Source organism: Pollachius pollachius (assembly GCF_949987615.1).
Source record: "Pollachius pollachius genome assembly, chromosome: 3".
NCBI lineage: Eukaryota > Metazoa > Chordata > Actinopteri > Gadiformes > Gadidae > Pollachius > Pollachius pollachius.
Window position 1 is genome coordinate 15,746,437 of NC_136936.1, and position 130,409 is coordinate 15,876,845.

General features: G+C 44.9%; 6 protein-coding genes across 7 annotated transcripts; all 6 read right to left on the reverse strand.

Moving 5' to 3' along the window:
- Positions 1-6,936: 6,936 nt before the first annotated feature.
- arhgef12a (Rho guanine nucleotide exchange factor (GEF) 12a) lies at positions 6,937-45,061 on the reverse strand. Its single transcript, XM_079733207.1, has 40 exons — positions 43,950-45,061; positions 33,484-33,504; positions 32,447-32,538; positions 28,798-28,896; positions 27,458-27,507; positions 27,182-27,239; positions 26,893-27,071; positions 26,575-26,646; positions 25,502-25,621; positions 24,929-25,039; positions 24,054-24,194; positions 23,276-23,377; positions 22,763-22,873; positions 22,127-22,225; positions 21,953-21,995; positions 21,247-21,352; positions 20,799-20,936; positions 20,592-20,624; positions 19,804-19,918; positions 19,532-19,637; positions 19,181-19,384; positions 18,960-19,098; positions 18,780-18,812; positions 18,521-18,672; positions 18,277-18,423; positions 17,305-17,390; positions 16,483-16,608; positions 15,134-15,248; positions 13,439-13,539; positions 13,189-13,266; positions 12,963-13,038; positions 12,307-12,474; positions 12,041-12,128; positions 11,833-11,910; positions 11,610-11,716; positions 11,260-11,484; positions 10,500-10,736; positions 9,492-9,718; positions 9,070-9,145; positions 6,937-8,960 (listed from the first exon to the last, which is right to left on the reverse strand). The coding sequence occupies exons 1-40, from the start codon at positions 43,979-43,981 to the stop codon at positions 8,950-8,952; spliced, it is 4,302 nt and encodes a 1,433-aa protein (XP_079589333.1). The 5' UTR covers positions 43,982-45,061; the 3' UTR covers positions 6,937-8,949.
- Positions 45,062-46,706: 1,645 nt separating this feature from the next.
- tlcd5a (TLC domain containing 5a) lies at positions 46,707-48,544 on the reverse strand (the record flags this gene model as incomplete). The annotated part of the gene is made up of 3 exons (XM_079731371.1): positions 46,707-47,691; positions 48,059-48,261; positions 48,417-48,544. The coding sequence occupies 3 exons, from the start codon at positions 48,542-48,544 to the stop codon at positions 47,138-47,140; spliced, it is 885 nt and encodes a 294-aa protein (XP_079587497.1). The 3' UTR covers positions 46,707-47,137.
- A 1,107-nt stretch (positions 48,545-49,651) lies between these two features.
- On the reverse strand, positions 49,652-62,519 carry oafa (OAF homolog a). The gene is made up of 4 exons (XM_079732423.1): positions 61,785-62,519; positions 53,044-53,178; positions 52,438-52,618; positions 49,652-51,368 (listed from the first exon to the last, which is right to left on the reverse strand). The coding sequence occupies exons 1-4, from the start codon at positions 62,013-62,015 to the stop codon at positions 51,094-51,096; spliced, it is 822 nt and encodes a 273-aa protein (XP_079588549.1). The 5' UTR covers positions 62,016-62,519; the 3' UTR covers positions 49,652-51,093.
- A 12,745-nt stretch (positions 62,520-75,264) lies between these two features.
- Positions 75,265-95,077, reverse strand: pde9ac (phosphodiesterase 9ac; the record flags this gene model as incomplete). Its single annotated transcript, XM_079731590.1, has 21 exons — positions 94,980-95,077; positions 93,781-93,900; positions 92,382-92,634; positions 91,459-91,614; positions 88,481-88,551; positions 88,080-88,157; positions 87,546-87,589; positions 87,300-87,354; positions 86,719-86,789; positions 86,452-86,539; positions 80,098-80,179; positions 79,931-80,005; positions 79,643-79,729; positions 79,330-79,434; positions 79,120-79,202; positions 78,426-78,582; positions 77,945-78,058; positions 77,184-77,288; positions 76,434-76,562; positions 76,223-76,318; positions 75,265-75,318 (listed from the first exon to the last, which is right to left on the reverse strand). The coding sequence occupies exons 4-21, from the start codon at positions 91,525-91,527 to the stop codon at positions 75,265-75,267; spliced, it is 1,563 nt and encodes a 520-aa protein (XP_079587716.1). The 5' UTR covers positions 91,528-91,614; positions 92,382-92,634; positions 93,781-93,900; positions 94,980-95,077.
- Positions 95,078-95,999: 922 nt separating this feature from the next.
- Positions 96,000-101,186, reverse strand: hepacama (hepatic and glial cell adhesion molecule a; the record flags this gene model as incomplete). The annotated part of the gene is made up of 7 exons (XM_079734004.1): positions 96,000-96,383; positions 96,518-96,588; positions 96,733-96,800; positions 97,038-97,128; positions 98,065-98,346; positions 98,627-98,974; positions 101,090-101,186. 7 exons carry the CDS (start codon positions 101,184-101,186, stop codon positions 96,000-96,002), a joined length of 1,341 nt encoding a protein of 446 aa, XP_079590130.1.
- Positions 101,187-106,014: 4,828 nt separating this feature from the next.
- Positions 106,015-119,906, reverse strand: nrgnb (neurogranin (protein kinase C substrate, RC3) b). 2 transcript variants are annotated; one of them, XM_079731541.1, is made up of 16 exons: positions 119,778-119,906; positions 119,266-119,577; positions 119,064-119,138; positions 118,957-118,986; positions 118,768-118,872; positions 117,795-117,819; positions 117,671-117,717; positions 117,326-117,438; positions 116,978-117,102; positions 116,703-116,814; positions 116,385-116,559; positions 116,187-116,257; positions 115,606-115,643; positions 113,235-115,050; positions 108,674-108,835; positions 106,015-107,040 (listed from the first exon to the last, which is right to left on the reverse strand). In XM_079731541.1, exons 11-16 carry the CDS (start codon positions 116,536-116,538, stop codon positions 107,017-107,019), a joined length of 2,265 nt encoding a protein of 754 aa, XP_079587667.1. In that variant the 5' UTR covers positions 116,539-116,559; positions 116,703-116,814; positions 116,978-117,102; positions 117,326-117,438; positions 117,671-117,717; positions 117,795-117,819; positions 118,768-118,872; positions 118,957-118,986; positions 119,064-119,138; positions 119,266-119,577; positions 119,778-119,906; the 3' UTR covers positions 106,015-107,016. The 2 variants fall into 2 exon arrangements, with proteins under 2 accessions (XP_079587667.1, XP_079587668.1); XM_079731542.1 differs by lacking the exon at positions 118,957-118,986.
- Between the last annotated feature and the right edge of the window lie 10,503 nt (positions 119,907-130,409).

The window sequence follows — 130,409 nt, forward strand, 5'->3', positions numbered from 1 at the left end:
GAATTAGTGAAGATAAGCAATGTCAAAAGGAGAGGGAGCAAGTGGAGGACTTTGTTTTTTTTGGGGGGGGGGGGGGGGTGTGATTCAATGGTAGCTTTTTCTTGTTACGGCCATGCCATCAATGTTATTATATTTGAATTATGTTATACATTTGTCAGCTCTGAAAGGAATCATCAAATGAGATGGATTGGTTAAAGCTTTCTTATTTAATACTCTTATTTTATCTTATTTTATTTTAAAATGGCTCACCGTGAGGGAGTCATCACAGAGGAACATTTATTTTAAGTAAATCAAAAAGTAAATATGATCCAAACAAACATTGCAGAAGCAATGTATGCAGCCCAAATCCTCCAAGGAACCCAACAGCAGCTTGGCCAACTGTCAATTTGGGAATCAGTAGTGACTGATCCAATAGCCATTAAACAGTTTGCCCACATACCATTGTAGTTTGTCATATCTTTTTTATGATAATTCTATTAAATCCATCCCATTGTTGTCACGTTGTCACAGGCCTGGTTCCATATGAAGCACTTTGTAAGGGTGTTTTGAAAGTGGCAATACAATGAATCCATTATTCATCATTAACTGTCAAAACATTGGGATTCTGAGCAGAATCGACTGGCAGAATATGTTATATCTGCAAGTAAAAAAATAAGGAGGGATTGTATTCAGAAATGTGATTCTTTGATTCTTCAGGATGTGATGGGGGTTGAGTGGAAGAGCCAAAGCCCGCAGTAGCTGCTGAAGCCAAGTGCCAAGTGCTAGTTGGAAACCGAGAGCCAAGGGTAATGTTAGGTTAACATCAGTACAAATCCCTTTCAGGTCTTTCCATTGGATGGTTTGGATGTAAAATACATATCTTTCTGGGCATAGTGTGTTGAATAGAAAGAACATGGACTTTTTATTTTACGTTTTTCCCCTCAGGGAAACCTGCGAGAAAAACCCTGGAAAAACAAACCAAAGGTAAATGTCTTAAGTGAACTCAACAGAAGCGTGGGGGTCAGTGAGTTAGAGAGAGAGCTACGGTCTTCAGGCTTTACAGAGAGACCACATTCAGAGGGGGCACACCTGGTGGAAGGGAGACAAAGGGTTTGAAGCAAAGCTTGAGCAAACCAAAGAAAACCAAATGGCTCTGAATTAAAATTGACCTCTTTTCATCTTTCCGCCATTTCACAAAAGCTGCGTCTCGGCCTGGAAGATGTTTTATGGGTTAACCAGGAGGGCTCTTGCTTTTTTGCAAACAAACAGTACAATTGCAGCCCAGCAGTCAGAGCCTTACCTGGCTACAGAGAACAAACGGGCAGTTATGTTCACTTGTCTACCAACTGTGAAACAGGGGGAAAGAGCACTGAACACAGGTTGGATCAATTAATTGCGCGTAATAGTTTTAGGTGACGATGAAGACATCTGGCGGGGAAGGAACGAGCCTTGTGAGACCATCCAGATTCTCAAGTTTTCAATGATTCAGACTCGGTTGGACACCAAGTGATTTCCAGACATGGGGCCCCAACATGGTGCAACTCCAGCCAATCAGAGGGTATAACCAAATGACGCTTTCTTCACTCGAATTCAGTTGGAAGTAAAGCAAATACATGAGCTCCGAGGGAATCCTTCCGTGCAAACTTCTCTTAGTTATTCAGTCTATTTCAGATAAAATGGTTTCGATTGCTCCGTCGCTTTGCCCCGCTTTCCTCGGGCGCCGCCATTGATTCTGAAACACTGCAGACTGCGACGCTTGCCGCTCGCTTCATCACAAACTAAACCTCCATACCTCGAGTGCTGATTGGTCCAATCATTTTGTTATTTTTAGGAGAGTCCTTTCAACCGGCACCCGGGGGGGCAGAGTGATCTCCACTAGAGAAACAGAACGTGAACTTCAGCGAGATCGGGCCTGTCTCACGAGGATAGCGAGCTTCACTGGCACAACACAATGCATTCAGAAGGAGGAACCCTGGGGAAGCCCCACAATGGTCCTGTCAGATCATATGCAAATTAGTGTCTTTCTACTCCGAATAGTAGCATAGTAAACCATATGACCATCATTTCTAATGCCAGTACTTCTGCTTATGCATACATATTATTTGTAATATATGTTTATAGGCTTGTTGGGCCTTTATGGACAATGCCGTGACAATCAAGGGTGGACAGAGGATGGAGTCGCCAAGGCGTACTGCCAGCGTGAAGTGAAGACAGATTTGATTTTAAAAAGGCCCATCATGGCAGCCTTGTCTGGTCACCTGATAGGATCGGCTGGCGGCTACCAAGAGTCTATTTATTGTGGCCTTGAAATACTTCTCTCTGCCACACTCTTTTAGAAGTCAGTTAGTCAGTAACCCATAATGAACATGATTAATGGATATAATGAAATCTGGTACACACTCCAATAAACACAACATCATTTGCTAGGAGTCTTCCTTTGCAAGATGAGCTTCGTGCTTTAAGTACACAACTTTATCGTTCCAGCCTGTTACACCAAACAACAATAGACAACGAAGATGAGCAAAAATAGCTATCTCTCATCTTCATAAATAGGTCTGAAGTGCAGCATATTCAAAAGGAAAAAGAGCACTATTTTGAATTTGTTTCAGCATTAAGAGTCAAGAGGGTGCATAACTCAACACACGTTCAATTCACTTCACGGACAACATCAATGGGGGTCGCGACCTCATCACCAACTCCTTCTCCCTCTCACCCCCAGACGAGGGCACTCATCAGGGGCCTGTTTAGCAGGATTAGCAGAGCCCTTGATGGGGGGAGTCCCAGGTGAACCGACGGTAGCGTGCCGAGCCTAGTGCAGAGACAGCTCACCTTCAGGCCTCAGACCGGGGATTATTAGCGCCCTATGAATCCGTGCCCTTTTCAACGGACCTCAGGAGGATGTCAGACCCGCTAAGTCCACACAGCAGCAGCCCCACTCACGGATGTTCCGGCTCACTAGTCCAGAGCCAGCCCCGGCTTAGGTTTGCGAGGGAATTGGAAAAGACGACAAAACACCAAACTTACAAAATAAAATACAAAATAATTGCAAAAAGCAATTTTTCCATTTCCAAGTTTATCTATTGTTATTCAGCCAACCTTCCTTGCACTTACCTCTCACTTTTTTTTTTCTCTCCCTCCCTCTGCCATGGTAGATGCATTCCTTCCCGATGTTGACATTAGCATTGGGGATTTATTGATCAGCCCTCTGCTTGAGTGTCAGGTAGATTGAATCACCTGACCTCGGGCTGTGGTCCCCTGGCATCTGTTCCACACTGAAAGGGAAGAATGCATTAGCGTTTCTTATCGTCTGCCAGCCACCAAACTGAGGGGAGACACAGAGCGGCAGGAAAACGTGGGCTTTGAAATCCACCGGGGGCACAACTCATTATAAGAGCCATACAATAGCCCAAATTAATCTAATAACCCTCATTATTCCTAAAACGATACCAAATGTGGTCTATAAATCCGATCAATGTTATTGACAATTGTTTTCAAATTGTTTTTTTGTAGCTTCTCAGCCGGAATGTGTTATTATCATGAATTGAATCAAACAAATGTTGCCTTGTGTTTTTACGTCCAAGATTAATTAACTAAAATAGATTCATTTTACTTTTAACGACTCAAACTGCACAATAAGTGTAGGCTCCAAGCCTGCTCTCAGTATTACTAAATGCAATTTCCAAAGAAAATGTCCAAAAAGCAGACAGACATAAAGTACTAAGCCAGGAAGATGGCCAAAATGGGTGCAAGCCCTTCCTGCCAGAAGCTCCATTGATTTCTACTGCATCTCCGTAGCATAAAGAGCCAGGCCAGCGTCTGGGGGTCACAGTTGAAGCACTGCGTGGCTGTGTGTTTCTGACACGGTTTACCTTTCACACCACACTGAACTGGGAAGCCCAAAGGCAGCTGGCTGCAGCTCTTTCCCCAGCTACTCCATCATTGTGCTGAGCCGTAATTAGACATTTTGTGGGGGGGGGGGGGGGGGGGGGTAACTCCGAGCCAAGCCTTGGCCGTTGTCGATATCACCGGGGAGTTTACATGCGTTGTATCTCCGTGCTACGCCATGTTCCTTTCTGTTCTCTTTTCAATTAAAACACCCCTTGGCCGTGTTGCCCGCCCCCACCTCCCTCAAATCCCTCATGCGACGTCCCCGCCTTTCGATGAAGCCCCGTTCATTCAGTGGCAGAGCTTATCAGCGCCGCAGCGCATTCCTTCCACGCCTACACCACCACACCACACCATACCACACACATACACCTGAGGGACCGGGGGGTGTCAATCAAGCGGCGTGATGACAGCATGGCTGAGTGATTACTCTAGGGAGGACGTGGTCGAATCAATCGGCGGGAGGGAGCATTGATCGGCCACGACCATCCATCGCCTATTGGCTTTTTGCTCCACGGAGGGAAATGGTAGGCCTATGTTCCCCTGCAATAAGTCCTCTTGAGGTTACGGGGTCTTCAGGTTGCAGGCCTATTTTTTAAGTGACAGGGTTACTATCAATGATCAAATGCCATTGATTCAGTTCCACATTTTCTCTCAACTTAAGTGTGACCTGATACTAGATAAGCCTTTTAAAAAAGGCTAGAAAGTAATTCACTTTTACAGCCTCGAGGATAAAAACGGCAAACGGTAAGCATGTTTAAAGCACTGGAACAGGATTGTAAACAAACTCATTCATCTCTGGGAGAAGGAAACTAGGGGTCAATGTCAGTTCACCTACCAGGATCGACTCTCCCAAAATAAATTATGATTCTTCACCTGTAGCCTCAGCTATCCCCTTTTATTTATGATACAGTGATCAACCCATGAGCTCTATTGAAATGATTTACAGCTTTTCTATAATCTATGGTAAAAAAACAAGACAGAAAACATAAAGAAGGGACGATCATTTGCAAAGGGGGCTGACATTCATCAGCTCATCTGCGAGAGTGGGCAGGTCAGAAGCGCCACTTACGCCATCATTAAAAGTGGGAACCTGATTTATTTCAAGAAGTCAAATGGCACGACGAAGGCTTGCCAAGAAACGGGCACACCAATCTGTGAGAAGACATGGCATGAAACATGGTGCCATTAAAATGCACTTGTCCAAAAATTCTTTGGACAACCAAAACAAATAATTATAGCGTCTTTGGAGATGCACGCCCGTATGTGCCAGTTCTCTAATCTGCATTGTTTACACATTTGGAGTGAGAGTATAATGATTGCGCAAAGCTCTTAGGGGGTAAATCTGCTAAACATCTTGGTGTAATCCCCACTCCCCTCCCTCTCGTCGTCACAGGTGAGCTGTTTAGTCTCGCGTCCTTATCACTGAATTAAGCCCCACGGCAGCAACGCATGGCACACATACCAAAAATGATCCTCAGACAGCAATCCGACGCAATACAAATCATCAGCAAAACGAATGAACTACAGCTCTCCCCCAATGTATGCTAAATCTATGCAAATCTGCAGCGGATCGCACCGAGGCGGACAGTTCTTCATTTGGTTTTATACTCCCATTTCCAAGAGCTTCTCTACGAGATTAAAAGGAGATTGCTCAGTGTAGGAAGAGAAAGAAAGATAAACCCGGCCTATGAATAAACATACACAATGCAAATAACGACATTGATATCAAACAGGAGACTTTAGTTGTTATGGCTGAGACCCCACACCCCCATGACCTCGTTCTCCCTTTGGCCGGATAAAACAAGTTTCCATCTCAAGTAGTGCTGTCATAACATACAGGTCATGATGCTGCTGCTGCAGGTGCAGGGCCGATGTGGTGGAGGGAGATTGGGGAGGCGGACTCGAAGGTAAGCAAGGCCACCTTGAAGGGCTCCTCATGCCTGACAACGCGTTCTTCCCTTTGTGTCTGCCGCACTCCAATTAGCCCGCTGAAGGGTGCATGTGGAATGTGTGACAATCAATTACCGCTCCCCTGCTCACTCACTCTATCTCTTGTCTTTCCTCAGTCTCTCTCTCTCTCTCCCGTCATTCTTTCTCTGCTCTCTCTCACTCTTCATCCTCCCTTCCGTCATCTTCGCTGCCAATCTCCTCACCTGCCAACTTTTTTTCTTTGTCTTAAATCGCCCTTCAACCCTCCACCTTTATCCATGTCTTCTACCGCCATCGCAGGGCTCTTCTTCAGCTCAGTAGTGCGTTATGTCACGAATAGAGAGAGAGGGAGATATAGATTATTTCACTTAGAAAAGGAAATCGAAAACCATTCAAAAACACTGAAAACAACCATGTGTGCCTTCTGACTATCGATGCACACGACACAAGGTGGATATTAACGTTTATTCTTGATTCCACACAATTCACGTAATTGATTATCATTTTCACAGTTTGTCATCAAAGTGTTTTGGAAAATCAGTATGTTGCTTTCGATGTCTCAGAAGAACTTGCGGATAAACCGTTTATCCGCAAGTTCTTCGTGGTTTATTATAAACCTACTGATGCCACTGCGGCGTTCAGGGTGGGTCGTGATATGTGGCTGTTATATGGTAAATGTTTGCCACCTACTGGTGGACGAAAAAAAGATGGGCACTGTTGAGGCGTCCTCTCTTTAGCCCAGCTCTGCTTGCCAACGTGTTGCTCCAATTGTCTAGAAATGATTGTGTCTTGATGATACACAACCAGAGGATTTATGGTACCCGATATTCAACAAGAAATCAGTAGAGCAAGAGGAGCGTAGATACTTTTAATAAAAGCAGCAGCTCAAATACATTTCTTACTATTAAAATACTTTTGTTAAAGAAGGGATAACTTGACCCCCACAACTGCAAACAAATTAACAGAATGTGCAAGTGGTGTATTGTTTTAAGCTTGGCAGGGGGGTGACAATGTTTTATGTCAGTTTAATTAATGGCAGAAATAGCCTTTGTCCTGGAAGCCATAGGTTTCCATTGTTGTCCTGAATCCTTTTGAGAAAAGTCCAACCATCATACTAGCACTTTAAACAGCTTTGGTTAAAAAATTAAAGAATGAGGGGTGAACGAATCTTTGCAAATTCCTGAGTCGAATCTTAGGTGAAATACTTTTTCGATATGTTTTGTACTATATGGTAGCAAAGGAAGGCTTTGCCGGCAAAATCAGTATGCAAACATACTTTTTGACTGGTCTACTACAACTGACATGCTGTCTCATCCAACATGACATTAAAGAAAAGATATGCTTCTGCCCTAACCAAAAACCGATCGTAACCCATCCTCAGGTTAAATGTAGTTCCCAGCGAAGATAATTCATCTTCAAAAAGTAAAATAAATTAAAAACTAAAAACACAACCCAAGACAAAACAAGTTCCTTTTTTAAATGTGGCGTGGCACGATTTATTTATTAAAGTTATGCATAGCCTTTCCAACTTGATCATTGTACAATATATGTGTTGAACCATGTGACATTATTATTATTAGAATACCAGGCTTGGCGAACAGCCACCGGCAGCGGAGGAGGAGGGAGGCGTGCACCCAGTCTGAAGCCAATACACACAGCGTCTCCTGGGTGCTCTCCCGGTGAGGAGAGAGAGGAGGGGGGAGGGGGGGGTCAGGCGACACAGCCCTGCTCAGTAGGGCGACACGGGGCGGACACACAACGCAGAGAGAGAGGATAAACAACACCGTGGTGGCAGCAGCAGCACTGTGACGGAGCTGCGTGAGGGGACGCACAGGGACACCCACGGGTGGGCGTGTCTTATGAAGGAACAGACACACCCACGGGTGGGCGTGTCTTATGAAGGAACAGACACACCCACGGGTGGGCGTGTCTTATGAAGGAACAGACACACCCACGCGTGGGGGCGTGTCTTATGAAGGAACAGACACACCCACGCGTGGGCGTGTCTTATGAAGGAACAGACACACCCACGGGTGGGCGTGTCTTAGGAAGGAACAGACACACCCACGCGTGGGCGTGTCTTAGGAAGGAACAGACACACCCACGCGTGGGCGTGTCTTAGGAAGGAACAGAAGGGAGCGGGAGTGGGAGTCAGGTGTCAGGGTAGTTTACATGGGTAGAGGAAAAGAGGCGTAATAGCACCTCTTCAGCGGCGGGGGACGGGGTGAGGCAGGAGGAGGGAGGGGGGTGGTAGAACTCATCACACCAGATCAGAGCCCGGTTGACTCTTCATTCTAGTTAATACCAACCCTAGAATTGATCTGGAAAATTGTAGTCCTTGAAACACGCTTCTAGAGTTGAAACAGATTGACCAGTGCAACTCTGGGCTCTCTCTCTCTCTCTCTCTAAATATATTCAGGCCATTTCTTGCTGCTTGTTTGAAAGGAGGGAGGGGGGGGGGGGGGGGGCTAAGCTAGCGTGCTAGGATACCAGCGTGTACTCAAAAGTCACACCGACTCGCTGCACACGCGGCGCTGGGATAAGCAATCACGAACGCCCCGGAATACCGCAGCCAAACGCATGCAAGCCAACGTGGGAAACACTTTAAAAAGAGAATGGAAAGAAAGAAAATAAATACATCTTGGGATAAAAAAAAGAAAAAACATAATACATTATCTTAAAATTTGTCCTTTTCTTCTGTGCGTTTCATATATATATGTATAGATATATATTCATATATATGTATAGATATATATATGAGTTCGTAACACACATCTTTGTACATTTTGGTATAAGTTCTCTTTCTCGCAGGGAGTTCTGGGAGAGAGGGACGGGGGAGACACTGCAGACGGGTTAGGATGGGGGGGCAGTTCCACTTCCCTGATTGCCTTGTGCTGATGGAGGTGGTGGGGTTGGGGGGGAGGGCATGGGGACACATCTCTCAACCCTTGAACAGTGTCTGCTCATGCTCAGTCTCTCGTTTTTGTGGCAACCATGGGCTGGGGGGGGGGGGGGGGGGCTCAGCAGTGAGAGGTCAAGCTTATGGGGGTCGTCCAGGTAATCCGTCAGGACCCATGAAGTAGGAACAACAACTTAAGAGTCAACACTTCCTCTTTGGGACCAGAGCCGGGGCCCTGTGGGGCGGGCGCGGCCCTATCTCTTATCTGGGGAAGGAGAGAAGGGAGAGCTGGGATTAGGCACAGGCACATTTCTTCAATAAAAATCTGTCGCTTTTTGCTTTTTCTTGGTTGACAAGGAAGCAAAATGAGTTACCTTTGTTCCCCTCCATGTCTGGCGCAGGTTTCTCTGACCTTTGCCGTATTAAATTATTATATTTGGCTTCCACCTCCTACGGACAGAAAACAAAAACAAAGCAATAAAACATGACATTACGTCAGGCTCTGAGTGTTAGGACGTAGTGAAGGGTAGGAAGGAAGGAGACAGACAGACAGACAGACAGACAGACAGACAGACAGACAGACAGACAGAGGGCAAGACAGACGGAGAGAAAGAGAAAGACAGAGACAAAGACAGACAGTGATGGACAGAAATAAAAGGGCGACAGATAGAGACGTAGACCACAGAGAGCCAGACAGAGATAGAGTTCACAGAGAGACAGACAGAGACCACAGAGAGACAGACAGAGACAGAGACCACAGAGAGACAGACAGAGGGACAAAGAAGGAGAGTGTTACCTTCAGATAGCTGAGGTTGGCCTGCAGGCTGCGGAGGTGAGAGAGGACCTGTCTGCTGAAGGTGGACAGACTGCCGGCCTGCGACGTCGTGGAGAACCTCAGGTTGATGCCCGAGTCGGCCGGGCAGCTCCGCGAGGCACTCAGCTGCTTGCCCGCGCCCCCCGCCACCTCGTCGTCTGTGCTGCTCTCTCCTGGCCCACCGTAGCCCTCCAGGACCAGGGATCCTGCTGGGGGGAGCCAAACACATCACACATCAGTACGCACGCACGCACGCACGCACGCACGCACACACACACACACACACACACACACACACACACACACACACACACACACACACACACACACACACACACACACACACACACACACACACACACACACACACACACGCTTGCACATACAAGCACAAGCACACACACAAACATCAGTACGCACACACACACACACAGACACATCAGTACACGTGTGCGCACACGGTCACAGGGATGAATCAAGATGTGAGAAGAGCAGCAAAGGAACGGCGTGAAATGGGGGAAACTATAAAATGTGCCCAAATAAGTTATGTGCCTCACAGAATTTTTAAAATGGTAATCTTGAATCCAGCAGTCCGACTAGGGTGTAGTACAGAGCACAGGCCTTTAACCATACGCTGCGGGGGGCAGTTACCCCTTCGTTCTGCCGTTTCGTTGAGGATACTATCTACCGACAAAAATCGGATTTGCATGAGTAGATGAAGCTTTCTGAAGGGGGTTTTAATAAGTGCATCTCTACAGTGACCAGTCTGCACTGTGTTGGCTTGAAAACTTTACTGAGCAGTTTGCTACTGCTGGCCAAGTTTGTGTTCGCCAATTACTCGCTTACAGATTCCCGCCTCTGGCAGCAATCAACCAGCGTTGGAGCTCGTCTGTGATCAGACTTTAGACGTTAACTAAAGTCTGATTTGTCGGTGACCAATTATAGTCCATGGCGGTTCCATTTTTTGCTGTAGCCGTATGTTTGCCTCACCATAGTCCTCGGGGGAGTCGAAGAACCCCGTGTCCCCGGAGCCCAGGTCCTGGGCGGGGTCCTCCGTCTGTGCGGGGCCCTTCTCCGAGCCGTTGTGCACCAGGACGCGGGCGCGGCCGTCCACGGGGGTCCGCAGGGAGGTGGTCCGCAGCAGGCGCGCCCCCGAGCAGCGCTGGGCACGCTCGCTGGCTTCCTGGGACATGAGCTGGGTGACCAACGCCTGCTTCAACGACGCCACTGCAACGGCAGAGGGGGGGAGGGGAAGAGAGGATTCACAACCACGCGCAGAGAGGGAGTCGGGGAGTCGGCAGAATGAGCAGCGACAAATCTTAGTAAGACCGTCCTATTGATTCGACTGGACGTTCCCCCGTCAGGCTTCTATATCGCGGCGTGTGCAGAGAAACCTCGGAATAAATAAACCCAGCTTTCATATTTATGTGACTGGAGCAACGGAGCTGGCAAGTTGACGCGAAAGTGCTTGCGGGGCAACACTGACGTTTAGCATAGGATTTGAGTAAGGCGGGCATGCATGATGGTATGGCGGCTGAGTTGGTTTGATCTCTGGTGTACCGCAGCCTAACCTGGAGGCACTAACCCCCACTGTCTACTGCCAACGCTTTTGTGTGTCAATTCGATGCAGAGTTGCCTTGGCAAGAAGCGCTCTGCTTCGTAACAAAACAACGACCCGGTAAGCCGAGCGCGTCTGCGACCAAACGTGTCCGCCGGGTCGCCAGTACGGGACCCCGGGGGCGTCGCTTACATGTCTTGAGCGCTTCGTCTGCCCTGGACGGGTAGAGGCTGAACGAGTCCCCCTCTCGGCCTTCCTCAGCCACTCCATAAGAGTGCTCCGGGTCCACGAAGCCTTCCTCCCCCTCCTCCTCCTCCTGCGCCGGCCCCTCGCAGGGCTTGGCTCCTTCAAAGGGATTAGTGCCTGGTGTGGAACCCAGCGCCACGGGTCCAGGCTCCGCGCCGCTCTCTTTGAGCTCTGAGCCAGGGGTGGGGGGTGGAACCACACAACAGTCAGGATCAATCTCAGCAGGACACATTAACGCGCTCATTCATCTCCTCGATCGTATCTCAGTAAAAAGGAGAGCGTTCGGGGGGGTTTACCGGTGGATTGGGTGCTGCCTGTCGACGTGCGGTCCGAGTCTTTGCTCGGGCGGGAGACGCCGGCGGTGATCATCTCCACGCCGTCCCGCTCGCCACTGGCGGATGTACTGGAATTGAAGTTAAGAAAATGAATAATGTGCCGCGCGATAAGCTTCAGGGCGCACAAAGGCAATCCGCGCTAGCGATGAGGAGGAGGAAGAGGAGGAGGAGGGGAGGTACGCACTCTGTCTGTGGCAGCGGGATGACGCTGTGAGGCTTCACCTTCATGGCGTCCGCCCTCTGTGTGATCAGACGTTGCCACCTGGTGGAGGGAGGAGAAGATAGCGGGCCGGTTATTGTTAGAACACACAACAACAACAACAACAACAGCTGCTGCCACCACCGCCGCCGGCCCTGAAGCCTCGTGAACGGAGGAGGCAGAGAACACTCACGTTTGCTGGTCCGAGACGGTTGGCGCCATGAGCTCGTAAATTTGGGCGCCATTGTCGGACATGGAGAGGACGAAGAATGACTTATTGTCTACACGGGGGAGAAGGACAAAGCCATAAGTTAGAGTGGACTGCCCTGGATTTAGAGTCAGTGTCACATTTTAACTGCCCTTCCGAGCGGAAAGCCAGAGGAGGTGTTGCTCTGTGTTCAGTGCCAAGGAGGATGATGACCAATGATGGCCGACCATTAGGCCGTTATTAATGCTGACCTGTGGCCACGGAGCGGACCAGCACGGTGTTGAGCTTGATGATGGGACTGAAGATGTGCTTGGTGTCCGCGCTGCCGGCCAGGTTTTTACTGTGGCACTTGAGGATCAGACGCTCGTCCTGCTTCTGCAGCAGCACCAGGATGTCCTCCAGTAGCAGTGTGTACAGCTCTGACGGGGAACAAGGGTAAACCAAACAAGGTTACCGTGCGGCCGCCGTGAATTGCGTGACCTCCAGGAGCAACGCTCATCACCCTGTGAGACCCTCTTGTGAGTCCACGTTTGGTTTCTCTCTGCGGACACGCCGGGCCTTGAGTCCGTTTGAAAGACTTTCCAAAAAAAGATTGAAAAGCTACAACCAATCCGCCCTCACAGGACGGGGCTTCAGTTCATAGGGAACAAGGAGCGCAGCCGTTATTAATAAAACAAGACAATGGAGGATAGGGGAATGTGAAGGCTTTTCTAAGATTTGATTGTTTTTTCTTTACTTTTAATTGAATATGGCGTCAATATGTGTCAACGAGCATTACTCTGATTGGCTGATGTTTTTCAAACATCTTAAGGCTGCGGCCGTATTTGAACAATTGCTGCCCAGCCAAGGCCTGACTGACATTAATATTGAGATGCAAACGTGATGATAGACATGATGAGCAACGTACCAATAGTCTTGTCTTTGTTCACTTTCCATGACAACGGTCCCTCGTGCACCAGTGTCCTCTTGGTGAGATCCAGGTTCTGGTCACACACACACACACACACACACACACACACACACACACACACACACACACACACACACCCACAATCAGCAACCAATACCAAGTGAGTAGCTTTTTCCTGAAACCAAAAATTGCCTTCTCTCTTAGCATGGAACACAAGACTCACCTTGAGCTCCAGGATCATGGGGTTGTCGGTCTGCTTCAGAGAGGAGAGGTCCAGTCGTCTCTGATAGTCCTCTAGCCTCTGCAGGGAAACAAGCGACGGGGGGTGGAGGGGATTGGTCAATAAGCACACTGCAGGAGGGAGAGACCTATCACTGAACCAACCAAATTGAATAAGTGAAAGTCGAACACAAAGAAAGCCAGGAAAGCGGGTGAATGACAGATCAAGGGAGGCCATTGAACGAGGGGCGTACCTGCTTGTCCTCAGATTCCTTTACGGCCTGGTTGACGTGACTCAGGATCTTCCTACAGCAGTCGCTGGCCTGCTTCAGCTTGTCCTTCTCGGCTGCATTGTCTGACAGTGATGACATTTGCATTCAAATTTAGGGAATTTAGCCAACGCTTTTATCAAAAGCGACTTACATTAAGCATATTTGTCATAAGAAGGTGAAAATATATTGCTGTCGGTACAGTACGGACATCAAACCACGGCTGATATCTGGTCCAACTACTGGCGGGGGGCGGGGGGGGGGAGACTTACTCACCCACCATCACTCTCAGACATTATGATAAAGCACAGCAGGCATTGGGATCCTATAATAGCCCGTTCTGCTTCATTGTCAGAGTGTTCTCGCAGTGTGAACCCAAACCCCAGCCAGGATGAAAATGATGGCCCCAAATAATGGGTGAGACATTTCCCACAATGTGCATTACTGCACCCGGACCATTAAAATGATAATCTCACCATTTGTCTTTGTAACTTACTAATGGTAGGCATGCTGGCTATGAGAGCTCCGGTCTTATAAGACTTAATTTGCTTTCGTTTCCCCCCCCCCCCCCCCATTTTATATTATCTCCATAGCTTTTTCCCTACTGCCTACAGCGGTGGTTGGATGAAAAAATAAGGACATCTATCATGTGTTATAGGTTGTGTTTCCATGGCAATATGTATAATACATTATTCAATGGTAATTACTGTATTTGCTTGATATTACACCACTGATAAATTGACTTGCAATTCAATGCGTGTGGGGAGTGTGTTTGGATGATAGCTGGTTTAAGCAGCCTCACCCGGCCAAGAGTCAGACTGATTGGACTCCGGAGCTTGGTGAGTATGCGCACCTGTTGTGCATTGGTTAAACCATCCCCACACACACTCAGGGAGAGATCTCCTGCATGGCAAAAATGAGCACCATCGTCATGTATCATTGTCTGCGAAACGGACAATAAACCGGCTTTCAACATCACCACCCTGTGTCCTTGTCTGGAGGGCCCAGTAAAAGCTAGCTGGTGTTTAGTATGCATATACTATAGAGCATGAAAGGGAGAAAAGGCTGTTTAGAGTACTGTGTAACTCTAGCATCCTCGGTTTATAGGTTTAGCACCAGCCAACTTGTTTTCCATCATACTGTGGCGTCGCCCGATATCGGAGATCATTACCCCATTATCCACCGCAAAGTGCAGCAAAGCAGGCAAGGTCAGCAAACTGCACAGCATAAAAAAAAAGAATACGTATTTGAAAATGAAAAGTGGTGCAGGCAAACCTCCGGCCGCCCTCCCAGCCCTGGTCCTCACAGGGATCCAACAGGGGGCGGATGAGGGCCCAGCGGTGGAGCAGAGGAAAAAGCTATCAGTTACGCCGCGGCGAGCTCGCCGCACAGCGTGTGAGGAGCCGCTGGGCCGCCAGGACCAGCACGCCATCGCCACTCATGTCAGCGGGGAGCGCTTAACAGTCATGAGAGGACGCGGGGAGGGGGCCGGTGGGAGTAGCATTTCCGAATGAACCGCTGGGCGTGTGGCCGACGGGAGAGCTCCCAGGCCGGTACATCCATTGGGGTGTAAACAAGGTGGCTTTCGAGTGCCTACGCTACAAGCGGTGACTACGGCTCAGGACACGGAGCCAGGGGTGTGAGGCGGACCTCCGGAACGCGTCGGGAAGGGTGAGCTACCTGTGTATTTGATGATGTTGTCGAGGAGCAAGGGGTACTTGGTGAGCCTCTGCATCTCCACGGGGATGATGTCCTTCAGCTGCAGCCGGCGACAGAGTCTGTTGCTCTCCGCCTCCTGCCGGCAAACGGGAGTGCGAGACAAAAGAGGTTCCCGGTTAGTGGGACATTGAATGGCAAAAGTATCGTTTAGCAGGCTGCATCTACCGGCTGATTCATCCACTAGTTACTTCTGAGCTACAATAAATGTCTCTCTGACCTTTATTTAATAAATTTGCATCCAGCTTTTGAATAAGGGAGACGAGATGTTCCATTCTGAGACGGACCCCATTTTCCATTCCAAATGCAAATGTAAGATTACTTGCTTGTCACTGCAGTACCTAGAGTATTATAAGGTCACGTTTAAATTATTTTCCACATTATCTGCAATGCAATAATGCCTGCCCGTGTTGCACTGAACCTTTGAGAATCCATTAAAGCATGTGATGTTTTGGGGTTTATGCTGAAAAAGACCAGAAAAATGGACCGAATTGTGACTTTAAAAGCAGTACCATACTCAGCAATGCCTCATATTTTAAATGAAAAGTTCAACGACGGAACACTTCCATAAAAGGTTTCTCAATATAACTATATAATTGACTGAGGCGGGTCACCAGTCATAAAACAAAAATGGGCTTACGCTAAAAGCGTGTCTATTCTATCATATAAAAAAATGCCTTCCATCTAACAATTCATTTATTCAATAAAAGATACTGTTAAAAATGCAATGGTACACTTTCACAATAGGGGTACAATAATAAACCTTTAATTAACGGTTAATGCAGTAGTGAGCATTAACTATTAACTAATGGTTAATGAACTGTTAACTAATGGTCAAATAATCATTAACTAATGATGTTCATGTAAACTACAGTATTAATTTATAATGATAGAATAGAAATGAGTTGACCCCCTGAGGGTTAGGGTTAACCCCTGACCCTAACCCTATTAAATAGGTACTTGCTCCGTCAGCAATTTGTAGGTAATAGTTTTTGTATGTTCACGTCACATTTTTACGCACAAGTCTTGCCAGAGTATGCTCACAAACTGCAGTGATTAATGATACAATAAGCCAAGGCAACCTGGCTGCAGTGCTTATTTGCGGCAGTAACAACACTTACCAAAAAGAAAAAATAATAGTTGATGAAAAGGCTATCTATAGCCTATTCATCACTGTAACGACCCTTTAAACATCACTTGCCCTCTCTCGCTGCATTGCCAGCAATTACACACAAACACACACAAACACGCTCGTATTTTTCTCCCCTACCCATAAGTGTCTTGGTTGTTGTCGTTGTAGTGGTTGTGCGTACCTGTATGAAGGCGTTGAAGCGGGAGTCCTTCTTCTGCCTGGTCTTGATGAACTCCAAGGAGAAGGGCTGGTTGCTGCAGAAAGTCCCCACTGCCTGCTTGATCTTCACCTCCTCGCCACCGCTGAACTGGAGCCCAGGTAGGTGGGTGGTTAGGGTGAGTGGTCACAGAGATGGCCGGGTGATTTAATCAGAGGATGGAGCCTCCTTGATGGCTCAAGTGTGTTTAGACCAGATTGATTAACGGGGGAAAGAGGGAAACGGTTAACCCGTTTCCTCCTTGTATGGGGGGTTGTCGACCAGATTGATTAACCGTGGCCTGAGGGGAACGTTTAACCTGTTTCCTTCACATACGGGTGGGCCATGGAGGTCAGTTTCTGATTGGCTCTTTACATCATATCTTGCTGCAGATACTACCAACTTTTATTTTATTACTCATCATTACTCAGCTTAAATTGGAATGTCTCTTACCTCATTATAATGTATCCTAACAAACACCCATTATGCAAGAAAAGAAATACTCAAAATATGCATAAATAAACACACAAGAACACATCAGATAATTGGCTCTCTATTTAACGATGCCGAACTGTGATTCAGTAAACACAAAATACAAAACATCAGAGAAGGGAATAGGCAATCTGTTGCTGCTGGTGTTTTCCTTGACGTACACATAAAGCCATTCCATGCAACAGTCCAATTTGTTTGAGCAGGAAACAGTTTTTTCTTCTCTCTTACCACATCACTCTTCTTGAGATGTATTCAAAAGGGGGGAAATGTTTTCGAAGGGAGAATACAATTTCAGCGCTGCAAAATTGTACTCACCCAAGAGAGCAAGTCATCTCCTATCTGATCAATTACTGAGGACTCATTCTTCTTCCGAATGGCTGCCATTTGCTCCAGTATGGAAACTGAAAATTCAAATCAGAATAAAAAAACGTTAGTGTATGCGTGGATGTAGCCCAGATAACAAGCATAGGAAAGCAGTAGCGGTGACTTTTGATGTGAGGCATGCTGATGGCCCCCCCCACTAATTAACGATTAAAATATGCCACACTCTCACCCAAACAACCCTCTCTCAAATCAACACTTCTATGCATCTAGATTTATACATGCAATGTCGTTGCCTTGCTTTTCAAGTAACTCACACATACATATTTTCCGACTTCTGTGTTGAAATGCAAAACAGCCAGCTTTTCACCCACAGCAGATAAATATTTTGCATAAATGAATAACTGCTGTTATGTAATATTGTGATGTTTAATCAGGGAGCTTCACGGATACGTGGAACAGTAGCATCCTAGGAAGTGTGTGACCTAGCGGAGTCCCTAGGGAGCATGGTTTTACAGTCTCACAGGACTTTCAGCTCTCTACTTCACATGTTAGGCACTCCCCCCCTCTTGCTGACTAAAGAGGGAGAGGACAAAGAGCAGTGGTTCCCGACCTTTGACTTTAGGAGTAACACTATGTTGTCATGAAGACCTTTTCACCACCTTGTATGCAAATGATAAAAAATAGATAAATACACATGCAGTGGTTGAGCAAAGAGTTCCAACACACACGTAGTTGCTACCGCCAGAAGGCCATGGCCAGTGGGAGGCAGTGGAAAGAAAGAGTCAGCAATGCTGCTTATGCTCCCAGTGTGTATATTTAGCAAACACAGATTAACAAATTTAATATACACTTTTCTGTATGTGTTTGTGAATGCGTGCTTCAGTTTGGGCGTTCAGGAGAACTCATGTCTGTCGGTTTGTCTGGTTCTGCAGGAGCGCATGGTGCGTGTGTTTGTGTTTGTACCATGCAGCTGCAGGACCTCCTCCAGGTTGGTGAAGATGCTTCTGATGTCTGCGGCTGGCAGGAGGGCCTCCTTTGAGAGCTTCTGGTAGAAGACCAGGTCCAGCACTCGCAGCATGCGCACGTGGGCCCTCTCAGTGCAGAACAGCTCTGGATGGGGCAAACCACCAAAGCACTCATTAGAGGACACCAGTTTGAGGAATGAATATCAAACCAACAGAGTGTTTCTCGAACGGGATCGGCTCACCGTTGATGACCTCCTGCCTCTTGATGTCGTGGGGCCTGAGGCCGGCCAGCACCTCCTTCCCCACCAGCTGCTGCCAGTTCAACAGGTCCAGCTCCGAGTCCGTGCCCTGGTCGTCCTCGCTCTGAACATCTGTGCCGCTCAGTCCCTCGAGTCTGCACACACACACACACACACACACACACACAGGGTTAGACTCTCTTCATTCTCGGGTCCAAGGACAAAGATCCGATAAAAAATAAAAAGGCGTAGTCATAGTTACCTCCGTATGACCTTGGGTGTTCCATCTGTAACCCTATGAAGATAAAGTACATGTTCAGAATCAGTACGATTTTAAAAATAACTATCTTTTACAGGGCCAAATAAATCAATTGCACCAGCCATCATTCCTAAGGCATGGCATGCATGATCACAATCAATGAATAAAGGCTTGGCAACTCACCGGTCATTCTCCCTCTCCTCTTCCTGCAGTTGGTCCAGTGCATAGAGGTCAAAGTGCGAGGCAGGGTAGGGGAGCCCGTCCAGGTCCGTCTGGAGGCCGTCACTCAGTCTGGAGCCAACGCCGGAGTTCGGGGTCCCACCTGAGACACATGGCGACGGTTACATGACAGAAGACTCCCCACCGTACCAAGGAAGATACACCATTTAATCCGGATGGCACACCAAAATCGACGTCTCTGCTGGTGTCCGGGCTGTAGCTGGCACTGTTGGGGGGTGAGGTTGTGTGGGGCGAGGAGTGCATGAGCTCCGAGCCTTCGCTGGACTGGCTGCTGCGCAGACCCCCTCTCTCCAGGTACTCGTTGGCCCCCAGCGTGGGCTGGGAGTGCTGCTTCTGCGGCCGGGGCCGCCCTTCCAAAGCCTTGCCCACTGCGATAAGAAGAGGAGAGGGGAAAATATCATCAGGACAACCAGTGTTGCAAAAACAGGCCCACAGGCCCTCAGGGCAAGACAGCACCCTGCCAGAGGAGCTGGTTAATCATACGTCGCTCTATGATGATCATACGTCGCTCTCACCTGAGGCGGCTTCCACACGGCTCGGCCGGCGCTGAGGCCCGAGGATGCTGGGAAACCGGGGTTTCTTCACCTTCTCCTCGCCGTCTTTTTCAGTCTTGATGCTCTTCTGCACACGGTAAAAGACAACAGAAGGGAGGAATGGGAGGGTGAGGGGGGTCCACTTTGAGACCCTGTACCAGGTCGGCACCTGAGCAGGGAGAGCATCAGGTGGAGCCAAGATGGCAGCCTCCCGGGCGCCATCTTGGCTCCACCGATTGGTGCCAGTCAAGTACCTTGATCTTGGGCAGGAAGTTGATGCGGACCCGCTTGGACTCCAGGCTGCGCGGCTCTTTGCATCTCACGCCAAGGTGCTTCATGTACGTCAGGATGACGTATTGCATGGTAGTGCTAGGGAGCGACACACGGGCACAGAACAACTGCTTACAATATCATCTGGATTATAACCCCATTGTGCTTTTTAATCTGAAAGATTACATGAAGAATTGGTTTATCACATGACACATGTTATCTTAGCATCGTGACACTGAGCACATTTGCGCTACATGTTCGCGGGGGGGGGGGGGGCTATGATTGCTTAAGCCACATAGCGTTCAAAGCCAGGCTGTGTCCTATTTGTGATTATATGCAATATAAATATAATGCTTACTTCAGGGAAAGCCCATCTGTTAGCGTGAACGTCTTTACTTTGCAAAACGCCTTGAGCGGAACGGAGTCGAAGATAGCACGCCATGCAGTTATAAAGTTATATAAACAGGCAATTTATACTTGAAATCATTCCGACCAGGCGAATCGTTTTAATATACTAGCAATTATCAGACCGGACGAGTCATTTTAATATCCTAAATATACGCAGGATAATTGAGTGTTGTGACACAGCCTTTGACAGGTAAATCATTGGATCGAAACGCCACTTGTGCCAGGAAAGCCAAAGTATTCTCATTACAGATAATGAAAGATAAAAGCCGCCATGAGAACCGAGGCGAGACCCATAATAATAACACTTCACCCGTAGCCCTTTGCACAAAGACAGTCCTCCGAGCCTTAGCACGGAGACACTCACCATTTCTCTTCCTCCGTGTTCTGCGTCGTCAACCTGGAATGCGAGAAATCAGGGGGAAAAAAAAGAAAAAGAGTTACATAAAAAAACTTGGGGGGGGGGGGGGGGTACTGGGTTGTATTTAGCCGCGTTGGCAGCGAGCAGCAGCAGCAGCAGTCTGCACCACGCTTCGCTGCGCCTGAAGCAGGCTGCGGTTGCCCTCCAACTCACAGGACGTCCTCTATCTTGGTGACAATGCTCTCGGCGTAGGAGCGCTCCCTCTCCAGGGTGACGCGGTCCCTGGTCCGCTCCTGGTCCAGCCGGGACAGCTCAGCCTCGGCCAGCGTCAGGCCCATGCTGCGCTTGTGCCTGAGGGACAGAACACAAACAGGAAGCGGCGCCGTGTGATGCGCTGATCGCCGGGACAAACGCAAAGGCCCCATAGTGTTTGCGTTGATTGATGGATGGAAGGGATGAGGTGTCACGGTCGAGTGTCGTGGGCGGCTGGCAGGTCAAGTGGGTGGACCTGCGCCAGCTAATCAAAGCAATGTGGTTTTTATCCTGATGGAGCACACATAGCTATGCTTTTCACGTGCTAAGTCGTCTGGAATAGGATGTTTTTGGACATTCCTGCATCCCGATACAACGCCCATGATGGCATACGTGGGGCGCGCTTCACCTGAAGTCGTCCAGGTTCCTCTGGATGTCTGGGAGTAGGGAGTCCTGCAGGGTCTGCACGTGCTGCCGGTTGAGCTCCTCTGGTATCAGCTCTGTCCGCCGTCGGTCTGACATCGCAAATGTGCACGTTTCAGATAAGGATTCCCTTCCCCCCTTTTCTTATAACCTTTAAAGATGTCACTTGAAGAAGGCATGGCATTTCAAAGTCACAAATATATAAGATAATCGAAGGCCTGTGTGCTAAAAATGAAGACATTTCACAGCTGACTGCTCTAAACAAATGTGGTTCAGGTAGTTCACCGTTTATTTATTGCTAATTTCCGGAACAGACAGCAAGTGTGCAAAACTGCAGTTGCTCACACACACAAGCACACACACACGCACACAGGACAAGATACACACACACACACACACACAAACCCTCCCTCAGGGGATTTGACACAAGCATGGCTGCATGTCCACAGTGACTACGTGCCATCAAAGTGAAGTTCAAAGCAATACTTTCCAAATCATTGGAGCGCTTGATTTTTTTTTTAGCACTTCAGCTGGGAGAGTGCACAGTGTCTAAGTGATCAAATCACAGACCACCGAGCTGAACGTTTGAAGTGAGCCAACCCGAGTATAAATGCCAACAATCAGGTTACCAGTTAACTTAGAATAGAGCTGAGGAAGATAACGAAGTGCATGCCGTATGCAAATACACTCACCGAGATCAGTAGCCATGGTCTCTGGGACTGTGACTTTTAAATGCTGCATTAAAGAAGAAAGAACATGTATTAATAGTGTTAAAACAGCAACCAGAAAACAAACTGGCTGAGTCTACATGGAAACAAGCCAAAAGAGTTTATTAAGGTTTATTAACAAATCCAACAAATACTCACGGCTCCCCGGTCAATGAAGAAGTTGTGCAGATCCATAAAAACCCTCCTTGTCTCTTTGGAGTTGGTCTGCTTGTACAGATCAGCATAGAGGTAGCACAACTGACCCCACGAGACAAAACAAGGGTTAGAAGGAACACCACAACAGGGAGCTTAAAGAAACGATGCCAACACTTCTCTGTATATCTACAACTGGTATTAAAGGGATGGGGGAGATAAACGATGCCAACACTTCTCTGTATGTTTACAACTGGTATTAAAGGGATGGGGGAGGTAAACAATGCCAACACTTCTCTGTATATTTACAACTGGTATTAAAGGGATGGGGGAGCTAAACGATGCCAACACTTCTCTGTATGTTTACAACTGGTATTAAAGGGATGGGCGAGTTACAAGAGGCCAACCCTTCTCTGTATATCTAAAACTGGTATTAAAGGGATGAGGCAGCTAAAACATGCCAACACTTCTCTGCATATATAAAAGTGGTATTAAAGGGATGAGGGAGCTATAACATGCCAAAACTTCTCTGTATATCTACAACTGGTATTAAAGGGATGGGGGAGATAAAACATGTCAACACCTGTCTTTATATCTTAAACTGGTATTAAAGGGATGGGGTGGAGGCGGAGGGTCTCTCACCAGTGGAGCGGGGTCGAACTGAGAGATGACGTGGTGCAGGAAGGCCGCTAGATGGGCGGGCCGCGACTTGATCAGCTCGATGCTCTGGAAGCTGTTACACTGGCCGTTTGTCTGAAAGAGAGAGAGTCGGCGTTATCTTCCGCCCTCGCCATGCAATGCCATGCCATGCCAGGCTGGTGGCCTTCTCCACCCTCTGCACAGTTTGGCCAGACAGTTATGACTAGGAGAAGCAGCAGAAAGTAGGCAAGCGACTCAGGGAGTCAGGAGAAGTATTCAAGAGTTATGAGTTTGCCGGTTGACGCCGATTTTGGTCTTGGCGACACCAGAATATCCTCATTAAAAAAATCTAAATGTAACCACTAATTAGACCTCAGAAAGAAAATATCTTGACCACGTTGTGACGCTGACTTGATGGCCGGTCTTTCAAGCTCCATCCATCCATTGGCAGCAGTGTTTTTAAATGGTCACCGTTGCAAATGAGAGCAGTATCTCGTCTTCAAGCCGGTGGCTTACCTGCTCCTGGTCCGAATCAAAATAGTCGTCCTCCGCTCCGATGATCTGGGTGACGAGACGGGAGGACGAGGGGCTGCTGACGGCACTGGGGGACGTTGGATCCTGCAGGGCGGGGGAGGATGGGGAGGATAAGGTGGAATGGTCAAACACCAGACTCTGTGGTCTGCGTGGATTGGGTGTACACATTAATTGTATGCATGGATCATGTGCATTAACGCTATCGGGCCACGAGATAAACAAGCCTAATGTAGGGAGGATAGGACGATTATTCACATGTTTGCGAGACACACTCATAATAACGACATTGCCGCGGAGTTCAAAATGCCAACTCTTAATGAGCTTACAGAAACAGTCTCTGGTTTTTTTTTTCTGCTAATTGCCTGGGTTATAATTGTCAACATGATTAGATCTATTCAAAATCTCCACTGTCAAACGTCTCGGCTCCTCGTATGGCAAGGACATGGTGGTCTCTGGGGTGAACCCCTTGGGCTCATTAGTGGGGTTGTGTGACGGCGTGGACGTTTACTATAACTGGGGAGAAATTGGAGGCTGCAATGAAACGAGAGGCTGACTGGAAGCAAGACAACAAAAGGTTACTAACTCATTACCGATACTGACACAAAACCACAGGCCGGATCATCAAGTATGCACACTACATCGCCATCCACTTAGGGCTTTTCTCCAACACCGCGATACCAATACGCACAGATAATGACCAATCGCAGGGGAGAGGGGAGTTGAATAGGAATTAGAAATCCAATTTGAACCGTTGGCCTACCAGGTCCGCGGGATCCTCCACGTCCGGGGAGTGGCAGGAGTGGAAGCTGTGCCTGGGGGTGCCCTTGGGGCTGGGGCACGACTCCACCCGTTGGTGCAGGCTTTCTGGAGTCCCCAGGCCGAAGCCACGAAGAAGCTGCACCTGGAGGAGGTTGGTGGATGTGGGGGTTAATGCAAATGTCAACCACCGATGATGGGTCGGGTCATTATTTTTTAAGAGGCACCATAGATGCCAAGCTAACCTCGATTTGATTTGACAGGAAATACATTATTGTATGTCATTATTGTTTGAAAGATGTGTGTGTGTGTGTTCTGTGTTTTTGGAAGACCTCGGGTAATATATGATGTAATTATATGTTGTGTAGTGTAAGAGTATATATTATGATGGCATTGCCATTATATTTAACACGGCCTGTAAATCCTACTAACCCATTGAATTACTAAACTATAAATATATATATATATATATATTGTTATATTCTTGCTTGTCTGGAGAGGTCGTGTTAATGAGTATACTTTGAATGGGAACCTATAAAGCTTTTTGAAAGTGCAAGGACAATAAGCAAAACTAAACCCAACATGTAATTAAAGAGTTAAAAATTGTTCTGTGCCACACACAGACCCTCAGTACCCCAGTGGAAAGGAAATCCTTCAAGAAAAGGCCTCACTAAAAAAATATACTTCTAAAATAATTACAAATCCGTCGTTCCATCAATTTTCCATCCATCCTCGACCTTGTTAATCGTTGGTTGACATTGCGTTGCAATTTGGCTTTCAAAGAGCCGCTGGATGGTGAGGAAGCAGGAAGTACAGTAGATGCGAGTGTAGAGGGCTTTAGATTAATCAGATGGCCAGCTGGGGTAAGTGGGAACCTACAGGAGAGCTGCTCCAGGAGGCGTCTGTGCTGTAGTCTCCCCTGGAGGAGGAGGAGCTGAGCTCTGGGTTGAAAGTGCCACCGTCCTCCACATCGCCGCCTGGAAGCGCCTCCTGAGGTATCACATGACAATGCCAGCTCTGTCACCAATTATAAATAACCCAATTAGAACCGAGGGAGTTCATAATCATTCAACAAACAATTAAGTTTGTTAACGACAAAATGACCACCTAATTGGATGCACTTGTAATACTCTATTATACCCACTATTAATCCTTATAGATAAACATCCCTGCTATTTTTTCGATTGAGATTTCAGAGCAGAGCCAAAAGATGCAACAAACAAGTGAGTATGATAACGAGTGTTATAATACGGTGTGTCACACTGACACAAAGGAGTATTTTCCCCAACTAATCCTGGGATGGGATAAGGATTAATGTATGCCTGGAACAATTCCTTAATGCACCATGGCTGAATGAAACAAAACTCTACAAGAGCTAAAATTCTTCCATTTGCTGCGCCATTTAAAAAAAATACCCTGTGGATTGTGGGCTATCTGTCGTGTTGGGATTACCTGTGCTGCCCCGTTGGCCTTGAGGTACTGGCCCTGCAGATGAGGAATGTGTTTCTTAGCTTCCTGGATGTCTTTCAGTAGTTTGGGGGAGGGGTTCCTGCTGTACTCCTCCTTCATTGCCTGTGGGGCAGAGGGGGTGGAGGGCTGGGTTGTTAGCAAGTGTTGGCAATGGCAATGCTTGAAGACGGCCTATTGACCTACACATTTTAAGAGCCACAACAACATAATGTATAAAACCTAGAATCAACATAAAGGCGCACTTCAGTTTGAAATATCCTCTATCTTCGAATTTTTATTTCTGGATTGTTATGCTTTATTCAATACAGATACAGTGAGAGTTATGCGAGTCAGATAAGGGAGAGAGAGAGGATATGAAGCAAATGACCACGGGCTGGAATCGAACCTGGGTCACACACACCGCCTTAATGGTGCGATTATGTGTGTGTATGTTTTTTATTGTTTTTTATTGTTTAAAAGAAACCCCATTAGTTGTCACCAAAGTGGGACAAGCTAGTCTTCCTGGGGTCAACACATAAAGACACAAAACATAACAATACACAAGATACAAATCATAATTCAGGTAATAATGATAATATAAAAAGGAATAAATCATTATCAACATCATCAACAACAAATTATTCAGATAAAGTTATTACATTCATGGGTATTACAATCATTGCATTCATACAGTAGGTATGTCCATTCCCTACTCACAAATTTAAATAGTGCATTCTCAAATGGTATTTGAAAGAGAATTTGCTATTAAATTGACTAATATTCAATGGGCATTATATTATTATTATTATTATGTGAATACTGGGAGCCTCTGTAGGGTTGGAATTATGTATAATCAGTAATAGTATGTATATCATTATAGTGGTAACCTACATAAGAAATGTCTTTGTGCAGCTCATAGACTCAAGCAAGCTAATACCTTGCTCATACCTTGAGGAAGTGATTCTCTAACAGTGTAAAAAAAGATAGAAAATATGAATCGTCAAGGCAGTGCAAACAAGCATTCATAATACAAAGACCGGCGTAAAGGACTATCATCTGATCGAAAGCCTGCCCACCTGCAACTCCTGCTGCTCCTTTGAGATCATCCGCTGCAAGGCTTTCTGGGTGTAGACACCGCTAGTATCATCCTGAGGAATAAGGTAATAGGACCTATGGTTATCACACTACTGGTTGTTTAGACCGCTACCATCATCCTAGGCAAGAAAAGCATCTGGGACCAGTAGACCCAACACTACACAGCCACGTGTTCCTACCATATTTACATAGTCCCCTTAAATGAAGAACCAAATGCAAGGAATGGAAAAATTCAAGTCTGGCAAATATACTTTTTTTCTTTTTTTAAAGAAGATGAACACAAGAAGGAGAGCCGGTACCCATGGCGACGGGGTCATGTTTGAGGAGAGCCTGTCCAGGGGACTGTAGGGGCGCTCGGTGGCGGGAGAGTTGGGGGAGGAGACGCTCAAGCCCAGCATCTCCGACTCCGCCTCTGAGAGGGGGATCTGGGCAAGCCCCGGGGGCCGCCCCAGCACCGTGAGGGCCACATAGGAGCCCGCTGGAGGCAGGAGGCACAGGAGTTACATCGAAGTTGTAGGAGCATGCATTCACTCACGGGTAAACTACTGCCTGCGATGGCATAAGCGTGGAGACAGTGCAAGGACTCACATTTGATGAGCTTCACCACTTCAACGTGATTCGAATGCGTCACCAGGGTCCCGTTCACCTGAATAAAACATTAACCATAGGCGTTATATGGAGCAAAGAGAGAATATTGAATGCATTGAAACACAGCCAACATATAGATTCCTGGCCCCACCAGAAGGTGGCAGCAGCGAGCCAAAGTGCTCCGCTTTAACTAACACAAAAAAGAGAAAGGAAAAAAAAGGAAAAGACATGTGACGTTGGCAGTTTTTGGAGCACATAGTCAGACAGACACAATACCTTGATGATGCGGTCTCCTGTCTGAACACCTGCCCGCATGGCAGCCCCATCTGGTCACACAGAACAAGCAGTTAGTCAAACAGAACCGAAGAAAAGCTGCAAAACCAATTAAACAATAAAAACATTTAGAAGGCAGACTCCCAAGTGAATGTTCATTCTGACAGTTTCACAACGTATACACTGTAACACCTTACACCTAAGATGTGGCAGATTGACTATTTATGAGCATTTTATTTTTTAAAGACCATAACAGTGGTTATAGGACAAGAAGGACCTGTTTCTCAGCTCCACCCCAAATAAGGGATTTAGGCCCAGACTGGTTATTATGAGATCTACCACTAAGTCTGTGGAGAGACGGTAGCGCCTGCTACTACATAGCTGTCATCCAAACAACCAAAGACACTCGTGTTCCTAAACCCTTTGTGCGATTAATGCAGCGCACCATCTTTCTGTTTAAAATATATATATATATATATTTATCCATGTGTCACAACTTAAGCACTGTTCTGGTGGCTTATTGTTTTGAGACAGTCCTTTGTTGACAAGGCTAAATCATCCTTGAATTGAAAGGCCGTGACTTTTATATTCTAGCCTATCCATCACGCCCTGTAACTCTTGAATGTGGTCCCATGAGACTCAACTGCTTGATGTGCTCTGTCTCTGGCCAGAACACAATGGCTTTTAATGACAACACATTATAGCACATCACAATTATGAATTTGTATGAAAGTTAAGACCATAAACTTCCTTCTCAGCCAAAAAATATATAAATCCTCTTACAAAAGGCGGAATAAGCACAAAACCCATCGACAATGTGAAGCATTTCGCCAAAATTATAAATTTGCACTAACGACCGTTTCCAGCCTATGAATGAGTTTTAAAGCAATCACATTTAAGAAGACAGGGCTCTAAACAAGCCCTATATCAGGCCATTGTCTTAGCAAGGACAAAACAAACCCAGTGGCTGGCCGCTCCCTTGTTGTCTCTGCCTCCCTTTGCCTACTGATATTCATTAAAATCTCCCATGAGCCTCTAGTGCTAGGCAGAGAAGACACGAAAGGACATGGCGGCAGCCTGGCGAGAGGCCTTATGAAAAAAACTGATGACAAAAGGCCAGGGCCAAAGCAAAGGAAGAACTCAGGTGTAACCGCGGATGCATCAAGGCTCGAAACGCCCTTCAGAATAAGTGCTGGTGTTTTTCACGTGTCAGGGCGTGCAGGGGATGTCTACAACTGACCGCCTATCCCAGCAATATCCACGACGGGTATAACATCACACTCTTCCCTCTACCTTTTTTTCGGTGTTCATTCCACCGTGAGACGTTTAACTCTTTTTTTTACCTTCTTTGACGAGCTGCACAAACACCGGGTTGTCACCGCTGACAGTGAGCCCAAAGCCATTTTCATCTTTCTGGATGATTACACATCGTTGAACCAGACCTGCGGGGGAGACAAAGAAGGACACAACAATGCAGTTAACAGGACCAGGAAGCCCGAGCTGGAAAGGTTCCCAGGTTACCAATCTGTGGATAGTCCTGGCGACAACTTTGTATTTATTATTACAAGGACGTTTGCGTTCAGACGGTGCAGCTGCAGTCCCTGTATGCGGGCAGTGAACTGCATTGCTTGGTTTATAAAAAAAGGCCCTTGAATGATCTGTGAGCATTCATGTGCAGTAAAAAGCCACACGGTCAGCAATGTTAATAGTCATGTTCTCAATGACATTTGTTTCAGATTTGGTTAAAAAGAAATAAATAATCGATCAACACCAAGTCTCACACCCTGAGGTGTGGAAACATCTGGTTGATGAGTAACAAAGCCATCGCAGTTAGTTGGATTAAGCATTTATATATGAACCGGAGTCTTGCTGCTTGGTCTATACAGAAGATTGTTTTCTGAGAGGAATAACGGAGCATGACTCGGATCCTGAGTGGTTATTATGCCATCTTGGTCAGCTAGAGCTCTGTAATAGGTGTTGTGATCTCCGTACAGAGGCTGACACACACAAACCACACACCAATTCAACCAAGAACATAACAGAATTCTCATCAGAAACAGCGTTCAAACTTTGTAAACCATTTAATTTGACATGCTTCTCATTTATGTCTGCCGAAAATGTAAACATATACCGTTTTTTGATTGGTCCCGGTTCAGGGCACAGAATGTTACTTTCCTGGTTGTTCGTGTATTATTGCGCCAGCGTGACGATACAAAGATAAAACCATGCCAGACACATCCTTATCTACCATCTTGTCTGCTGTCTGGAACCAAACATGGCACACTGCAAGCTGTGTATGACAGTACATGCACAGATGTATGGTTTAACTCCAACATCGTCGTTAAAAGACTGAGTGACGTGATGTGGGTGGACCCTTTAAACTTGACTATTTTCTTCCCATCTCCCTTTAGCTAGGCAGTGCCGTTTCAACTACAGAGGTGTGTCAATAAGCAGCCTGTGGCCCTGAAGTAGGGGGTTAGAGGCGCCAGGGGGAGAAGGATCATACACAGGGCTTGAGGTTAGAGAGGAAAGCCCAGGGCAAGGGGCAGGGAATTTCAGAAGGGAAAGGTGGAGAAAAAAAGGGGGGTAGGAGAGGGAGAGAGAGAGACCAGAAGAGGTCGAGGAAGCAGTATGGCTTAGGAACGTGGAGTGAAGTTGCCTCTAGCTGTTGATCGTCTGTCTCGTTCCCATGCTAAACAGGTTGCTACCGGTCTGGAGTTCGAAGTGTCAACAATACGATCGAGGGAGTCTATATGAATAAAAGCTCTGAAATGATCAGTGATCAGGCTTCCCTGTCTTCGCTGACATTAAAAAGGTTCAACTGAACAGGAAGACATATCCCCAGAGGCTAACATGAGTAATATGAAGCAAACATCTCGTGTTGAAATACATCCAACTGTGTTTGAAATATGCAAAAAATCTATATATTTGGGCACGTTCATCTGCTTATATGTTTATATGAGTTTAACATTGTAAAGCCAGTTTTTATTATGCTTTAAATTAGTCATTGACAGCCACATAACACTACTGGGGATGGCGCTGTTTCTGTGATTTGCAACACACAACCCATGCATATTATTTTCCATTACGGCTTTAGCATCTGAAACAATCCTCCCTGTTTAGAATGGTGTCTAGGAGTTTCATGACAGAATGATGCTCTAGTAATATCCTGGTGGGGCAGTTTTGACCTTATTGCTCCACTTGGGAGTAAGTAAACACCTAGAGGCAACTTCACCCTGGAGTGAGTGAGTCAGAAGTGTGAATAGAGGCAGCCAACGTCACACCACCCCTCCTGGCAGGAGCGTCTTACCACAGGACTCAGCCTTCCCCTCCGCCAGCACACTGCCACTCCTCTGCTCCACCACAGCCTCTGCCCACAGACCCAGCACAATGCCCAGCACAGAGCAGAGACAGCAAGGGCAACGCAGACACACAGTCACACGCACACACACACACACACACACACACACACACACACAAATGAACGAACAGACAAACCAACATCACGTTCGCACGCGTACACATACACGCACAAAACAACAGAGTAAAAGGAAACACAGGAAAAGAGATAAATCATGAGGGAGAAAATGATGGAAAGAGAAAAAATATTAAACAAATGATATTTATAACCTCATAAAACACAATGTGAAGACAGCGGTATGACCTAAGAACACAATGCGGCGGCAACGGGGTGAACTGACGAGTGTCACTAAAGAACTAGCATGGCTTTGTTTATGGCAATTTGCAGTGATGTAATGACTAGTTAGTGCCTGCAGCTCTAACATGACCTGCATTGCCTTTAGAAGTGTCATTGGGAAATGTATTGCCAAAAATGTGTCAGAATTGTCTGTGTTCCTTAAAATGACATTGTTAATCATTTCGTAGGAGTTGGATCTTAAATGCATTTCACTGATTTTCGACAATATCAAACACTATTTGGAAGCCATGAAAGTCTGTTGAAAAGGTCATGCAATTTGAAGACAACAAGAGAGGTATAGATTGTGATAGGAATCGTTGAAACGTGGACATGCATCAGAGAACAAAAGGACATGACCAGATATTGTCAAAATGTCTGGTTATAGAAATAAAGATAAAGTAAGGAACTAGAGAAGAGGATTAGGTTATGAACCAAATCATAACAGAAAATGCTCTCTGGCTGATCTGTCCTTTGCTGACTCAGTGAGTATGAACGCAGACAACCAATTAAATTCCGTCAGACAAATTGACGGCAGGGCCGATAACAGACGAGACGAAAAACAGTGAACAATGTCTTGTGTAACAGTCCCAGGGCACACATCTATTCCATATTTTGTTGCATCACAGGAAGATAAGCCAGCAGGAATGGGAAGGGATTTTCCGACTCTTATTTTCAAAACAGAGGCTTTGGACAAACCTCAAATCATACTATCGTCCTTGCTGACCAATTTCAACACAAGGAGAGTCAGAATCCCACACCAAACGTTTAGTGTTTCTGCACCATCGCCATCTTAGTGTTATTGAAAACCATACCAGGACTAGTCAAAGATTTAAAGCATGAAAATAAATTACAACAGCATACGGCACGATGACCCACAGCAGGAGGATGTGTGTGGAATGAAAAGGACCATATGGACATTGAACGCATGGCCGCACAGCCCACGCTGACAGGGTCAGCTTATGTTGTCTATCAAACCAAAGGTTGTATAAAATAGATGGATAGACTGTCATAAAACGGTCTTGCTCAAACATCCTCTTTTTTATCCATTAGCCATTAGAGGAGATGCACAATAAAGTGCGAAACCCGTTAGCCCTAATGATATATCGAGGGCTTACGAGCAACCTCGGATGCAACAAGATTAAAATCAGTGGGCCCAAATTAGTTTTATAGGAGAAATGAGAAAAGTGCACGCTCCCCCATTATGAATCCCATCATGCTTTGTACACACCACCATCACACCATTCATGGGATAAGAGAGGGAGAGAGAGGGAGTGAGAAAGGTGGAGAGAACTTACCTGTAGGGTCAAACTCATTCGAGGGAAGTGGGGATTTATCACTTTTGGGCTTCTTGTCTGGTGGGTGATCTTTACTGAGAATGCTGCTCGTTCTGGACAAAGACAAAAATGTGTTACACAGTAAAAACCCAACAACAATAACATACATTGTGCTCTAATCCGAGGCGACTTCCTGAAGCACAACCATTCTAGACAGGACGCTCCCTGCTAAACCCCAATGTGGAGGACCGCTCTAGAGGATACCCTCTCACCGAGCATAGCACCACTTTTGTGCGATCTCGATGACGGTCGAGAAGACCCTGATAATGAACTGCACGTTTCCAGCAGACCCGGTATAATCTACCCCACAAGCTACTCCAGTCTAGTGTCCGGCTAATGCTTGACATGGACAGAGGGCAGCCCACACACAGGGCTTTCAGTTGTTTTGCGTGCCCCGGTGGCGGAGCGTCGGACCGGAGAGTATGAATCCCACTGAGTGTGTCTACTGTCTGCTGTGTAAAGTGGCTGCAGAGAGGATGTGGAGCTGCCCCACCGGGTGCCCCGGGAGCACGCCCGGAGAAAGGCTGCCCCTCAGAGGGAGGTGCCACGGGGGCCAGACCCCCGGCTCAGACCTCCACGGGGGCCGTGCATGGCCGCCTCTGCATTCGCTGGCCCCGACTGTGAAAGGCCTCTGTTCTTTTCATAGTGGAAGGCAGAGATGGGCCGCGCATAGAAAAAGGGACCCCTTTGTCCCCCCCTCTGTGTGCATGTGTGTGCATGTTTGTCTGTGGATGTGCATGAGAGAGAGAGAGAGAGAGAGAGAGAGAGAGAGAGAGAGAGAGAGAGAGAGAGAGAGAGAGAGAGAGAGAGAGAGAGAGAGAGAGAGAGAGAGAGAGAGAGAGAGAGAGAGCTTGCCTCTGACAACCACTGTGTTGCCGCCCATGCTAAAACCCAAGCTCAGCTCCTACAACCTGAGCGCTAGTTGTAATCTCATTCATAACATGCATGGTATATGCTGCTGCGTCTATGTTAAAGAGAATAAGAAAATTCATCCTTACCTGATCGCTTTCTTAGGAAACCTGCAAGGAAGAACAGAGGGGAGCTCGTCATTATCCGACACTACCAACATCATAGGATATACTTCATAGGCATCATTAAAGCGATCAAAATCCTTGCTCCGCTGCCCATGTTTGAGGTACAAAGGAAGGACAAAACAAGACGCCTATCCTACAGTCTCACAGGACTACAAGACAGTAAACACACTAATCCTGATCAAACATCTGGCTCCGTCAGCTGCAGATTAAAGTCTTTACCAGGTCAAATGCCCCCCTGCATCTCAGCCCAGCATGTGTGCGTGCATGTGTGCGTGCGTGCGTTGCCTTGTTCCTAGTTTAGGTCACAGCTTTATCATAATTATATCCATGTCCATGGCACATTTCTTGATACAGACTGGCTTGAGGCTGATTAGATCCAAAGATGGTTTGAAGATGAGAATAAATGAATTCACTGGAGAGGATGTCAACACCTTTCAGGGAAAGATGGGGTTCAATATGCTTTTCGATAGACAACACATTGAAATGCTGTGATAGTGCGTAGTGCGTATTAGAACAGACTGTTGTGTCTAAACGTTCCTCAATGGGCGTTTCATTACAGTAAATTAGCTTAAACCCCTGGCCAAGGCACAGAGTGCAGAAACACATGAAGACCGATGGCTGCAATTAGAGTTGAACTTCAAGCATCGCATGTCACAATCAAGGAATATAAATACAAACTATGGAACAAAGTAGGTTTCAATTACATATTCACGACAAGTCCTGGGGTGGATGAATAGCGAGGCCATTGAAATGCTAAACACAAACACCAGACCACATCAACATGCACCAGCGGTAAGCATGAGCACAGGCTTCAGCGCAGCCCTGGTCCCGTGTAATGGGAAGGTCCTACGGCTCACCAGCCCACATTAACTCTCCTGGCGACACTGTGTCCCATTCAGGGCTGTGCGAGAGAGCGGCTGAATGGCCCGTTCATGGAAGTGCACCCCGACTGTAATAAGTTCCAGAGAGCCTCCGCCGAACACAGCTAGTGTCTACCTACTCTAGCACACTCCCCTCTTAACCTCCACCAAGATGGAGGGATGGAAAAGTTGCCGCACGTATTGCACACATTGGATGGGACCATGTGTACGCACATGCAAGTGGGGTGGGGGCGGGAGGCAATTGTGAGTAGGCAAACGTTAAAAAAAAAGAATAGAAGAATAGGCACGGCTAGCCAAGCGAAAGTCTTAAGAGGCTGCGTCAGGAATCTGAGACGGTCTAGGACAGTGGAATTATATGAATCATGTCGCTGGGTGTATCATAAAAAAGTTTAATATTCAACAGATGATTCAGTAGCACTCAATTGACGTCATTTGTAAACAGAAAATTACAACGGTTTTTCCTTGATAACCCTTAGTAACGGCACACAAATATCCGTTTGAGCCCTCAGTTTGAGGCGGTTAAGACAGTGAGACGGAAACAAGGGTAAATATGGGAGGAATACTGACAAGGAATGGATAGGAGGAGTGCAAAATTCTTTCAAAAGTATTGTCACACTGCTAATGTGTGACAGATTAGAGTTCATATTGATTTTGAACTGCATTGTAAACTATAGTCTCTGTGGATATCCCTTTCCACCAACTTTTAAAGGTTCCCTTAATTACACCACCACAAGACAAAATGCATATACAGGGCGCTAACGGTATGCAAATTCATATCTTAAAGCAAAACCATCTTAATGACTGGGCTTTTAGATCAGCCAAATAAATCAAGGGGATTCGTCACACTAGCAGAGCATCAGGCTAACGTGCATCTGACTTTTAGTTTAGTTCAAGTTTGGCAGGAGCACAGAGAGAATTTGAAACAGGGCTAGAGTACCAACACAGCAGCCAGACGCATGAGAACAGAGACATATAGTTTAGCCAATTAATAACATGCTGGCATGTCCTTTCAACCATGAATGATTGCAACTGACGATTGCCACACCGTCAACTTATTCGAATGCTCCTTCATGCAACAAGATCAACTTTACAGATCAGCCAATGGATTAGAGTTTCATATGCATTCTTCTTGAACAACAAATAACCATCATTGACATTTATTTAGAGTTGCGCGGCACATCATTAAAATATGTTTTGTGTTTTGGGAGTATGAATATTTTAAAGTACTTTATGGCATTATAATTTATATTTAAATTATTGGTGTGTCCTGCAGGGGTCCACATACATATAAATACGATAAAGGCTGCAGTGCTCTCGCTCAATACTGGAAAAAACTCAAAGATGATGTCTGCATCAGTGCCTCAGACCCAAAATGATCCATAAATAGAGTCCTGGGTGAAAAATCCAGAAATTGTCCTTTATGATGATTGAGTTGTAGAAAACAAAATTATTATCTTATTATCAGCATGATTTGATTCATGTTAAACAGCAGATTCATCAACAGCAGATTCATCAATATAGCAGCTTACCAACCAGCAATTTATGGAATGAGTGGATTTGGCACCTAATCAATATATATCGGCATACATGCTTACCGCTTAAATGCACCAAACTGGGCAAACTGTAACGTCTGTAAATGGAACCTGACGGGTCACAGCTAAACTGGGGGTGAGCTGCTACACAGAAAATGTTAAGTATACAGCAATGCTAAGAACTAGCTGCCAAACCTGTCCCCAAAAGACACTGCTTCCCTTTAACTACAGTGGCCTCTGTTCCAAATTGTGTCCTTAAGGGATCAATGTCCCGCCCCTCACTCAGTACTTGAAAACCAGCTAATGAAAGTCTTTAAGAGTGTGAGCGGGGACCTCTTCCTGGACATGCCCATTAGGTTTGAAGGGAGAGAAAAGGGGCGAGAGAAGGCCGAGCCGGAGCAGAGTGGGAAAGGAGAGAGGGAGGGAGGGGCAGCGCTGGGGCGGGCCTGGGCTTGAATGCTCCATTGAGGTTAGGTGTTTTGATGGAAAACTGTGGCAGCGGAGGGCCAACTGCAGCAGCGGCGGTAGCAAAAGGAGGCCGGCTCTAGACCATGGAGAGAGTGAAGCGCGGAGGCAGTCGAGGAGGCAGGAGGGGGGGACCAACTGCCCAGAGAGAAGGACTCTGACACAGAGCCATTTTTGTGAGAGGGAGAATCGCAAGAAAACGGAAAAAAAAAAGAAAACGTGGAAGGGGGGAAAACAGCGGACATACAGAAACAATTTCAAACCCTCTCATAAGCTTCGGGGGTGGGGGTGGGATCTTTTGAGGTTATTGGCAGTTCCCCTTGAAATCAGTGTACCAGAAAAAGAGATGATTCTAAAAGCTACCCTTCAAAGGCCTGACGACTCGTCAGAATCCAAAATCAACAGTGCGACTTTGGAGGAGAAATATCAGATTCGGATTGGCCTGCGACTCTTTCCGGCAACTATAGCCCTCTCCTAGTCTTCTGGAGGGGGATTCCTCTCTTGGTGGCACCTTCCTAGTCGCCGTTTTACTTGCCTGTTTGAGGGCCACGTATAAAAGGGGTATCATCAAATCTCATTGAAGTCTCATTCGAGTGTCTGTGAGGCTCTCTGAGGCCATGTGCTCTGTTGGGCTATGTTGTAAAGTAACCGGTTTCAAGGAGCCTCAGGCACATTTTAATGAAGTCTCTCTCCAAAATGCCTTAAGAGCACAGAAAAAGCCCTCTTCCTTGCCCTGGTTGTTCAGTCGAGAGGACGTTTGGATGAATGGGAGTATGAATTTGACATCCAGCTATATATATGGACACTACTGACATAAGGCATCGTTTCACACCGCCCACCCTTGAGGTCAGAGTTTTTGCAGTCAACTCATTCACTTTTATTTATTAAAAACAACAAGACTTGGATACAGCAACCCGGGTGCAATAATACAAATACTAAACTGAATGAATATGGTATATTTTAAACAGTTTACTGTATAAAAGCACAGCAAAGTTATAAAAACAGCAGTTTTTCAGTAAGTTTGAATGGAAACATTATTGCTGTGGAAATTCGCTATTGACCATCTTATCAAGATCTATGGATCACAATACTTCAATATCGTGCTATAATAATAAAACCAGCCTGGCATTACTCTATGCACACTAAAACGTATGGTGTGTGTGAGCAGTGTTAATACGCATTAGCCAGCCTCTTCGAGGCAGAGAGCCTTATTGTTGTGTTGAACTGGGTTGAGCTAGCTGCGGTAACCTCAAGCAACTCACCCGTTTTACAAAGAAAACAGACTTTACGGTGGCGTCGCTGGAAGGGAGGGGTCTGTCTGAGACTAGCAAAGGGTGCTGGGTGGGGGGTAGGGATGTTTTCAGAACAACCCCCGGGGGAATGGAAAGAGGAATATTCAAAACAGTGCCTATCAAACACTAAACTTGACATCCCTGATTGCTTGGCCAGATGGAAAAAAGTTAGCTGTTCAAAAAGACCCGCGATGTTGCCACGGCAGAGGATTACACGTGCGGCTCTTGCGTCAGCGGCCTATGGATCAGACAGTGTTCCTCACCTTCTCCAGTCGTTCACACCACCTCTTGCACAAAGGCTATGATTCCCTCCTAATAGTGTAATCATAGAGGCTCTTGAAGGGCCTGACTAACGCCCCAGAACACACACGGCTCGTTATCTAATCTACACACACACACACACACACACACACACACACACACACACACACACACACACACACACACACACACACACACACACACACACACACACACACAGTGTGTAGGGGCACCATAACAACAGAGCAACACCTCTCTTTAGAAACACCTAGACTGGTCTGACAAATACATTCATCGTAACTCAAGCGATGTCGCCAAACAGTGTCTGAACCCAACGCGACGTCGGTTGCGCGAAGCCGATTGGTTGAATAAGTGAATCTGTGCATAATGTAGGGTGGCAACAGAAAATAAAAAAAAACAAAGCAAGAGTGTGTGTTTGCAAGGGAGAGAGGGAGAGATAAAGAAGCAGGCCGAGGTGTGCATGTGTGTGTGCGTGTGCGTGTGTGTGTGTGTAAGAGACAAGAGAGATGGGTCTCTGGCTACAGCCTCAGGGGGGAAAGCAGTGCCCTTTCTGCCCCAATAAACCTCATTAGGATTCCTGACATGAGAGCCAGGGGATAGACATTTCTTCACGCTACGCACTCCGCCGTTCTCCACCACCACCGGTTGGGGGGGGTTAACATTGACAAGTCACATGTCCGGCTTTCCAATTCTCTGCCACTTCCACTGAGCATAGGTTGTGTGCCCCTGGTAGTGGGCCTATATTCTGAAATGTGAAGGTGACATGGCACCTCTGTCTACCAACACAAAATGATAGTGACACTTGACACTACAGCTGGCTGGTGGAATATCAGCTCTCAAGCACAGCAGCGGGGTTTATAGGTCCTGCTAAAGGAGTGTGTAGCACTAACTACCTCGAGAACCAATTGATTTCATGATGCATCGATAGAGGAGATATAGGTAAAGGAGACCATAATTTGGGAACATTGCCAATATCCATGCCATACAACAGATACCCGTTGCGGTAATTGCCTGCCATCTGGATGGATTTCCTGTGAAATCTGATGGAATAATTTACTGCATACTAACCAGAAAAGCCATAATTACATAACTACTGATATAGTAAAAGATGGCCAAACAGCTGTTTTTTTCTTTTCCACATACACAAACACATACCCTTCTAGAAAAAGCAATGCAGCAATTGTGACAAGAGCTTATGTCCTCTTCCCAGGAAGGATACTTTTTCAAAAGCCCCTGAATAGCACTGTCAAATGCAAACTTCCCCCTAATTGACATTGCCTTAACTTCCATGTAGTTACACATTAATGCATTATCATTTATTCAACAGCATATACTCAAGTACTGCTTGCATTCATTTGCATCCACCTTTCTAATTAGTTTATGAGTCCACGCATACTACCCCCTTTCAGAGAGCTAGTCAATTCAAAATGATCACCACCACTATGTTCCTCCTCTTCTTTTCATTTGGCCTTCGTCGAGTCCTTAAGCGGGGAGTCACAGAGTTCACAGACCAACGCCACCTCTCCCATCCCACATAACACCACATCTGTGATTCCACAAAGCCCTTTTTAATTTGAACATAAAATCTGTGCAGACAGTCTGCTCAAAGCGGCCGCACGCCCTGACACACTCATTAGCGCCGAGAGAGAAAATGAGTGGTGGTGGTGCTGTGCTGGTGGCAGCGCCGGTAGACATCCCCTGATTCAGCAGGGATGGTAATGATATTAATCACAGTGCTGCAGCGGGGTCGCCCACCCTCTGACTGCCAGGCCTGTCGGGCCTGTTGCAGCGGGTAAGCCGTGTTGTACAGTCGCTGATCCTACAGGCGCACGGAGGAGCAGACTCTTAAGCGAGCAGATGCATAAATCACATCCCCTGTCAGACCCAGTCACCGTCTCTCCTGTGTCACGCTTCGTCGGATACGAGTCAAAGCATTACGTGCATGTGCAGATGCTGGATGACCCCCGTCGTCTCGCGGTGTCGTTGAGAAAACAGAACCAACCCTATCGGCCCCTTTTGGATTCCTCCTGAAATCCCGGCGTTAGAAACAGAGGCAATATAGGAGATCCACTCCTCCCACCGGTGCAGCTGGGTGCTTTTGTGTAGTGAGCAGCGCAGCCTCGACGCTCAGCAAGCACAACAATTAGCTTGAAGGGCCTAGCCTAGTTCATGACCATAGCACAGACATGTGAGGACATGACACTTTTTTGTTGTACTCTTTTCCTCTATTGTAGTGAGCCTGTCTTTCGTGGAGTGAAAGTAACATTTTGGCCCTGGAGCCCTCTGGGCAAATAGGGGACAATAGCTGAGGTTGTCCAAAAGCATCAGCATCACCAAGCTGGCTAGAGCCTAACTCTCCAAGCCCAACACCCATCCTGCCCGGGCATCACTACCCCTAGGACACTGCCTATTGAAGAAGACACCCCCTCTCCCAGTCTAGTTCTCTCCTTTTGGCCAAAGCTTGCGGGGTAAAGCCAGCCAGCCACTGATATTCTGTAGAAATACTTAGAGTTACATATTAAGTTGCTTAATATGTAATAGGCAAGATTGGTCCAACAACAATCATTCTAATGTGATACAGCATGTATAATGTGTAATTGAATCAAAACAAAATCATAATGTGTTATGCTAGATTCCACTCTATGCGTGTGGAGAATTTGCCTCGGATGTCTAAAGGATTCACATTTGGAATTTGGATGCACAATCCCTTTTGCTTTAAGTTGCATTAAATCATACCTAAACCGAGCACCCTAGTACCCTTCACCAAGGGTAGGCTGGCTGAGCATCACATGCTTCTGTCAGCATTACCTTATAATAACGCAGAGGAAGTAGGTAGGACACCTTCATGATCAGAGAAAATGCAAACCCCCCTCATAGAAAGCCCTCATCAAGTTTGATCCAATGAACTATTTGCTGTAAGGCTAGCCGATGATGACCATCTCCCCTCACCAACACTCAAAATAAGTTCTTAACTTTCCTCTGAACCTGTACTTGCTACGGCGTCCACAGTTAACCATACCCAACCCATAGTTCCCTTCTGAAAACAAGTGCTGAATGCTAACTTCTACTAAACACTATCACTGTTAATAAATCGCCCCTGCTGTATACAGAGTCAATTCTCAGCGCGGCCTGACATTGACGTGAAGATATAATGTAGGCTAATGCGGAGAAGTGGGCATTTAAAATGATTAGTGATGATCCAGAGAGCAATAGATAAGCTGTGTGAAGGGGAGTCGATGGGGGGAGGGAGACGTTGTGAGCTCCAGCCAGGGCTTGCCCTAGTGAAAAACAGAGTATGGTCGGAGCTGTTGTGTGGCTGCCAAACTGACGTCCAGGTGTGACCAGTGTCTTCCTAAGCTTCTCATTTGCACTCCTGTGACGGCCTGATGACTCCTGTTCATCCCTACAGGGCTCACGGGCACGGGGAATCAAACACACAGACGGAGACTGGGGAGGCACGTGTGTGTGTGTGTGTGTGTGTGTGTGTGTGTGTGTGTGTGTGTGTGTGTGTGTGTGTGTGTGTGTGTGTGTGTGTCAGTGGAAGATAAAGCTCAGGAGGTAAAATGCATGTCGTAAATTACATGAGTATACGACTAGATGAGCCTTAACACCTGAAGTAGAAACTGAAATCCAATCAAATACTCTGATCAAAATAAAGATCACAGATTGGCGTCATAACCTTTTCACCGCCCAATGTCCGCGAGGCCTGCATGGGTAACTCGTCGTGGCTTCAACTAGCTACGGATCCTCTGAGGAGGAAAAATATATAATGGACAGCGTCATATGCCGCCTTCATCATGGTTAGAGTGAGGCTCCAAAATTGCTCCAGGGTTTCTGTCTAGACTGCTCTGTTGTCAAAAGCGAGCAAGTGGATAGCAAAGAATAGGTGGACAATGCATGCAATGCATGTTCTGGCTACTACATAACGAGCCCCGTGCGTACTGCAGCCCTAATTATTAAGGCGTAGGCATCCATTTTTGACGCCACTCATTACAGAGACACTGATCAATAGCTTATAATGCATTCTACTCAGTAATGGATGCTGAGGCTACGGTTCTTCCACTTCTGATGAGCACTCTTGTGCTGCTGGAGGCTAATTTCAATACACACTTGGTCAGAGCAGCTGATCCAGCTGCATCTGAATCGATGCAGACTAGCAGGAGGATGGAGCAGGGAAATACCTCTATATTACCTCTATATTACATAGATGTAGATCTATAGAAGCTCTGATCACTGGGCATCAATAAGTCCAGCGTGTATGTAGTAGGAAGCATGTGGAAAATAGGTTTCTAGTGATGACGAAACAGTAAGGGCAGCCGATGGATGTCCGATACCATGTACGCGTGATGGCAAGATGAAAGTGAATAGAATAATTGACGACTGTGTCTCTTACCAGTATAAAGAGCGTGCAAGACACACGACTTTACACAGGCATTTCAGTTTTCTATTAAGGAAGATTTGAGTATGTGTCAATACGTAGGCCATGCTTATGACCACAAAGTACTGGTCTAGGAGTTGGCAGAGGCTTAGGACTTTGCAGTGAAAGAGGCTTATTGATGTGCATCTGGTGAATATGCATGTCCAATCTGTCAATCATCCAACGCATTAGCCTCCCACCATCTTCTCTCCAACATGCAGATAAAGGAAGCAGTTCCCTGACCACTTTGCAGGGACATACCTACTAGTGGACATAGGTTAGTGGATAATAGACAGCTAGCTTGCACCCACCAAGTCAATTGTTTACAATTAGTGATGTCACCAGCACCACTTTCCGGGCGGGCCTCAGGAGGGGGGTGGGAAAAACGTGGAGATCAGCAAAACGCTATGACAAAGAGCTAGCTGCAGACTCAACTGTCACCGCGGCGGGCCATCCAGCCCCATTGGACGTTCACAGTGCATGGCTGGAACTTCAGACCAAAGCAAAAACAGTCCACTGCAAAAATGGCCATGCCATTAAAAGGGGCATGAGAAGCAAGATTGGGGAGATGGAGAAATAAATGCCAAATGCTTGAATTCATCAACATTGGCCATTGTGTATGCCTTCTAAATAGCCCCAAAGAATCAACGGTCAGGTGTTCTTTGCAAATTCTAATTGGTTTTGTTTTTGAAAGCCTATCCTCCACAGTGGATCAATAAAAGATGCATACTCAAATCCAACTTGGTCAAGTGGACTATTGTGTTGTTTATATTCTGGTCTTGGTTTTCCAAAACAAATTGTGTTTTTCACGACCAGTGTTACATTCTTCGTCATTGTATTCCTGTGTAATAAGCTTGTTTTGATGAAGAGTCGTGTGCATCTCAATGAATTGGATTCCCTCCCTGCAGGTATGTGGGATTCAGGTAGCAAAAATGACATAACATCCCATTCCAGAGTGACTCTGTCAGTCTGTCAAATCGGAGTCAAAAAGAAAACATTCTCCACAACATGCCAGGCCGCTTGTTGATCCATGTGTAATTGTTTAAACGCCCTAACCTTAACACTAGTGTCTAGCAGCCAGTCTACCACGACCAACCCCTAGAATAAAGTGATTACTTAATTTGGATTTAGGCTTTGGGTGAGTGAATAGATGTTTTAATTGGAGGAAGAGGAATGTTTTAAAGGCTTGAAGCCTAGGTGAACTTGTTCTAAAAGGTTCATTTCGATTGTCCTGCTATAACAAAATGGTCCTGGCTTTGCTCTTCCCCCTCCATTTACATCTTTCAAACAACTACATCCTGAATTTACCTGAATTTCAAAATAAACCACTCATGGCACTTTGAACTCAGTCTCATTGTTACAATCGAAAAATGTCACTATTTCAATAGCTTCAATTCTAATAGGCGTTTGTTTATGATCTGGGATAATCATAAATGTGTGTATTTGTTTGTAAGCTGTGAGGAGCATACGTTTGTGTGTGTGTGTGTGTGTGTGTGTGTGTGTGTGTGTGTGTGTGTGTGTGTGTGGCATGCAATGCAATGCAAATAATGATGTACTGTACCTGTCAGTGAAACTGGACTGTGTGTCACTCATTGGGCTTCCGGATCTAGATTTGCAGCAAATTATTTCCGATTAACATTTTCCAGAACGTGATGAGGCAAACTCCTCCAATGTACTTCTCCGGCATCCGTCTCAAGTGGGCCAAGGTTTCAGGACGTCGTCTAATCTATTAATGAATGTCGTCCACTGGTCCGTTGTTGCTCAGCTCTAGGACAAGCTGTCTGCCAGACAACACTCCCGGTCTCGGTTGTATTCGTAATAGTTATTCACAAATCTTGAAAATATGTTATAATACGATATTTAATATGATGTCTTCAAGTAGTCTCCCACCACGGCTACGAGTGATGTGTCGTCCTGGTGGCCTCTGTGGGTTAGATGATATGAAGATGTTGGGGTTCCTTTACTCCCAGTTTGTCTGTCTGTCTGGACGAGCCTCCCGGGAACAGGAGGTCCTCACAATACTCGTCTAAACGAGTTCTGGTTATAGTGTTTATAAGCTTAGCGAAACAACTACAGGTCATAAAGCCATACAACACATCATGCAGAAGACGATGCTCGTTAGATTATCAATATAAACTGTCCTTGTTGGAAGTAAAGAGCTTCTCGGGCGAGCCGCCTGGCGATGTGGAGCTACCGCTAACAGAGGAGCTTCAGGACACAACTTTGTTCTCCGCATCGATGGAAAACTGGAAGAAAGTCCGCTTCACAATAACCTGCTGGGCGGTCACCGAATAAATATAGAACATGGCACGAATGTGGATCGGTATGTGAATTTTTCCCCCTTCTTAAGTCTTTCAAAAAGTCTTCATTAGGCAAAAAAAAACTCCCCAGAAGTCTGCTAGCAGCGCGCAGCTCTCCTGGACTCCATGTTTCCACAATCGCTCGATCCTCGGCACAATCCCCGTGGATGGAAGCAGGCTAGTAATGTGGAGCTACCGGGACTAATACACTATTCCCACAACAGTCGAATAAACAACAGTGCGTCTAAAAGTTGAAACATCCAGAAAGTCAACTCGAGCTCTCGATATCTTCTGTGCCTTTACAGTAAAATAACTAACGGAATGGTACCAGAAATCCCACTTTGTGCCGCTAGCAACGCCCTAGCCAGCTAGCCGAGAGTCCGCAGCTCCGCTCACCACTTCCGCCGGGAGATGGGAACTCTGCTGCATGTAGCACACTTTGCTGCAAGTATTGCACTCTGCTGCATGTATCAGACTCTGCAACAAGTATCCCACATTGCTGCATGTATCAGACTCCGCAACATTTATCCTACCCTGCTATATATTACACTCTGCTGTAAGTATCCCACTCTGCTGCTCTGCATCACACTGCATCATACACTGCTGCATGTATCACACTTCATCATACACTCTGCTGCAAGTATCACACTTCATCATACACTCTGCTGCATGTATCACACTCTGCTGCACGTATCATCTATGAATACATGACATGAGTGATGATGGTACAATTAATAAAATAATGATATATAATACTAACAAGGAACATCATAATAAGGGCGAGTGCGATTCCCATCAACAGTTTGCATCAGTAATGAATATCAATATATCACTGTTCTTGCAAAGCAAAAAAGCTATGACCTGTGATGGACAGCTGTCATTAGGAAATTGACATTTTCACTTTATTGGTCTGTGTCACACACACACACACACACACACACACACACACACACACACACACACACACAAGTTGGTTGTTGTGTGTGAGACAGAGTTTTAAAAGGAATACTATGCCGTACTGATGAACAATTGTCCAAATAAAACCATGTTGCAACATTGTCATACCTAAGATTACAGTAATTAACATTTCGTATTTGTTTTGCCTTAGTTTCTTCCAAGCGTTTGTTTTGAACACAGATGCCACCATGTGGACACGTTAGGTAGCCTTTATTGAAATGGAAAAGGAACCTGTTACACATATACCACCTGTGAGACTAAAAACAGTACTTGAAAAATATCTACATAAATGATCAAAAGTTATCAAAATCATTTTATTACTCCCACATTTGTGTTTTAAGGAAATTGTATTACATCACAACACTTTAACAACATGTTTAGGTAAGTACATTCAGATTTTTTAAGGCACAAAAAACATTCCTTGTCTATATAGACAAAGTATTGGTCACATGATCCATTCATCAGCACCATTGAAATGGAAGAAGTCCACTATGAAAATGAACCAGTAATGTCTCAAGCATTTTGCTAGACTATAACGTTTAATAATGGTGAGACACTAGCATAAATTAGATATTCTGAAATGTTTCCATTAAGATATATTATCTCTCCCAATTAAATATTTCTCGCTTGCTTTACACCATCAATAGGTTTTTATGCGTGTGTTCTCATACATTGCCGATGCACTAGCCAATGCAAACATAAATCAGCCAACCTTATTACATAAATGTTTTTCTTTTGTATTTAACAAGGATCAAAAGCAAACACGTTTTGTAAAAGCCAAAAAAGTTTTTTTGAGACTCACTATGCTTTCTCAACACAAACAGGAGTCAGGCTTTAAGACAAACGTACAAATTAGTCATTATCAAAAAAATAAGTACAAAAGTAAAAAAAAAAAAAAAGATTATTCATTGCACCATATTGATAATATTGAAAATCTTGAAAAAAAATTGTGTATTGAACTTCAGTGATAGGACCAAACACAGGCTTCAAGAGAATACTGACAAATATTTGTGGCAGAGATGATTTCACACATACATTTCTTTTTCACAAATGACGGAACTACTTTTTCCACAAATTATGTATCACTGTCATCACACGAAAGTGAATTATATCCTGAAATATAATCTCTCACATCTTCGCTCCCTACAATATGTCTCTTGGGGACATCCATTCATAGTAATAGCCAGCAGCCCAGTTGGTCATTAGACCTATGGTCCCTTAAATTGGAATGATGCTGAAATAAGCCTCTTAAGAATCACTCTTAACCTTGTGCAACATACTTTCCTCTTCAGTCAAGGGCCATTATGCACGACCAAACTAAGCAGTATTCGCGGTAACATCTGAAGCAAAAGCAATATTCTCAAATTACTTGTACAGTACAGTTTACAGTTATGTAGACAAATGTGCGGTCCCTTTGTCCATGTCAAAATGAGCAAAACCACATCAACAACAACAACAACAACAAAAACAGTGCTGAAAAAGTTGCAGAATTTCAGTCAAGTTTTCCTTCATGAGCGTCGTCTGCCACCACCGCCCCGTTCTTCAGGCTCCTGGCTCCCTGCTCTCTCCACTGCGCCATCTTGCTCCCGTACTTCCGCTTGGCGAAGCGCCAGATGTCCACCATGAACACCCAGGACAGGGCGTACATGGCCACGCCGCCGCACTTGATGAAGAAGCGCGGCCGGGGCGAGATCAGTTCGCAGTACAGCATGGCTCCGCCCACAAACACCCGCATGAACACAAAGAGCAGCACGAACGCCAGGTCCACGGCCTCGCCCAGCGTCGTCTCGTAGCGCCCCGTGCGGCGCAGGAACCAGCGCGCCTGCAGCAGGGGGTTGGTGATCTCGCTGCCGAAGAGGACGGCGCAAGACTCCACGCCCGACTCGCCCAGCCACAGCGTGAGCATGATGCCCAGGATGCTGACCGTGTGGTGGGCCAGCATGACGGGGCCCTCCGTGCGGAAGTACATGCACCACACCATGTCGAAGATGAAGTAGCTCAGGCTCAGCACCATGGCGCTGATCTGCAGAGGGGTGTTCTTTGTGCCTGTGGATGGAACGGACAAGAGAAACTAACGGTTAGGGTGGGTGTCAAGGTACTGTCATGAGCCAGAATACTAATCGAGCTCTTAAGACTGTGGAATACTAATTAAAAGCATGCATCATTAAATTACTGTTGAAAATAGGATTGAATACTTACAATCCTATTTACAATCCTATTACTTGTACTATATACTACTATTGTCCTACAAAATGGCTACACGCACAATTGCCTCACAATTATCAGAGACATTAGTTGAACTATAAGACAATTGTATGTACAGTCATTTTGTTAGACAGTACTAATTTTCAAAAACCGTAGTGCAGCCACAACACGATGAAGGGTGATCATCAACGCTATGCGGGCCTCCTACCTGGGTATGTGAAGGGCCAGGGTCCGTCCACATAGCCGATGTAGGCTGTGATGCAGACAACCAGCACGCCATGCAGCAGGGTGACCAGCCGACAGTTCCATTCATAGCCCCGGGAGCCATTGATGTTGCAAAGGATCACGTAAAGAGTGACCCACCCAGAGAGGCAAAGCAGCACAACCGCAGTCAGCGAAGTCATCCTGGAGCTGAAGATAAGAAAGAAACAGTTGGTGACCGCTTATTAGTATCTACCATTAATTCTCCTGTAAAAATTAAAAGAGAAACAACTCAACACAAGAATGCATTTTTTTCCTTACAATAGTAGTTACAGTACATGCCGTGCCAACGTCCAGAGACTCACTGTTGGAATCTATTTGTAAAAGGGCAACAATTGTGTGTACTGTACTGTTGCTGAACTCTGCCCCCACAGTAGGCAGGCTCACAGCGGGTGGGGTGATGAAGACGGCCCTTCTGTGACGTTTGTACCATGAGCTGAAAGGATTTCAATGGGCAGGACTACACCCTTTATGTTGACCCGAGTGAGTGAGATAGCTTAAGCGTTCAAAGAACTTGATGTAATCACATGGAAAACCATCCCAGATGTTAATGCGAGGGACAGTAGACTGATGAATACACATTCCCCCGCAATACATTGTAATACGAGTGCAAGTGTGAGACTTAACTTTGCCATTTGCAACTGCCACAATAATTTAGTGTCGTTTTTAGTCCGTCCTCACAAATGCTTCATGTTTGATTTCTTTATCATTATTGGGATTATATTGTTGTGCTGCTGTCTGTGTATTGTTGTTATAAAATATAATCTAGACGTCAAGTGTAAAGATAGGACGCGGAGTATAGTTAGTCACGTTGTATAAGGCAATGATAGGTAATTCATTTAAGACTAAGGTCTGAATTGGTCTGTATTTATTAAAAATAAATCTAATAAATGTAAGACATTTTAAAAATGTACACTTAGTAACGTAGGAGGAGGAAGCTAACAGTTACACTGATCCAACGCTACAACAGACCACTATCTTGTGACAGACGGACGCAACATCAGTCCTCCAATACACTCAATTGAAACCTTTACCTCGATGCTCACCTCGATTCGCGTCCTTGTAAAATGGCTTTAATAAGTATCTTTTGTTCAGGGATCCTTGATGCTAACACATGATGAACGCACAACGCATCATGGGTCTACTCCTCGGCTCCAGCATCCCTCGCCTCGGCGTTAACACAGGTCCATGTATTAAAAGGTAATGGGCTGTGGTATCAAGTGCTCCATACCTGTGCCGACCAGCTTGTTGAAGTATTTCACTTGAATCCGGTTGTTTTTCTTTCCGTTGTAAGGAGGGTCTGGTCGAGTCTCGAAAACATTGCGACAACGACACACTGTGGTCATATGTGCAAATTGCAATTACATTGGGTGATACCATTACGATCCAGTGTATGCAGTGCTTGGCTTAGTGTTTTCCCAAAATGTATAATGAACATTCAAACAAAGTTTTTTGGATCGGACAAAACTTGTAAAATAAATCAAAGAATACATTGAATAAAATACTTTATTTCAACAATTCCTGTAAAACATGTCTGGAATAACACAGGGTCATCGATGTGTTTTCCCCATTAGAGGAAAAATAGAAAAATATGTTTAACCATTTATTCTACAATTACATATAAAACACATCAGTGGAAATGTTAAGGCACTTAATCGGCAACACATTGAAATCAAACATTTGGTTCTCAGTTAGGAAGGAAAACACCATTATACAGAAACAATGATACTGAAGGGACATGTGAAACGATGTTTTGGATCATCGTAAATAAAACAAGAAATCATCACGTAAACCATTTTACTGCAGACACGATGGATTTCGATTTTGGTCCCCCTAGTTGGAGAGAAGTGCTTGTTTAATTACACAGTAACCATAATGGTTTGAAATGCATCCTTACTGAAACATGTATATGTGAATGAGAGGACGATGGTAAACGTCAATGTCAACGGATGATGATGATGTAAGAAATAGTCATCTACAACCAGAAGATGGCAGTATAGTCTCATAAATACCGTGTGCACAGTGTTTGGTATTGGCATTAACACAACTGCTGTAGACCATTGGAGAGAATTTAAAGTGGCATCCCTCTTTCCATATTTTATTGAAGGAGGGCTGACTTTGGTTTACTTGAAACTTGTAATAATAAAAATATGACTATCAGGAATCAGGGCCATTCCTCTTTATCGCCTTGACAGACGTTTGGTAAGCAACCCAGTGAAGAATATTCGAAATAAGACTCAATGTCCTGTCTGCGGCACCAGATGTTTCGCTACCTAAATAAACCCAGCCTTAGATGGCAAAGCACACTTTAAGTACATGAAATTAGAACTTGTGTGATGCAAAAAACCATAAGAATCTCTTGAGGTTGCTTTCCACAAGGGTACAAAAATAGTTCTCCATAATTTCACTTTGCAACCTAAATAAATAAAAGACAGCATCAGCCTATGTTACTATGCTACGAACAGCACACCAGCTGCTCTAAACTTGTGTTACTCCTGACATGGTTAGATTGGGTTTTCTTTACACAGATGGGCTAATCCACCGTTTTATCTTCCTCTGCGAGAACTCTTATGAACTTCTTTGAAACCAAATGGACACATCAGAAATGACACTGTTCAGCCCAGTTGTGCATCAACCCGTCTGTACGGCGTGGTTAGTCCTCCACGATATGCACTGATGTTTCTTCTTTTCTCCAGTTTGTTGGTTCATTCCAACCCACATTGATCAGAGTTTCTTGGCAAATTCCCTGCACAGTCCACTCAGGAACGTCATTCCTTGAGGCTTTTAAAGTACGGGCCGTAGCTCTGTTTCCAAAATGAAGTTTTGTTTGCACAATGAATAGGATTATTTTAATTTGAGCCTCGGCATCTGGACCCTCTCTTCCACCCTATCTGTGGCCGTCATCCCCCGCAATCCCAAAAAACTCCAACCCCCAGAGGTCAGACTGCCCTTCGACGGCGGGAAGCTTGCTGGCCCTCTTCTCTAGGTCTCCTCATCCCATAGACACAGCTGTTTCTGAGGCACATAGTATGTGAACTGGTACCCCTTGCTGCAGCTCTTTATGCCACACCTGTAGGGGGCGCCCTTGCCCGTGGTGTCCCTGCTGCGGCAGAACTTGAGCAGGCAGGGGTACCACTCCAGACGCAGGCTGTAGACGCACAGGCATGGCTGCCACAGGTCCGTGGTGACGCGACAGGGCTGCAGGCCGGGCACGTCCTCCGTCTGGGGGAGGATCTCAAACACAGAGCCCTCTGCTCCTATAGGGGGGGTGGCGTAAGCAGGCAGAGGGAGACCACGTCAGTGCTTGTCACACACACGCACACTCACACACACGCACGATCATGTTTGGACTAGATGACACAGGATAGAGGGAATATCATTATTGAGGAAGTGGGATAAAGTGCCCAATGAAGAAAAAAGGGAGGCTTTATTATGCAAAGGAGACGCTACTGTGATTCACTCAAAGATAGCGGGGCCCTCTGGTACTTGGTAAACCATGACCATCAACATTGTTTCCTGCCTAACAGTGCTGTCACCATATAAAAGAGCTGTCATATCGATTCGCCTCACCCTGCAAAGTCTGGCGCCCTCATTGCCATTAAGATAGCGGGGCCTTTCGCAAATCTGTCCGTATCAACAACTAATATATGCTAATCATGCTTTTTTTCTCCAACCTGATAAATTACAATAAAAAACAAACAAGTCGCACTTAAAAAGTAATGCTACATTTTGAATTGACGGATGCAGTGTCTTTAAATAGAGAGGACAGTTTGGGAAAATGCAAATGGCAGCAGATAAGTAAGGGAGGGAGAAAGAGCTGTCAGATAGCACAAAGAGCACAGTAACGATTGTAGGTCTGAAAGAAACCATGGGCCCAAAGATTAACCCGCAGAGATAACACTTGTGAGTCCTATCACCCAAACCAAAGAGTAAATAGGTGTCGGGATACACAAAGGGAGAAGACAGACAGCTAGGGAGATAAGGGGACGGATTATACCAGCGACAGGGAGAGAAGAGATACAGAGAGATAGGGGGAGGAGGGAAAGACACGGAGAGGAGGAGACAGATAGAGGAGAGAGAGTAAAGAAAGAGTCAGAAAGGGAGATATAGCGAGGGATGAAAAAAAAGGAGGGATAGGAAGAGAAAGAGAGAGACAGAGGAAGACCAAGTGAGGGAACGGGTGAGAAACAAAAGGTGAGCGAGCGAGAGAGGGAGGGTGAGTAAGAGAGAGCAAAACCACAGAAAGGAAAGCGATAAGAAATAAACACAACGTTAAGACCCCAATGAAGGATAGAGCAGCCTCCATGGAAGGACTAGGAGGCTGACCTTTGTCAAGCCAGTGTTTGGCATCCTCCTGGCTGGTGTAGATGGCCTCACGGGCTTCACTGCACACGTTGTAGACGTGGGAGCTGAGCTGCCCCGCTCGGCTCAGGTTCACTGCTGTGCTCATGGTCAGCTGCTCAAGGCCGCGCCGCTCCTCTGCCAACCGGATGGCCAGGGGGTTTTTCTTTACGGAAAGGATCATGATAATGTCGATAAGAAGAAAAGAAAACGGCCGCTCAGACTCCTGGTTAGGAGTCTGCCATTGACACAAACACTCAAGTAGCAAAGCAGATATGAAATAGTGGAATGCATACTGAGACAAATATGTTCACTGGAACATCTTGGTTCCTTTATAAATATTGTTTAGAGGGTAGAAGCAACACTGCTACCAGCGCTGATTATGGCGCAGCATCATCGAGCAGAAGTTTACATTTTCATAAACATATTCATAACGGTAAAAGAGAACCAAACAACGGAGGCGAGAACTGCCTACCACTCGACCACAAATGCAACTGATTGCATGATCTTTTTCACAACATGCTCACAATGGTGAAGGTTAACAGGACAGGTGATAAGGGAGGATACAACAGTGTTCCACAGCTGGCTCACCTGTCTGAGTCGGGCCATGGACTCGCTGGGGATGATCTCATTGTGGTTGAGCCGGGAGAGGAAGCACAGAGCCTGGTACTGGTTCTGTCCTCTCTCCAGCTCCCCCAGGATCAGCGCACGGAATATCTTCACATTCTGCAATGCGCACACACACACACACACACACACACACACACACACACACACACACACACACACACACACACACACACACACACACACACACACACACACACACACACACACACACACACAAAAAGACAAACATTAGACACAAGGTCAGGGGAAAATGGATAAAAGAATTACAAGTTGACAGCTTGGTGCTGTGCAAGAGCAGCTCACATCATCTGGGAATTTAGAGGAGGAACACCAGCCAGGCTTTGCGTTGAATGTCATTAGTGTGCTTAATGCTGTGCTTCGCCAGACGGAAACTCCCAGCTCAATATGTGAAGGACATTCAGATGTTGGAAAAGACCTGATCATAAAGAGTAAAGCGCAACATTGTGTTCAGCTGTACCGCTGTATCCGACAGCCTGTTGATAATTAAAGCAAAGTCTGTCGGCCTGTGTGGAGTTCCTGCCCCCGACTGTTTACTGTCTCCATCGGCTCTCCCCACACACACACACACTCAGCCCTTTCTCAAGCCCCTCCTGAAGGAAGTGGAGTGCATGTTGCTGTTGGCGAGCATGAGGGGAGATCTGACACGAAGCAGGTCTCCAAGGGAGCGATGCATGATGGGAAAGTTTGATGAGAGTGCAAGGCCACGGACTCATCTCCCCCATTCATCCAAACACTCCTCCACCTTCAGTTCCATGGCCAAGACTCGAAAGACTACACACTCGCCTGTCTCCAAACGCCCCTCCTCCGCATTTCACACAGCTCACACAGCTCGGAGAAGGGGAGGACAGGCTCCAAGGCCCCAGAGGCCCCATGGGCCCTGGAGTCCCTGGGGCCTCAAGAACTCTTAGACAGCTCCTATCTATTAAAAAGCACCAGAGAGGAGCCTTTGTTCTACTGTAGTCCTCAGGCACTTTGCTCCAAATTTTCAAAAACACTTTGCTCCGCATTCAAAAACCTTCTCCAAACTACGTGGTTAACGGACCCAGCCTGAGAGGGGGGGGCCCGCCTCCTGTTGGTTATCACACAACCAGCGGTTTACTTTCGTTTGATCTTGCTCCCTAAAAACTATGTTTGACTGTCAAAGAGTTACTGGTAAACACGCATGCACATTGCACAGGATAACCACACAAAAATCTCTGAACTTTGGAAGACATATTGATATGCCCAGAGCCAATATTGATTCATGTGCCCCTATTAATGTAACGTTATTCTCTGGAATTTCCACCTCAATCGTGACCTGGAACAAAAAAAAAAGTTTTTTTGCATGAACAAACACACACAAACAACCACACACACGTAACCCCCAGAGACGTGCCACAATATTTACTTCACCGACTGATCTCGCAATGCTGTGCTGAAAAAGATCTGACGAGGTTTGATTAAGGACGTTGTCAGGAGGAGATGTGAATATATATCACCGTGGCTCGTGACAAACCACTGCAGACAGAGATGGTGAGGGAGATAGAGAAGGAGATTAAAACAGAAGCAGAGACCCAGCCTAAAGAGGAATGTTATTTTACCTACACACTTTATCATCAAAATAAAACACCATATAAAAAGAACATAAGTAGAGGACCTCCCATATTGCAGAAACATGGCGCTATGTGTGCATGTGTGTGTTTGTGTCTGTAATAGAGGGCAGGAAGAGAGAGTAAAAGAATGGGAAGGGTTTTCATGTCAAACGCATGGATTACCCCAAGGCTTTCTGGGTAATTATAGAGGAGCTACTTTGTTTCACTGAAAGCTAGTCAATAACAGCAAAGATGCCAGTACCTGTTCCACTACTTTTCTCTCTCATGCTATGTGTACGTGTTTGTTTGTTTATGTATGTGGATATGTTCATGAGTTTGACGAGTTATGAGCCTTAAGATCTTTACTGTATGGCCTAAAACCAATCAGAGTAGAGGAATTCTGAACACACACACACACACACACACACACACACACACACACACACACACACACACACACACACACACACACACACACACACACACACACACACACACACACACACACACACACTCTGAGTCAACTATCCATGACCTGGGATATCAGCAGTCAGACTTGCTCTGTTGTGGAGCTACTGCAGCAGGAATAGAAGCCAGTGTGCAGCTTGTCAAAACAAAAAAATGCAATTAAAGAGTGACCTCATCTGCACTGAAAATACACAGACGGTACCAGTGAGATTCAGCTGTTTGGACAGACTGGGACTCCTCTTTTCGGACAGGCGCTCAGTTGCAAGATGCCAACTCACACAGTGTTTACACATTCGCATAGAAATGGTCCAACACAGGCAGACAGAAACAAACAAAGTTGTGTGTAGAAAATGATTGCAAGGTGCAGTTTGAGAGGCCTTTGGTTCCCTATTCCTATTTTCAACCTGTTTCATAGCTCCGTTCAAACAGGCCTAAAGCGCAGAATCACCCTTGAGAAATCCTTTCCCACATAAATACATCAAATTAGTGGTTCGCAGGCAAACCATCAGCAAGAAAAAAAACACTTGCGTAAGTAAATTCTTAAATAAATGTTTGAAATCTAAAAGGGCCCATCTTTAAGAAAAAGTCAACTATTAACAGAGTTTTCCTAGAGAGGGTTAGGGTTAGGTTACCACCCCCCCCCCCGACTATAAATACTCCAAACTCTGGTTGGGATTCTTCGGCGTTGCTCCTTGACGCAGGGCTATGTGGCCAGAGAGGCAAACCACCATTGGCAAACCGCCAAACACAAGTGTGTATTCAAGCAACTTGACTAGTAGGTCATACTGAGACCTGTTTCACTGCACAGGGCCAGGGGACCATTTCACCAGCGGTTAGGTGTTTTTTTTGCCAGACCTGATTATTAAAAGAGGCGGTGCACAAAAGCCTATTCACACACATAAAAGATTGCATTTACTGTGGACATTCTCCCGTCTCTGGCAGTAACCAGGCTAGCCCAATACCCTTTGTGCACGGAGCATTTAGCCGCGATTGCCTCGTATGAATGAAGCCATAAGATAAAAAAACAAAACGAACAACCCTTCAAGTGAACAGAGCCCTCCGTGTTAAACTGCATGTTGTGATGTGTGACTCCCAGTCTCCAACAACGGCAACAAGTGGTCCGCAACTCGACGTCGCGCTAACTGTTCCAAGATCTGCATGCAAGCGTTGATGACCACACACACATCCACAACCACACAAACAACACACACAAAGCCAGAGGCGCACTCCCCCGCCCCCCGCCACCCAGGGCCTTCCTGTTTCCCAATCCCCTCTAAGACCCGGTCTGTTGATAATGTAGGTGGCTCACTGCCGCTGGAGAGCTCTGCCGGTCAGCCGTGCTCTGACAAATCATTCAAAAGAATCACACTGTGAGGGTAAAAGTCAAACCAGTGCAGTGACTCACAGTGCGTTTGGTTTATACATTAACAGAGAGAAAAAAAAAAAAAATCCTCAAATTGAAAACCGGGAAAACAGTGCGGTGCTCGACTTCATAATAGATGGACAATGATTACTTCAAAATGGCTACTTCATAAAGAACTCTGCCTTATTTGTTTGGATGGGGTGTAGTGGAAGCACATGTTTTACAGATACCGCAACCCCTCCCCCCCCCTTCCTCTAATGTCTGGGTTTCTCTTTCCACAACAACCAGGGGGGCTGGCCTGGTGGGAGGCGGGTTGAGCAGGCGAGGAGCCGTGTCAAACCACAAACCTACAGGTGTACGACTTAGGATCAGGTAGGGGGAGTCAAGCTAGGCATAGAGGTGGTGGAGGGGGGAGACAGACAGACAGACAAAGAAAAGGAAAGGGGGGGGGGGGGGGGGGGGGGGGGGGCGAGGCCGGTGCAGCAGTGAGCGATGCTGGAGTTGGGGTTAATTACAGAGGCCCTGAGAGGCAGGAATGTGGAGTCACATTTAGAAGTTGGTCACACCTGGCTGTCCAAGCTAGCCATCCAATTAGCAAACACCGCCAGTGAATGGGGAACACAAACACCGGCGGGGGGTCACTGAAAGAGAGCTGTCCGCTTTATGAAGCCCACTCTCAGCCCTAACGGAAAGAAACTGAAGTCGCAAGGCTGAAAGATATAGCAGTGCAGACCGTAGCTGCATGTTTCAACTGTGGCCTTGTCGGTGCAGCCAGGGATAAAGTAGTCTCCTTATCTAATCTTTCAATGCTTTGTATTGCTGTGGAGCTTGAAAAGGGAGCAATTATGATGCACTCTACATGCAGGAAATGAGCGAGCAGGAAAAAAATAAAAGAATGCCATCCGGCAAGGGAATAATGCCGAAAATAAATAAATAAAACAACATTCATATCCTGACATCAACAAAACTATATTGAGAACATATTAATGACATTAGTCATTATAGAGAGATTAATGTAATTGAATGGCTTCAAATGTCTCTGTGAAATTTAATTACCACTCTGAAACCACTTTCTGTCTTCTGAGCAAATTAAAATAAATAGAGTCCTCGAATCCAGTACGGTTATCGTAAACAATAGGCTTTATACTAATAGTATTTTCTACTTTAGACATCATTCTCGGTCAGTAAAATCCAAGTATAGAGCTGCACGTTGGTCTGACAAACACTATGTGCACTTTGGATAAAAACATTAGCTAAAAATTTCAAACAGTCAGCTTTCCACATGTTTATTTGTTTGCATCCGCAGGGCTGCACTGAGGTTGAGACCGATTTGACTCATCCTAGTGGCCGCAGAGAAGAAAAAGACAGCAAGATCATAGGCTGTATACATCATCACCCGTAACAACGGTAACATTGGCTCACCTTGTAAGCGTCGTTGGTAAGCTGTGAGCCTAAAAACATTGTCTGCAGCTTTGTGCAGCCCAAGCCTTTACTTTGTGAATTAAGAGTGTGAAACCCAACGTGTTATATTGTTGTTGTTGTTGTTGTTGTTGTTGTTGTTGTTGTTGTTATGCATGAAGAGAGACATTTCTACAAGAAGTCATTCAATGTCACACCGCCTGACTGTGGTCGGACGCCCTCCCCTTCTCGCTCTGGAGCGATAGTGACCATGGAAAGACTGTTCATTATCAGCAGCAGAGAGGGACTGACATCTGGTGTGCTAGTGTGGGGGGGGGGGGGGGGGGTGTAGGATAAAAGAAAGAAATCCACCGGGGCCAAGGGTCCATGGGAGGCTACGAGGGGGCAGGCAGAGGCCCCTAGAGGACGCCTTTCTCACGGGAGGCCGAATGAGCAGCAGAGAAAAGGGTCAAAAGGCTGATCTCCACTGGGTTCTACCTGGTGATGACATCACATGGCCTTATGAAATAAAGTAATGGCCTTATGAAATAAAGTAATGGCCTTATGAAATAAAGTAAAAGATGACATGAGATTACCTTGTATGCCAGGTTCTCCTTTCTTATTTTCTAACTGTGCATCATTAACTGATTACTAGTAAACATGACGTTTGCTTAAAAAAAAACAGGCTACTTCAACAGAAAAACAAAATTCAGGAGCTTCTTATTTCCTGTGAAAAACCCTGATATAATAGTCCCACAGCCTGTTTAATAATGCTGTAGTCCCCCTGTTTGTGGCAACTAAATAAAAAACCCACGCTGATGAGATCAACGGCTCGTAGTCTATAACAGGTTACAAAAAAGCACAAACACACAGTTGAGAATTCCACACGTACCCTGGTGTGCTCAACGCTATCTCGGACTGCATCAATTTCCAGGAAAAAAGTGACACTTGCCCATACAAAGAGAAAACGTAACAAGTTGGTGCAAGTGACAAAGTTGGTTTGGAAGAAGGGTTGGAGAAGAGAGGTGTGGTATGGTGAGTAGTAACACACAGAAGCAAAACAAGTAGGCGTTGAATTCTATTGCCTGGGAATGAATGGGTAACCTTACAGCGTATGTACAAAAAAAAACTACAGACATCGCTCTTTGCACAGACACTGACTTCTTAGTGGACACACAGAATAACAAGCCTGTCGCCCACTTACGGCTTCTCAACAATGGTTCAGATAGTGTGGAAAGGGTCATGGCAAAGCATTTACAACTTCTTGCCTTGTGTTGGCAGCTCGCCCCTTTTGTTTCTTCTGGGCGGAGCCTAAAGGGTGACAACAAATGTAGGATTATCAAGCAGGGTATCGAATACGTCCCATGGGGAAGACATCCTAAAGGGAAGTCACAAAGAGTTGATCACGCCACCTTTCCCCCCATATACCATCCTCCCCACCTTTATTACATTGTGTGTGTGTGTGTGTGTGTGTGTGTGTGTGTGTGTGTGTGTGTGTGTGTGTGTGTGTGTGTTAAACAGGATGCTTTGATGGGAGTTTGTATTGAGAAAGTTGTCCTGCAGCCATGGCTGAAATGTCATCAGGTTGATAATGGCGGCATGAAGAAAGAAGAAAGAAAAAAAAGAATAATTCAGCCAGTTCACATTGTAATTGACACCACGGTGTCATCATTGACAGGGAGCACTCCAGTCTTTTAACGTGACCGTATGAGACAGGAAGTCAGCTTGGCCCTCCACATCTGTTATTCTCCTGACACCCTATCATTGTAATGTTAGATTCTGCTCTCTGTTGCACAAGTGATAAGTTCACTTGAAGATATCCATCTCAAATGGGCTTTAATTAGAACCAAAGATAGCATTTCCTTGAGCTATCATTTCCCAATGTTCAGCAGGGAGATGGACTTTAATTATCTGAGTTTTATTCTGAATGATGCAAGATTTATGTGCTTATCCCCTTAAAAGAGTGATTCATGTTTAGTTAATGGCTAAATAAAATTCTGGATGCGAATCAGAGAGACCCTTCATAATCATTGTGGTCTAATGGTTATTTTACTGTCTTATGGGGGAAACATGGGAAATTTCTGTAGTATTTCTTCCGGATCTTTTTTTTTTTTTTTAAGTTGAGTCATAAGGATGAGTCATAAGGATGAATCAAGATACAACCAGGTTAATAGTACTGCTCAAGTCATAACTGTGTGGAGAGTCATAGTCCATCAACCAGCTCCGACTTCCTCCATGAGAACATGAAGATTCATGTCAAACTTTGAAGCAATGGAGGTTCAAAATATTGGCATTGACTCAATCATTTCTGATGAATCTTCAATACAAGAAATATCTTATCTTGTATATTTCCCCCCCCCCCCAATAAAAAGTTTGAAAATGAAATGCATAGAAAAACCTCCAAGCTCTCTTCACCACAGCAGTAATACTCAGTCAATGACTCCTTCAAAAAAGTAGGAATGAAATTTGGAATTCAAACCAAATTCCGAACTGGTTATCCGTCAAGGATACATTTGAGATTATTTCCTCTCTACGCCTCTGCTGGTTGACATCCTTGTTAAAAAGACCTCTTTGGCCGCATGTGTTTTGCCAGACTGTAAATTCAGTATCCAAGCAGCGGGTGACAGCTCATCCAATTTTCCACAAGTTCTGGAGATACTGCTACAGGGGACGGATGAAAACCACATGGAGGACCAACCGGGAGGGAGTGAGGCAGGCACAAAGAGGAAAAAAATGAATGAATAACAAAAATAGCGAGGGAGTGAGAGACTTTGACCTACAAGTGGAAAAGATAAATTACGCAGCGGAAAAGTAAAGTGATCTAAGCAAGGGGTTCCATCGGTTTTACTCCAATAACCCAAAACAGATGTAGAGTGTGCACGTGAGCGTGCACGGCAACACGAGGGCTCTCCAGACCCCCTACCCACCACGGGGGCACGGGTTATGGATCCCTTTATGTCCCCCAACTCTTTCAACTCCAAATTAGCAGGTTTGGGTTGGTCAAGCTGGCGTCCAGATCACAGAGGTCAGACATGCCCACCTAATCCTCAGTTAATCTCCCCCCTTTACATCTCTCCAGCTTGTCCCCTCCTGTGTGAGGGAGCCCATCGATGATGCCTTAAGGGGCGATGGGTTAGGCTTACCCCATCGCTGTTCACAAGCGGAGGTAGTACTCCTACCAAGTAGTGGTGGTGGTGTGTGTGTGTGTGTGTGTGTGTGTGTGTGTGTGTGTGTGTGTGTGTGTGTGTGTGTGTGTGTGTGTGTGTGTGTGTGTGTGTGTGTGTGTGTGTGTGTGTGTGTTTCTCTCGACGCATTGTTTAAAGTATAATGGTTTTACATGTCACATCACCAGAAGACGGATGTTGTTCTGTGTCACAGTGTGAGTGTTATTGGATCTCCTTCTAAGTAGGAGAATGTCGAATATGACAGCTAATGGCCTTTGGCCTTAACACATGAGCAGCATTTGGGGTATGGGGTCATGGCCATGCACTTCTGTGGTGCAAGAGCCAAGGCACTCATCGCTGTTACAAACAAGTATCAGGGAAGATGGGATAGGATGAGCATGCCCCTGAACTTTAAGATGTTGCCTCACTCATGTGAATTATAGTGTTTGTACCAGGGAGGTATTATCGTGATCTACTTTGGTTTCATTTCTGGTTTTAAATCTATGAACCTGACGAACGACGAGAGAGAATGATGTATCGTAGTTCAACCTCCATTGCTGTGGTTTCTTGCAGCCTTTGGAGTTGTATTGAATGAATGAACGTGGCAAAACAAGAAAGGTACGTGGATGGGGATAAAAGATTAGATGAAGACATTATTATCATTAAGATTACAACTTTTGTTTTCATCTGAATACACAAAACAACAATTGTTCTCACCTGTTTGAAGTCAGCGACGAACGTAATGAGGGCGCCGTCTCCCTGTTTGAACTCCAGCGATATCGCGTCCCTCTCGCTGTCCGCTTCGAGGATCTCCTCTGTGATCAGCCCGTCTGCGAGGCGGACTCGAACCCGCAGCTCAGAACCCAGTCCCAACGTGATCAACAACACAAGTGCGCACAGTGTAGTAAACAGCCGAACTAAAAGCGGAGGGACGCAGCTCGCAAACATTCCAAAACGTTCCACAACTTATCAAAAAACAAGAAAAACCGTGGCAAGATCCAAGGAAAAGACCCTCATACCCTCCTGATTATTTGTGTTGATTTTCGGGAAATCTTTTCCTTCTGCTCCAAATAAATGACGGCTCTACGCGAACCCCTTCCATAGTTCACGTCCCTCTAAAGTTCCCGTGTGCTCATGTTTTTTCAGTCACCAGAACGGTCGTGAAAACAGACAACAGCAAGTCGACTGTGTGTCCCCAAATCTCAGTCTACCTCTACTACTCTTGATCAGAGTCGTCTTTGCTAGTGAGTCCGCAACTTGTCTACGCGTATTATCAGGATCACGCGCGATTCCGTGTCGTCGTACTACACGCAACAATAATCCATTTAAGGCACGTCGCTTCGCGTCCTCGATTGTGTTGATATGCCTCTTTTTTTCTCAAGCAAATTTCTGCAGACCCGTCATTTTCAGTCCATTGGAATCCCAGTGCTGCTAGCCCGGCCTCTAAACTTTCGGCTGTGAGTGTGCGTGAATGCAGCACAAGGATGGTAGTAAACTCTTAAAGCCGTACCAACCTCAAAACTCTGCCCAACCCCCTAAGGGCTCATCCGGGTGTCCCAACAAGTTGCTCCCACCCTCACACATAGCAGGCCAATAACAAAGGTGTAGGTAAAAAACGGAACAGAGTCAAATAAGATATTTTTTACTTTGCATGATAAGAAACAAATGTTGATTCCTGTTCCCTTATCTATTCACCAATGATATTGCTTAACAAATCGACCTGGTTGTGGATGTTTTCTTTCTTCAATAAAAAAAAGGATGTTGTTTGTCAAATAATATAACTTGAATGGGTAACCACTCGTTTCCCTGTACAAATCTTAAAAATAGTTATTTGCCGCCTTTTAATTCCAACTTTTGTCAATACTTGGACTTGGTAGGGACTTTTTTTTTGGAACAAAAAAAAAAGGTAACCGAAACTAAATACAATTGTATTACTCAATGTGGATTTCAGGGGAATCTCAACGGTTAATTATGTGACCACGTGTGCGTGTGTATGTGTGTGTGTATGCTTGGGACGGGGCGTGGGAGGCTGAATGTGCCTGTGCACGCACAACCACACACCCTTCTCAGTAAAAAAAAAAGAAAAAAAAGAAAAGGTGTAATGCACCAAACGACTTGAGAAGATCTGTTATCTCAATTGGCTGTCAGGGTGCTTCCTGGGTGGGCCCCGGGGCCCCGGGTGTCGGTAAGCCCGGACCCCGACCGCACTAGAGCACCACCACCACCCCCACCAAGATACCGGGCTGGCCGGGCTGCCGCTCCAGTGAAGGGGAAAGCAAACACAGAGCCTATAAAAGCAAGAGCAAATACTGTCAGCTGCGGCCCAACAAACTGTGGCGCCCCAGGAACTTGGTAGATTAAGGGGAGCGGGGAAAAGGTCAGGCAAACACGTCTCCTTTGTGATCATGGTGGCTCCTTCTCCCTTGGAAACGCTCCCCGGGCCGGTTGTACATCTCACTCCGTCCCCGGGGCCTGGCGGGGACGTGGAGGGATGTTGGCTGTCTGTTTTGGCGGACGTATCTCCACGCTGGAGGGGGCGGGGCGTTGGCTGTCAGTTTGGGGGTAAACATGACGCATCTCACTGGAGAATGCTGTTTGTGTGATCTGGTCATGCCGTGATATAACACAAATAACTTTGTCTCCCAGAAACCCCACTGACATTGGTTGACGTGCTGCGTTCAGAAGGAGCCTCGTTTGCACTCTTTCGGTTCTGTTTTTACTTCAAAACATTTTTTCTTAGGCAATTACTCCGTCCTGTGTTGCGTCAAACTCTTTGTTTGCCTGTGACTGTTTGTTCTCCTTTGCTTCGCTCTGCAAATGTTTTAATAAAGGCCCCCAGACCGAGCAGTGGTCCAAAGTGCAGGTTGGACTTGACTGCGGTCACCTGAGGGTGTTTGCCTGAGCTTGGCCCAGAGAGCAGCAGAGTGGTGGAGCCCCGAGCCGCGGTGTACAGAGGAGTGGTCATGATTAACCTGCAATTTAGTCCCCCTACATCCAGTAATTAAGCACAGAAAGACTATTGTGTTGCTGTGGAGGGGGGATGACAATAGAGCCTTCGTTCGCTGATCTTTTATAAAGCCGAGGACCAGAAAAGCAAATGAATTGGTTACATTTACATAAAATAGTTGAAGTCTGAAAATGGGAAGAAATCCCTAGCATCTGAGTTTTTTCTTCTTCTCCCTATTCCCAACAGTGGCTCTGCTAGCCTTTCTTTCAATTAGGACAATTATTTTGCCTCTTGCACCAGATCTGGCGCTTCAAAGTTGTTGTCATTCCAGAAGCAGACACTGACCCTACAGTTTAGTCAGTCCAGTTCGTTGTGGACTCACAGAGTATTTGCTCTTGCACCAGTCTGCTGCAGCGATTCCCTTATCTAAACATCTGTGTTCAAAACCCCTTCTTTTAATGACTATTCATATTCACGCATCAAGGGAAATGAAAAATGCTAAATATTGACTTCATGTCAGTCCAAGAGGAGGGTTTGGGCCTCAGATCTTAATATTTAAATCACTGCAAAAGTAGGAAAATAAGTAAAAAAGCACATCTAATCTGCTTCTGTACAGCAATGTACCGCAAATCGAAACAGCAGTTATAATAATATCAAAGTAAAAACGGCTTTGTTTTAATTGTAGTTTTCGATTGCTCAAACCAAAGTGACAATATTTTCACTGTCACCTGATCACCACCGAATGCCGCCAGCCCCCGCTCATAACCCCGCAAATTCTTCCTGGTAAGTTCCCCCATACCAAGCTTCATCCATAATCACTTTTTAAGCCTCATAAAGAAACAGGCCAAGTATACTCAAGTATCTCTGTAGATTCGCAACAAGAAAAACATTCAGGGAAAAGAAGCTGGGGAGACAGGAGTGCTACATAGCTCCATGACCAAACTCTCCTCCAGACTCATGTGAAAAGTGTGTGTGTGTGTGTGTGTGTGTGTGTGTGTGTGTGTGTGTGTGTGTGTGTGTGTGTGTGTGTGTGTGTGTGTGTGTGTGTGTGTGTGTTCGGCTTCCATGCTTATTTGCACAAGCAGTCTGGGAGATGAAATCAAGCTGCTCTGGGGTCTACTGATGATATTTTCATATCTTCTGTCTTCTGTCACACACACACACACACAGACACACACACACACAGACACACACACACACACACACACACACAAACACACACAGACACACTGTGTACGTGTGTGTAAATGTTTGCATGTGTGCATGAGCGTGTGTGTGCTTGTGAGAGTGTGTATGTGTGTGGTTGTGTGTGTGTGTATGTGTGAATGTGTGCGTGTGCAGGCCTGCTTGCTTGTATGTGAGTTTGTGTGTGAAGGAGGTGTGTTTGGGGGGGGGGGCAGCAGGCAGTCACATATAGAGTGAGCTCCTACTGTGGGCTGGCTGCGGCGGGGGGAGGGGGAGGGGTGGGGGGGTATCCACTTACACATGTGGGGCTCCGAGGCCGTGGAGAGGACCCCGCTTGGAGCGCAGGCCCGGACGGAGGAGCTGGCTGGACGGGGAGTGAGGAGGGGGGAGTAGGAGGAGTAGAGAGCATACTGGAGGGGAGAGGAGAGGGGAGAGAGAAGGAGAAGAGGGAGGAGGAGTAGTAGAGAGCAGGCTGGGGGGGGGGGGGGGGGGGGAGAAGGGAGGAAGAGGGAGATGGGGGAGGAGTAGAGAGCAAAGGAGAGAAGGGTTGAGGAGAGAAAAGGAGGAATAGTAGATAGAACAATGGAAGAGAGGAGGAATAGAAGAGATGAGACAGAAAGAAGAGAGTTGGGCGGGGGAGAGAAAAGAGAAGAGAGGAGAAGATAAAAAACTCAAGCTGATCGGCCACCACCGACTGGTTTGCATTCTGAGAGCATAAAAAGAATTGTATGACTTACGCCGTTAACAGAAACATCCTGTTTCCTCAGACGTGCGCCACCACCGCACATTGAGAGTGGCGTCCAGATGTCAGTGTTTCATCGGCTAGGCAGCGCAACGGAAAAGCAGAGTAAATAAATGGGTTAACCCTCGCCTCCCCGACACCCCCCATCCTCCATCTGTGCGTCCCCCTGTCCCAACGGCCATAAATCAATAGGCTTCGCTTGGCAAAGGCCCGGAAATTCCCACTCGAGACAAGGGGGAGACACACAGACACAGAGGTAGAGGGAGAGAGAAGGAGACAGCAGAGAGAAAGTAGGAGACAGAAAGTAGAAGAAAGAAAAGGATCAAAAGGAAGCGTTTGAATGGTTGAAAACAAACAAACATGTTTGAGCGTTGAGAAAGGAGCATTAAATCACTCAGGAATCAGCAGGAATCTTTCCTGGCAAAGCACCAATTTTCTTTTTTTTTCTGCAGATGAAAGGCAATCCAACCTTAAACACAGGCGTAGAAACGTATCGTTTATCTCCCTCGGTCGGTCGGGGTCAAAGCTGTTAGCATCTAATAGCTGAGGTGGGGCTTCCTCTTTCACCTCTCAATAGAGATAGACATATACAAGGAGTCTTGCCTTGGAGGACTATTTGGTTTCACATAGGGTCTAGCATGAGTTTTCCTATTGGATAGGCTCATGTGCATCTATTCATGCAACAGTCTGGGAACAAGCACGTACACATATGGAGAAGACATATGGGGGGGGGGGGGAGAACTGTTGACTGGAAAAATCTCCCATGGTAGTAGGATACACTCTTTCAGGTGCGGATGACTAAAGAAATCAGAGTAATGGAATATGTTAATCAGAAAACCTCTGGGCTTAGAAAAATGCCTCCAATTAAATGGAAGTAGTGCAGCGTGGAGGGGGAGTAGTGCAATTATAATTACTGTTTAGGAATTCAAACTAATGTTGAAAGTGCAGGATATTTGTCTACACTTTTTGAGTCTATGAAAAACACAATGATTGAGTTTATATGAGTATACTACGTGATTTGTTATTTAACTTTTTCCTACAGTTCTCACTCACCGATGAGAAAAGTATGGGGTCCTAAACTAAGCAAGACTGCACTTTCATTTGTGCTGCTGCAGTTACAACATGATTGCACTTAAAGCTTTTGTTATCACAGCAGTCGGTTCTATTTCCCTTGCTGTTATTTCTTGGTCCTTTGCTGACACTGTCCCTCTTTGTTGATTCTTCTGAGTGCGCCTTCCAGTGTGTTAGCGTATGTGTGCATCTTCCAGTTCTGACAGTTATCCGACAGTTGTTTGGACAGCGACACACGCAGACCGTCCCATGGCATAATCATTACCTTCACAGGAAAGCCTTCCCTTTTTAAGGGAACGGATAGCCATTCCCCAATTGAGTGAAATAGAAAAACCTACATTTTCATACTATCCACAATAGCCCATGATCAATCATCTGACTTCCTTTAAAAAAAGGATATTCTGTGGCGCAACTTAACGTTTATAATGCTTTAATGGTTCTCAAGAATCTTGGACTGTCCTTAGACGGCTGAACATGTGAACAACTACTTCACATGCTGCCTCCACTTGATCACGGAGGAAATCACCGTCCCTATTTACATTATTACTGCTGTTGTTTCCTTGCGAGCACAGCCCCACATGCCTCCTTCTGCTCGGTTGCTGGCTCTCGCCGGCTGGGCCGCAAGCTTGCAGATAAGAGTCAGGCTTGTAATTGCCACGCGGCAACCAAGCGTGGCTGAGCAGGCCGCTGATGTACTGCCAGCACACAATCAAGATGCCTGATCCAGATTAGCTCACAGTAAACAAACTCCTACTCCTCTGCCTCTCCATGTCTGGGTAGACCCCTTGGCCTTTCTTCATGGAGATGTTTATCCCATCTCTCCCATAGCCTACCCTGGACTCCTCCTTCAACACCGTGGATGAGTGAATTCCCCATGGCCACGAGAGAGTCAGTGTGATACATTTGCATTCATGTGCACGCTTTGCGCTCTATTGCTTACTATAAGGGAAGAGTTTTGTGTGGTTGACAGGTTATGCAATTAAGAACAAGAAGAAGCTACCCTCGCAGCTGTTCTGTATCTAGATTCAGAGGCGGTGAAGTTGTACTTCTTTTTTATTGACATACATGAGTCACCCTTTCTTAATCTATTAAATCGATTTGCCAGGAAAGTACCCAGCCCCATTCCTAAAAAACAGGAGTAATAAAAAGCTATTTTAATACATCTTTAAATGCTAAATGAGTGGAAACAGTGATCCAGTGGTGACATTTGGCTTTAATGTAAGTGCAGTCAAACAGCATTTTAGACAAAATGAACTAACAAAGCCACATGACAACTCAAGCTACACGGCAAATGGGGTTGTACAAATCCTGTATTTTTACAGTTAGTGATAAAAAGGGAGAGAAAAGCAATGTGTCAAATCTTTACCGTCTCTATCTGGCTACACATGGGGGAAAAAAAGCGTTCTATGTCCCTCCTGTGTTCTTTCCATGCCTTGAATTAGTTGTGCCTGATTCCAATCAGCATGCTCCCCTGACTTCATCTCAGTCCTCTTAAACAATACAACACCATAAAAAAAATACTCCATGTGCCACATTATTTTCAATGCCAAAGCGACCTCTTTTACAAACTAAAACGGAATGCTTTAGAACCGATGAGGAAGTTAGATGACAAAAGATCTGGATAAAATAGCTTTTTTTGCGGTCATATATTACAATGGTTGAGAACTTCTGCATGTTCGAGACCAAAATGGAAGAAAGTCCAGAAGAGGAACATCAACAGCCCCTCACTAGGACCCCAGGATCCCCTGGTTGTGTTATGGATAGGCTAGAATAACAGGCTACGATAACACCCGTCTCTCTCACAATGTGTGTCACCAGAATATAGTGTTCCCTCATGCTGGGGGTTAGCCGGCATGAGGGAAGTGCGAACACCATGGTTACCATAGTGGGCCAGGCTGGCGCGTTGACAAAGGCTTCTTTAAGGGGAGTCACCTCTATGTGGACGTGTTTTGGACATTGAGTTACATTGACTTTGTGGTGCTCCTTTAAACCAGTGTGAGGGAGCTGAACAACCCTGTGAACTAAACTGGAGACCCTCCTGGTCTGTACGTTCAATGAACCACGACATGGAAATAGAAGTCGACTCTAATAATTCTGGATTCACGAATGATTCATCATTCATGATTCATGAATGATTATGTTTCCTGATTGGGATTGAGTCCAGCACATATTATGATCTGTTTGATGAAACCTGTTAACCTTGGAGTTGTTGCTCATCCTCACATCCAAATATTTCAGCTTGTTAAAGTTAATCTGCAAAACCCTAGCTATAACAACAATTTTTCCATCGAGGAACTGGAACCAAGGAGCAGGCTATTGATGATGATTTAATGTTTCTCATAATTAAGTCTTTCTGTGTGGGTTTCCCCTTTCACATAAAACAAGTGAAAGGCCTTTTTTCAAAGTTTCCCAATCTGTACATCTAGTCTGACATTTCTGTCTAATTTGCTGTCTGACCAAATGTAAATCCAGAGTTTATATTAACAGAGTACTAATATTGTAACAGCTAGCACAAACAGCCTGACATATTAATGTGTAGAACACTACTATACATAAAATAAATATTCTTATTACAGCTGGCAGCGCTGGATGAGTGAATGTAGCAAATAAGAATGACATATTCTCTCCATTAGAGGTGCAGTTGAAGGAGGGTTGTATAGTAGATGACACATTTGTTTATTAAAGGTATCTGCTCACGACCTGTGACCTGGCTTTAATTAAAAAATAAAAGAGGCCAATGATCATTATGTACTGCAATAACAAATACCTACATGTATTTGTACAACCACACACAAACCCCTGCACACACACACACACACACACACACACACACACACACACACACACACACACACACACACACCTTTACCCTTTGATTTGTGCAGATAAAGAGTGAGATAAAGGGAAATAAAGGGAAGAGTGCATGAGAGGAGGAAGAGAACAAACAGTAGAAGAGGTCCTTATGCTGTCTCTGCCCTTGGGAGCAACAGAGCTGCAAGGCCCCACCACAAGTGGAAGATTGTCAGTGTGGAGAATATTCCAGAAAACACCTTTGACAACTTCAATTGTACGCTTCTGTGTTTTATACTTTGGGGTTTGGAGCCAACTTAGACCAATCTAACTTAGGCGTCATTTTCCTTAGCCCGTGGATAAAACACACCAGGCTGTCATTACCTTCACGGGAAAGTCTTTCCTTTTTAAGGGAACGGATAGCAATTCCCCAATTGTGTGAAATAGAAATAAACACAATTTCATACAATCCGCGATAGCCCATGACCAATCATCCGACTTCCTTTAAAGAAAAAGGATATTCTCTGGAGCAGGGGTCAGCAACCTTTTCAACATGCAGTGCCAGTTTGACATTTTCTCGTTAATGAGTTTGCCTTAAGCAACAATATATTAAAAATTAAGCTGAAACACAGCGACCAAAAACATTTCCAGAAGACCTGGAATTGTACTATTTCCATATAGTCCACAATCATGCATCAACATTTTAAATGTTTTTTAGGTTGTTATATTTGCAACATGGGCTTACAAATTATAACTACATATCAGAAACATTCAGAAACTCATTCAAAAAACATATTTGCACTGTGAGAAATGTAAAAAATGAGAATATATGAGAATGTTGGAACCATCCACATCAATATCTTTAAGACATGTACAGCTTTGCAAAACCATGTGAAGGCAATGCATACAGGTCACTTGCAACAATTTTTTTTTATTTTCTTCTCTATTACTCACAACATAGGTTTAAAAACTATTAATTGATCCCATTTCAGAACACTGCATTCTGTAACTGATTTAAACATATTTGCACTGGGATGAAATGCCCAAAACAGAATAAAGTGCAAAAGAAAAATGGTAGCAATGATTTTGCTGCCGCATTGTCTTGTGAATTTTTTTAATAATAATAATAATAATAACAATAATAATAAAAAAATAATAAAAAAATGTTTTTCCAAGTGTGCCAATGATTATGCTGCCCCGTGCCAGTGGTGGCAGGCGTGTGTAGGGTTGCCAACCCCTGCTCTGGAGCAACTTAATGTTTATAACACTTTAATGGTTCTCAAGAATCTTGAACTGTCCTTAGATGACTGAATATGTGAACAACTTTTCAACATGCTGCCTCCACTTGATCACAGAGGAAATCACCGTCCCTATTTACATTATTACTGCTGTTGTTTCCATGCGAGCACAGCCCCACATGTCTCCTTCTGCTCATCACACACACACACACACACACACACTCACACACACACACACACACACACACACACACACACACACACACACACACACACACCACAAGTCCATCAAGCACAAACCACTTGTAGACACAACATACCATAAATACAGTGTTGGGTGTTGAGCTGATACGTAGTGGGTAACTGTGTAAAATGCATGCTGTTATCTTTCATTTTTTTTGATTTAACATTCCTCCTGCCCTCTATCTCCTTCTGGGCCCCCACCTGATAAGCTGTGACACAACATCGTCCCACAGTAGAACAGCTTGAGTGGTCTCAGGTTACCTCCGCCGGGCGTTCACCCACCCGGCAATAAGCACACTGGATCGTGACTTGTATGAAGCCTAAAGAGCAGCTATGTTAAATGGCTGCATCGTCCACCCCAGCATTAACGCACAAGTCCTTTCACATGTCTTTAGTGAGTTGGTACAATCATAGGCACGTCCCCTAGAACGTTATTACTGGGTATTTGTTTAAACAGATGCCCAGTAAAAACGGTCTTTCATTGCAAATCCCCAAGACACAAGGTTGTCTTTTTGATGTTCAAACCAAAGCATTACTGTGGATAAATAAACTGCAATACCTCCACCCCCCATCCCCCAAGGTGACAATAATAACATATAAAAGGAGACAGGTTTACTTGTTTTTGTTAACTAAAGTCAGGTTATAAAAAAACTGCTTCTGATGGATAGAAAAACAAGTGAAAACGGATCATGTTTTGTGCAGAAAACAGGAGTGGTTAACCAAAATAGATCAATACTTGAACAACTATCAAATAAGAGGTATGATTAAAAGGGATTATAATTTAATAAATAAAATACAATACATGTTTTTAACAGTCCCTGAACTTGCATGACAGGTATACACACACACACACACACACCACACACACACACACACACACACACACGGTACATGGAATGAAAGCCAAGGGTGATCATACATACCCTGTCCATACTAAATGTGTATAACAAGATACATTTAGCTCTCCTTGAAACTGTATGCTGGCAATGCGAATATGTGGCATTGGATATCTCGTTATTCAGAGGGTGGGATGTTTTACTTGCAGCATATTTTCAGGATAAAGAGAGTGAGGAGGAATGGGATGCTTATGTACACACTTAGCCACGCAACATGTTTTTGACCAACACCTATTAAGTAAATTGTGATTGCAATGACCGCCACCATTTCTTAAATATAGGAGCATGGGATTGTTATTGGTAGCTATAGTGTTTTGGTCATTGTTCAGTAATTAATCGTGAAATGATTTGTCACTATGGGGCGACATTATTTTGTTTGAAACTACCACAGCGCTTCTCATGGAAGACGTGGCATAACCAAGTTTTCATTAGCCAAGGTTACGACACTTTTATAATTATTTAGGATTTAACATAACTAAAACTCTCTCTGTTTATCACAAAATGGCAAGAGATCCCATGATGCATTGTAATGCACAAGCCCTATTCCCTATTGGGCTGTAAAGATAATAATAAAGCTACTATATATGTTTTGTCTTTGGACACCCATGGTGGTATTTATTGCTGAAATTATCTCACAAGAGTTGTGTTGGTGGTAAAAAATACATTTTAATTATGAGTATGTGGTAAAAAAAAAAAGAAAGAAAGCAGCAAGTGAAAGAATTATTACTACAGTGAGTGGAGAACTGGCAGCAATAAAGCAACCAATAAAATCAAACGTTCCGTCACCTGCAAGGGAAACCACCCACCAACACCATGTGCTCAGAGACACCCTTTAGAGAGGGAAGGAAAAGCAGTTAGGTGGGGCTGAGTTAAATGATAGTTGTACCTCGGTAACACACAACTAAGGCTAGAAATAAAATAAAAACATGTTTCAACATGTTGTATTGCTGGTAAAATGGTGTGCTACAATGTTCTTTATGAAGCAAAGGAATTCAGTCCTAAACATCAGTTGTAACAATTATGCACAATACAGAGCATACACAATATAGAGTACATTCAATTATAAAACAAATGCAGTAGGGAGGTAGTGAGACTCAGGTAGCATTGGTATGCGTATTGTTATTTTTCACGGTAACAATTGTTGTTTTTGAATTGTAAAAACAAACGCAACAAAATAGGCAGACCTCAAGTGTTTTAGCGCTACAAAAACAGTGGTAAATAAATAATGATTTGAATTGGTCTGTGCAGACACATTTTAGAAACTAATTCAGTTATTAAAAACATGTCGACCTAATGTTAGGTCATTGTTTTTTTGAATTTCAAGCAGTAAACAGATCTAAGGAGTTAAATTTCCTGATTTAATTTTCATACTTGATAGTCTTGCAATGTCGGTTTAACATGGAGAAGCCTTTCCTCACTGAAATAAAACCAAACTAAAGAGCTAACAAACAACAATACAAACGTTGATTATGGTAAAGCTAACTAGTTAAAATGGTGTTGATTTAAAGCAAAGGCACTTATTTTTTGTAAGTTTGTAAGTATAGCAGACGCCTTAGAGTATGACACAAATGAACTTGGTGTTTAATGATTGATTGGAAAAGATTTTAAAGCTTGCTTGCTGTATATTTGAATACTTACAACACATCACACATTAACATTAAATGTTACAAAACCTGGCGTAATCGAGTGTGAGGTGTCTTGTCTGTGCCGGAATTTGTAGCCATTTATACTCATTAACATCTCTTATTGCTGCCGTCTGGAACCAATTTCATAAAATTTGGTAGATAAAATTGTGCTAGAAAAAAAATAAAGGCTGTTCACCAAGATATTGTACACAGCTCTATATGTTATTATTTATTTTGAAACAAATATATAACTTGAATAAGTCCTCAACCGATGCTATTATTCCTCTTCCCTGCAGGTGACTCTAATCGTTTAACAGGAATGTAATTCTATAGAAATAAAACAACAAGTACACACACATGTGTACCCACAATGTATTCAAAGAGGGGTCACCGGGTTCCGCTCACGGCTAACCATCAGTGCAAAAAGTAAAAGTCAAAGGTCAAGACAGGTCTTCTTGGTTCAGAAGTGCAGCCGAGCCGTCTGTCTTTTCTCCTCCTCCTCCTCCCCCCGGCCTCCATGTGTTGGCCCTGCGGTGCACTACGAGCTCCTCAGACCTATTTGGTTTTGAATCGGATCACAAGGGAAGACCCCTGAGAACAACAAGTGACACCTTTCCATTAGGCAGACTAGGACAAAATGGCTGCCATGATGCCATCGCATTTGCTTCGGGTGAAACATTTGAAAAATAAAGAACTCACTCAATTCACAAGACGGAATTGAGTGTACCACACACTGTACTGCAATAATCAAAGCATGCTTGACTTTCAAAATGTAAATGTGAATTTATTCCACCACAGTACGAATTGAAAATGGGACGCAGACCGATCGTGGTGTTTGAGGCCTGAGCATATCTCAGTTTTACGTCTTCCACCCCTGAACTTTTACTGGAGCAATATCAAAACAAATTAACAAAGTGCCAAGAACTGGAATTTTACCTCATGAAAAACATTACATGCTCAATTGCAGTCAAATAACATGAGCAGAACGAAAAACAACAACAAATCTTGTGAAATAACCCAAGAATTTGTTTAGATAAAAATCCAGTAGAAATGTGCAGCTTTAACACCACTTTGTATTCGCCGAAGCAACGCCACAGTGCTGAGAACTATAAACGTATGTCTTTGGATCAATTTGCGTGCATTAAAGGTTCTCTCCTTTGATATACTGTACCATTATACATAATATATAACTGGTACACCGTTACGTTAAGTGCAGAGACAAAGTGATGAAAGTGCTGTTCATTCCTAGCGGTCTGGGAAGTTTGGAGCTAGGAGCTGACTAGAGGGGAGAGAGAGCTTCTCTGGAGACTCTACGGAGAGGGAGAGAGAGAGAGGGAGAGAGAGATGGAGAGGAGTGAACCGGGACTAGCTCTAATGCACAGGAGCGGAGGAGGAGATGATTTTTTCCATTTTTTTTGTTTTACTTACACAGTTACCACTGCACTCACTCAGAGCAGAGCTTACTTCTTCTTGCCGCCTAATGACATATTTTCAGTTTTTTTCTTCTGTGCCTCATTGAACAAAAGACAAACCTTTATGTTAGCAAGGGGTTGTAGGAGTGTGTACCGATGTGTTTCTTTTTGCGTGTATGTGCGTGCGTGTGTGTCTGTCTGTGTGTGTGTTGCCGATGTGTGTTTGTGTGTGTGTATGTGTGTGTTTTAATGCCACCCCCCCTATCTAACAAAAGCAGCATGGTTGATTATTTGTACAGCATGCCCGTGCCCGGCTGTTGGTTAAAACACGAGCGCTGAACTCCACGGACGGACGGCCAGACAGACCCTGAGACCAAGGCTCCATGTCCATGACAAGCTCTGACAGAGCCCAGCGTCCGCGAGACGAGCGTCAGGGGAGTTCCGATATCCACGGCAACCTAGGATTTCCGCATCGCCCGGTTTTCAAATTTCCCGGCGGCCTTTAGCTGACCCTCTGCGCTGAACAATCACGTTGAATATCGATATTGGGATTGCGAAAACAAAACAGCGAATGCATGATTTTACAGATGAATAAATATACCACATATTGCCAGACATCTCAAAAGATAAAGAAAAAATAGGAAGTAACGCAAATAGTAATAGGATTAATAATTGCGTTTGAAAAACCAGACTTAATTAGCTTGAGCTTGCATCAGGCGCGCTCACCCTGGCCATGGGCTGCCATGGGCACTGGTGCAGCTCAGCCTAGCGCTGTAGCCGGTGCCCACGCTTATCAGGGACATGGGCCGGACTGTCAAACAGACAAGACACAGACAGACAGACAGACAGACAGACAGACAGACAGACAGACAGAGAGACAGGAAGACAGAGAGACAAACAGGCAGACACTCAGACAAACCATACAGACATAGAGAGACCGACAGACAAACAGACAGACAGACAGACAGACGGGCAGACAGACAGGCGGACACAGAATTGGTCCTACTTCAGTCATGGCATCGTCGATCTGCTTCAGCTCCTCGTAGTGGTCGCGGGAGTCCCTCAGCGGCTGCACCATGATCTCCTCGATCTGGGGGAAGAGCTGACGGCACAGAGGGGCGCCCACGTTACCACTGTGTTACAACGTGTCACAAACACACACACACACACACACACAGACACACACGTACACATCGGACGGGGGGGCCTCCCCCTACCTTCATGACGGTCTCAAACATGGGGATGAGGACGAACTTGATGAAGCCGATCTGAGCGGTGGGCTTGGTGACTTTGTCCCGGTCCATGAAGGGGGCGACGGGAAGGCCTTCACACTTCTCCCTGTCGCTCTGGTTCCCCCCCACCACAGGGGAAGAAGCACGAAGAGGTCAGGCCCGGGTCAATCTCTTTAGTGGCACTATTAAACCTGAGTGGCCCCAGCTCCTGGCTGGACGCACAGACCGGCCGGCGTTGCTGTCAATATGACCCGTCGATGTTACTTTGAGATTGAATAGAGTTTGTTGTGTTTAGGTGTTTACCTTTATTGCTTGAGTGATTGACATCTTAACTCATTATGGCCGGCCCACTGACATGTAATGTTTGGAATGCGTTGGAGAGAATTCTACACTGAGACGTGGAAATTGCTAGGCGTAGGTAATCCAGTGTTTGGCTTCGCTGCTTTGTAATTGTCTTCTGCAGGGAATAGAATGGAGCGTATACTCTTTGATTCCCTGTTGTTTTTATCTGCATTCCATTGGCAAAGTGCCTCTGGGTACCGCAACCGCTGAATAGGGTCATTGTTATTGGTGTGATTTACGGATGACAGCTACCAACGAATAAACTGTACACACCTATACAATCTTCATTGTAACACAACCAGTCCGGTCAGTCCTTTAACCAAAAGGGCTTGTGACTGTTTGCAATGAGCGGTCTAATGCAACATCTGGGGCTGATTCCCGTAACCCGCTCACCTGCATGAAGTACTCCTCCAGCAGGCAGTCCACCCAGGGCTCCGCCACCTCCGTGGGCCTCACCTCGTTGGAGATGTCGCAGCACTTGATCAACACCATCTTCAACTGGACAGGGACAAACGTACATGCATGACGCTGTGATGTAATGATGTAGAGAGAGAGAGAGTGGGTGTGTGTTTGTGGAAAGAGGGGAAGATAAGTGGAGAGGGAGACTTTTCTAATTTGCATTGGAGGTTCAACAATGCCTTTTTCATAAAGGCTCCTTAAACAGAAGGAAAGAGAGAGAGGGAGACAGAGAGAGAGAGAGAGAGAGAGAGAGAGAGAGAGAGAGAGAGAGAGAGAGAGAGAGAGAGAGAGAGAGAGAGAGAGCGAGAGAGAGAGAGAAAGTGCAAAAGATCCCAGCACAATGATACACATGCTACTGTAATCCATTCATCAGTCATCACACATACATCCTACACCAATATCCCTTCCCCAGTTGTCGCCCTGCAACCAATAATGCTAATACTATTTCTCTGGCTTACAACTCATTACTCACATAATGGCCTGCCTGTTGCCTGGTCACCCTGGCTGCAGCACACAATACACAACTAATCTTTGTCAGGGGTTCGGTGCTGGCAATGTGATCTTGTCGTCAGGGGAATGTGTGTGTGTGTGGGTATGTGTGTGTGTGTGTGTGTGTGTGTGTGTGTGTGTGTGTGTGTGTGTGTGTGTGTGTGTGTGTGTTTGTGTGTGTGTGTGTGTTTGTGTACGATACATACGCATGTGACGTGCTCCTCATTGGCGTAGTCGAAGCTGTCCACTTTTTGCTTGAAGGACTCCAAGATCTCGCCATGTCGCGCCATGTCCGTGGCCAGGATCAGGGTGATGATGGCCTAGGAGGCGGAGCCACAGGACAACCGTCAGTACGTCGTCGCGTTAGCGTCAGAGACACACGATGTGAGAATAAGAATAATATTCTGTTATGAACTCATCTGAGCACAAACTAGACAATTGCAATTTGAATGATATCAAAAATGTATTTCTACTGAAATCGGTAGGTGTAGGGCAATGCAGTCTTAGACAACATATCCATAACCATTAATCTGGACCATTCACGAGTGTGCAACATCAACTCCATTTCCGCAAAAAAGACATAACCCGATTTCCGCATTGGAAATACAGCAAATCCTGGACCAATGATGTCAACGTTCCATCCTTTCCAAGTATTCTCTGCGGGAATTTTTTTTTTGGCTATACCACCTGTCTGATCTGTTTGAACGCCTCAAGGTCCACGTTGGCGAAGATGTTGCACTCGGGCAGAGAGAGGATCTGAAAGGCCACGGCGCAGTGGTGGTTCTCCAGGGGAGAGATGTCGTTGTAGCGCACCGCCAGCTCCGTGCGGGCATTGATCTGGTAGCTGACACACACACACACACACACACACACACACACACACACACACACACACCCACACACACACACACACACACACACACACACACACACACAGAGCACACCTGTCACCCTGATCCATCACTGGAGCATTGCAGAACACATCAAACATGACAGAGGGATGAAGTCAAACGAAAACCCCTGTTCTTTGTTATTGAAGATTTACACAGGCGTTTTCTAAATGGGTTTGAATATCTCTCCTACCAAAAGGTTCAGTTCATTCGGGAGCTTGAAGACAGGGGGCGCTGAGCCGACAGGTTGAACACAAACAATGATGAATGGCCTGTCTCTCTAAACCCTGTCTCTCAACACCTGGACCGGAGGTGTTGATTTCAGGTCTGCGATGCAGCTATCACGCGCACTCTTCTCTAATGCAGTGTGAAAAGACTGGCTAAAGCTTGAGACAAAGGGGCGGGGGGGAAGCTCACAGAGAGCATGACTGAGCTTCGGTGTATTGACAAAGTGCTGGCCGTAGTGAACAGAGAGGATGCGGCGTAGTTACGTGTTGTTGTAGCCGGGGTGGTCCAGGTCGTGGCACACTGCGGCCGTCATGAGGATGCCCATGTCCGTCAGAGTCAACTTCTCCTGCAGAACACAAGGAGACAAGAGAGGGCGGGTATAAACATATGCAGAGATAGAGAGCAAACCACCGAAAACATAGAATCCCAGACATAAAACACAAAATCACTGACACAGTATAGGCCGCTCTCACCTGAAGGTTGCAGAGATGGATCATCCCGTACATCATCTGGCTGACGCAGAAGCAATGGCGGAAGTTGTGGAAGGGGTTGCTACGGTAGTTCTCTTGAATGCCCAGCTATTAAAAAAGAGTACCCTCTTCAACCTGCTCATCTGTTCTTTTTTTTAATAAATGTAATGGACATTTGTAAATCATATAGCCACCATTGATCCGTTAACAAAAATATGGCATCTGGACCAACAAGATAGAATTTTTATTGGATGGGCACAAAGGCAATACTGCATCCATCCATCAGGGTGGTCCTCCACTACTGTGTCTACTGTACCAGCCAGCGTTTGAGAGTGATGGGGTTCATGTTGAATTCCTTCACCAGCCCCAGGTCGTGGTACATATACTCCAAACAGCTCAGCATCTACACACAAACATTCAAACACACACACACACACACACACACACACACACACACACACACACACACGTGATGGATGAAGAAAGAGATGATGCAAAGTAAATTATTTCAACCAACCCAAAGTGGCATTTGATGCTGTTCATCTTGCTTGGTATGAATGGGTTAATGTTTAAATGCTTTTGCTTGAATATATAATGAGGTGACCTCATTATGTTCCCAGTGCCAGACGTCGAAGGTTGGCTTCTTCAGTGCCTCGATTGTCTCCTGAGACAAGGTGTACTGTAGAGGCCAAGGCAATACATGTGATGTTCATTTCATAGCAAAATAAATGCAAACACTTGGCTTTGAACAGTAGAGCAAAGTGGACGTACCTTTGGATAGCTGGGCACATCACGTCTTGGAGTCAGCTTCTTTCCATCATCTGAGAAGTTGTATTTGCAAGGGCAGTTCACTCTGATTCGTGAGGGGGGAAAGGGCATATTGATTAGCAAGCTGAGTCTTCTGTAGTGTCATAATAATTTAAACATGAATATTAATGTATATTTGTAGAATGTGATAGTTGATCCTACTAGCGAATTTGATCGTCTCTTTCGCCAATCGAGTCATGTTTTCGTATCACAATGTAAATACGTATAGACAATACATTTTAATCTATCTAAATACACTACTGGAAGCTACAGAAAAATAAAAAGTCCCGAAGAAAATGTGGTGTGCAGCATTCTGATAAAGTTTTTATTACTTGGTATATAGAAAATAGAATGCTGTAAAGTAGTGCTGTAATTTTTAAGGTGGGTTATAGGTTATCATATGTTGCTTCTTAGTTGTTTTGGATGGTTGATAGGGTGTTCTACACAGGTTGCTGAGGTGTTCCGGACAATTTCTAGAGAGTTATAGACGGTTGCTAGAGTGTTCTCGTCGGTTGCTATGGTTTTCTATGTAGTTGCTATGGTGTTCGGGGAGGTTGTTAGGGTGTTCTCAATGGTTGCTAGGATATCCTGGGTGGATGCTAGGGCATGGCTAAAATGTCTGGATATTGTGGGAGGAGTGAGAGTTCCTAGATACTGTACTCCATGTTGTGGGAGTTAAAGAGTTTAAAGGTTTAAATAATGATTGAAATATAATAAAAGTTGGGTTAAGATGGGTTAGTAAGATAGTAAATAAAGCTTGAATTATTGTTCTATCATAAAGTATGAAGGAGGAGTTGGGAAGGGCAGTTTGGGAAAATGAATACAAATAAAAAATAGTGAGTATAATAGATAATGGGACCTTATTAATCATGTTGCTTGTTGTCCTTGTTAAGCATGAATGCTTTACGTTATCTATTTTGATTTAAGAAAACCAAATATAGTCCACTAAAAAAGACTACAAATGTTGGGTTCTATTTCCTTATGAAAATGAACTCTTGATTGGCCTCGAATCCACCTGACAGACTCTAAATGGATTATAGGGACGGGCCCTTCCAGTGAGTCGGGTCTAACAGGGGAGGTGGAGCTCAACAGACCACACAAAACGACACGCCAAAGACACACACCAACATAGCTATTATTTTACATCTATAATAAGCAATAGGGTAATAGGGTAAGCAATCAAACTATGAAACAGACCAAACCAATTATATTCAGCGAAGAGCAAAGAACAGGTGTGTTGAAAAATCCTAGTCATGTTAAGCTAGTGATTAAATGGTTTAATTTGGATTTTCATCATATCAAGTTAAAAAACTATCGCCAAGTTTGACCAAATTATTTCTATTGTGTGGGACTGAACTGAGGAGAACTCCCTCAATTCTGATACGAAGCGATCCCATGACATGCCACCAGGTGTGGGCTGATTAGCCGTTACCGAACCCAGTGGACTGTAGCAAACGTTGCTCATCTATCCGTCACACATCTAGGTGGACACGTCCACCTGTGATGTCATAAGGGACAGATTTCCAAAACGGCTTGTAACGGCTAATCAACCCACACCTGGTGACACCTTTAAAGCCAGATTGGCAGGATTAGAGGAGAAGCACTCTTTGCAGAAGTTAGAAATCTATGGAACCCATAAAGGGACATGGGGTAAAAAAATGATTTAAACGTTTCTCGTGAGCACGAGAAAGCATCTGGTGCGCACGAGAAAGTATCTTGTGCGCACGACAAAGTATCGTACGCATATCACTGGCAGTGTCACTGGCACACACACACACACACACACACACACACACACACACACACACTGATATGGGTTCGATACTTTCTCGTGCTCACGAGATACTTTCTCGAGCGCACAACATATTTTCTCGTGCGCACCAGATACTTTCTCGTGCTCATGAGATACTTTCTCGTGCTCATGAGATACTTTCTCGTGCGCACCAGATACCTTCTCGTGCGCACCAGATACTTTCTCGTGCTCAAGAGAAACGTTAAAGGAGACATATTATGGTGTTTTCCCAACAAGTAAACATAGTATTTGAGGTCCAGAAAACATGTTTTTGAAGGTGTTTGCTGGAAATAGCTTTTAGGAAAAAAAATATTGCCTACCGGTATTCCCCTCTGTTTCAGTCCCTTCAGAATGCGCTGTTTCTGGTGCCAGTAGCTTTAATGCAAATGAGCTGATGCACATTGACCAATGAGCTGTCAGGCTGAACCACAGCATGGAGGAGAAGGGATTGTTGCCGTTTGCGGACTCCTGGAGCTCTATATCTTTTTCATATAATATAATAATATTATATATGGGTATTTATATAATGTTATATCTAATATCACGGCCAAAAGCTATGTGCGCCTCGGATGATATTGAATCATAAAGACTGCGTCTGACGTCTCAGGTACTTCCACAACAAGTAAAGACTCGTAGTGGGGGATATCTCGGCCATGGTTGAGAGGAATTGGGGGAAAGGAACTTTGGCCTTGACTCTCTGAAGTCCATGAACCGCGACATGGAGGAGAAAGGGATTGTACTCCGGGAGCTGAGCTGCCGGACTTGCCGCCGAGCTCCCCGCGCCGGAGCTGCCCGACTGCCGCCGTTACCTACCCCTGCCGGACCTGCCAGCTTTGGCGGAAGTTCAGCTCCCGGAGTACACCCGCCGGAGCAGCCGGAAAGCTTCGGCGGCAGACCGGCGGGGGTAGCTTCGGCGGCAGTCCGGAAGCTCAGCTCCGGGAGTACAATCCCTTTCTCCTCCATGTCTCCTCCTCCGGACTGCCGCCAAAGCTTCGGCGGCAGTATGGCATGAGAAAGGGATTGTACTCCTGGAGCTGAGCTGCAGGGCTGCCGCCGAGTCCCCCCCGCCGGAGCTGCTGGTCCGCTGGTCCACAAAATCTTAGCTATGCTCTGATTGGAGGGGAGTGGGGAAGTGGGCGGTAACTCAACTGTGCCCCCTTCCTACGTAGGAGGGGGTGCCGAAACTTACTCGCTCGTTTGGTAACTGTAGGCGGGGTACTTTCAGAAATGCCTATCTCACTCAAAAAATCATGTACAGACTTTTTTCAAATGCGTGTGTATTTCGTATGCGTGTGGGAGCACCAGAGACCCAAAACAACACCCAAAATCCCAGGAAAAGGGATGTTTTCATAATATGTCACCTTTAACAATTTCTTTTTACCCCATTTCCCTTTACGGGTTCCGTAGAAATCAAACTAAAAACAACGATTTATTATTTTTTATTATTAACATTGTCGACTCAACTGCCAAAATAGATAAAACTCCTTGACAAAAGTGATAAGTCTTCCATTAGGGTTCAACATATAAGGACAGATTGTTGATAATTATGACTGATGTATAAAAAACAAGATGTCTCTATGGATGTTGGACATTCACCAGCTGAATATACAAAAATAGGAAGAGTAATTCAAAAACAGCAATATCCAATTGAAACCTGTTCAATTGGAACACAAATAAACTCCCCAACCCCCCCCCCACCCCAAAAAAAAGAAGGATTCTCTCATCAAACAAAATACCCAATCTAATTTCATAAAGACAAGACAACATTACTGAAATCCTTGTTTCTTACTAGAGATTTACTTTTCTTCCTGTGATCACTTCAGACACTTAATCCTTGCTTTTGAAAAAAAAGATGAGAGCAAGACTCTCCAAGCATACTTTAAATTCTTGGACTGTATACAACTGGACCGTTAAGAGAACTGATACGTAGATGTATGCATACGCAGCCAGATAGAGGCTATGCAGAAGCTAAAAGGCTGCTTGAAAAGCACTTTGGACATGAAAGCAAGATGACCAAAGCCTACACAGAAAAGGCCCTAAATTTGCCAAGCACTATGGCTGAAGATGGAAAATCCTTGTAGGTCTATGCACCGATGCAAAGCTATTATTCCAGTCAAAATGTAACCTTTGCTGATAAGACTGTTGTAACATATGCTTTCCTGGACCCATGAATCATTTTGTAAAGAGAGTCCCATGAGACAGCTGAAGGCCCAAGGGAAGAAGAAGAGTATGTACTGCGGACCATGGGCCAGGAGTATTCATTGGAGGAAGGGTTCATGACAACGACTGAAAAAAGGCAAAACAAATGACACTCCATCTCCTCAAGAAATTCAAGAAGGTTGAGAAATGTATGGCTGAGTATGAGACTTTATGAATGACATGATAAAAAAAAAGGTCATACTGAGGAAGTTCCAACAGAAAAACGTCAATAGAAAGAAGGACAAATTTTGGGTTTTACAAGTAACAGAAACCGAAGATCAGAGTTGAATTCGTCCGCATAGCATCATATGACAGTACATCCCTCAACAGTGAACTTCTACAGGGTCTGGATTTGTCCGACGCACTCCTTGGGGTTCTTCTGAGATTGTGTCAAGAAGAGATTGCCATGACGGCAGATATTTAAGGAATGTTCCACCAGCTTTGTCGATTAAAGTATGGATGGGTTGAAGACATTCCAAAGCACTTATCCAAACCTTGGCTGGAATGGTTGACAAATTGTAACAAGCTATCGAAATTTCCAGTCGCTCACTGCATTAATAACTTGGTGAACTGCAAACAGCACAGCACCAGTGAGCTTGAATATGGTACTGCCAGCTACATAAGATTGAGAAATAGAAAAGATAAAGTACACACACACTTATCATAGGGAAGGCAGAAGTCACTCCATTGAAACAGGTTACGGTTCCCCGGTGCAAGGTCAATGCAGCAAGATTAGCAGCACCCATTGACAGGATGTTGACGGCCAAACTCCAGATGCAGCTTGAAGAAACACTGTTCTGTGTACTAGTCAGTGATGGCTAAAATACAATAACAACAAAACAATTCCATAGGTTTGTTGCGAATAGAGTATCTCTGAGGAAATTGGAAAGATGGATCTTGTTTTGGAAGATTGAGTTCTCAGAGTAGGCGGGCATTTAAGGAAAGCCACAATGTCAGTTGCAGCTTTATCAGGATCATCCCCCGACACTCACATCTCATGGTCCCTTGATCTAAAAAACCCTCACATCTCGCAACTCATCTTCTGTTTCATCCATGAGCAAGTTGGCCACTTAGATCAAAACCGCATGCGTTCCCAACTGAGTCAGCTTTATTGGATCCTTTGTGCTGACTCCCTAGCAAGGAAGACTATAAAAAATGTCCTCTACTGTAGACGTCTGCAAGGCAGAGTAGGAGAGCAAATGATATGGATAATATCTCCCCTGATCTACCCCCATTCAAAAATGTGGGAATTGATTATTTGTGACCCATTAAAGGTCAGGAGGGGTCATGCTCAAAATATGGGGAGTCAAAATATGGGGAGTCATCCTTACCTGCCTGATGAGTAGAGCTGTTCAGCTTGACTTTGCTTATCCCCTGAATACAGTCAATACACTCAGCAGATGATTCTGTAGACAGAGCCCAGTGAAAAGCATCAGGATGGAATGAGGAACCAACTTTGTTGGAACGCAGAGCGAGCTTGGAGAAGCACTCAGACAACGAAATCATGAGCAGATTCAAAAGGTCTTGTTGAATGAAGGAATACAAAGGGCATTCAACCCTCCCTTCAGCGCCCATCATGGTTGGGTCTGCGAGGGAATCATTCAATTGTGGACAAACCGTGGACTAACAGCAAATGGTGGATGAAGAGCATCTACAGGTAGGTCAAGCTGATAATGAATGACAGACCAGGAACAAGTGTTTCAGGCGATCCTAATGACTTGGAAGCCCTAACACCAAAGCAGCTGCTTCAGATCAAAGGACAGCCAATCATGCCACCAGGATTTTTTCTTTTGTAAAGAGGACCTCTACCATAAAAGAAGATTGAATCAACTAAAATACATCACAGACCTCTTTTGGAAAAGATGAATACCAGAATGATTGCCACTCCAGCAGGAGAGAAGTAAATGGAACAACCTGAAAAGGAACTTTTCTCCTGGCGACGTTGATAAAATTGGATGACACCAACCCATGCTATTCCTGGCTATTGAGACGGATCATAAAGATATTAGCTGAAACCAGAGAAGATGTCCCAAGGGTCCTCGTTAAGCCAAAGATCAGTAAACCATGCTCACTAAGCACGGTTTACTGAAAGCTGGTCAAAGCCCCTTTTGATTTCAAGTTCTATTTATTAACTAGGCTTCTAATTGTGTTTATTATGTTTGCTCGTTAATTGTTCCATAGAAAATGAGGTGTCACTAGTCAGCTTTACTTTATTTATTTAAGATTAAAAAGAAAAAAATCTATTAATTTGGAAAATCCGGAGACTTAATGGATTTATTGGGATGGTCATCACAGCCCCATTAGTCCACTTGATTGATTGTCCTGACCTGCCCCCAACTCGTGAGGTCATCTCATCTCGTAGCTTCTTCAGGTCGTTTTTACACTTCTCGATCTCCACCACCTTCAAGCCCTCCACTGGAAGAACAAAGCAAACTCACATCCATACGTTATGAAATATGTAGTTAATAGGGGTATTTCAAATTAACAAAGGGCCAAGGTGAGACAAAATGACGTTACTTGTAGCAACATAACAACACTAACGTGAGACACATTGCTTTCCCCATTGGGTCAAAGAAGAAGAAAGCTCAACGTACGTTCCACTCTCTTCTCCAGCATAGCTAGTCTGTTTGTCACCTCCGTCTTCAGCTCGTTGATACGGAAAGCTCTGGAAAGAGGATAACGCATCAATGTTTAAACGCTTCAATGTCTGGAAAGGGGATAACACATCATTGTTTTAAACGATTCAACGCTTGTAAAGGAGATAACACATCAACGTTTTTAACGATTCAATGTCTGTAAAGGGAATAACACATCAACTTTTTAAACGATTCAATGTCTGTAAAGGGGATAACACATCAACTTCTTAAACGATTCAATGTCTGTGAAGGGGATAACACATTAACGTTTTAAACGATTCAATGTCTATAAATGGGATAACACATCAATGTTTTAAACAATTCAACGTCAGCTGGACGGATTGACGAGAACACGAGTGAGGAGAGAAATAAAATATTATGAACCTTGTTGAGTCTGTGATGTGTTTTTCGTTTCACTGCGTTTGTGGTATGTGTGTATTTATTATTACTAAACGTGTTTGAAAAGCACTAGTGTTTGAATGGGATGGGGGTTGGGGCATACCTAAACCGTGACGTAACATAAACAACATGGCAGTTACCTGCTAAACTGCTCAGCCACCTGAGACAACACGTTCTGAAACATGTCTTCTTTCTCTGCAGAGGTCAAACATGCACACGCACACACACACACACACACACACACGCACGCACACACACACACACACACACACACACAATAAATTTGAAAAGTGAATGCCGTATTTATTCATGGCCGTTAATGTGTGAGTGGACCAGGCTTTTATGGGTTACTGGGGCATTGAATGAGGGCCTTGTAGGTGATTTACCTCCAAGCTGACCAGTGGAGAGAGGGACCACTTTGTACAAGGTGCTGGGAAGAAATAAAATATGTAGATATAATTCATCATTGATCCTGCGGTTGTTTTGCATTATTTACATTTGCTTTTAGGGCATTTAGCAGACGTTTCTATCCAAAGCGAATTACAATATATACATTTGTTAGAAGAAGGTGAAACAATATATCACTGTCGGTGCAGTAAGGATGTTCATAGAACCAAGTGCAAAGTACTAACATCCCTATATACAACAAAGATAGCTAGGATATGACGCTACACAACTAAGTACTATAACTAAGTACGACATACAATAAGTGCGTACATTAAGTGCGAGGACGTTCAACATACAGTAAGTAGGAGGAGTGGGAGGTGATGGCTATGCAAAACGTCACAACCTCATCACCTTTCTTTCGGACAAGCGAGGACAAAAATGATCAAATCCAAATAAACCAAAAAACATAATTGGGGTATTTTCTAAACAATATAATAGAGCAACCTTGTGATAGTGATATGGTGATGAATTACTTTGGAGAGTTGGGCGGCATGGTGGGGTCTATGGAGACCATGGCCCCCTCTGGATCCACCATCATGATGGCGCTGTTCCTGGAGGAGCGGGAAGACAACGAACACAACCAAATGTGGAACAGGAAGAGAGGGCGGAAAATGAACAACATACAAAACATCATGCAAATAATAATATTAGCAATTTCGGAGAATTCAATATATATAATAATAGTAGTGGTAGTACTTTAGTAGTAGTAGCTTTTTCAAAAATAATATGACCACGGCAGATGGTAAAGTGGCATTAACTAATTAGGCAGAAAATAAATACATAAAAATGTAATTCATGTTTTTTCAGAAATGTAAGCAAGATGGATCAAAGCTAGAGAAGAAAGAAATGGAGGGGGGGGGGAAATGACGCTGACCTGGGGATGTTGGAGGAGGAACACAACAGCTCTTTGATGTCACATGGACTGCAGTGACGACTGAAGACCACCTGAGAGAAGCATGCAACGTCCTTATTACACACTTACAACAACATGTAACAGGCCTACGCACTACCATGCATTCACCTCAAACCAATGATAATCCCACACAGCCCACACTGCACAGCTAATTCCCACAAAACTGATTTATGTCAACCAACACTATTCACACTGGTGCCTGTATTCATAAGAAGGCGCTGATTACACCGCCACCATTTAGCTGAACACTAATCTGGGATCCAGCAGTCCTAATATTTTACAGCTGAAATTCTGGGGAATCCAGGAATTGAAGGGGCAGAGTTACATCATCTTTCCTGTTTATCTACAGGGATATTCTATGTAATAGAAACGTTGTTTCAACAGTGGTCGAAAGCCGTTGTTGTTTCAAATCTTTTACAGGCACATTTTTACAGTTTATTAGTGCCAGACGAGTTGCTGTTAACTGCTAATAGCCAATTACGCGCATCCAGATACAGATTGGTCGAAACCAATATGAGAGAAGAAGAAACGGGCCGTTGAACCTGATTTGAGCTTGTCTGCCGTTTCATGAATGTGAGTCTAGTTGAACACAGACCAACCTGTGTCTACATACACACCTGTGTGCACCAACAGCTGCTGTAGCTTATCAGATTTCATAGATCCGAATGTAGAGAAACGAGTCACATGGGGATGTGTGTGTGTGTGTGTGTCTCTGTGTATATGTGAATGTGTGTGTGTGTGTTTGTGTGTGTGTGTGTTTGTGTGTGTGTGTGAGTGTGTGTGTTTGTGTGTGTGGTGTGTGTGTGTGTGTGTGTGTGTGTGTATATGTGAATATGTGTGTGTGTGTGTGTGTGAGTGGGGGGGGGGGGGGATGGTCATGGTCTGCAGCGATCCACAGCCGAGTGAGTTCAATTTCAAGACTTCAGAGCCGTGAGGGAACGTGAGGGAAGAAGACAGCTGGGGCAGTCGGGAGTAAGGAGGTAGTGTTAACATGTTCACGCTGAAACTAACTCACCCACAAACAACTAGTGTGGACATCAGTACTCGATGGTTAAGTACTCATTTAAGTATGAATAATCTAACTAGAGATGTTGTACCTGAATAATAAGTGTTTTCTGTCGATTTCTTGCCTTCCAGCTATTTGATTATGCTTGTTTGTGAAATGATTTGACACGATTCAATGCAGATTAACATAATAACAATAGGGCTGTGCACAATGGGGCGATAAAATGACAAAAGGCATTCTTTCTTTAGTAAGGAATTCTTACTAAATAAATATGTTTAAATAATAAACAAAATATTATTGAAAAAAAGTATTACATTCATTTCCACAAGGGGCAACATTTCAGTTCATATTGTAATGAATTGAATCTATTATGCCACGTGGATGCAGCTTAAAGCATCACATTCATATCAGCTCTCTGACTTTATCACTTTATGACTGCAGGAGCTGTGATCCCGACCTCACTATGAGCCCAGTGACCCCTGATCTCAGATGGTGGAGCCGTGCTGGCTGAATCCCATCACTCCGTGACCCCAGTGCCCTGATCTTACACGTTGGAGCCGTGCTGTGATCCCCACCACACTGGGGCCCCCACTTCACACTGACCCCAGTGCCCGGGTCTTACATGCTGGAGCCGTGCTGGGTGAACCCCACAACACTGTGATCCCCAGCACACACTGACCTCAGGTCCCTGATCTGACACGGTGGAGCTGTGCTGTGATCCCCACCGCACTGGGACCCCCACCACACTGGGGCCCCCACCACACTGACCCCAGGGCCCTGATCTTACAGGGTGAAGCGGTGCTGGGTGTGCCAGGTGTGGGGGACAAACGCTCCGCCTGAGCCCCTTAGCATTGGCTGCTCTTGAAGCGACATGTGTCAGCGACAGCGCCGTACTTCAGAAACACTCGTGCGCTCCACCGGACGTGTGCTATTTCAGTAGGCCTCGGTATATTTGGAATGGCAACACAGCCGCCCCCTGCTCTGGCCCCGCCCCTCTAGCCACCGTTCACCCTCTCACATCCTTGATTATAATTGGGCGAGACGGAACCTCACAGCTCACCGATGCTGCTTGTGTCAGTGGAATAAAGTTACGATCGGTTTTGTTTTGGTTCTTCTAATCTGCACTTTGTTCTTCTAATATTTGTAAACACTTTAATCCCGCAGTCGGTGGTGGTAGGGATCATTTTTGTTTTTGGGCCTTCTTTGAATGCTGAATAATTAATAGTCAGGGATTCGTTAGCTGGTTGTGGGATAGACATGATAACCAGTGTTTTGTTGGGATGGACATAATAACCAGTGTGCTGCTGGGATGGACATCCTAACCAGTGTTAAGCCTGTAGGCAACAGGTGTTGTATTCTGTCATCATCACCTGTAGAGCCCTCTGTGCCCGTCTATTTATAACCCTACACACTAAGGGTCTTCTTTGGGAGTATTCACATATGCTCTCAAGGGACAGAGGCTGAGAAGTGAGGCTTTGCCATTTGCAATAACTTTTAATTTGGATGCATTATTTTCCATGTTGAATTCCAGCACTTGTTTTTTTTAATATTCAATCATAATTAAATAATGTACCCTAGTTACCCTTAGTAATCATTCATTCATTTAGTAATTCATTAGTATAGTGCCAACAATTTACTACGGTACTGCCTAGATTATCTATAGAATGGAATATTGAATGGAAAGGAAAGAATATGATGATCATCATTATGCTCATTTAAAGTAGTTATTTGATTCTGTATTGAAACGTAACGTAAAATGACATACCTGTAATAAGATACAAATATAAATGGACTATATAACTGTACTTTTCTTTCTATAACAAGAGGCGTACCAAATCAATAAAAGTGAGTTGTTGCAACTTTTCGTTTTACCATTGTAAGCCTAACAAAACACCACAAAGTATCTCTGCTTGCCGAAATGAATAAAACTGACCTTCTGGATCTTTCCGTCCACATTGAGGTAGATGGTTTTGGGGGCGTAGGAGGAGGGGCTGGAGCCCATGGTGACCTCCTATTGGTCAGCTGGACGGATGACGGACGGCCCTCACAAGCTGGGTGAGCAGTTCCTCAGGACACACTGAGCGAGCCCCTAGAGAGACAGGGAATATTTTATATTGTTAATAACAAAATACAAATAATTCATGAATTCATGAATGATACATGCAACACAAATACATGATACAATAATCATTTTCATTTCTCTTCCTTGTTCTTGAATTGTAGCCAAACAATTCAAATATTGTATGTCATATCATGTCACTGGATTAAATGTCATTTCCATTTTTTTTTTTTAAATAAAGGTTTCAAGAGGCTAGCGAAAAAGCATCGGTCACCACATTGACATGACAGCAGACGGAAACCAAGACCCCCACAAAATAAAAGCCTTAGTTGTTTTTTTTGCGTGAAAATCCATTTGGTCACCGTTAGTTGGCAGCATTTTCACTCAAAACCTCAAAACCATAAGTAAAGGTTAAGGTTGTTTTATTAGCATATCTAGATTGACGGTTGGATGAGTAAAGATGTATGTATTACTCTGGGAGATGCAAATGCATATCATTAAAACAACGGTCCCAAAATACTGCATGGATCTAAAGAGTTGTCAAAAACACCTGTTCCCACTTACACAATTTGCTTGTCAGTTCTCAGTGAATATTGCTAGTTAGTTACAACAACAGCGATGACATTATAAACAACAATGCCAATAACCATTCATTCTAATATACATTATTGAATAATTGAATTCATAATACATCTGCTAAATAGCTCTAATACATATTCATCAATAATAATAATAATAATAATACAAATGCATTATAACAACAACAGCAACAGAAAGCCAGCTTCTGATGTACTCACGGCGTAAGGGATGCTGCTGCTGCCTCGGTCCGGGCTGTGAATCGGTACCCAGGTGCGGAGGATGGGACTGAGGCTCACAGACATGTAAGACACAAGCACTCACGCACAGAAGGGGAGAGCCGGAGAGCGAGGGGAAAGTGGGTGTGAGCGGCGGGAGAGGCTGGGGAAGGGTATGTGTGAGTAAGATGGGTGAATCAGAGGGGTATGGAGAACGATATAATTGGTGCTCTCAAAGGTTGCCAGGGGATGGTTACTATGGAACAAGAAAGAAAAAAAAAAGAGATGACCTTACTGTTTTAAGTAGGACATCGCTTTCACCTGCAATGGTCCCAGACCTTTTATCTTATTTGGAAAGATTTGTTGCACGGCGGGGGATCAAATAGAGCACGGCGTCGATGACCTGAGTTGCCCGTGAGCATTAATTATTTCATAAATAAAACCGGGAGATTGCTGTGTTGCTGAATATTCTAGAATCATCATAATCAAAATAATAGATTAATCAAACACACATTCATTCATTGACAATTAAATCACATGGTATATCTAATTCAATAACCAGCATTATCTATCTGTTCTGTTCAAATAATTTGTCTCACTCTGTGAGAAATTGGACCATGGTCTTATGTGTTCATGTGTATACGTGTGTTTGTGTGTGTGTGTGTGTGTGTGTGTGTGTGTGCGCGCGAGCGTGCGTGTGTGTATGCGTGTGTGGGTGTGTGGGTTTGTGTATGTGTGTGTGGGTGTCTGTATGTGTTGGAGTTGGTGTGTATTTGTGTGGCTTTGGGAGCGTGTTTATTTGCGTGTGAATGTGAATGTATGTATGTATGTATGTATGTATGTATGTATGTATGTATGTATGTATGTATGTATGTATGTATGTATGTGTGTGTATGTATGTGTGTGTGTGTGTGTGGGTGTGTGGGTGCGTGGATGTGTGTGTGTGTGTGTGTGTGTGTGTGTATGTATGTATGTATGTATGTATGTATGTATGTATGTGTGTGTGTGAGTGTGTGTGTGTGTGTGTTGCCATCCCCAGTCCCCCTCTTGTGTTTAGTTGAGAATAGGTACAGCAGATGGTTTGGTCAGACAAGATCAGTAGGGCACTTAGTGAAAGATCTGCTGTCAGTTTGGTTTCAATCCCTAGTTATTATTTTTCCAATATTGAACTCCAAATACACGGCAAATACATAGAAACAATTTGTTATTGTTTGTATTTTGTATTTTGTTTGTATTGTTTGTCCCCAGAACGTTAACATGACTCTTTCCAATGTCTTCTAGGTTTCGGTGGCTTTTGAAATACCATTCATTGGACATTGTTTGTGCTTTGAGTGTATTAAACAGCAGTAACTATTCATTCAAACCATTGACTTTGTTCCACAATATGAGAAGGCCTGCTCACTCATCCATGGAGACTGCAATGTAAGAAGTTGGAGACTGTAATAACAGTGGGACCTGGTCTCCAGAGGGTTCCCCTCTGGCAGGCTGGAGGGAACATTGATGCGGCTGAGAAGGCTTCCTCCTGCAGAGGAAGGAGGTCATTAATTAGAGAGAGATCATACCGCTCATCTTTATTCACACACACACACACACACACACTCGACACTCGGATGCTGACATTGAAACACACGTGCACGCACACACTCATACACGCACCCACACAAACACTGTGTGTTTGTTGAATTGTGTGTGTTTGTGCGTTCACACACATACACAGGTGTTATCCTACTCCCATAAGTCTAATTAACTCCGGGTGTTGCTGATTGCCTGCATAGAAAGGTGAAAATGTAAGGCATGCTGTCGTACTGAAAATGTCAAGCATTTTTCCAAAATAGATTAAAAAAACATCCAAATCGCTGTCCTTTGAAAATGTGCGGGGTTGTGCTTTACTGAAAATCCATGTGTTTTGTTGTGTCTGTGTGCCTTTGCCACCATGTACAGACCCTTGTTGCGCATGTGTATTCATGAGCCTGTGAACCAAGGACTGTATGATCTTTGTAACCGAAGACAATAAAACAGTGATCAAAACAGGCTGGCGGGATGGCTGACGTCGCTGGAGATGCCCATGTAATTATCTCACCTTTACAAGCAGCAGTGTGCGGGTTTCAGGATAAAAGCAATAAATCAAATCATGGACATTTCAATAATAAAAGACTTCCAGCTGGGAGGTCTGAAAGGGATACAATTAGACTCATAATGGTGTCCTGTGCTGATCTGTTCAGGATGAGTGTGAGTGAGTGAGTACGTTTACATGCACCGCTGAGAGGGACACAGAGTGAGAGGGACAGAGAGAGAGAGAGAGTGAGAAGCCTATACTGTGAATATACTCCCTTTATCATAAGCAACAGAAACGAGCAATTTTCAGAATTTCTTCTGCAATCCATGTATGTACAATAAAAGAACGCAATAGTCAAAGCATCCTCGAGCCTTGGGCCTAAAATATATCGCAATTCTCGAGAAACCATAAGAATCTCTCGATTTCACATTCTGGGGGGAAAGCTGGACGCTCTCCCGGGGCTATGCGGCCTTCACCTCCTTTAGCGTATGAGCATATAAATAACACATTTCAACATCTTATGACTAATAAGTTGGGCCATTTACCAGTTTGTTTAACGTCCAAACACAATAATGTGGTTCCATAATTAAATAGCAACCTGTTGCTTATCCACCATCTAGTAGTTCGTCTCCGGGTCCTCTTGTCACCGGAAGAATCATCGTCAATTAGGAATAGTTGAGCAAAAACTGCGAGTTATTCATATGAAAAGAGTCAAGGCAAGCCCGTATAGCTCCCATAAAGGTAAACAATCAATGCAACGATGAACAGTGTGCACGGGCCTGTTAACGCAAAAAGCAAGAGTGACATCTACTGGACTAATTAGAAATTAAAAATCGGATTGCATCTCTAGACTGACTGACTAATGTTTTGAGTATTAATGATAATTACTATTATTTAAATTAGATAAATCAAGAAGTGAAAAAGACTCTTGGAGTTTATGGTTTTATTTTGATGTTATGTGATGACCAAAAAACATAAATGCACAGGTTCAGTTAAAATGAAAACAAGGAAAACAATTTAACAACCCTCCTAAACAAACAACGTTCATTTACATATATACAGGCACTTATATCAAAAGTCTGCAGGAAATCACCATCAAGAGGCTAGAAATTGTCTGGTACAAGGCTAGCAAATATGCTGGTGGAATGGGAATTATTCTTATGTCAAAGTAACAGAAAAATTCACACATAAATATGAAACGATGAAAGACGATGGAGACGAGAGGCCCATGACTAGATAGTGACATAGACAGCCACATAAAAAACAACCTTCTATCACATTCAATGAAATCCCGGTCACTTCCCTTCATAATTTAACAAAAGTTCTACAACATACTAAGATTCCTTCTACAGAATATATTGAATAAAATGCATTGGGATATGAAGAAGTAACTATCTGTGTGTGTGTGCGTGTGTGTGTGTGTGTTTGCGTGCGCATGCGTTTGTCTGTGTGTATGTTTATGCGTGTGTGAATGTGTGTGTGTGTGTGTGTGTGTGTGTGTGCGTGTGTGTGGGGTATCAGGTGCGCACGGGAGTGCTTTTGTGTGTTTCTTGTGTGTGTGCGGGTCACTGCAGGGTGGGAGAGTGGGCCTCCTCGGTGGTCAGGGGGCTCCCAGCCCCTCTGTGGGCCAGCTGGCCGGCCGAGGCCCCCACCGGCGAGCGGAGCTTCCTTATGGGGTTGAAGGCGTGCAGCGATGACGCGCCCGGAGAGTGGGGCGGCGACAGGATGGGGATCAGGGGGGCGGGGCTTGACCCGGGGGGCCTGATGGGGAGGGGGTGGGCCATGGGGGAGTGGGCGGGACTGCGGGGGTACCTGCGAGGGGCCGACCACAGGGGCCTGTCGGAGGCGTTGAAGGCCGGGGGTTGGGTGGAGATGTAGACGGGGGCACAGTTCATATCTGGTGGGACGTGTAAGCTACCGGAACATTCTTCTAACCGCTCCAGAGTCTCCTGGGTTGAGAAGAGGATGGACAGGGTCGTAAAATTATATAAGAATGACCTCTGTTTCTATTAATGCAACCAAAAGAAAATGTTAGGTAACAGAGATATTTTGATGCGTTCCTGTTTGTAAAAAGGGCACTTACATCTTCGTTGAGAACGTAGAGAGGCATAGGGCTCCTTCGACCCAGAGTGGATGGTTTAGGCACAACATCAACTGAACAAAAGATATCAGTGGTTCATTATTGGTCATTTAATGTTTGCATAATATTCAACATGCTAGACACTATTACTACCCACACAATGTAGTATTATACTTAATGCAACCAATTTGGATAAATGGACTGTATGATTTTCCTACTATCGTGGCCATTTTCACTTGGCTCCTCATACACAGGGACTCTTTGCGGGACCGACCGACGTTTCTTCCTATGTAAGAAATAAAACGTTATTCTTAAAGCTTGTTTGAAGCTTAAGATACAATTCAATTCAAGTGTTCAATGACAACAGCCAAGAGTTGGGTGGTGGCATTTTTAGCCCAGTGTATTATAAATATCAAAGTCAGAAAAGAGGGAGCAAGAGAGAGGGAGAGAGAGAGAGAGCGAGCAGGAGCGTGAGAGAGCAAGAGAGAGTTTAAAAAATGATTAAAGTCAGAATGACTCTTACTTGGTGGGTTTCCAACAGGCACACACAGTCACCAGAGTGATGAGCAGGAAAATGCCCCCGGTGGACAAGATGATGTATAGCGAGCTTCGTCCTAAGAGGCAGAGGGATAAAGAGTATAGAAAAAGCGATTTTCTATTAATTTCTTTAAAGAAAGAGAAGGGGTGATAAAAGAAGTCCAGCTTGATAGTTTCCCTTAAGAAATGTGACCAGGCATGTTCACACCGCCCCTTCTAACTCTCATAGTTGAAGAAGTAAGGTGTGGTGTTATGCATGAGAAGTGGTTCCTTGTAAAGAAGGGTTCCACTTTGCAGGGCAAATCCGAATAGAAATTAGGTCCAAGATGTCGAGACTTTGGGGCATGTTTTATATTGTTCATCTCTCTGAATAACCTGACAGCTTTTTATACAAACCCTGTCGTCCACATGCAGGATAGGGTTATGTAGGTTAGTCCCAGTGGAACTTTGTGGTTTGGTACTCATATATCTATGTATAGTAGACCTATAGGCCCAGGGTAAATTGGTCCCTCAACATCCAGACAGTAGAGAACATCAAAGCATGCTCTCGCTGTCATCTGCCTCATAAATTATTGTCTTTTACTAAATTACATTGTGAGCAGGGACTGCTTCTCATTCTGTCTCTCCCTCTCCACCTCCCATTCTCCCTATCTGTCTCTGTCTCTGTATTGCTCTCTTTCTATTTCTCTCTCTGTCTCTTTGTCGATGGCCTCGATTCGAAAGCGGCCTATGTTGGATATGCACTTGCTGTAAAAAACAATGATGCCAGCATGAGAAGACAATTGCATTTGCAAAGGCTTTGTGATGACAATGTGATTCATTAGAGCATCCTGCTCTTTCCGTTCACAATATTTAGCAATCTTCACCATGTTGGACAAAAACGAAACACTTCCACTCAAGAAGGGGCTGTAAGGTTCAATTCCTTTAAGCAGCACAGTTAACAAGTCATCTTTTTCTTCTTGATGCACCGCTCTGGGCTCATTTGGGGGACGGACGTGGTGGGGGCCACCTACGGTAGACGCTGAGCCTGACGGGCACACTCTTGGTGGTGCTGATGGGGTTGTCCACCATGCACGTGTAGACGTCGTCGTCGGCCATCAGCACTCGCACGATGGTCAGCACCTTTTGGTCATGTGATAGCAGCAGACGTGTGTCATTGGTCAGGATGTTATCTCCCTTCATCCAACTGTAGATGGGCTTGGTGCCTTCGTTGTGGGCACAGTGGATGCTGAAGTACTCGCTGTACTCCAGGACCGAGGAGGCAATCATCTGGACGAAGGGTTTGGACACGGGAACTGAGGAAGGACAGAGAGACATACAGTTTAGTGGGTAGCTGAAGGATTGTAACACAAGAAGGAAACGTGTAGGCCATATATTTAGGACCTTTTATGATCATAGCATAAAATCCAACACTTTCACCTCAAACCCCCCCCCCCCCCCATATTGCATCAAATTTAGAAGTCCCTATTCCCAACCCAATTTTGAAAACTTTGTTTAAAACAGTGCTTAAAAAAGTGTGAACTTCGGAAAGCCCTTTAGTTCAGAGGCTCCCCACCGGCCTGGCGTCCGTCCTACCGTCCACGGTGAGCTCGATGGAGTGCTCCCCCGTGAAGCTGTCGTCGGTGATGGAGATCTCCACCTCGTACACGCCCTCGTCCGACAGCTGCAGGTTGTGGATGAGCAGCGAGCCGTTCTCGTACAGCAGGATGCGGTCGCGGTACTCGGGCCGCAGGTTCCCTATGATGCTGGTGCCGATGGACTGTACCACCGTCACCGACTTCTCCCCTTCCCTCTTCAGCTGCCACTTGATGACGGGCTGGTCAAGGCTGGTGCTGGTGTAGCTGACGGACAGCAGGGCGTCTCTGCCCACCACGCCCCTCACCAGCTGGGCCTGGCTGGTCACGTTCACCCCTGACACCCCGCCTGCAGGTGGGTAACATGGTGAAGATGTTATAAGTTGCCAAGAGCTCCATCTGTGCAAACACGAAGTTTGGGGATTGTTTACTTGAAACTAAGTCACTAGAATTTTTGTATTGCATGCCTCAATGTAGTGACACAGCGAATAGAGAAGTGCCAAGACTGCTTGTAATCTAGCTTGTTCATCTAGCAGGCAGCGGTAGAAGTGCCCTTGTGTGCTGCTGAATGTTGTGATTTATGATGTCTTTTATCTCTCAGCGTCACACAGCAGAACCTCAGGATATAGTAATGACTAAATGACCCAGAACAACTATTCAAACTTTGGGACACATCCTCGTGTCATCATGACAGGCCTCAGCACTGCAGTGCGATACGCTGTTCCACAACAAAAACCACCACAGCCACTTACACAACCATGTCATTATCGGATTCAGAAGGACTGCTAGAAGTACAACATGTCCCACAACATATCCCACAATAGCTCATTAGCATGCAGATAAAGGGGCATTAATAACATGATGTAATGTCATCACCGGAACAAAAGATGCATTCAGGTTGAGGTAAAGATCACACAGCACAGCACATTGCTCTGCATGGATGGCTATCTAGATCTGCCTGGAGACACATCTTGCTCAATCATCAATCTGCCCCCCCCCCCCATGTCCCTGCCTAAAATGGCCTCTTAATGACCCCAGGGCCCTGGCTTGTGAACAAGTAATTTACTGATTCTGATGTGTAACTCTCATTATTCCCAGTCTCCTGTCGGGATGTAGGGAAAAGGTCTTTGGGTCTTGGGGCCTCATTGTTCTCTTTATTGACTGGCTCTGTCTTGGTTACCTAGCCCGGTGAAGCCATTACGCGCACAGCAGTGGTTCCTATAAGTCTGGAGAGTTCCTGGAGTGGGGAAGGCCCTGCAACCTTGGCTAGGCAGAGTATGCCACTGGTAGCCAGGAAGCAGAACGTTAGGAGTGAAAAGGGGCAAGAGAAGGAGCGAAAAGGAAAGAGAGAGAGAGAGAGAGAGAGAGAGAGAGAGAGAGAGAGAGAGAGAGAGAGAGGGAGAAGGGGGAGGGAGAGTAACAAAGAACGGTAGAGGGGGACTAGGCCGATGTTCACTATTCTCTGTTCCGAGGCAGTTAGCATGGCATCGCCTCATCTCCGTGGTAACCATTTGGTCCGCCTGACAGGAGTTGCCAGGACGATAAGACAAAGAACACGATTGTTTGGACTAGTTTACTCCCATGAAAAGAGGGAGAAAGAAAGAGAGAGGGGAAGAGAGGGAAGGGGAGAAAGCGAGAGGGAAAGCTAGAGTGCGAGAGAGCAAGAGGGAGAGAATGAGAGAGTGTGAGCGACAAAGAGCGAGAGAGAAGGAGAGAGAGAGAGAGAGAGAGAGAGAGAGAGAGAGAGAGAGAGAGAGAGAGAGAGAGAGAGAGAGAGAGAGAGAGATTCTTTGTTACTGGCGAAGCAGGAGATAGACACAGGGTCCAGTGATTCTGTTAACGGAGGCCTACAATATTGTTATTGTCCAGGGTAACAAACTAACATGGAATTTTAAACTAACAATAACTCATGAATATTTATTAAGACTAAAAGGAACATTTATAGAAGTGCAATGCTGGCAATTAGGTTTTCCTTTCTTAATTCATTGACATCGATTTCTATGAATTAGCTCTCAACTAAAACCCCTTGATAGAGATATCCTTATCTTACCTATTCCTATTTCCTGAGCCCTCCGGCTGAGCCCCCTTCAGTCTCCTTTGGGTCTGAAATGGATGAAGCTCCCACTACAACCTGATCCATCCTACCTCTGCTGGGGTTTCAGCCATCATACATAATAAACCCACTGGCTAATACAGTTTAACCTATAATCATTCATTGCTCCAAGAGTATGTTCCGATCCAGCACATCCAGCACAATCATCAAAGTTACAGCCGATAACATAATATAACGAAAACCCTTATATACTCCCAAAGTCAATTATAAACTCTTCTATAAATCACACCATGAAACCAATTTCAAAAGCAATCTTATGTTTCATCCAAAAAACACAAACTTTCAAACAGCCAAACAGTGGCGGCCATATATCCCAGCATGCCTTTCCAATCACCAAAACAAAGTGTTTACCTGTGAAGAGCAGAGGGAGGGAGAGGCCCAGGAACGTCAGCAGCGGAGGAACGCCTGTCGCTCTGTGGCGTGGAGATGTCTTCCTCTCCACCTTCATCTTGTGTCCCCGGCTGAGTCTCTAACCCACCCAGTGAGCATGGTTTAGCCACGCTGAACACGTCTCCTCTATGGCTTGACTCGGAGCATTTGCTCGCTCTATTCCCCCCCTCAGTGCCTGCCTGCCTGCCTGCCTGCTGCACTGGCCTCTCTGGACTCTCTACACCCTAGTCAGATACGACACAACGGCCAACTGTGTGTGTGTGTGTGTGAGTGTGTGTGACTCTGTGTGTGTGTGACTCTGTGTGTGTGTGTGTTCTCATGAGACAGAGACATACTGTAGATGGTCTCCACTCTTCCATTTGACAGTGCCCTTTCATGGGAGAAGACAAAGGACAGACATCTCGGTTTGCTTTAGTTTCGGGGGAAAAAAGATCTGACAAAGGGAATAAATGTATTTTAATTATCAGCAAACGGATTTGTTCATTCTTGAGGTTGGTGTTTATTTTTTTGGGCCAACAAGTTTGTGTTAGGTCTCTTAAAATGGATAACAAATGTAGAGCTGAGTTGCTACCAGTGGAATTCCTGGATCAAAACAATGTCTCTAAAGAGCCATTCCAGAAGAACCGATTCTGAAAAACAACCCCCCACACTCTCCCCTCCACTTGGGAAGCTCACAATTTATGACTTGGCAACAGTTCTACTAACTTTCTAACTGTGTACACAAACACACACACACACCAAACACACACACACACACACACACACACACACACACACACACACACGCTCACACATACACTGACATACACACGCACACAGAAAAACAGACACTGACATACACACGCAAACACAAACATGCCCACATACACAAACACACAAATATACACACATACACGTGCACACCCAGATACTCACGCAAGCACCCACAAACACAACAATACACAAACACTCCCATTCCCACACAAAACAGCTTACGCTCACACACATACAAAAGCAGGCATGAAGCTAATTGCAACCTTGAATGTCTGTGAGCTGCATAATAAATTGTTTAAACAACCTGTGGTTCCTACAGTGTCCTGCTGGGGGCATCAAAGTAACATTATTCTTTGGAAGGAGAACAAAACCAAGGCAACTTGTGGGGTTTGGTTTGGTTTTGCATTAGATGACTCCCTCTCTAGAGTAAACGCATGCTATTGTATGCATAACTTCTTATAAGCTGATATGTATTCCCTGGTCACCCGCTGTTGAAGTGTTGATGCAGCAAACCTGTTTTGAATTATTATTCTGAATCATTGAGGTGTTGACTGGTGAGAGAGCAGCCCCTGCAGCCCCACAATTAATAGAACTGATGGCAGTTTTTAAAGGCAGGGGGTTTGTCATGTTCTTTAACAGCAGAATGACAGCAACCCACAAATCGATATCAGGATGCAGCAACTGTGTTCAGTTATAACACTGAAGTTATGCCCTAAGGATAAGGAACACGAATGAAGGCATGCTGCCTTTTTATCATGTTTTTACTTTGGAAGCGGAAAGAAAATGTTGCATTCAATTTTTCTATGGGTGACATCTTCCGTGGCTTCCATTAGAAGACGTCCCCATGTAATGCAATGCATTAGCCTTCTCTCAGAATGTTCTGCGTGTATGTGTGTGTGTGTGTGTGTGTGTGTGTGTGTGTGTGCGTGTGTGTGTGTGCGTGTGTGAGTGCGTGTGTGTGTGTGCATGTGTGAATGTGTGTGTGTGTGTGCGCGCATGCGTGTGTGTGTGTGTGTGTGTGTGTTCCACAGATCAAAACATCTCCCCCATCGTTTCGCCGCACAGCACAGCGGTGCACGGCCCGACACAAGATGTCCGTGTGATGACGGGAGGTTAAAGTGTGATCTGTTCCACTACAAAGGGAGAGCGCTGGGAGATAAAAGCCTGAGAGTTGGAGGAACGGGAGAAGGGCAGCAGTCATCTCACGTCCTCCCCGGCCTCCGAGGGGTTCCTGCGCCGCAGCTCACACGCGCCTCTGAAGTTGGCCTTCAAAGCTGAACCGCGCTCTCTGCCCCCTCACTGCCCTGGATAGAACTACAGCAGCACCCGCTCTCTCTCCATCACCCGCTCTCTCTCCATCACCCGCTCTCTCTCTCCGTCACACTCTCTCTCTCCATCACCCGCTCTCTCTCTCCGTCACACTCTCTCTCTCTCTCTCTCTCTCTCCATCACCCGCTCTCTCTCTCCATCACACTTTCTCTCTGTCGCTCTCTCTCTCTCTCTCTCCATCACTCTTGCTCTTATCACACACATAAAAAAACACACCAATAGAACAATAGCACAGAGTAGTTATACCTACAGTAAGGACACACACACACACATGCACTCTGTCTATCTATCTCTCTCACTGTCTTTCTCTCTCTCGCACATTTCATCATCTATGTGCACTATGCACATTTTTTGAAAAGATTTTGAAAATACGAGTCATACATGATGCATCTGAGGTGCAGAGATGGTCAGGTTGCGAGCGCTGGATATCCCATTCATGTGCCCCCCCATCGTGAGGGTTCTGCTTGGTACCCGTCTCTAATTACCACCCAGGAGACCTGATGGCGCGCCCTCCACTGACACTCTCCAGTGGAACCAAAGTGGACCACATCAAGCACATCATTCTAGATAAGGACACATCTGATAAAAAATGATTAAAAAAGTGTTCCGTCAAGTTATAAAATGATGAATGATGAAAATGATACAATCTTGGATAGGGGCACCTGACATTTCAACGAGATTAATGATTGGATAATGTCTACCAAATGAACAGGTAGGGGGAGGCGCCCAAATAAAAAATCTCTTAGCTCATCGACCTGTCAGAACATTTTCCCAAATATCCAGAATTCAATCCACAGCTTCAAGTGGGTGTTGCGCTAAGTTTGGAGGTTTGCTGAATATCGATTGTTCACCCACGGTCATTAAAATGGACAGGAGAACCTGCCAGAGAACGCCAGGGATTGAGTAGGAGAGAGAGAGAGAGAGTGACGGAGAGAATGATAGAGCAAGAGAGAGAGAGAGAGAGAGAGAGCGAGAGAGAGAGAGAGAGAGAGAGCGAGACACAGAGACACAGAGACACAGAGAATGAGAGAGCAAGAGAGAGAGAGAGAGAGAGAGAGCGGGAGAGAGAGAGAGAGAGAGAGAGAGAGAGAGAGACAGAGAGAGAGACAGAGACACAGAGAATGAGAGAGCAAGAGGGAGCGAGAGAGAGAGTGAGATAGGGAGAGCGGGAGAGAGAGAACAATGTGGAGAATATGTCTGTGTGTGGAAGTAGAGCAGAGTGATGGGGGCGGAGGGCACTGCCCTGTCTGTTCTGATGGCCGAGCAATGCCACAGAGACTCACTTTAGTTCAGACCTCCTACCATCTACCAGCTGGTGACACCACCAGCAACCTGTGTGTGTGTGTGTGTGTGTGTGTGTGTGTGTGTGTGTGTGTGTGTGTGTGTGTGTGTGTGTGTGTGTGCATTTCTGTATGGTGTGTGTGTATATATGCACAATATGTGTGTGTGTATGCATGGTGTCTGTGTGTGTGTGTGTGTGTGTGTGTGTGTGTGTGTGTGTGTGTGTGTGTGTGTGTGTGTGTGTGTGCATGCATCGCGCCTGTGTGTGGGTGTGTGTGTGTAGGAATGAGTGACGGTGCGTGGGATCTGCAAATGCAATTGTGGGCTTAGTGTTTTTTGTACCCGGCATGAATGTATGTGTGCAGTCCATGTGTGTGTGTGTGTGTGAGCAGCTTGATGTAATAGTGTGTGTGTGTGTGTGTGTGTGTGTGTGTGTGTGTGTGTGTGTATGTGTGTGTGGAGCTCAGTCGCTCAGATGTGCGTGGGTGGGTAGTGTGGGAGAACTGGGAGACTAAAGGAGCCCTAGCAAACCGCACAAGATGGTCTGAGCAAGTGAAGTGTATCACAGACGCTGCTTCAGATATAAATACATCTATATGTAATAATCATATCCTCTGCAACGTATGGATTGAATTGTCTGACAAAGCCAAAGCAAACTTGTGGTAAACCCAAAGGGATGATCGTTCTGGAGTGAAGGACTTAGTGTGTAACATCTTCTGAAACCATTCAAAGTGATTATTAGTGTAATTCTGAGTGATTCTAGTCTGTTCAAAATGTTAATAACTATACCGGCCTCATGACTCATTCTGGATGCATTAATTATTCCAAAAGTTAGCTAAAGCGTTAACCGTGTTTCATTATTTGATTTGGCTTCATGAGGCCATTAAATGGCGATGTACATTCCACATGTTGGAATGATGGAATATGCATCCATTCATGGTAATTAATGTCATCTGGTTTTGAAAGAAAAGCAAATCTCTACAGCATCAAAAGTGAAGAATGCAAATATTATGCTTAATATTTTACCCAACACATGTGTTTACCTTGAGAGAGCCTCATTTAATTGATTGATTAAATAAATGAACTGCATGGATCTATAATGATCCATTATAGGCGGACGGGTGGGTGTTCTGAACCGCAGGGCATACTTTTAATCAATGAAGCAATGTGGGGTATTCATTAGTGTGAGCGTCCTACTGAGTGGGCCTGGAATGAGTTCCAGTGTTAATGATGGAGAGAGGGAGACAATCTTAGTGTATCTCATATAACAGATTGAGGAGCGTGTAGCATGAAAGGTCAACGCTTATAAGTGAGGTGAAAAAAATGAAACACAGATAAACACAAGCTATGCTAGAAAAATGGAGGCAACACGTACCCTTTGTATGGTATGTATTTATTAAAGGAGCCGCATGATTTTACAGCAGGTTGAAGCAAAGTTTTAAGTCTTAAGCATGATCATATAACTGACTTTACATCCTCTGTTAACTGTCAATGGATTATTGGTTAGAAATGTGGTTGACAACTTAAACCCACGTAAACAAGAATAGAGTGAATTCATCAAATTTTTATAGTTTAAGCTAGACTAAGAACATTTGAAAGAAAAGGTTATTACTGCATGCTTACTGCTTTGGAAGATCAGATTTGTAGAAAATACTGTCAACAGAGAACTGGTGTTTGATCTGTATGCAAAATGATTATTGTTGTAAGTCAAAACCAAAATCATATAACTTAAGCAAGAATAGATAGGATAATATTTTATACATATAGCTACCTTTGTCTTGCTAATGAGTACAATCACAATTGTGTAGCTTTAATCAATGAACACAAGCAATAAAAGCAAGGCAAACAAGTTCAAACAAATAATAATAAATGAATAATGCAGAACCTTATCATGGCTTATTAAAGGTATTTCTCCTATCTTTTCTTCATTTATTTATTTATTTTTTTTACAGATGACAGGAACTATTTTCATCCATAACTAGCCCTGTTTAGCAATTCAGAAGACATTCATTTACACATCCACGGGCCGTCAAAACTAAAAACTAGCACACGACCAGAAGTTTCACGAGCACATGCAGCAGCGCGTTGCACACAATCTGGGTCAAAGCCAGCCACACCGAGGAACCGGGACGCACCAGCAGCAGAGGAGCAACTTCACACACAAAATGCACAACACACACACACAAGTCGACACACCCTTAAAATCTGCCTGAAGAGAATAACATAGGTTAACTACTGCTTATCTGTGTATAATATATAGTACATACAAAGTGGTGATTCCTTGGGTAAAAAGGTTGCGTGCCTATTAGTAGCAGCCTATAGCCCCTGCTAGGCTTGTACCAGCCATCTTCCTCTCCCCCACGCTGGCAAGCCTCCTCCTACCCCCTTCCTCCTTCAGTCTTCCTTCCTTCGAGACGGGGGCAGGTGGGGGCAGGGTGTTGGAGGGTGGTGGGCGGGGCTGCGGGGAGTTTGGGGGTAGGGGGAGGGGTGTCACTGCTCTGGTACAGATGTGTTGTCTTCTCCCTCTACTGCCCCCGCTCCTCCTGTCTCTGAGGAAATGGAAGAGATGCACCAAACATTACATCATTTTAGAAAACCTTCGACGTCATTTTATGACAGGAAATACGAAAAAAAGAGGAAGCCAAGTTGATGGTGTCTTGTGCATTCCATGACATCGCTTCATTAATTAATATCACACAAAGTCGTACCTCATCCTAAAACTAGTTGCACCATCTTATCACCGATAGGCTCCACGGAATAAATCTGAAGGCGTGATCCATCAAATATTAATAAAAAGTAATTTTGAGCAAATCAAAAAGGCTCCGAAACGTACCCACCCACAAAGTGAGAATCAGAGCGCGATATGCAAAAGATGATAGACATTTTTAGGAGGATAAACCCAGTTTTATGGTCTGCTGACCTAGAAGGGGCCGTCCTAAGTGGGAGGGGTTTGGCTGTGCTGTCTCTGTACGACAGGCCCATTAATTCTCCCTGCACCTCTGAGGCATGAATGTAACACACCTGGAGTTATAAATACATCCCCTACATCGGATGTTGGGGAAACAGGAAATTGGGTGTATAGAACAGAAGGATTTGGACATTCGACCTCTTTCTCCTACATTTGATGCCTTTCAGTCCATGAATATCCTTCGCCATAGAAAAGGAAATATATTTTCTTCAAGCCTCCCACCTGGGATCAGTTTTTCTGCTTCAAAATGGCAGCACAGCTGACAATTTGATAGATGATTTAATAAATACATTAAAAATTTCTCACAGTCTGACAAACCCAATCCCTTCAGTCTCAAACCACCTACCTAGTTGCCACTTTTCTGGTTCAAATGGTGCAAATTAGCTGAATATTTGACAGAGGATTTGATTAGCTTTTTCTTGCAGTCTGATATTATGCTTTCGGATTTATGCATAATATTCCTAATTTCTTCTGACTACCATTTTATCGTGGGAAGGAATGTCTTATGACATGTCAAAAAGAGGCATACTGAATCAACACGACTGCACTTGGTTGTCACTATCTGAGAAATAATTTGCCTTAATGGAGAGCCTTTCAACAGCTCCAGTCAGTGATTTATTAGAGCTCTCAGTCAGTTCCTGCCATCCCTATCAGGTAATTAAAGAATCAGGCAGTATGCATTGCATCAGTCACACTTGGGACACACCCATCAGGGGGTTCTATAATTGGTGTATTTAATAAGTCAGACAGGATTTGAACAAGTTTAACGTTATGATAAAACCAAGTGGCAGAGTCTTCGTGGACAGCAAGCAGACGCATGAGAATCCTACGACAGATTTCATGTCGTAGGATGGTAGAAAACTCTAGCACTGATTGTGTTGTCAAGCCCAGTATAGCGATGCATACATCAAAAACCCACAAGTAACAAATGCTAAAATCAGCCTCAAAACTGAGCCCGCCTGTCCACGTTATGCACGACAGCCGCTCCTGATGTCCCTCGGCGGGCCCCTCTTCAACATCAATCTGGCCCCGTCTCAATCACTCTCTGGGGGCTTAGGAGGCTCTGTCACCTGGTCTTAAGGTCTCGTACACATAACGCCCTGTGGCGGGGGTGCTTATGGGTCGAAGGGGTCAGCTATACTCTTATTCCCTTAGCCTCTACACCACTGACCTGTGCCCCCCTGGCTGCTGCCGAGTGCCTCCCCAGTGCTCACCTCCTCCCCTTCGGCCTTCTCCTCCGGCTTCATCTTCTTGCGGGTCATGTGGCCACGGAAGCCGGCCTGGATTTTGGCGGCGGCCTTGTTGGCTTCAGGGTCGTCGAGGGGGATGTCCATGATGTCCTCCTCCTCCTCCTGGGGTCTGCTGCACTCCCCCTCCTGCACAGAGCTCCAGACGTCAGGCTTAGCTCGACCTCCTGTGGTACATGATGCTATCTCCTACTGGAGCCCCGAATCAAGGCCACTTTTAGTGGGGAATTGACGAGGAGACCATGAAGCTATTGGTGTTTTTTTGTTGGTTTGATGGGTACGGGTGGATATGTGGTAGTCATCCATTGTCAAAAAGAAATATGATTTTGAGGACTCTTGGCTCTCTGAGTAAGAATAAAGGGAACCTTATTCAATCCTTGGGGTGGCATTGTCTGATTCAACCCCACATTGTTGCGCATAAGTGATTTTCTTTCCCGTTGTCCTGTCAAATCTGTGAAAGAGACTATCCTTTTTTAAAGTTTTTTAAAGTTAACTTTGAAAATGAGGTAAAACCGTGGGTTGGGGGAACAAATATGTTGGTTCTGGTACCTTCCACTCAGATTAATGAGTATGAATGTAAACCTAAAGGGAATGTCACAAAGTAATTTGGTTGTGTTGAGATGCACCCAATTCTACGTCCGCTAATTGTACACAAAACGCCCAATCAGCACTAATACTGAATCTATTCATCCACAGATACAATGCATGCGGTGCCAAAACAAGAAGGAGTGGGTGAGCGAGTGGGTCGTTTGACAATGAGCAATAAAGTGACAGTGAGAACACCGCCGTTGACGTGTTATGTCAACACCAATTCAGACGGCGCCATGGAAACAGAAGAACAAAAGAAAAAACAGCAACCCATGTGCATTGCTTATCAAGAAAAAACTAAAAACGAACCAACCAAACCAAAAAACAAACAAAACAAACAAACGGATTGACGTGTCAACACAACAAAAGCCCCGGCGGCCCACAGAGTGGGCTCAGCGGTTCCGCCTCCCAGCGGCTTTGGCAGGTGAGGCAGCGATCGCCCTCGTCTCCCCGGGAGAACAAACCATCCAGTGTGGGTGTGAGTCCACCCACCTGCACCGCTTGTTAGCCCCCCCTGTCTGACTGCTGCTGCTGCCGCCGCTCAGGGGCCACTTCACAGCCACAGGCGGACCACCACAGCCCGCCCCCCCCCCCCCCCAGCGCGGTGCCTCTTACCCATTAGCATGATAGGTTGTTCGTTACTGAGGCTGGAGGCGGTTTAGTGCATTGGTTTATGTAGAAATTAAGCAAAAAGAAAATGTATTTCAAAAAATGATATGGTAACCACAAACAACGTCACAGTGCAGCCAGCCAAAATGGCAGCATGTGTTTGTGTTGTTCAATTTTTAAAAGTGGAGTACGAATGTATAAATATACCAACGGGATGATTTTCATCCGCTCGACTGAGAGGGGTCGCTCTGTCCACTGGGGAAAGTAGTGACAACACAACAGAGCTCCATGTTCAATGCATTCCCAATCCAAACAATACGAGCAAACAACCCGCTCCCAACAGTAAAAAACAGCTCAATGTACATGCCTGCACTCCTCTGTCACATCGGCTGATTTATAAAGAAGGCCACCAGTTGATATTATTACTTTATATTGTCATGAAATTCATATATCATGGCAATAAAACATAACAATATCAAAAGATCAGCTGCTTTAAAAAAAGAATCCTACCTGTTGATATTATTCAATTCAAGAATAATAATATAGTTTGATAATAATCCGACCAGTTCAACTGAATATATTCATTACTAAAATAAAAGTTGATCCGAGGCGTCTACTTACAGTGTGACAATCCATGGCTCTCTACGAAACAAAAGACGTGTTGGATGTGGAGAGAAGCGGAACTAGAACGCCCGTGCTTTGCTTCCTACGTTCAACCAAGAATGCTCCCTTACATGAGTCTCAAGTGCAGTACAGATGCCTGACTGTATGCTCACCAACACACACACACACACACACACACACACACACACACACACACACACACACACACACACACACAAACACGCACACACACACACTGAGAGCGAGAGGGAGAGAGAGAGAAAGACAGAGAGAGACAGAGGGGGAGGAATGGGAGGGAGGGATGGAGGGAGGAAAAGAGTGAGAGGGAGGGAGGTAGAGAGTTGGGAGGGAGGGAGGGAGGGAGGGCGGGAGGGAGAGGGGAGGGGGGGGGAGAAATAGGAAGGAGTGCTGGAGAGAGGGATGGAGGGACAGAGAATCGCTAAAAACATGACACCATGTGTTCAAACCTTTTAGTCACCCTTTTTTTCTCCCAATATAGCAGCATTCACAAACAATTACTGAACAGAGCTTGAAAAAAACATTTGAAACTTAGTTGGACATATTTACATAATTCACATAATGATGATGATTTTGACTTGCCAGTGTGAACAGGCAAGGCATAAATTGAGGGAAAATTACCATTCTTTTCCCAAAATGACAATTTACACGAGTAAACTCACAAAAACAAAAACAAAAAAACAGTCAAAAGCAGCATCCTACATGTTCCTAATATTGCCAAGGTCAAAAAATAATGAGCAGACTCAAAAAATACAAAATGCCATGGACACATGGTGGCACAGGAAAGCAGGTGTACATGGCTTGCAGTGCCTATCACCCCGACGTGTCATCATTTGATTAGAGAGGCAGAGTGTGCTAACTGCACTCTCCGTTCCTCTAATCCCAGCTGGTCCAGACGCCCACACTCCACTCTCCTCTTCCCTCTCCTCGCCTCTCTCCACTTCCCTCTTTCCTCGCCACGGAGACAAGACATGGCGAAAAACATATCCATTTGTCTGAGTGATTTCCTGACATTTACTCTCACCTCTCGCCACTGTTAGCCTCTGCTGCAACACTATGTTCGCTGTCTCAGAGGAGGGCTTGGGTCGTGTGAGGGCTTGTTGAATCTATCACGCTCTGTTTAACGAATTGATCCATTCCTGGGACTGTCTTCTCCATGTTGTAACTGTATTGTGATGGGTGATATTGTAGAGGGAATTTCCGTCATGCTGATACAAACAAGTAGTGAATTTTTAGGGGTTTCTGTCAACAAATGGATGCCTCTGTGTGTGCTCCTCAAAACGAAAGCAAGAGAGTAGGTGATGGAAATTTGTAAATAACAATTGGACATGATGTGAAAGATACTAAACCAAGTGTAAATTGCATTTATTCACATGTATATGACTCTACCAGTCCGCAACAATCAATTACATGTGTGGCATGCAGCCAATACATAACAAGCTTCTTTTTTTTTGACACGCGTCAATTGGACACCACTGTTAAAAGCCACATCGCTGATGCAGATGCTGCCTAGCAACTATCAGGCCCACCATCTCCCATTAAGTTCCTGACGACATCGAGAGTGTGGGATGGTGAGGAGTTTCCATGGTAACATTCTTAGTACTCTTTTCACAACTCTCTCTCTCTCTCTCTCTCTCTCTCTCTCTCTCTCTCTCCCTCTGTTTGGGGCCAAGTAGTCAGTCCAGACAAATCAACAGGCCTAACTATGTCAGCAGAAGAAGACTTTAATGCCTTATTCACCTGAAAATTGTCAAAATCAGTCCTTTATTGTGATGAATTACTGGTGAAAGTTATGCTCTGAGGAGGCGGAAGTGCTCCCTAGAGAATATGGAATTTTGTAACAGCAAGGCGATTTTTGACAATCAAGCAGCAACTGTTAAACCCCTTTAAGTTTGCAAACAAATTTACAACAACACAGATGCAGACACAAACACACTCACAAACACACACACACACACACACACACACACACACACACACACACACACAAAAACTCACACATGCACACACAAAAACTCAGACACACTCAGACACACTCAGATACATTCAAACACATAATTACACAAGCTCAAACATACATTGTGTGTAGGGGCAGATGCACAAACACATCCACACGTGCACACTCACACAAATACACATTGACACACACGGAAAATGGACATTAAACTACATAAATTGAGGCTGTTTCGAGGCTGACTCTGTTGGATGACATTCAGCGTTACGAAAATGTAGGCCTTTATGTCATCGAGGAAATGCTATGCTATTTATGGATTGTTTTCAATCACCACCCCCTGGAGAGGCCAGTGGAGAGAAAGTAGAGATGTACTGTTGACCAGACTCGTCCTTGGCGGGGTCATGAATATAGGCTAACAGAGAAAGTCATGTGATCAGACTGAATCTCAACCAGAGACATGGCATGGCTCGGAACACTCTAGTTAAGTTATGTGCACATATTTGAGTTTTTGTGATTTCGCCATGAGCACATTGTGCTCGTCGTTTTCCTATCTACTAAGATACAAGGGTTAGGATTATACTTTACTTCGTCGTCAGACTATAATGTGAAACTTTGTCCAAATCAGTAAACATTTTGCTCTATTTAGACAATGAACAACTTTATCATTGTCTATAAAAAGAGAGAAAACATCTGAAAAATGCCATGTTGTATCAAGCCATAAAGAAAAGAGGTTACCTTGTCTTCATCCTTGGTCTCCTGATCCACAATGTCATTCTCAGTCTCCGGCGGCCTTTGGTCCCCTTGGTAGACGTCATCATGTGTCCGACCTGCATCGAGGTGGTAGATTTCTATGGACCCCTCCCCCACGGCATTGCTCCTTCCTTGTCCTTGGTCATCAATCACCACCTCTTCAGCCCGGTCTTCTGCCCCGCTGGTCCGCGGCATCACCACTGCGTCCTCCATCTCCTCCATAGTGTCCTCAGGCTGTGGCTCCACAGGTGCCAGAGCTATTTCCTTCATCTCTATCGGATTCTCCTCTACTGCCATCACCTCAGCCACTTCTTCCTGTTCTTTTTCCGGTTCAGATTCGTTCGATTTTATTCCAGCGTTACCATCATCGAATTCAGAAGGAAGCCCCTCGTCCATCACGCTGAACTGTCCTTGTGCGTCGTCTATGACCACTCGACTGATTTCTCTCTTTTCATCATCAATGGCGTCTTCTGGTGGATCGTCTGTCTCATTGTATGTGTTCAGTCTTTCAGGATCCTTATTGCCCCGGTTTTCAACTTCACTTGCGTCCGCGTTGTCTGTTTCATCATCGTTATCAAAATCAGTTTTTAGCTCAAGATTTGTCAAACCTGCAGTGGCCTTGCTTGGTAAAATTGTTCCATCCAAACCTCCTTTGTAGCCAATATTGCTCAAGGCTAGGTCACTTGTGTCCATCTCCATGCTGATGTCTGCAGCCTCATTGTCGTCTATTTCCTCCCTTTTGGCCTTCACTTCTTTCTGTTGTCCCCCTGTTTCAGAGGTGGGTTCATCAATGTTTTGTAAACCATCTTCCCCATGACCAGACCGAGCCCCAATGATGTCCTCATTCAACTGGCTCTCTGGTCGCTGCTCACTTTGTTCCACGACCGAAGATCCGTCTCCTGTCGGACCTTCAGTCTCAACTATCTGGTGAACTTCGGGGACATCATCAAAGTTAATCTCAACTAAGGCCTCCTCCTGAGGGGCAGCATCAGTAGCTAAGATATTCTTCATTTCCTGCGTATGATGACCAGCATTTCCTGTGGAAAGTACAAGTTCATGTGTTTCTAGAGGATGTGACTCGATTAGTTCTTGGTTCTCCAGTGTTTTCTTCTCCTGAGGTTCCATATCTTCTAGGGAAGGTGTTTGTGTTCGGTTTTGGAACAGCGAGAAGCCCCCAGGAAGGTCTTCCTCTTTGGTAGAAGGTGCATTAAGGTAATCATCGACCACATTTGCTTTGTCTGTCTGCTGAAGTTCCTCAGCACACACATCCACATCTGCTAGCCCAGAAAATGGAAACTCCTGTCTAACTTTTTCAGCATCAGCACCTTGGTCGATGTCCGATGTGTCTCTAATCTCGTCACCTGCTAAATTGTTCTCTTGTTCTTGTATGGGTGGTTTTTCGCCGTGTTCAATTGTTTGTAACTCATCAGCGCACACGTCTCTCATGGAATCGTCTAGGGATAATAACAAACTAGTGTTATCCAATTCAGACTGACTGATATCTTTGTCTGTCGAAAACTGGATGTCACTTTCTATCAATTCCTGATCAACTTTATCATTTGCAGTGAAAAGCGTTTGTTCTTCATCCTCTTTTTCCCTGCCACAATCTTCACTGCTAACACCCGCAACTTGGAGTATGTCATCTGACTCTTCTGGCGAGAGCTCCTCTTCAGTTTTGACCTTCTCTACTGTTCCTCGATTGTCACTCTCTTCTTGAACATCTTCAGTGAAACCATCAGGCTGCCTGGTGTGGGGTGAGGCTACTTGAACACCTTCTTGATTTTCAGTTTTTGACCTTTCTCTGAAAATAAATATCAGACCAAAATAAGAGGCAAGATATGCAAAGAGTTTAAATGTGTACTACTAAGATGTTATCATTGTACATAAAATTGCAAGCCTGTAGATGGTAACGTTCTTAAAATTATACAATTGAAGTCAAGGCTTTCTGCATTAATCTATTGATTCTCTGATCTTGACTTTCACTTCCCAATCCTTTCCTTCTTTTTAGTGACACTAGAAAATATTCTTTACATTCTGTAAACTGCAAGCAGGGTTAGTTAGATTGCACTTTGGTGTACTAATGAAGAAAATATGTTACTGCTCCATTTTAGATTTAGATATAGCATATAAGTCCATTTTTGATCAGTAATAATAAGTGATAATAAGAAATTAACAACAAACATTGGGTTGAATTTGTCTATCTTTAAAATGAATGTATATTCATCAATAATAATAAACAGGAAATCTCAACAGATATTTTATTATCATCTTCATTTTTTCTATCTGCTCTCCTTCCACGTCCTGCTTCCCTTGTCCTTGCATTGATGGGGTACAGACGGTACGAGTTGCAACTCACTCAGTGTAGGAGGTAACATCTGTTGCAGGTGGAATAGCCTAGAAAGGTACAAACATATTACTTTACATTAAAATCAAGTGAACTTCTCTACCTAAGGATTGTTATGCACAGAAGAGTTTGGAGTTGTTCAGCATCAGGGTCAAAGGATAATATAACTTTCAGGGGCATTTTACCAATACAATTATATTAGGATGGCCAGGGGCTTTGGTGCATCATCTAACCATTGCCCTGTATTTGCAAAGGGGGCCCAGACCTTTTTCATTGGAGTCATTAAAAATTGGACTTTCATGAAACATAGAAAAGAAGATAGGCCTATTTCCCATATTGAATACAAATGCCTTGCAAATTATCCAAAATGCCCCCCAAAATTACGAAAAAAATGTGAATGAATTTCCTACCCCTGTCAGGATGAAGAATATTTTTCAAGGCAAACATTTACTCTAATTGAAGCAGTAATTAAAAATGTAATTGGTTTAGAGGCCTTGTTTCAGGTTAAACTACAAAACACTATTTAATTGACTTCCTGTTAATATGCTAATTGTATCACCATGTTAAAGTAAATTGTTGAAATTAAATCAAACCTTAAAAGAATGGTTGTTGTAGAATCTGTCCTCGATTTTTGCTGCCCACTCAGCAGGGTCCAAGCCACTCTCTTAAAGTAATAATGAAAATAAAAATAAGTATACTATTATCTGTGTAACTAGGTATGCAGTGACATTGCCTTCAGGGGCAAACACGTCCTTAATCAGAACATTAAACTGTAACGTTAGGTCAATTACCTTCTCTTTCTTTAAGAAGGCGTTCAAAGTAAAGGAGGGCATAAGTAGGGATGTCTTCAGGCTGGTTTCTCAACACTTCCCTCGCCAGCCCCTCCAGGATGGAGCCAAACCCACGAGGAACTCGTAGGTGTGTGTTCGAGAAAGGTACAGCCATCCTCTCTCAGACCACGTAGGGCTTCAGCAAGAATGAGTCATACAAATGTTTTGATGTCGTTATTTAACGTCTGGTAAATTCAAGTTAAATATGTATTTCCTGGACTGCATGAGCATTTAAGTATTTTGTTTTACAAATTATTATTAGACTCAATGTTAACGTACCTTTTAAATCGACTTCAACTGAGTGCAGCGAGACACCAGAGTGCATGTCATCAGTTTTGTTTAGGATTGTTGCTATGCAACGAAACTAATGTACGGAGACACAAGGGGTCCCCTGCTCAAAGGAGAAACCCAAGACAGTTGTTCCGTTTATTTTAATACACATTAAAACCAACATGTACATAATTAGAATCAAGCATTTAAGTCAGGCATGGATTTAATACATTAGGTTTGTCCCAGTAGGCCAACTCAATCACGAATACGTAATAATAGCATACTCTGAGTTGGTGCTCAGTTTACGCGAGATTTCTCTCGGGATCACGTTGAGTCGGTCAGCAGAGCGCGAGATCTGCGGCAGGTGAGACGAAGGGAAGGGGCTCAGGTACGTCTCATCTCTCCAGCGCTGGACAGGGGAACACAGTGGATAGGAAGTTAGTGTTACCATAGTGACCGTCGTGTGTAGCACACCAACTAAACTCAATAATGTATGACATCAAGCGCTCAGCCTCTTATAGGTCCATTTCTCATGTTATTAAGTCTTCGACAAAACGTTACCGTTCAACTCGATGGGAAAATACATACACTTGCATACATATACTTTATGGAGACTGAGCTAATGGTTTTACCTCTCTTTGATCTTCGTGACTGCCGTAACATATCTGCGCGAGCTCTTGCGAGCTCGCCCCTCGGACAGTGATCACGATGTCAGCGTAAGCCACCTCGCTGTCACTCTGGTCCTCTGGGTGAAAGGACAACCAGAGACTTCTGAATGAGTCGTCTGTGTTACATTTCCCCACGTATCGTTAATGGTGACACAGTTGACACACCACGCGCCGCCACACTGTTAGAGGCTGTTGCTCTCTCACAGTGACTACTGTGACCCTGCACAATATCATAGCATCTACCATGGAAGCCCCACGAATTTAGTGGTTGGGAATGTACAATTGTTAATTTCACGGAAAATGTCTTACCTCTAGCAGGTGATGGGTTGGCATGGGAACCTAGTGATGTAGGCCGACTGGGAAAATAGTCATTTAATTATACGATTTTAGTAGCCATAATATGACAAAAAAATGGATCATGTTTTTGACTTACGCCTTTACTGAATCAACAGGGCCGTCTGAAAAAAAAGAAAAGTGATTCTGTTTTAGAAACATAACAGATTACTGGCTATGTTAAAGTTTATTATACAACAGTTAGTTCCGACCAAGTAATTTGATTGGACAAGAGGCATTCCATGAGTGCTGATAGAGTATAACAGCACTGGGACTTTTAACTATACATGTATCTATTGTCACGGTTAGTGGGTGGCAGGCAGGCAGGTAGGACCCAATAGCAGACAGTTCAGGTAAAGGATAATTTAACACCTTTAACGCAAAAGGCAAGGAACACAGGTGACCCAAGGAACACACAGGACACAACTCACCACAAACTACAATGATCCAACAAGGAATAAAGGAAAGGCAAGGGCTTAAATACCAAACACAGGGCACGCAACGAGGAACAGCTGAAACACATTAGGGGAGGGAGCAGTAATCACACAGGAGGGAAACTTGACAGGACATGGGGAGAAACAAGACAGAGATACCAAAGTAAAACGGGAAACACAGGGAAACAAACCAAAACAAGACAAGGAAACAGACAGACCATGACATCTATCCGCTTTGCAGGTTTTCTAATTAAGCAATATCACATTAGAGGGATTGTTGTTGTACTGTATTTCAGCACGGCTGTAATACAGTCGTAGGTACGAGGCCGTAGGCAGAGTGCCGAAGATAATCACTGCCATGCTGATATTCAGTACAACAACACGACCCCGAGTGTGATATTGCTTTTATGCAACAGTTATACAAGCACCATTTATTATTATTTATTACGGTTAGGAGAACACCTGTAAAGCGGAGTGATAAGTATCGTTAAAAGTCCCAGTGCTGTTATACTTTATATCAGCACTCATGGAATGCCTCTTGTCAAATCAAATTAGCCGTGCTGATATTCAGTACAACAGCACAACCTCAAGTGTGATATTCCTTAATTATAGAACAAAGTATTAATGATATCAGCTTACCCTTCCTTTTATACTTTACTAAGAGGAAAACCCCTAACCCCACAAGGAGGACAATGCCAACAATTACAAGGGTTCTTTGCAGAGTTTTCATTCCAGCCACCTCCCCTGTTATAAATAAAAAAAACACAATGTTACATCCAAATATTCATATTCATATCCTTGATTTACATCAAAATCATATCATATCACCTGAATCCTTTGGTTGGGTGGGAATTGAGGCTAAGAAAATATATAACATATTAGCATCTTGTAAAACTGTGCAAAAAATAATTACCCTCATTATACTCAAAACTCACGTGTAATCATTTCAGTCCATTTGATTTCAGAGCTTTCCGTGTTAGAACCAGTCCAACTGGGAATGTCTGTATAGCCTGGAATTTGTCAGTTTTTTTCAGTACATATAAACTTTAACTCTGACCAGAAATTCATGTATAAAATCCCCTTTCTACATTGGTTTAAAAGGTCCATATCATAATTCGGGATGTTAAAGAAGCATACCATGAATCTGCAGCTCCACCCTACGCTCTGTTTTTTGCTTCAGCTCCGGGTGAGCTGTGTCCTCAGAGTAGCAGACTTGGATGGAGCCGACATCTTCGATAGAAATGTTTGGAAACTGTAGAGATACGGTGCAGACTCCATTCTGGGTGATTGTACCCAAACATCCTGCAGTGCCATAGTATTCTTCAGGACTCCAACAGCCACGGACAAACCCAGCGGAACAGTCGTATGTGCAGTTCAACGTTAATGGTTCTCCTATGGCAACCCTTATGGTGTCAAGGGCTACCCCTGTTTTCTCACATTTGGTTGGGTCTGCAATGAGATTAATTATGAGTATATGACATGAATATTATTGGTACATGTGAAAGCGTTATAGCATTATTGGACCATGAAATTTGACTAGTTTCCACAACACCGATGGTGTTGTATCAAATGTCTTTTATGCAAACTATTTTAGGTTTAAGCAATATTTAGATAATATATTTATTTGTAGAATATAAGCAGATACTTACTTTGGCTCACCCAAAGAAGGAGCATTGTCATGTAAATTGAAAACCTCATTTCTTTTTTGTACAAACTTCTCCGGTTGAACTCTTTTCAGTCAAGATCTTGTTGTGGTGTCTTTATGATGACAGTTGTAGTGTCACTACCAGATACTGTACAGGGCTTTCGGCTTAGCATGCCTCCGACTCTGAAGCAAAGGAAGTGGTGAGCAACAGGATACATATGGAGGTAGAAAAACTGTTCATTTTCCATAGAGGGCACCTGGCTTATTTGAAATGGAAATATGTAATGGCAAAACATTATGTTTTTAATTGTATTTCTTTCCCTATTCTTTTTACATTTATTGAAATATTGTGTGTTTTATCAAAAAAAAGAGCGATGTGCCTCTTAAAAAACCGGATGTTTAAACGACTTGCAAATGCATGCACCTGCAGCTCGCTAATGCACCTCACATCCCTTCATACCTAAAGAGAATGTTGCTGCCACACACACCACCACCCACAACAAGAACCCACGATCCACAAAAAACAGAAACTGTAAAGAAAAACATAAAAATACATTGGTTTCAAATGGTTATGTGTTCGCTGTTTAAAACCAACACAAATGTTACATGGACACACATAACCCCCAGTCATTTCAATCTCAAAGGTTGATTTTCCACATACATATCATGTATTATGAATAACAAGATGGAGTTACAAAGAACACCGTTGCATACCATTACAGGGCTGCTAGATAACAAACTGGGGCCTCAGATGTCAGGCTCACATTTCACTTTCACTGACAGAGGGCCTCTCACTTTCAAACATCCCCCGCACAGACCTGATGGAGCTGATCACACTGGTCCAAACTGGCTCTAGAGGAATGTAAGGAGCTATTAAAGAGGAGATATAACGAATAAATTAGAAAGGGTACAAGGCTAGTAAGGGTATATTATCAATGCTATTGATAATGTGGACATGGAAAGTAATGCAACAGTTTGGTTTTAGAGCAATTTGGGTGTTTTTGCTGCTGGCAGAGTCGGCTGCTCTCATCTCAGGTAAGACGATGGATGTTTTCAGCCGTCGGTCAATTAGAAAAGGGGTTTTCAATAGGATTAATCAAATAGAAATCGTCCACATTCATCAAACAAGGAGAGGAAAAGAAAACGCATCACTTCAATTAAATTCAATATCATTTTTGTTGTATAGCCCTTAATCACTTTTTTTTTACATTCTCAAAGGGCTCTCAAAATTACATTCTCAAAGGGCTTAACGGACCAAATATTTATCGAATGGTGTAATGACTCACCCACTTTTATTCATTGTGTTTTAACCTGTATGTGTTTATGAATACTTTGTGTAAGAACCCTTTGAAGGGAGCGCCGACCTGCCTATGCAGTCGAAGACGGACCTTGGCTGGTGCTCGGAGGGAACGTACGTCTCCTACCACGGCTGCTTGGAATGCACCACAGGCCACTTGTAAGTCCACACAATCTTCTCTGACACGTTGGACCCAGCCCACACACTTATCTGAGTTATATGGTGACCTGCGGCAGTGCAAAAAAATCATTTAATAACTATAACGTGATCTTTAATTATCCAGTTGTCCTGGCAATGTGTCAGCACCTCACAAATGCCCACCGGGAACATTCAACTTCTACACAGGGAGGAGCAGCATCGCTGACTGCAAGGTGGGCTAACTAAAAAGACTTAAAAAATGTTTTTATTTTGTTCAGCCTTGATAGGGTCTTCGTTCAAAGTGTCAACAGACATTTTTTCCAATGCTGATTACCAACTCTGTTCGATACACTCTAAAACACAGCACCATAATAATGTCTTTATTATTTAAAAAAAAATATCACAACGACAAATACTAATCTTCAGAATTTATTGACTGATTGGTACACCTAATTTAATTCATCGATCGCATACAACTTAATGTAAAAGTGTAAAACACAACAAACTTAACTTTCATTTCCGATTACGAGTGCCGTTGAATACATGGTTGTCACACAATTGACACGACCGCATGATACCCACACTAAAGTCCATGTGCGCCTGCTGTGTGCCGTAGCCGTGTTCTCATGGCCTGATCAGCTCCGAGGACAGAGCGGACTGCAGGCCGTGTCCTGTTGGCTTCTCTTGTCACCCAGGCAACAGTACCCTGTCTGCCTGCCCAAAAGGACAGCATTCCCCAGAAGGGGTGGTTCTCTGTTTGGCCTGCCCTATAGGCTCCGTGTGCCCATCTGGACACCCTCAGAAGGTAAGCGGCCTGCGCTCAGTCAACCCGCACACCAATTTGTTGGGGATACTGGTGTTCTGTGATGACCGTGTACCCTGTGTGCTCTGTCAAGTGTGACCCGGGAGGGGAGCCCGACTCGGAGCAGACCGGTTGCGCCGACTGTCCCCCTGGCTTCTACTCCACCCCCTGCACCGTCCGTTGTGTCAAGTGCCCCTCTGGTAACCCCATGACATCCCAAGATCACGAGGCAACACATTCATCCATGAATCAAGACCAACACAAAATAAATTTTTTTGCAATAAAATAATCAAATAAATGGCTTACCGATAGATAAATATCCCATCACCGCCACTATCATCAAAAATACCCGAGATGGTCTTCCATACTGCTCCTATAGGAACCTACTGCCCAGAGAATGGGACATCGCAGCCTCTCCAATGTCCTCTGGGCCAATCATCCTACCCTGGACAGGCCCTCTGCCACCGCTGTAATGACTCCTCCCCACAGTGTGGGGGCGCTGCCGTGGCCCCGCCTCCCTGGAGCAACACAGCCCAGCGGTCAGGTCAGGCCTTTGTCTGCCGCCCCGGAACATACAAAGACCCGAGAGGAGGGCCGGCGTGTATGGTCTGCCCTTTAGGTGAGGAGGTTGTGTCGAGGCATACTGGTAGTGTGTTTACCTCAAGTGCACAACATCACAGTTTGAAATAGAAAGTGTTCTAGCGCAAACTGGCTGCCCTGCATCGCCCAGGTTGGCGCCTCACACTGGTGGTGGATGAGGTGTTTAACCCCCCCACACACATACATACACTCAGTATGCAAAGCACTTTGGTTGTCTTGAGAAGCGCTATTTAAATGCATTGATTTATTATATATCCCCCCCACCCCAGGCCATTACTGTGCTGTGGGAGAAGCGGCACCATGTCCAGGGGGGACTTACGGCCCCAAAGAGGGGATGGCGAGCCTGACAGACTGCCCAGTCTGCCCTGCAGGTAAACAGAGAATGAATCACCATCGTTACTTGAATACAAGTTTAAACCTTTTTCCGTCATTGCCTTTTGCAATATATCAACATGGGGGCGGTTGGCCAATAGCATGCATTGTTCTTCTGTAATGTGATTGTGATTGTGCATGCTTTTTCGGTGTGCGCTTCTGCTCTGGGCATCCACTGCAAAACCACTTCTGTGAAGAAGAGAAACAGAACCGAGAAATCAATGTGTGAACTGAGCTATTTATGAGCGCTACGAGATACATCCTAAAAATAAAGTGCAACGCAGAGTAAAGGGTGTATCGTATTACAATGTATGATGTGAGTTTGTATACAACGTGTGTATTGGATTATGATTCTTTCGTCCATGAATAACTCTCCCTAGGCTTCTACTGCATGGAGGGCAGCACGGAGAGGCCCACCTCCCAGTTCCTGTGCCCACAGGGCTTTTACTGTGAAGAGGGCACCGCCACGCCCCACGGGACCCCTTGCCCGCCTGGCACGGCTGGGCAGCAACTGGGACAGACAAGTAGGGCAGCCTGCAAGAGATGTGGAGAAGGACGCTTCTGTCCCGCAGGTGAGGCAGGACAGCATGAGGCACACCGTTGACCACTGGAAGTGATGTCATGGGAGCCGCGGCAAAGCCAAAGTCGTTTTTTTTCCTATAAAAAGAGCCTAACCGCCAGTCGTGCTACTGTGGTGTGTGACGCATTTCATAGCATACAGGATGCCACTAAACGTAGGAGGGACCGGGGGAGGCATGTGTATTGATCTTTATAGGAGGAGGATTTGCGATGGTGGGAGCAATGGCCACAGTGGCCCAGCCGGTGTGAATTTATGTTATTTGCGGTAAGAACATCATTACGCCCATGCAGGCATCTGTGTCCTAATTGCAAAAAAACCTGAATTTTAGGAAATAACCTGAGCAAAAAAAATAAATAACTGGTTTCCTGTACCAGGATGTCTTTAGAATAAATTCAGATCATATAATACACCTGAACATGTTTATTTAGGGCATTGCGCTACCTCTTCATGCTTCCTTTGTCATTCAAATGCCTGATGCATTCGTGTGAAAGTGTAAAAAAAGAAATACATGTTTCTGATTCAGGGTCTGTCTCCTAAATAAAATCAGATCATATACTAATCATACATGGGTACATGATTATTTAGGGATTAGCTCTAATCTCCAGCTATTGCCCCCTGGATTCTATTTGTTTCAGTGTGAAAAGTGTTTGTGTGTGTGTTTGGGCGTTTGTGTGTGTGTGTGTTTGTCTCTGTGTGTGTGTATCTATGTGTGTCTGTTCATGGGTGTGTTTTTGTTTGTATTTGTTTGTGTGTGTGTGTGTGTGTGCGTGCGTGCGTGCGTGCGTGCGTGCGTGCGTGCGTGCGTGCGTGCGTGCGTGCGTGCGTGCGTGTGTGACAGGTTCAGTCACCCCTGGTCTGGCCTGTGCTAGGGGAAGATACTGCCCTGCCGGTACCCTAGAGGAGATGGTCTGTCCGCAGGGCACCTTCACGCCACACCAAGGGGCAATAAGTATAAATCACCTCTGCTCTGTAATTTGGCATTCATATAATCACATCATATCATACAGTTTGACAAAAACAACCTTGACGCTAGTACTGCTAATGGCTAAATCAAGTAATAGCGAAAAATAACGTTACAATACAACTGCATAATTAGATTGAACACCTGAATAATCCATTTAGCAGGGCCCGCGCCCGAATGAATACACAATGAATGGATAAACAAACAGGAGTTAATCTGCCACCCTCATACCTACAGGCGTAAAGGATTGTTTGAGATGCCCAGGAGGTTTCTACTGCCCAGAGGGGACCAGAGACCCCCTGCCGTGCCCCCCAGGGAGCTTCAACCCCCTGCAGGGCCAGGATGAGCTGACCGACTGCAGGCCCTGCTACCCAGGCAAGGCCTGCACACAGGTCGCCCTCAAGGCCCCGGACGTGGCCTGCATGCAAGGGTAAACACCGCCTACGGTCGCCAGACCCAACACCTCCTCCAGCAGTGGATATATTTATTGATTTACTCTGCAGAATCCCTCTTTCACAGCTTGAGCTAGCTTTGGTAGTGTGCATTGGCGTGCCTCTGTATATCTTCCACTCTCTCACAGAGTCAGTCTGTAGAAGCGTTTTCTTTTCTCACCCGAATGCCGATAGGTTTGTGTGTCCTCCCGGTTCATCCAAACCAAACGCGCTGACCAACGCCTGCCCTCCGGGGACTCTGAGCAACCGCACGGACCTCACCGACCGCTCGCAGTGTCAGCCGTGCCCAGCCAGATACGCCTGTCCCAGAGGTGCCCTTCATCCCACTGGGGGATGCCTTCATCCCATCTCACACCAATGACTTTGACTGGTTTTTCTACAATGTGACTTGTTCCTCCTGACACCTCTGGTGATGCAAAAAAAATGCTATAATGCACTATAATATGAGAAAACCAAACTCAGGATAGGTGTCCTTTATTAATTCAAATGTGGATATCAAAGCAGAAAGAACCGAACAGTATTCGGATGAAATGAGTGATCTGTCCTTTTTAACATTTGTAAAAAATAAAAACATACATACAGTGGGGCAAAAAAGTATTTAGTCAGCCACCAATTGTGCAAGTTCTCCCACTTAAAAAGATGAGAGAGGCCTGTAATTTTCATCATAGGTATACCTCAGCAATGAGAGACAAAATGAAAAAAAAAAATCTAGAAAATCACATTGTCTGATTTTTAAAGAATTTATTTGCAAATTATGGTGGAAAATAAGTATTTGGTCAATAACAAAAGGTCATCTCAATACTTTGTTACATGCCCTTTGTTGGCAATGACAGAGGTCAAACGTTTTCTGTAAGTCTTTACAAGGTTTTCACACACTGCTGCTGGTATTTTGGCTCATTCCTCCATGCAGATCTCCTCTAGAGCAGTGATGTTTTTGGGCCTTCGCTGGGCAACACAGACTTTCAACTCCCTCCAAAGATTTTCTTTGGGGTTGAGATCTGGAGACTGGCTAGGCCACTCCAGGACCTTGAAATGCTTCTTACGAAGCCACTCCTTCGTTGCCCGGGCGGTGTGTTTGGGGTCATTGTCATGCTGAAAGACCCAGCCACGTTTCATCTTCAGTGCCCTTGCTGATGGAAGGAGGTTTTCACTCAAAATCTCACGATACATGGCCCCATTCATTCTTTCCGTCACACGGATCAGACGTCCTGGTCCCTTGGCAGAAAAACAGCCCCAAAGCATGATGTGTCCACCCCCATGCTTCACTGTAGGTATGGTGTTCTTTGGATGCAACTCAGCATTCTTTCTCCTCCAAACACGACGAGTTGAGTTTTTACCAAAAAGTTATATTTTGGTTTCATCTGACCATATGACATTCTCCAAATCCTGTTCTGGATCATCCAAATGCTCTCTAGCAAACTTCCAACGGGCCCGGACATGCACTGGCTTAGCAGGGGGACACGTCTGGCACTGCAGGATTTGAATCCCTGGCGGCGTAGTGTGTTAGTGATGGTAGCCTTTGTTACTTTGGTCCCAGCTCTCTGGAGGTCATTCACTAGGTCCCCCCGTGTGGTTCTGGGATTTTGTTCACCGTTCTTGTGATCATTTTGACCCCACAGGGTGAGATCTTGCGTGGAGCCCCAGATCGAGGGAGATTATCAGTGGTCTTGTATGTATTCCATTTCCTAATAATTGCTCCCACAGTTGATTTCTTCACACCAAGCTGCTTACCTATTGCAGATTCAGACTTCCCAGCCTGTTGCAGGTCTACAATTGTGTTTCTGGTGTCCTTTGACAGCTCTTTGGTCTTGGCCATAGTGGAGTTTGGAGTGTGACTGTTTGAGGTTGTGGACAGGTGTCTTTTATACTGATAAGGAGTTCAAACAAGTGCCATTAATACAGGTAACGAGTGGAGGACAGAGGAGCCTCTTAAAGAAGAAGTTACAGGTCTGTGACAGCCAGAAATCTTGCTGGTTTGTAGGTGACCAAATACTTATTTTCCACCATAATTTGCAAATAAATTCTTAAAAAATCAGACAATGTGATTTTCTGGATTTTTCTTTTCATTTTGTCTCTCATAGCTGAGGTTTACCTATGATGAAAATTACAGGCCTCTCTCATCTTTTTAAGTGGGAGAACTTGCACAATTGGTGGCTGACTAAATACTTTTTTGCCCCACTGTATATACATGTTATATATATAGAGAGGGAAGAATATGTTTATTTTAAAGATGATCTTAAACATATATAAACATAGTGTACATATTTGACATCCACAATCAAATTACAATTTAAAATTGTAGGTCCTGTATTTTCAATTGTGCAAAAAAAAAAAAGTATATATTGTTGCTACTGTATAAGAGATATATATATATATCGCTTATACAGAAGAAACAATATATAAATATGTTCTATATATATTTATATGTAACATATATAATACACATCACATCTCTAACTACTTACCTTCCTGGTCATTGGTCGTCGGGCCCACCAGGTACAGGAGGGCTGCAGAGGCCTCCTGTGTCCTGCTTCGCGGGTCATTACTGCCCCGTTGGGACCATGTTCCCCACTCAGTACAAGTGTCCCGTGGGGACGTGGAGTGGGCGCAGCGGCCTGGAGACGGAGGCTGGATGTGGGCCATGTCTGCCTGGCTGGTACTGTATGGCCGGCGCCGGCGCCCCCTCTGGCCGATGCAGCTCCGGCCACTACTGTCCTGAAGGTAAGTGTCCCGAAGGTCACTGTCCTGAAGGTCACTGTCCTGAAGATCACTGTCATGAAGGTAACTATCCTGAAGGTCACTGTCATGAAGGTCACTGTCCCGAAGGTCACTGTCATGAAGGTAACTATCCTGAAGGTCACTGTCCCGAAGGTCACTGTCCCAAAGGTCACTGTCCCGAAGGTCACTGTCCCAAAGGTCACTGTCCTGAAGATCACTGTCATGAAGGTAACTATCCTGAAGGTCACTGTCATGAAGGTCACTGTCCCGAAGGTCACTGTCCCGAAGGTCACTGTCCTGAAGGTCACTGTCCCGAAGGTCACTGTCCCAAAGGTCACTGTCCTGAAGATCACTGTCATGAAGGTAACTATCCTGAAGGTCACTGTCATGAAGGTCACTGTCTCGAAGGTCACTGTCCTGAAGGTCACTGTCCCGAAGGTCACTGTCCCAAAGGTCACTGTCCTGACGGTCACTGACCCGAAAATCACTGTCCTGAAGGTCAGTGTCCTGAAGGTCACTGTCCTGAAGATTGGTGTCATGAAGGTCACTGTCCTGAAGGACAATGTGCTGAAGGTCACTGTCCTGAAGGTCACTGTCCCGAAGGTCACTGTCCTGAAGGTAATCGGGAAAGAGTCGTGAACATCATATACTGATAAACCCAGGCTGCAGTTTGGACACTTTTGTAGTCGAATCGACTCAACGTTGTCTCCGCCTTCGAACAGGTCCCTGCTGCACAACTGCAATAACAGTTGTTTCCAAAACAAGATTATGGAGCAGACTCAGCAGTTCAGATTCCTCTCCACTACTCTGACTACTACTTTAGTTTGAATGTGTAGCGTAACAAAAGCAACATCTGAGTCATCTTCAAGCAAAAATAAGTGGAAATCTGTCTGAGTCTTCCATTAGGAATAGTGACATTATGGCATAAAGTACACCAAGTCTCCCTTGGGTTTCGGATGTAGAAAGCTCACAGATCAATGTAATGTGTGTTTTGTGACGTAAACTGACCTCAGGTTTGTGGATTTTATTGCAAGGGACTGCGTACGGCAACCAGTTCCCCTGTCCTCCAGGCACCTACAGCATCAGGCTGGGCAACGGGCAGCCGGAGGACTGCCTCCTGTGTCCGGAGGGCTCTTTCTGTCGGCAGGGCACCTCCAAACCCTCACCCTGCCCACCGTAAGTCTGATGCAAGGCACTAACCAAGGAGCGGGCCGGTAAAGAGGTCTGCCATTAACGCCCCCCCTAAAAAAAACAGGGCTGCAAATTGGGAAGTTTCATGATCATATGAAGTCTGACTGCAATGTGAGCGTTCGTGTTCTTGCCTTGTCTTTTTTTCTCTCCAGCTCCACTTTTCGCCGGCTGAAAGGAGGCCAGCGGATAGAGGACTGCTCTGCCTGCCCTGCTGGCTATTTCTGTCCCCGCTCCGCGACTGTCAGCCCTGGAGTCTGTGGAACTGGCAGCTACTCAGTAAGAGGCCCGTTCCCCCATCTCTCCCTCTCGTTCTCCCTCTGTACGTGCTCCTCCTCGCCAAAGCGCCAAGCAGCCCCGAACCACTAGCGCCAGCAAAACTATGAGCTACAGTGTTGCCTTGTCACAGACCTGTTCTGATTGGGCTTATTTTTAGGGTGCACTGTTCTCTCCCATCGCCCAGTGCGATAACATCACACCGCTACTCACCGAATGTACGCGTATCTAAAAATATTTGGCATGTTTGAGTAACACTGTCAGCAGGTCATGTTATGTTTCACAGTTTTTCCCCTGTAGTTGTTGTTGTTTTGTTGTTGTTGTCATGACGTTCCCTTCCAACATCTCACCTCTTGTTTGACTTTGTGTTTGACTTTGTGTTCTCCACGGTTCATCACTCCCCCATACCAACATACATTTCATCCTCATGTCCTTCTTCTTCTGCTTTTTCTTCACTGTGTAGGACGAAGGTTCTGAGCGCTGTTCTCCGTGCCTGCGGGGCCATTACTGCAGCAGCGAGGCCACCAGCGAGGAGGCCATGTTGAGCATGATGGTGTGCCCTGCCGGCTTCCTCTGCTCCCAGGGGCTGGCCAGAGACCCCCAACGCTCGGCCACCCTCTGCCCCCAGGGGTTCTACTGCCCTGGGGGGGGAATAGTGAGTCAGAACATGAGGGGGATGCAGCCTGTGTTTTCAATTGTCTACTTGGCTGGCTCGTTTAATTTAGAATCATCTACTCTCTTTGTTGTATTCTGCAGGATCCTAATCCTGTTCCATGCCCCAACGGGACCTACAGTGGATCTCCTGGTTTGCGTGACGTCAACGAGTGTGTCCAGTGTCCTCCGGGAAAGTACTGCTACTCCCAGAATCCTCAGCAGAAGCCTATCAATGAGCCTGTGAGACAGCCAATCAGACATCCGCAACGTGACAGTCATACACATATCTTTTAAATCAAGTTATATTGTACTCTGTGTCTTGTCTCAGTGGAAACATTGACTATCCCACCGAGATAATATTAATAACCTACTGATACATTGTGGATTGAACTAACTGTTACCATGAATATACATCAATCCAACCTTTTTTCACATTGAGTAATCTTTTCTTTCGGTTGTTGTTAACTTATGGTTGGTTGCATTCTGATCTGTTGGGTGTGGTTGTCTTCCAGAGCGGAGCCTGCCCGGATGGACACTTCTGCCCTCAGGGTACTGGCGACCCGTACACTTTCCCCTGCCGGCCAGGTCACTTCAGGAA

Coding starts and splice junctions, on each gene's coding strand:
- arhgef12a (XM_079733207.1), bottom strand. CDS start 43,981: ATGAGTGACACACAGTCCAGTTTCACTGACAG. Junction 21,996..22,126: donor TCTTCATTGACCGGGGAGCC/GTGAGTATTTGT, acceptor TCTTTAATGCAG/CATTTAAAAGTCACAGTCCC. Junction 11,485..11,609: donor AGGCAGCACCCAATCCACCG/GTAAACCCCCCC, acceptor CCCCTGGCTCAG/AGCTCAAAGAGAGCGGCGCG.
- oafa (XM_079732423.1), bottom strand. CDS start 62,015: ATGTTTGCGAGCTGCGTCCCTCCGCTTTTAGTTCGGCTGTTTACTACA. Junction 53,179..61,784: donor TCGTCGCTGACTTCAAACAG/GTGAGAACAATT, acceptor TGCGCATTGCAG/AATGTGAAGATATTCCGTGC. Junction 52,619..53,043: donor CCATGGCCCGACTCAGACAG/GTGAGCCAGCTG, acceptor CTTTCCGTAAAG/AAAAACCCCCTGGCCATCCG.
- nrgnb (XM_079731542.1), bottom strand. CDS start 116,538: ATGGCTGTACCTTTCTCGAACACACACCTACGAGTTCCTCGTGGGTTT. Junction 116,258..116,384: donor CCTTCTTAAAGAAAGAGAAG/GTAATTGACCTA, acceptor TATTACTTTAAG/AGAGTGGCTTGGACCCTGCT. Junction 107,041..108,673: donor AGAAGGCCGAAGGGGAGGAG/GTGAGCACTGGG, acceptor CCATTTCCTCAG/AGACAGGAGGAGCGGGGGCA.